This window comes from Hydra vulgaris, chromosome 05 (assembly GCF_038396675.1).
Source record: "Hydra vulgaris chromosome 05, alternate assembly HydraT2T_AEP".
In the NCBI taxonomy this organism is placed as follows: domain Eukaryota; kingdom Metazoa; phylum Cnidaria; class Hydrozoa; order Anthoathecata; family Hydridae; genus Hydra; species Hydra vulgaris.
This window is the reverse complement of record NC_088924.1, coordinates 9,565,001-9,692,500: the sequence shown is the minus strand read 5'-3', so window position 1 is coordinate 9,692,500 and position 127,500 is coordinate 9,565,001. Positions and strand designations below refer to the sequence as shown.

Below are 127,500 nucleotides of genomic sequence, written 5' to 3'. Positions count from 1 at the left end.
GGTTTTTAAAATATTCTTATTATAATTCATCTAACAAATACTTGAAGAATATTTTCTTTGTTGTTTTGTTTCTTTTGCTGTTTTTCCAAATCTATAGTTACATTTTACTAGAGTTAAAATGTTTTGGTGTTTGCACATTTAGATTAAACAAAAAAAATTTTATCAAAATTGTGGTCTAACTTTTAAATTGTTTTATTCTTTAAACATTTCTCTCAAACTGTTATAAGCAGCATTAGAATTCAACTTGTCAATTATCTTTTCTTTTAATTCTCAACTTCTGTTAATGAACTTTAAAACTTGATAAATATGGTGCATGTTGAATAGATGTTTTTATTTATGATTTTTCTTTAAAATACATGTTTTATATTTAATAGGTAATATATTTTTAGCTTTCTTTAAAAATGTAGATGAATATTTTTACTAGAATTTAACATTACCAGCATTTTTCTATTAAATTAATCATTTATTTTATAAAAGTATGTTAGCAATCTTGCTAATTAATAAAAAGAATTACTTTTAAATGAGAGTAAATGTTATCTCCTTAATTTAATATTTGGTACGGCTTCCTCAAGCTTCCAGCTGATAAGTTAAATCTGTGGTTATTTGCAAATGCCTTGAATCCAAATGTCTTCTTTAAATAATCAGTACTAATAAGTTGACTCCATATATACCTTATTTTCTTTTGTCGATCATTAGAAGATGAAGGTCTTAGTTTCTGAAGTTTATTCAAGATAATCACAATATTAATTTCAACTAGACCACAGGCTTATGACCTTAATTCCAATCTTATGTAACCAACTGTTTATAGACTTGGTTCTATTACAGGGGGTTCCTTTATACTGAAATTTATGACTATTAGTGACGTTTCTATTTTTTTTTTAAGGATTTCCGGATAATGGCTATTTGTTGTTGTGTTAAAAGTCCTATACTATAGACTGCATCTTTTATCGGCAGTAATGGCACCCCAAACCATGATTTTGGGGCAATATTTTACAGAAGCACATCAGGAGTTGTATTATAATTTTTTTTTTCCTGGAACAGGCTTTTTAAATAGAATTATTGGAACAAGCGTCTTCTAATTGTCACCGCACCAGTAAGAAATAGTTGTTAATGCAATTATTATCATTTGTAGTAGTGTCCTTCGATCATCCAGTTAGAATTTGCTTTTAAAATCATCAATTTCATGATGTCTTATAATGCAGCTATATTTTACAACGCGCTGCAATTAAAATCATCAATTTCATAATAATGTCTTATAATGCATATTTTACAACGCGCTGCTCATTAGGGTGTGTCGATTTTCACTTTTTTTTGAAATTTGATGATGGCTAGTATTATTTTTTCGTAAATCAATATGCAAAACATGAAAATAATTTTTTTTTTGGAAAAAAAATCTTTTAAGCTACTTTTTTTCACCCTTAAACTATTATCATTTTTTTAGACTTAGTTTTTATTCTATAAACTGAAGTTTGCCGTAATCTCCGAAGAAGCTCGCATTTATTTACCAAACCATGTAGTAAACTAAAATTTAACTTAGTTCATAAAATTGGCCATTTCAAAATTTAGTTTATTAAACAACATTAAATAACAAATATATTTTTGAAGTATACACTCTCCTTTTCGCAATGTTTATATTTTTTGGATTATATAGGATTGATGATTTAAAGTTGTTTATTTTAACTGTGTGTTTTACAAGTTAAAAAAACTACAACTCATAATGTCTCGGTATTAAATTTTAATACATCAAATTTTTGTACATCAAGTTTTTTATACACTCATATGTTTTTATTCACTTCATAAAAAAACAAGTCCAAGATATAAAATTTAAAATAACAAAACAAGTCATAAAAAAACAATAAAAAAAATACATACATACATATGTATATACATATTTATATATATATATATATATATATATATATATATATATATATATATATATATATATACATTTGTAATACCAAAAACTAAACGTATATCAGCTCATTATTTTAATTAGAAAGAGTTTAGATTTTAAAGTAAAAAGTAGAACATCAAGTTTTTTATACACACATATGTTTATATTTACTTCATAAAAAAACATATATAGTTATCTAACTAAAGATGATTAAATAATAGTTTGCAACTAATTTTTTTTAATGAGGTTTACCATGTCTTTCTTACTAGAATTATTGGACATTAATTCTCTGCTAGCAACTTGACCTTGAATGTAAGTATTTCTTCTGGCCTGACCAAAGACATGGCAAGCACTTTCAGATGTCATTTTTACACATCTTTCAACAGATTGTGTATGGGAAGGCCACATTGTTACTTTCAGTGGAGTGTTAATAAATTCTTTAACTGCTTCAGTTGATAAATGACATGTTAGAGGTGGTTCAGTAATATCACTCCAGTCTATAAGTTCAGACAAACAGGTTGCTTCCATAATGATGGCGGGAGTCTTTCGAATCCTAAAAGATCTATCTCCAAATTTAAGTGCCTCATTCCCTGCTCCTCTTATTTTAACTATTTTAGCAACTGCTTCTTTTCGCTCATCTTCAATTTGACTACAGAGCATACTTTGCAAAACTGATTCAGGGTGAGCATACCATGCTGATCGTTTGAAAGTGGGTAAAACAATGTCAATTACCTCCTGAGTTTGATTTTTTAGTAATTGCATATGTTTAAGTAAGTTTATTGGTCCTTCCACCCAGCACGAACTTACTTTAATGCTAAACCAGTTGGGAATATAGACACCTACTATGTACTCAACAATCATTTTCAACCTATTTAAAAGGTCACCTGTTAACCCATGTTTGGATACCCAGATTCTGCAAAACCTTGAAGCAGTAGTTAGCCATCTACTATGACAAACAGGACCGATTTCTAGTAATGCAAGTCTCTTAGGCAGAACTCCAGTTTTAATAGATGTCACAATTTGGTACACATAGCTCTGATCAGTGCTCTGATCAGTGCTTAGAACACAGTATAATGTTCTTCTTTTATTAAACCTGGAAATTTTCTGCCTTCAACATCAAAGAAAATTTTAGTGTCATCTTTTCTACCATCAAAAAAAATACAACTCAAACCATTATTGTTAAGTTCATTTTGGAGTTTTAAGGTCAACTCTTTTCTAATTTTTTCTTGAGCTCGCTTAACTTTGTTGTGGTCAATAATTAAGGAAGTGTTTCCTTTAGTGATAATTTTAGCATCAATAAGGGCAGCAGTTGCTATTTCTGCAGTTTCTCTTAAACCTGTATGATGCCTTAAGCTTGCTAATGCTATATTTTTTATATTCATTGTGTTATTTAATACACTTTTTTCTTTCACTTTTTTCATTTTTGAAATATTAATTTTTATTTTATCATTTGTATCTTCACAGACTTCGTCCGAGTCACTCTTGGGGAAAAAAAAATCATTTTCTTGATTAAGAATCTCCTGGTCTATTTTTTATTTTTTTATTTGTGAAACCTGATTTTCTATTGACAATCGTTTATTTTTTTTATTTTGTTTTCGAGTTTCAATATCATCAATGCCAGCTATTTGAAGGATAGCTTTGGTTCCAACTTTTTCTCTTTGATATCTAACAAAGTACAACTCAAGAAGAGGAATTTTTTTTTCTTTTTTACAAGTACATACAATGTGAGCTTTTCTGTCACAGTTTTCTTCACAATTATTCTCTAAGCAAAAAAGTATTTTACAATTGCATGTAAACAAATCAAAAAGTTTATCAAGTTTTTCCATAAATATATTTCTAATTGGTGAGGATACATTGCCATTACTAACTTTAACAGCCGATAACCACAAATCTTTTACTTTACATTTGATTCTTCTTTCAGAATTAATAACTGGATTTATAAATTGAGAATTAGCTTTTTTCCACTGTAACAAAATTCCTGGAATAATATCTTTTACAAGCTGATCTACAGTATAGTTTCTGTAATTTTTTTCACTAATCTCCCTTAAATATAGGCCATACTTGAGAATATCTCTGGAAGTTGGGAGTTCTGATGGAAGAAACTCTGAACTCTTTCCAATCAAATTACTAAGTTGACAAGCTGATTTACTTCTGCTTTTGGTGGTATATGACATTTATATATATTTTTTTTTTAAAAGATTCAAAATATTGTTTATGCTCTAAAAATACTTTACTTCATCTACAAATAAAAAAATATGACGGAGGCGTTTTACTAATACAGTAATACTTTTTAAAAACATTGAGCCATCTTTCTGCAAAACAAATTAATTTTATTTATATAAACTTTTATTATATAAATAAATATATACATAAAAAAATTTTCGAAATAAAAGTTTATATATATATATATATATATATATATATATATATATATATATATATATATATATATATATATATACACAAGTTTTTGAAAGGTATTAAAATTTAATAGCAAACAAAAAATCTACAATTTATAATGCTTTAAAAATAAAATGTAAGACACACATTTCATCATTCCTACATAATCTGAAAATAATATAAATATTGCGAAAAGGAGAGTGTGTATTTAAAATATAATTGTTGTTTACACGTTGTTTGTTAAACTAAATTTTGAAATGCACGATTTTGCGAACAAAGTTAAATCTTAGTTTCATGGTTTGGTAAATAAATGCGATCTTCTTCGGAGATTACGGCAAACTTCAGTTTCAAGAATAAAAACTAAGTCCAATAAAATTATAGTTTAAGGGTGAAAAAAAGTAGCTTAAAAGATTTTTTTTTCCAAATAAAAAATATTTTCATGTTTTGCATACTGATTTACAAAAAAAAAATACTAGCCATCATCAAATTTCAAAAAAATGTGAAAATCGACACACCCTACTGCTCATCCTTGTTCATGTAGAGTAAAAGTCTGTTTTTCTGTCGTTAATTTGTTAGTTTTTTCAGGATTAAATTTTGAATTTTTTGCCTAAATAACAACTCAAACAAATTTTAAAAGTGGTTTAAAAGTTATGCATGTATATACAATATTGGACAAAACATTTGCAACCAACATCGAACAATGCTAAAAAGTGTTCCTAATTTTACATGTCTTAAAAACGAAACGAACTATACTACCACAGCAAACAGTTCAGGAGTCTGGAGTCATAGCTTGCCATGACATGAGCAATCAGCTGACAGGTGACAGCACACAGGCAGAATTTCGTTGACAAGTGCCATTTTGCAGCGGACAAAACAAGTGCAGCTTTTTTGGTTTGTTTCATTTTTTTAAGTCTGGTCCTTGTCAACGTCACAGAAATTTTTTAATAATTAAAGGAAGTATCCAGAAGTTTCCAGAAGCATACAGAAGTTTCCAGAAGAAGCATCTGGAAGCATCCAGAAATATCCAGAAACATTCAGAAGCATCCAGACACATCCAGAAGCTTCCAGAAGCATCAAAAAGAAGCATCTAGAATCTTCCAGAACAGGTTCACACAGGTTCATTTTACTATATAAGAGACATGTAAATCAACATGTAATTCAGTCAGTATATGGAAGTCAATCAGTCAGTATTATCAAGACAGTTTATCGAAGTGAGTTTTATCAAAGTGTTTTATCGAAGAACATCAATACAAGAAGTGAAATACAACAAGTGTTTCATTACATCAATACAGTCCACATCCAACCAAGACATTGTGTTCCACAGAGCATTATTGTATCATCACAAGGTAAATGTAACACGGTAAGCCTTGAGAAGCGTGATTATTTATTTTTATGACTTCAAGTGCAAAAATGGCTCCCGACAGTCTTGGATTGGAACTAAGAAAGAAAATTATTGGCGATTGCGTAAGTGGAATGTCACAAAAAAGTATTTGTGATAAATATTGCGTGAAAAAATGGACCGTATCAAGACTATGTTCCAATATCGTTCTACGGGGAAGTTAGCAGCAGATAACAAAGGTGGAAGACGGCGTTCCACCACTTCTAGAGAGGATTCTACGATTGTTAGATCCGTCAAGAAGGATCCCTGGATATCATCAGTCGAGATACAAAAGCAATTATAGCTGCCTGTATCGGACCAAACAATCAGACGACGTGCTGTTGAAGCCGGATTGTTTTCTCGACGCCCTGCAAAGAAACCGCTGATTTCACTAAAAAACCAGAAGAAAAGACTCCTGTTTGCTACATCTCATATTGACTGGAATGTATGATGAATCGAAGTTCAACATCATTGGGAGTGATGACATTTGCCGTGTACTTCGACCGGCCGGAAAACGCCTCGATTTACGTTACTGCCATAAGACCGTGAAGCATGGTGGAGGCAATGTAATGGTCTGGGGGTGTTTTTCTGCTAACGGTCTTGGTCCAATACATCGAAACGATGGAATAATGGACCGTTTCATCTATAAAAATATCCTGAAAGATGTTATGTTACCTCATGCTGAATGGAATATGCCAATAAAATGGTTTTTTCAGCAAGACAACGATCCGAAACACACTGCAAAAGTAGTCAAGCAGTGGTTTCAAGACAACCACCTATCGGTGATAGATTGGCCGCCTCAATCTCCGGATCTCAACCCTATCGAGAACCTGTGGGAGATCGTCAACCGCAGAATTAATTGTGAAGGTGTTCGCAATAAAGATCAACTGTTTGAACAAATCCAAAAGGCCTGGGCAGCGATTCCACAAAGTTTCATTGATCACCTGATCGAATCTATGCCTCGAAGATGCAAGGCTGTGATCGACAACAAAGGATTCGCCACAAAATATTGATAGCGAAATACAGCTTGGTCAACATTTTGTCGAGTTGCATTTGTTTTGTCCAGAAGGAAATCAACTTTTTTTAATACTTTTGATTAATTTATTAATTGTACAAATAATGAACTTTGTGATGAATAAAACTTGAAGAACTTTGTCTCTAAACAGTTACATAGTTATTTCTCTAAATTGAAAAAATTCAGTAATTATATACAAAGAAACTAAATTAGCATTATTTGGTTGCACTCGTTTTGTCCGATACTGTATATATATATATATATACAAAATAAAGTTTTGAATAACTATTTTTTAACAAATTTAAAATCATTGATAACTTTTTGTAGATTTTTTGAGCTCAAACTTTTTTTTTTTTCTAGCACATGTCTCATTGTATCCAGCTAACGCAAGAGTTTCGTCATCTTTCCGATTACCATACAAATCACGAAGACAAACTTCAGGTTTATAGACCAAAATTTTTTTATTTTTTTTATTTGACTTTTTCTAAACTAGTAAATGTGAATCATTTTTTTGCAAACCAATGGTTGTTGATGATGTAAGCTGTTTTATGTCTATTATCGTGTCTGTCCTTACAGGTCAATATACGTAAACTTTTCAAGTCCAAATTTTACCAGTTTACATTTTACCCAGCATCAAAATTTGATATAGTGTTTAAAATGCGTTATTGACATTAAAATAACCCAATATAACCAGTGAATTTCGCAACCAGTTAGCTTTGCAACATCTTTTTTTTGTTTAGATAAAGAATATTCTTTTTCACACCGTAAAGGATTGTTTGGGAGTTGTAAAGAAAAGTTACAGTCTTTAAATCATCACCATCAAGTTCTTTATGTTAATTACACCTATTTGAATATGTGCATTGTTAATGCATTACTTGTGTGAGTAGTTGGATTGCGTTTGTGAAAGAAGATTGCGAACTTCAGAGGTATAAACGATATAAAAGTGAGTGAGTCGTGATAGACGTTTTAACGATATAAACTTTTCATCTTTTTTTGAAGTACATTAATGAAAGTAATAGTCGTAGTTTTTTTAAAAAGCGAAAAACTTTTTAAATTTTTTTTCAAATCACTAACATTAAATAGGTGTAATGTGCACATACACAAAGTCTAGTATATATTATTATGTATTTACGTGTAGCGAAATGTTAATAGAAAACTATTTGTGTATTGTAATTATATCCTATATACTATATTATATATGTATGTATATTATACAATAATCAAAAATCATAGAATTTTTAGGCAAACGTAACTTTTTTGCATTATTTTTTGTGTATGTGTGTGTTTATATATATATATATATATATATATATATATATATATATATATATATAATATATATATATATATATATATATATATATATATATATATATATATATATATGGCCACAGTTCAGTGACGCATCATGCGGAGAGATTTTTTTAATAAAAATTTTTCTATAACTCAAAAGTAATTTTTTATTACTCAACATCAATCTTGAATTAAAATTTTATAATATAAATTAAACACAATTGTATTAACATAACACTGATACATAGCAGAAATTAAAACATGAGTTCAGTGACGCAACGCAGAAAAAAGTGCTCATTGACGAAACAAAAAGATCGAATTAAAATCTTTTTAAAAATTTTGTTAATGCATCTAAGGCAAATCGCATATTTTCATGCAAACTACAATAATAAACATTATGCGGAAATTTTGTAACTGATTTCACTATTTTTTTTTTTTTTTTTTTATGTGTGTATATATAAAATTAATAAATATATTCATAATTATATAAATCAAATCATAAGAGAACTCTTATTTAACTCCTTAGAAGAAATTTAATTCATTGTTGTTTAGTGGAAGAGTTTGCCTAAGTTTTGTTTTAAATTGGTTAAGCGAAGAAAGTGTTTTACGATCATCATTTAAAAGTGTATTCCATAATTTAGGTCTTCGATTTGTAATTGAGTATTTAGTGGCTGAATAATAGGTTTGAATAATTGACTAAAGTTATTTTTTGAGAATCTTGTGCTATATATATGATTTATTTTTTTAAATATTTAGTAAAATAAAGGCGGTGCCGTTTTTTTTATCAAGTTTAAACATAAATATAAGAATTTGATAAAGATTTATTTTGAAAACATTTAGTATATTGAGTTTACTAAAGAGTATTTTTGTATGGGAGAATCGACCTTCATTTGTAATAATCCTAATAGCATACTTTTGTTCGCAGAGAAGTTTATTTACTTTTGTAACGTTGGTGCTGCACCAAGTAATATTAGCATAGTTTAGGTAACAATGTATAAATGAAAATTATATGTATTTCAAACAAGATTGGTTTAAAAACTGTTTAGCTTTATACAGTATACCAATATTTTTTGAAATTTTATTTTCAATTACATTTATATGTTCTCTCCAATTAATATTTTCATCTAGAGTTACGCCCAAGAATTTTAACAATATTTCCCTTTTTATTAAATTATTATCAATAAAAAGAATCGGTAGTATCGATGGAATATTTTTTTTTAGAAGCATAATGGAATAATGTGTATTTAGTTTTATTAATGTTTACGGATAGTTTATTGGATTTAAACCATTGGCTTGTTTATCAAGTTCTTTGTTTACTGTTAGAAATAAAATATTAATTTCAATTTTGGATAAAAGATTTCGAGTTTGGATAGAAGAATTATATGATCAACTGTATCAAAGGCTTTGCTTAGATCTATAAAAACACCTCAAGTATACTTGTTTTCATTAAACCCTTCAAATATATCATGTACAAGATGTAAGACATTCTACTGATGCGTGATCAGTAGAATGACCAGATTTAAAACCAAATTGTTTATTGTACAAAATATTATTTTTGCTTAAGAACGAATAAAGTCTATTTTCATAATTCGTTCTAGAATTTTTGAAAAACATGTAAGAACTGAGATCGGTCTATAATTAGTAACGACATATTGATCACCTGATTTTAAAATACGGACAACTCTAGCGATTTTTAACTTTTCCAGAAATACTCCCTCTTTTAAAGATAGATTAAATATATACAAGAGTGGGATTGTAATGAGTTTTATTGAATTGATAATGATGCTACTACTTATATTGTCCTATACTTTTTTTGGGCTTGATTAAAGAAACCGCGACTAATAATTTTTCTTCAGTAAGTTTTTCATTAGACATAATATTAGTGTTATTAAAAACCAAGTATGCATCAAAGCTGGTTTGTGAGGATTCAATTTTTGATGCTAATTTTTTTTTTTTTTTTCCATTTTTGCCGTATAAAAAATATAAATACAACCAATATTTCCAATATACAGATGGCTGGGGCAAGAAGAAGACACAATTTGTCTTATCACCAAGCCCCGAGATTGATTCCGTATAAAATAAATAATTTTGTATAGAGTATATAAATGTTACCAATATATATAAAATAAGACTGTATTTTTAAAACTGATAAAACAAAAAGTTACAGGGTCATAAAGAAAAAAAGAATTTTTAAATTTAAAAAAAAAATTCTTTTAAAGTAATAAAATAATCAATAAAAAGTAAAATAACAAACTCTTAGAAATAAATATTAAATAAATAAGTATATAAAAACTAATATAAATTTGCACTAAGTAAAACTTGCAATAAAAAAAATAAATAATCAGGGCCGTACCAAGGGCGGGGCCAGCCGGGCCGCGGCCTGAGGCGCCAAAATTGGGAGGGCGCAAAATTCCCCAAATTAATTTATTTATTTTCACATTAGGAAACTAATTTGCGTGGCGTCACTTTTATGTTGATAAGTAAATTAATTAAAATTGCGCCTCCTGACGAACTTTAAAATAAAAGCTCATTTACCAAACAGAAGAGCGCCCTTAAACACTAAAAAGTTGTATTTTCTGAACATTATTTTTTACAATGAATCGTGCAAAAAAATTATCTGGTGTTGAATTTAAGAACGATAATTAAAAACTAATAATTATTTATAATATAAACAAATGATTCATTAAGGATCATATAAATTAATTTAACGCACACGTTAAAAATTATTCTAAAAAGAAAAAAATAAAGACAAAAAGAACTTCGAATTTAAAAAAAAGAACGCTTAATTTAAGCGACTTAAATAAAGAAACAAATGAAATGAAAGCTAAAGAAAATAAAGTAAGCAAATAATAATAAAAATAAAGAGGGAGAAGAAAAGAAAAAAGAAAAAATAAATAATAGAAGAGCGCAATTAAAAAATAAAAAGTTGTATTTTCTGAACATTATTTTTTACAATGAATCGTGCAAAAAAATTATCTGGTGCTGAATTTAAGAAGAATAGAAGAGACCGTCTTGAAAGTGACTCAAAACTAAGAAATTGTTTCAAGAAGTGGTTGGTAACAAACTCTTCTGTGGAAAAACAAATTATTTCAGAGGATATTTGCAATGAAGTTGATAATGATTCAACAGCTGAAGTTGCTGCTACATCTTTAATTACTGACTTAAATTCATATCATCCATTGGAATTAATTGAAGAGGAGATTTTCATTGGCCAAAGTCAAGAAGAATTCGGACCAAATGATTCAGAAGCACAAGAAGATAGAAATTCTCAGCTTTCCAAACCAATTGAAATGGGCAACAGTGAATTTCCTCCTGAAATCTCAGAAATTTCAGCAACCTCAGGAGAAAACTTTCAACACAGTGATCCAGCTACATGGCCTAAAATGACAGATAAAACAAGGTGCTTTTTGATTCAGCATGGGCCGGAGCAAGAAAGAAGAGAATTTTTTCCAAACACACTTTGTGACTTTGACAACAGAATGCGACACTTCAGCTCAAAATGGTATGAAAAAATTCATCCCAATGGTGAAAAATTTGTTCGCTACTGGCTGCTGTACAGCAACAAAAAAGATTCTTTGTTTTGTTTTTGCTGTCTGCTATTTTCAACGACAAAAACCAAAAATTTTTCAGAAATTTCAAAAGGATTTTGTGACTGGAAAAAACTAAACCCAAGAATTCCAGAATACGAAAACAGCAATTAACACCAAAGATGCTATTCTGATTGGAAAAATCTGGAAAAAAATCTCAAGGAAGGAAAGACCTTGGATTCTGATCTGCAGAGAGTTATCAACGGAGAGATGAAAAAGTGGAGAGATAACTTGAAAGTGATTGTTGATGTAATTTTGTTCTGTGCCAAGAACAATCTTGCCCTTTGGGGTTCAACAGAAGTAATTGAAGAGCAAAACAGTGGCATCTTTCTGAACTTAATTGAGCTGATAAGCCATTATTATCCTTTAGTGGCTGAAAACGTTGCACCCGTTAAAGCAAAGAAAACCACAACATCCTACTTTTCTCCTCGAATTCAAAATGAGCTGATTGAATTACTTGGGCAGAAAGTCAGGAATGAAATTTTGTCAAATGTCAGAGAAGCTAAATTCTACTCTGTTTTGTTTGACTGCACTCCAGATGCCTCCCACAAAGAGCAGATGACCCAAATAATCAGGTATGTCCACATCACTGAGGAAACCTGTACAATTGAGGAAAGCTTTGTGGACTTCATTGAATCTCACGAAAAAACTGGAAAGGGCCTTGCAGCTGAAATCACCGAAAAACTGGAGAAGGATAGCCTGAGCATTTCTGATTGTCGGGGCCAAGGTTACGACAATGGAGCCAATATGTCTGGAAAATATAATGGCGTCCAAGCTCACATCCATTCTCTAAATGAGTTTGCAAGATTTGTTCCATGTGCAGCTCACACTTTAAACCTTGTTGGTGTCCATGCTGCTGAAGTTTCTCCACTCATGATTACATTCTTTGGAAAAGTTCAAGCCATCTTTAACTTTTTCTCAAGTTCTACCTTAAGATGGGAAAAACTGATGAAAACATTGACCATCTCACTAAAGGGAAATAGTGATACAAGATGGTCTGCCAAAAAAGAAGCAATCATCCCACTACACAGACAAATAAAAGAAGTTCTTCAAGTTTTGGAATCCATAATTCATACTTCCAAGACAAATGCTGTCTCAGTTTGCAGTGCAAAAGAGCTCATCATTCAAATTGATTTCAGTTTTCTGTGTTTGTTGGATTTTTGGTGTCAAATTCTTTCTTTAATTGACCGGGAAAACAAACTGCTTTAGTCTAAAAACATTTCAATTGACATTGCAGCAAAAAAAATGAAAGGACTGAAGGCTTCCATTCAGAATCTGACAGATGTTGGGGTGGACAACATTATCAAAGCTGCTGCAGAAACAGCTATCCAAATTGGAATTGAAGGAGACTTTCCTATAAAGAGAAAGCGCAAAGTGAAGCAGATGGCACTTTATGAAGCTGAAGATGACTTTTGCCGTTTGTCACCAGAAACAGATTTCGGATCCCAGTGCAACCTTGTGTTTGACAGCATTCTCACACAAATTGAGTGGCGGTTTGAAGCTATGTCTGCAGTATCTTCAGATTTTGACTTCCTCAGTGGACATTCTCTCTCCAAAAGTTCAGTGGATGAACTTAAGACTAAAGCCAAAAATTTGTCTAAAATTTACAAGGCAGATTTAGATTCTTCAGATTTCCAGTCAGAAATGGCAAGCTTTAAATATCAAGCTGCTGCCATGATGGAAAACTTTGAAAAATCTAGCCCGATGGACATTTTGCAGCTCATTTATAAATACTCATTGACTGATGCTTATCCTAACACGGCAATTGCTATTCGCATTTTCCTCACCTTACCAGTTACAGTTGTCACGTGTGAAAGAAGTTTCAGTAAACTTAAGATCATAAAAAACTATTTGAGATCAACTATGGGCCAAGAACGTTTGTCTTGTCTGGCAGTAGTTTCAATTGAACATGAAGTGGCCAACGCACTTGATTTTGATGATGTCATTAGTGACTTTGCCTCCAAAAAAGCCAGAAAAGTGACCTTGAACTGAAGTTTGTGAAATATTCGTGACAAATTGTTCTTTTAACTTGATGCGATAAATTTTGTGATCAATAATTAATTTTTTTTCATGTAAATATATATATATATAATGTGTTTTTTGTATATTTTTTTGGGAGGGGGGCGCAATTTTATTTGCTTGCCCGAAGCGCAAAATTGGCCTGGTACGGCCCAGTAAATAATAATAATAATAATAAAAAAAAAGGTTTTTAACAACTTTTTATTTCATTTTATTTAAGATTAAATACTAAAATTATTAATAAAACACAGAATTGAGAAGAAATTGAACCTTTCCAATTAAAATATATATATATATATATATATATATATATATATATATATATATATATATATATATATATATATATATATATATATATATATATATGTATGTATTTAAGCATGCTTCAACCAAATCCTTAAAAGGGTTGACAAAAATAAACTTTAAACTAAATCGAAAAACTTATTTGTGTCACCCGAAAAAGTCAAGCACTCCATCACTAACTAGGAGCATTTGCTTTAATTTTACTTTAAATTCGTCAAGAGTTTCAAGAGTTTTAAGTTTATTAGATAGGATTTTATTCCATACTTTTGGTCCTCTAATGAATAATGAAAACTCAGTTGCGGCAAAAAAACTTTTGGGCTGAATATAGGTGTTGTTTGAGTATCTGGTTAAGTATTTATGTTTATTTATTTTGAATAACGAATTAAAAATGTTTAGTCTTGTTCTTTTATTAACTTTATACATGAAAATTAAAAGATGAAAAATATTTATTTGGTAGAAATTGAGTATATTCAGCTTTATAAATAGTTCCTTGGAGCGAGTAAAACGGCCTACATTAGATATTATTCTCATTGCATGTTTTTGTTTATTAAAAAGTTTTTTAATTTTGTTTTGATTTGTGCTACACCAAGCAATGTTTGCGTAATTCAGATAACTATGAACAAAGGAGAAATATAACAGTTTTAAACTAGTTTGATTTAAAAATGGCCTTGCTTTATAAAGTAGGCCAATATTTCTTGAGATTTTACTTTCAAGATAATGTTTATGATTTGTCCAAGTAACGTTTCCGTCAAGGAGTACTCCTAACAATTTTAATGATTGTTCTCTTTTTATAAATTGATTGCCAATATAAAGTTTTGGAAGTTTTAAAGGGATTTTATCGCGTTCATGAAAGCGATGGAAAAAAGAATACTTTGTTTTATCTAAATTAATTGATAATTTATTTGCACTAAGCCATTATGTGAGTTTTATGAGTTCCATGTTAACTGAATTAAACAACATTTTAATATTGTGACAAGCGTGAAACAAATTTGTATCGTCCGCAAACAAAATAGTGTCTAGTAACTTACAAGATTTGCTTAAATCATTAATATAAATTAAAAATAAGAGTGGTTCTAAAATTGACCCTTGTGGAACACCACATTTTATATTCATATTATCAGTTTTTCCGCAGCTAAACGAATGTATTGTTTCCTTTCAGACAAATAGCTTTGAAACCATTTAAAACTTGAGTGTTTAATCCCGTAATTTTCTAGTTTATTTAATAGAATATACTGATCAACAGTGTCAAACGCTTTGCTAAGATCAATAAATACACCTAGCGTATATTTATTTTCATCAAATGCCTGAAAAATATTTTGAACAAGATGAATAATTGCTTGATCTGTGGAGTGATTTTTTTTAAATCCAAATTGTTTGTTATAAAGAATATTGTTATTTTCTAGAAAGGTAAATAGCCAATGGTACATAACGTATTCTAATAGTTTTGAAAGGCATGGTAGTATTGAGATTGGTCTGTAATTGGAAACGCTGGTATCATCTCCAGATTTAAAGACTGGTACCACCTTTGCAAGTTTAAGTTTATCAGGAAAGATACCTTGTTCAAGAGACAAAGTAAAAATATGCATGAGCTGAGATTTTAAATAAGAAATTGATTTTATTATTAAATTACAGCAAACATCGTCAACGCCAAGACCTTTGTTTGGTTTTAAATTAGAGGCAGCGTTTAATAATTCTTTTTCAGTTAATTTATTATTTTCCATTAGGGTATTATTAGCGGTTAGGTATGATTTAAAATCAGATTTATTAAGGTGGTACCAGGGTAAAGGCAACTTTTTTAACAAAAAATTTAAAAATATCATTAGACTTAAGCTCTTTTTTATTAATGAACAAAAAAAAAAAAAAAAAGGTATGAAAAAACAATTTTTTAGTGATGACGTCATTAACTCTACGGATAATTCGTGTTATTTTACCCCCCAAAACTGCCTTTTCTTTAATCTAATATAACTATTTCAAAAATTGTCGAAACTGTTTGAAAATTTGAACATAAATTCTTTAATGTATTTAGGATGTTTTCTATGAAATAATAATAATGATAAAAGTAAAAATAATACTACTAATAATTTAAGTAATAATAATAATAATAATATATATATATATATATATATATATGTTTATCATTAATTATTAATTTGGTAAACATAGGGAAAAAAACCCAATTGATTGCAAGTCAGTGCTGCAATTAAATAAGGAAACGGTTTGCAAGCTGTCGAAAATTTGGCAATTGAGGTTTTTCGGGGTAAAGTTTTATCAAGTTATTTATTGACAGGAGTTCGATGTAGTTCTGCCAAAGGTTAAAGAAATTATATAACAGACCACTTTATAAATTATATAACAGACCAATCCTATCCTAAAGAAATTATATAACTGCTACAGGCCACCTGATGGTGATACTTGTAAATTTTTGAATTACATGAAACATATAATTACAAAAAGTAGAGAATAGAAAAAGTTATTCATTATTGGAGATGTAAACATAAATATTTTAATGTACAACGAGCATGCGATTACTTAAAATTTCTTTGACGACATGTTTCAACTTAATATCTTCCCCATTATCAACAAACCTACCAGGGTAACTTCCAAATCTATTACTGCTATTGATAATATATTAACAAACTCAATACAAGATACTTCTCTGAAATCAGGAATAATAAAAATAGATATTTCAGATCACTTTCCAATATACTTCTCTTTGTCACAAAATTCCACAAAAATTAATAATTCAAAAATCTTATGTTATAAAAGAATTATTGATGAAACATCTACTCAAAAATTTAAGGACTTGCTATTGGCAACAAATTGGGAAAAGGTCTACCAACAATGTACCCTAGAAAACACAAACTCTGCGTACATTAACTTTATAAATTTATTTATCCTACAATATAATAAAATATTTAAATTGTCCATTGATAACAAAAAAAAAAAAGAAAATCCTCAAAACAAAAACAAAAACTACACGTAAAATACTTAAAAAATAGAAACGAAGCGAACCTATCCCTCTACAAGCAATACAAAAACCTATTTGAAAAAATTAAAAACAAACACTTTAAATCCCTAGGGATCGATGACATCTCTTGCAAAGTAGTGTCAGATGTTTTCTATGAGATACGTGATCCAATTTACAAAGTATTTAATTCATCAGTCACAACAGGTATTGCACCTAATAAACTAAAAATCTCTAAAATTATACCAATCTATAAATCAGGAGAAACCAATTCTTTAAACAATTATGGACCAATCTCAATCCTTTTGGTATTCTTAAAACTTCTAGAACGAATAATTTACGATCTTGGCGCAGTAGTTAGAGTGCTTGCTTAAGAAGCAGGAGATCCAGGTTCGAAACAAGCTCTGGACATATTTTTGCATCACGGTAAGAAAGGGGGCATGAATTTCCTGGTTAAATGCACTTCCATGGTGCTCTGTGACAAGACCATTAGGTCTTCTTGGGGCACCTAAATAACAATTAAAAAAAAATCTATAATAAATTAAACGAATATTTAAAAACTAACAAAATTATCAATAATGGTTTTTAAAAGCTACACTCAACTGAGCATGCAATCCTTGACCTCTCAAATAGGATAGGTAGATCATTTAAAAAAAAAAAATTCACGTTAGGGATCTTTATTTATTTGTCAAAGGTACTTGACACCGTCAAACTATGAGATTTTACAAACAAAAATTAAAAACTATGGTATAAAAAATCAAGCTTTTAATTGGTTTAAAAACTACCTTAATAACAGACAACAGTGTGTTATTATAAATAGAAAAAGCAACTCAAATTTACTAAAAACAAAATGTGGTGTACCTCAATGTTCCATTCTTGCTCTTCTTTTGTTTCTTATTTATATAAACAATCTTCTAAATGCCTCTAATATCTTTAAAACTATGTTTGCCAATGATACAAACTTATTTTAATCATCAAAGACAATAGAAGACCTCTTTGGAAAAAAAATGCTGAACTAAAAAAAATTAATATATGGTTTAAATTAAATAAACTGTCACTCAATATTGAAAAAACTGAGTACATGCTATTCCACTCTAATCAACAAATTAAAAAATACCTTTGAACCTACCAACAATTAATATAGAAAATATATCCATCAAAAGAGCTCTGAATACAAAGTTTTTAGGAGTTCTAATTGATGAACACATCTTCTGGAAACCCCACATAAACTACATAAACACAAAAATATCAAAGAACATAAGTTTACTTTACAAGACAAGACCATTTTTGTCACAAAAAAGTCTCAAACTTATCTACTTCTCATTCATACATAGTTATCTCATGTATGCCAATATAGCATGGGGCAGTACCCACAAATCTAAATTACAACCACTTTACTTACGTCAAAAACACGCTTCAAGACTAGTATACAACAAAAGCAAGTTTACTCATGCTCAACCCTTACTGGAACAAATAAACGCACTAAATATATTTCAAATAAATATTTTTCAAAATATACTTTTCATGTTTAAATATAAACTAAGTCAAGTTCCAGAACATTTTACAGCACACTTTTTTAAAAACAATATAAATAAATACAATACAAGAGCACAACAAGACTCAAAATTCTCAATTACATATTGTGGTCCCTATTTATTTAACAAATTAGTTTCCAGAAACGAATCCCTATTAAACTTAACCAACAAAGTCTTTAATTTGCTGGAAAGGAACTCCAAACGTTCAAACCCTACTTATTATACAATTTGATAGAAATCTCAGAACTTGCATCTTTCATTTGATGAGCTTTTAGGCAATGCCATAACTACTGTTAAAATTAAAACTATAACTATATATATATATATATATATATATATATATATATATATATATATATATATATATATATATATATATATATATATATATATATATATATATATATATATATATATATATATATAATAGAAATTAAAAATAGTGCACAAATCAGTGAAATTCTTTTGTACAACTTAAATTTTATGATTTACATCTATAAGAAATATACAACTATAAGAAATAACAAAAATATGTAAAATATATGTACATAATACTATATACAATAAATGTAAAAAATTATAATTCAAAATGATGTATTACCTGTATAAAGATGAAGACAAAGAATTCAGTTTTTCAAATCATATCTAAACAGAAAATTTTTGAATAATTGTATCAGTATTTTACTGCAAACATATGAGTTAACTTGTATCGAAATTTCTTTATACAAATATTAATAGAAATAAAAAAAAAACCCTGAAAAAAAGTCTTTTTGAGTCTGATGTAAAATAATATTCATTAAGATCATTATCATATTGATTATTATTACCTCAAACAGGAAAATTTACTTTTGCATTGTCATTATCACTCTCATATACATTGTCATCATAACAAACACTTCATCAATCATTAGAAACATTACTGGTAGACAAATTATTTCTCTGATCACAACTTTCAACATATATTTCTTTTATATCTCTATCAACTTGCTTTCTAAAACTTCTTTTATTTGTTCTATATGAAGCAACCATCTAAATTATTATTATTATAAATTAATATTGGAATAAAACTTAGTATCAGTTGCAACATAATGTATATTTTTAGTAACCTAATATTATTATTTGATACTAATACATAAAACTTTTATCATCTAATCATTAGACGGTAAGTTATTTAAGGTACTTTAAAGATATTAAATTCATATCAACAGATGCTTAAATCAGTTCAGATATTGCAAATGATATTAGGAAATAGTAATAAAGTATAAAGATTTTGACAAATATATCTTTTATAATAAAATAAAAGTATTAGAGCATAAAATATAGTCGTGATGAAATATGTGGTAGCTTTATAAAAGCCTAATAGCACAATTTTATAGATTCTCCTGCAATCAATGCTGCTCCATGAGGGGACATAGCAACTGCACAATTTTAACCCAGACCCTCATGTAAATTGTGGTATCCTTAAGTTCTTGATAAATTATACTTTCTAAAACAATGTAGATAAATTTCTTTACAAGTTACGTAAACACCTAAAATATATTTTTTTGTTGTATTCTGTACACACAAAATTATTTTACTTATGGTTCCATTTTATATAAGAGTCCTGTAATTGGTAAAATTTGATTTAAAAATATGAGAAAAAGAATTTATCACATAAAATTCTTATCTAAAATCTAAAACTAATGGTAGTGAGTGTATATTTATTAATTTCAAATAAGCACAAAAATGGAAATAAAGTATTCTATACTTGTGATCTTTAAATAACAATTAGTGTGATTTCTTTTCACAACCACCACGTCTCGTGATTCAATCTTTTTTGATTCCTTTATTAACACTTCTTTTTGTGATTCAACCATTCTGAGTTCTAAAGACCATTTCTTCAAATGTGTAGTTCAATCTGTTTATGTTTGAAAATAATACCTTCACAGCTTCTTTGCATAACTATCATAATTAATAGCTTCCTAAAATCGAAACTTTATACAAATTTAACCAAATCACTTTGTCATTTTGTATGAAAATGTTTAAAAATGATGCTTTAACAATGTAATTATTAACTACAAACAGATAACTAAATTGTTATTAACTACTTAAGTAAACCCTTACTTTAAAGAAAAATATTTATACTTCATATTTATACATGTTTGTATGATGTTTATATATATATATGTGTATATATATATATATATATATATATATATATATATATATATATATATATATATATATATATATATATATGTATAAATATATATATATATATATATATATATATATATATATATATATATATATATATATATATATATATATATATATATATGTATAATATATATATATATATATATATATATATATATATATATATATATATATATATATATATATATATATATATATATATATATATATATGCTACTGCTAATAAATAAAATTTCTTGTAATAATCATTAAAATTGTTTTAAAATACTTGTTCAAACTATATATAAAAGTTAATATAAACGTATAAAAGTTATATAAACATATGAATATATAAAAATGTAGAAAAAGATAACAGAAAAAAAGATTAACATAAATTTTGCAAAAAGCAAAATTTATGTTAATCTTTTATTCTGTTATCTTTTATTCTGTTATATTTATTTTTAAATAATATTTATTTGTTATATTTAATTTTAAATAATATTTATTATTCCATCCGGACTGAAAGCAACAACGTAACGCTTATATTTATCCACCCTATGATAAGTAAGTGCAGACCCGATGGTGTACTTGTAGACGACAAATGTGCAAAGGTTCCTTTACAAATGCTTTTAACGCATATGGCTAAAAGGATTATAGAGATGCAAAAGGAAGTATTTGCAACAATTGCGGGTAACTTCATATCAACGGAAATGATATTTAGCTACGGTTTTGACAGCAGCTCTGGTCAATCTCAATATAAGCAATCTTTCCTTCTCCAATCTTATCAAAGTACATCAAGAAATGCTTATTCATGTCTTTTGGCCACAACAGTGATTCCCTTGAGACTCTTGAGTAGCGCGGGAGCCCCGATTTGGAATAATTGTTTTCCGCAGTCCAAAAGATTTTGTCGGCCTTTAAAATTAGAGTACACGAGTAAAACAAAGGAAGTGATAACAAGAGAAGCTGCTGACTTAAATAAACAAATTCAAGAGCTTGAAAACTTACGTGTTGAAATCGAAGCTGGTAAGATAATCGAAATAACGTTCAGAATGTTTTTAACTCTTATAGATGGAAAAGTTTTGAATGTTTTAACCGATACAAAATCAAATCAAAAATGTCCAATATGCCATGCAACCCAAACTGACATTCTTAAAGGCACAGATTATAACAGCGTAAAATTTCATCCTATCGATGGAAATCTAAAGTACGGAATTATTCCACTGCACTGCTGGACTAGATTTTTTGAGTTCGTATTGCATTTAGGATACAAGATGGAAGTAAAAAAATGGCAAATAAGATCGGATGAAGATGAAGATGCAATTAAGAAAAGAAAAGAGTATATTCAGAATGAGTTTTGGTAAGAACTAAGTCTTCGTGTTAATGTTCCGTAAGCAGGTGGTTGTGGTTCCATAAATGACGGCAACACATCGCGTAGAGCATTTACGGAATATGATAAATTTTCGAAAGTTTTAGGAGTAAACACCGAATTAATATTTCGAATGAGAATAATATTAATATGTTTATCTTGTCAACTTTCCCTAAATTTGTTTAAATTTGAAGAGTATTGCTTTCAAACTGGTCAATTATATCAAAGTAAGTACCCCTGGTTGCCGATGACTCCCACAGTACATAAAGTTATAGTTCACTCAAAGCAAATAATGCAAAATACAGCACTTCCTGTTGGTTACTTCGGAGAGGATGCAGCTGAGTTACGAAACAAAAAATATAAAAGCGACAGACTGCACCATGCACGTAAGACTAGCCGCATTGATAATCTTTTCGATGTATTTCATAGAGCTCTTGACGAATCGGGTCCATTAATTTCATCTCTTTGCTTAAATACACGTGTGCACCAAAGGAAGCGTTTAACACTGCCACCAATAGTAAAGGAGTTATTGTATTGTGAGGATATCGGTGAAACATGTGCGACTGAGAATTTAGAAAATATGGATGACGACGAGGACGATTATCCAGAATAACTTGAAGAGGAAAATACATTTTTGGATAATGAATTGTATTTAAATTAAAGAGTTTAATAAAATTTTAATGTTTTCGTAAATACGTGTGTAAATCATATTTTCAATTTCCAGAAACAACATATTTACTCGTAAGTATCGTATATTTTCTAATTTAGAACTAAAAAAATAAAAACTCAGAAAGAAAAGAAAAAAAAATTTTATGTAAAAATTTTTTTTTTAAATATTTATTCTAAATGTTAATATTTTTTTTAAAAAAATTAATTATTTTATACAAAAACAATTAAAATATACTGCAAATTCAAATTCCAGTTAAAAATTCCGTTATTTTAAGTTTTAATAGTTTTGGCCAAGAAAAGTGATGTTTCCGACCATAGTGCATTGGTTCGCCGTTAGCGCGTAATTTAAAAAATCGCCCAAAGCTCCCGACGTTGCCCAACGTAAGAGTGCTAGCTGGGTTGCTATGAAATAAAAGATGCTTTTTTTTACTCAGAGTTTATATTTAACAAACCGTAAATTTTTGTATAATCTATTGGTTTCGTTTTTTTTTGTTTTTATAATTATTTGTCATGTAATCTAAAAAGACTAAATATATTACTATTACTATTCAAAAGTATTGCTAAAGGGAATTTATTTTTTAAATTAAATGTAAAGAAATTTGTAAAGAGCTAACCACTATTTTAAGATTAGATTATTTGTTAAGTTCACGGAGTTAATTGCGTTAAGACATATTTAGAACAAGGTTTTATTTTTTTTTTTTTTTTTTTTGAAAACCCTTACAAATGAAACTAATCAAATCAAAAATTGATTTATTTTTGAAAAGTCTAAAAAGTGAGGGTAATCGGCTGCATCATTTTCCACATTCGTAAAGTGAATTCGGTAACTTATTTACTCACACCCTGTAAATATTGGACGTTAATACTTTTAGAGAGCACCGAAAAAACCCTTTTGGGGTCTTGTTATATTTATAATTTTCAAAATATTTTACCGACGTCCAAGGGAGAATAAGCAATTTGAAGTTTTTAGTAAAAATATCCAAAAAAGAACCAAAAATTTTCAAAAATCATTTTTGTTTATTGGCATTAATTTTCTTCAAAAGTGAAATGTTCTTGTACAATGATACCAAAATATTACAGAACACAATTAATTAGAATAGTTTTACTTTTATCGTGCAGTAATTTCATCGAAATATTTTTTACCCATATTATTATGGATAAAATAACAAGCACAAATAATGTGATATATTTTTAATTCCTGCTTTGTAAAAATTTAGTTTAAAACATTTTGAAATTTCCTAAAATGGGGATAACCTCACATTTAAAAATAATCCCCTCTACCACCCTTACCCAAAAAAACAATACCTGAAAATTAGGGTTGGTAACTTATTTATGGTGAAACTAAATTTAGTTACTGCTTATTTTTTTGTACTTTGCTTAATGTCTGGAAAAATTTAGTTCCTGTTTAGTTTCTTTTTGTAACTTTGTTATTTTAATTGCTCTTAATCAGTATTTGAGTGTAAAAGCAAGGAATTCAACTTCTTAAATTAAATTTCATCATTTTCTATAAAATATATTTTATTGTGGAAATTATTGGCTAAAAGTGCTAAAAGTAAATGTATTTGTCAATTGAATAAAATTATAAGAAATATCTAGCTGAACTTTAAAAAATATTTAGCTATTTGGTTCCCAAAAAATTCTTTTTAGGTTCCAAAGAATATAAAAAGTAGAAAGTAAACAACTCTGAGGAAAATATAAATATTAAGTTTTTTGTTTACAGTGATGAAAAACGTTTTTGTTACAAATCAAAATCCCAAACAAAGCCAGAACTCATGAAGATTGCAGAAAAACTGTTTGCTTTTTGTGCATGAGAAAGTGTGACGGAAAATTAACTGACTTTATGATTGCACGAGTGCTGAAACTTGTAAAAAGTGATTTGAGATTTGAGAATGAAAGAGTTCCAAGAGGAATTTGCAACACTTGCCGTATTCTTCTGCAAAAAAGAGACAATGGTGATTTGAACAGTCCACTACCACCACTTTACAATTTTGACTCCATTGTTATAAAGCCTCTTACAAGAACAGTAAACAGGTGTGAAAGTCTCATTTGCCAAATCAGTTGGCTCAATTTAAATCAACAGCATCCAATCTTCGTTCAATCCTCATCTAAGCAACAAACTAAGAAACGAACTATTGCAACAAAACACAGAAATTTACAGTCATTGGTGCAAGATGACATTAAAGGGACAGAGCAAATTGCAATATCTGTCATTGCCAACAAAGAAGCTTCTCCTCATGGAACAGTTAGACTCAGTCAAGGAACCGGTGGAAAATTGTTTCCAATTACACGAGGTAACATTTGAATAAAGAAGTTCAACTTTTAGACACATTATTTTGACCCCTTGCATATTAAATTTGCTGCTGTATGCTATAATATATTATACATATACACTAAAATTTCTTGAAATGGCAATATGCAAAATGGCAATGTTAATAGCATACATTTCAAATTGGTCTAATGGAAACTGTCATACACACATTTAGATTTCAGTCATTTTTTTCTTTACATATCAAAAATATGCAGTGATTTGTATTATATGTTTCCTCTGGGTTTTAGTTTTTTTTGTCCGCTATGCAAGGTAAACATATTAAAAAATAATACCGTTCAAATTAATTTTGCATTGCTGTTTTTCATTTATACCACATTACTTGTTACAATACAATGAAATACTATAAAATAACATAGTTTTGATTTAGAGCAATAAAAATTGTGGCCAAAATAGGTGTATAGTAGTTCTATAATTGTAACTTCTTCGAATTTTGTTTAACCAATAGAGAACCATCCTATGCAATGGTCTGAATAAATCCACTGGGATTCGACTAGTTGAGCCATATTTTGAGCAAAAATTTGCTGCTGCTGGACAAACTCTTGCAAATTTCTTCACCTTGTCAGAGTCAAATTTTTCTATGGAAAAGGGAAAAGAAGAAAAACGATCAATGGTTCACTGCAAAAACCTGCAAGACCTAACAAGTCATGTTTTGCATTCAAGAGATTACTCCCCTCAGCATTTAGTCAAGCTGGGAATAAATGGTGATGGTTTATTTCTGAAAATAAGTCTTGGTATTATAAGCACAGAAGAAGTTAATGAGTCAAAAAGTCTTCAACAAAAAAGTTCACGCCTACTCACAAACTCAATTGCTCGTGATACAGGTGCGAAGCGTCGACTTATTGTTGCAATTGTGGAAGATGTACCTGAAACATATGCAACTGTCAAGGTGATGATGAATCAAATTCATGTTGAAGACATATCTTTTGTCGTTTCTTGTGATCTCAAAATTGCTAACATCTTATGTGGAATTCAGTCTCATTCAAGTAAACACCCCTGCTGTTGGTGTAACATCGATTGAGACAACCTCTCAGAATGTGGAGTTTCCAGAAGTTTTAGTTCAATACAAGAGAGCTACTGAAAATTTGCGTCTGCTGGCTCCAAATTCAAAATGGCTAAAGATTTTGACAACACAATTTATCCTCCTTTGATCAACATGGACGACCCGAGACTTATTTTGGATATCATTCCACCAATGGAACTACAATTGCTACTAGAAATTGTCAATCATCTTTTCAAAAATCTTTCAGAACTTTGGCCAGGAGCAAAACAATGGCCTGCTCTGTTGCACATTCAACTTCAGCCATACCACGGTGGACAATTTGCTGGAAATGAATGTCACAAACTTTTGCAAAAGGTTGACATTCTTCAAAGACTGGCTGAAAAGGCTTGTGCTTATGAAGCTCAGGGTTTCATTGAAACATTTCGCAATTTTAGAGATGTTGTTTCTTCCTGTTTTGGAAAGTCACTTGAGGGTAACTTCAAAGAAAAAATTGAAAAGTTCAAAGATTCTTCTCTCTCTCTGCCAGTTACAGTGACTCCAAAGGCACATGCAGTTTTTTATCACATTTCCGAGTTCATTGATCGACAAGGGTCTGCACTTGGATTGTTCAGTGAACAAGCAACTGAAGAAATGCATTCAAAGTTTAAGACTCACTGGCAAAGATTCAAGCGAAGCCCTTCACATCCTGAGTATGGAACTCTTCTACACTGTGTTGTGGAATTTAATAGCAAACATGCTTAAAAGTTGGAAGAAATATTTTCAGAAAAATGTTTAAAAGAATTTTCAGAGAATTTTGTTTCTAAGTGTTAAAAACATTGAATTCTTAACTCTGATAGAAGTAATATTTGAAATTATTGGCACAAAATTGTGAAACTATTTTAATTAATTGTGTTTATAATATTTTGGTATCATCGTACAAGAAGATTTCACTTTTGAAGAAAATTAATGCCAATAAACAAGAATGATTTTTGACATTTTTGGTTCTTTTTTGGATATTTTTACTAAAAACTTCAAACTGTTTTGTCTCCCTTGGACGTCGGTAAAAGATTTTGAAAATTTGCCAGGTTAGTCACCTATGTGTATATAACAAGACCCCAAAAGGATTTTTTTGGTACTCGCCAAAAGTATTAACGTCCAATATTTACAGGGTGTGTAATTATTTACTTCAGTAACAGTAACAAATAGCTTACGATAAAGTACAGTGCAGTCTTATTTTTCTGTAAGAACAATATATCGAACATGAGTTTTTATACCTTACGTTTAACTTCTTGTTTATAAATTTGTACATTTTGATTCACAAGATACTCCTTGTTTTCTATTCTTAGGTAACTTTGTAGCCTGTCTAGGTTACTGCTTATTACTTCATATGTTTCTAGTTTGTGCAGGAGGATTTCTAATTTATGTCTGAGATCAAAGTTTTGTGGTAGGCAATAATTGAGAGGAGTTAAAGTTAGTTGTTCAGAACAGAGGAAATTCTAGGAATAAAATAAAGGAGGGGGGGGGGATAGAAAACCCTTAAAAACTACCAACTGTTATAACACATAATTTATAATTTTTCAAAATTACTAAAAAATAATGTATAACAGAGTGTATTTATAAATATATTTAATTACCAATAAATATAATTATATTTAATTACCAATAAACTCCTTTATGAAAATCCGTTCGGTTTAAAAAAAAAAACTTAACCGAACATGCAATTCCTCAATTAACAGATTTTATTAATAAATCTTTCAAAAATCTAAAATTTACACTTGGTGTTTTCATTGAATTGTCAAAAGTTTCTGACGCAGTCTATCATAATATTTTACTTTAAAAACTTGAACGAGTTGAAAAAGTTGGTTTAAGTATCTCTCCAACCTAAAGCAATTTTTTTTAACAAAGGCTCCTTATCTCAAACATTAATGAACATAACATTTGATGTCCTACAAGGTACCATACTTGGACCACTTCTTTTCATTATAAATGTAAATGATCTTAACAAAGCAGCCAATATAAAGACTATAATTTTTACAGACGACACAAACTTGTTTCAGTCTCGTGAAAATATATACATACTTTTTTTTAATATGAACAGAGAACTTTATTTTGGTTCAAAAAAAATAAGCTATCTTTAAATATTGAAAAAACAAAATGAATTATTTTCTATTCAAACTATAAAAAGTTTTTCTTGAGGAAAATCTGTCTTGAAGATCATACATCAATAATATTTATAATAAAGTTGCAAAAAGCATTGGAGTTCTACACAAATCTAGAAGCAATTTAATTAGTGTTAATTGGTTTTTAAACAAACTATACTACTCATTTATTCATTGTCATATAAATTACCCAAGTATTATAGGGAAGTACACATAAAAATTACGCAAGTATTATAGGGAAAGTACACTAACTGAACCGCTTTTTAAAGAAATGGTCATCTTAAATGTTTACAAACTAAATGTATTTAATGTTTTGTGTTTTATGTACAAATGTAAAGAACTTTTGCCCCCCGATAATTTTGTAAACCTTTACAAAATCAAATCCCAGAACAAACATAACCACCGTACAAATATTTTCAGTTGCTTTACTGCATATTGTTATGTTTTATTGTTTCATTTCTAAAGTATGTACAGTATTTAATTCATGATACATTTAGAGGTTATATATTTTCGGTATTTATTTATTTTATAAGGTATATAGATGTTTTATTGTAGCAGAAAATAGAGTTATGTCAATCTTTTTTAAGTCTTTACAATCTTCCTAAAGTCCTGCCTGTATAATATTATAAATCTTATTGGAAATAATATTATGCAGCAAACAAAATGAATTAAAAAAAACAACCTCCTTCTCCCAATAATTCCTCCCTCCCCCTCTCCTCTACCACATACACACATACTAAGGAAGTATTATAAAATGGAAGAACGAAGCTGAAAATCGTTTAAAATCATAGTACAGTCTTTGTTGTATAGTTATTCCAGCGCCAAGTCAAAATGGCATCTTTGCGTTGAAAAAGAAAATTTTGGAAATGTTGTTTGTAACCATTGTAAGCTGTAATCAAAATGGATTACTCTCTTAAAAAATGACTGGATAAGTTTTTAACAAGCGTTCAAGCTACCAAGTAGTAATCACTACGAAAATCATGACTACGTAAAGTAATTGCTTTTTCAATACCTCGATACTAGGTATAAATATCAAAGTTTTAGACAATCTCTACTACTTGGTTGAACCCTATCATTTGCTTCCCCGTTTACCTATAGGTTTGTTACGTTCTTAAAGTACGTTTTTTCGGCAAAGAACTTATAATATCTCTCCTGGATTTTATTTTGTGTTGTAGTATTTTTGTTGGATTTAGAAACAAATTGCTTTATTCTAAATAAATATAAAAAGAGATATAAAATACCTTTTTGTAAATCCGGAATTAATAAATGTCTTATCTAGACATTTATTAATTCAATTCTAATATAGAAATTTATTATTAGTCGTTGAAAAAGCACAACATAAAAAAATAACAATAAACTAACTCTAAATATTCTTTATGAATTTTTAAACTTCCAATTTTTATTTGCAATGCTCCAATTGCTTATGACGTTTTGAAACAATATCTTATTGTTTCAAAACGTATCCACTTTTAAAAAAAGTGGATGATTTTTGTTAAAAATGGAATGTGATTGGTTAACTTAAATTATGATAAATACGCGGTGTTTAATAGAAAGTTATGTTACTACTAAGACTGTTCCTTGAGAACTGACGTATTTTAACTTCGCTCTCCCTCCAGTCTATTTTACCTCCTTGCACACACACTGTAGAATCGCCTCTCGTTCAGCATGACTTTGTAACTCGACTATTACTTAAGAACCTACGAGTTTGTATTAATATAAAAATATATTAATACAAACCTCTAAAGCTGTTTATTATAACTTTAATCAGTTCTGCGAACACACAAGTTACAAGGTACGTAGCTAATATGAAATACTAATAATTTCTTATAAATCGTTTAATTATTTTTGAATTATTTTTCTTATTTTAAAGTAGTTTACAGACCTCTAAGCGTCAACTAATCCCTACACGTAACAAATAATAAATCGAGTATACAAATTTTTTTTTTTTTGTTTAAATAAATAATTCTTTTACAGAAGAAGAACAATTTTTTGACAACATTAGGTTAACCAGAAAAAATAACTTTAAACTCTGCGTGACTTTTTTCAGTAAGAAAAAATTTTGCACCATCAACGTCGCCCCAGTTTCCTCCTCTTGTAGCAGGTTGTGCACCATTTAACCCGTTATACAAGTTGTAAAAGCTTTCCCTTTCATTCGAAACTCGTGCGTTAGCCCAAGATTGATAAAAATTCCAATCATATGGAATGGATGCCATTAAATTAAGTATCTTGTCTCCATAACGATAATGAACTACACCATTTGCACCAGTTGCAGCTCCTCTAGATTTTTCCCACACAAAAATTCCTGTGCTTCCAGGGGGAATATCGGCAAAAACTGTACCCATACTTCCTGATTCCGAAGTTGTTCCGTAAGCATAAAGTGTTTTATCGGATCTGTTTTCTACAGCACACTTCCAATACCTCACTACATCTCCTTTCCAAATATTATCAATTTGCTGTAACGCAGCTTCTACGCCAACTTTTGCTAATACTCCTAAAATTGCTATTCCAGCGCCTCCTCCAGCGTCTGCTTTGCTAGTTTCTTTAACAGGTGCTCCGCAAGCAATTTCTAAAGATGCTGATACAAGAAAACACCCAAGACATAAGTACGAGAGCATCGTTGTTAGTTTTTCTGAAACAAATCTAAATTGATAAAATATTTATAAAACAGAAAACAAATAAATTTTATTTATATGTGTTTATATGTGATTAAGAAAGAAATAACAGTGGTGTAACTAAGGGAGAATATATCCCTGCAAGGTGGGGATCCAAAATAGTGTCGTAACAAACCAAAAATGTTTCTAAAGTTTTAAAAATTTCTTTTTTTTGTTATAAAGTTACCGTACCTTTGAATCCATTTTGAAAGGTATCCTATACTTTCGGACCTCGATATAAAATGCTATATTCTGAATATTTATTTATTATCCGAGGCAGTTTATATGTGTTTAGCATATTTGCTCTAAGATTATAGTTTTCATTTTTATTCTATTCAAACTTGTTATTAAAGCTTATAGAAGAGATATTGTAATTGTAACGAATCATGAAAATTAAATGCTGATAGACATTTATTTCAAACACAGGTTTAGCGTGTTCACGCCTATCCTTATAGTAAATGATTCCGCAAGCATGTTTTTGTAAACTATACAGTTTTTTTAAGCTTTAATGTTTTAGTACTTGCCCATGAAATGTTTTCATAGCTAATGAAGCTATGAATTAGCCAAAAGTAAAGTAAGAACGAACTCGATACATCAAGCCTATGATTTTGGTTATTTTTGACTGGATGTATATTATATGAGGAAGCCAGGATAACTTTTCATCAACGATGATTCCTAAAAATCTTATGTTGGATTACTTTTTAATTTGTTAATCATTTAGGAAAATAATTTGTTTCACAGAAACTTGGTGTAAATAAAATACACAATTCGAATTAAATTGTTATACATTTGTTCATCAATCACGTGAAAATCGTGCTTGTGAAGGCTAGTGTTTCTCATTTTCCTTATAAGTTGAATTTTAAAAGTTGTAAATTTAAATAGAGAAACTAAAATAATCAAATAAATAAAATCTAAATTCGTGAAACATTTACGAATACTTTAGGAAATTTTAAAGACCATGGCAAATTCTATAATATTTTAAACCATAGTATTCTAATTTTAAAGTTAAAAACGGTATTGATAACTTAAACATTTATGGTCTAGAAAATTTCAGTGAAATAAAATTCAATGCATTTAAAAATAAAAAATAAAAAACTCGTTTTACTCTTTTTGTGTCTATTAAAGATTTATTCTACCATCTTTTTTTTTTAATTATTTTTTTATTATATTATTCAATTTAAAATTTTTATTTGATTTAAAATCGATTTAAACAAACTTTGAATGTCACAATAGCAATATATTAACTTTATTCTGATGAAAATAAGTTGTTTAATTCAGTCAATAATCCATATCATTTAATAATCCGTATAATCCAGACAATTTTTCAATAAGAAATTTATACAGTCTCTTGCAAAAGTTTAGAATCAGTTAAGTATTTTTAGGTAAATTACAGCTAAAAAAAAGTTGTATAAAAATTAAATCTTAGTTTTGTGTATGTCATTTATGCATGTCATTTTCAATAAATTATGCATTTACCTAAAAACGCTTAACTGATTTTAAACTTTTACAAGGGACTGTAATACAACATTAAATTTATTTTTTTCAAAAATTATCAGACTTGTAATAATACCTAAAGCGGGAAACTAAATAAGATTTTTTGGTATCTCCCAAAAAAATCTATTGTTATTATGTTTAACCTTAGAGTTGTATCTTTTTATTTAATTTGATTTTTTTTATTTTTATTTTTTAGATTTTTTATGGTTCTAGAATTAAAAATACGTAATTTTTTTTGCCTTTTAAACAATTATAGTCGATTTAAATCTTTTAAAGTTTGATTTTTAAGCTTCTTCACATTTTGGGGTAATTAAAAAACTCTGAATACCGGCCTTTGGTTTAATTAGGATAATGATAATAGAAATTATTTAAATGCAATTTATAATTTTGCGAAAATTTAGTCAATATATATTTAAAAAGGAATTTGAAATTATTTTTGAACATAAAAATTAGAATCTGATACAAGTTTAAGACTCTAAGATTTATCCATTCTTCTTCAAAAATGAGTTGCTTTTCACGCATGGTTTTGCAAACTTTGTAATTTAATTAATTTTGTTTTATGCGTATTGGCCTATACTCTATTAGCATATGAGAGATGAATATGGATTATAAAAAGTTTTTTTCTTGAACTAAAATCAAGAAGTATTCGAAATTTATATAAAATGCTTATTGCAGACGAAATTTTTTGATTCAATTTGGACTATATAAATATTCATCTGCTTGTACACCAAGAAACTTTGCATATCTCAAGCTTTTTGATATAACAAAAATTATACGAGAACAAATTTTTTAAATATTCAAGAAGTTCCAACTGAAGTTGGAACTTCTTGATTATTTAAAAAATTGAAACGAACTCAATTGTGACTCACACGTTTTTATTTTATAAGAAACAGTACTAGAAGTTATAAAATCTTAAGAAACTTTTAATATTAAGTAACTTTTCAATAAGGAACTTACTTTTTAAGAGTTTGAGGAATGCTTTTCTAATATTTTAGCTACATATATTGTATCAACATAGCGCAAAGTTAAAAACCATTATCTCCAGCTGAAAACATCAGTTTAAATAAGTATTTAATTCGCAGCGTAATCAAATGTAATTCCATTCGTTTGCGCGTGGATATGATGAAATTCCATTTGACTACGAATGAACTAAGTAACAAACTTAAGGAATTCTAAAGAAATTTTTAGTACTAGATTGGGAAAATAAAACTCTTAAAACAAGAAACTTTTTGAGCACTGACCCGTTTTGTTGGTTTGTTACCCATAAAAAATATACATAAAAAAACGTGTACACTAATCTTCCATACTTTTTTAATTTTTATTTATCATACAAATGTTTTTGGGTAAATGAAAACAAAAAGCGCTTACCGTTATCACTGCCGTTTGCCAATTGATTGTTACAACTTTGGTAGCTAAATTATAAATCAGTCATTATGGAGGTAAGTTTATTCAGTTATTATCTGAACAAACAATCTGGTTCAAGTCTTATTACAAATATCTTCATAATATTTGTTTAAATGAAGCATTGTTTTTTCTAATTATTCTTTAATTATTTTAAAGTATTGGTTAAAGTTTTTTGATATTTTTTATTTTTAATTCAATTTAGTTTTTCTTTTTAAATAAGATTTTAATTTTGAATTTTTATCCTTTTTTTTCAGCAGTTTTTGAAAATACTTAAATATAAAATCTTTCGTAAATGGTTTGATTAAATTTTTTTTTTAAACTCAGCGCGGTTTCTCATTAACTGCAATTATCACAAATACAGGGGGATGCCTCCTCAAAAGTTTTTTGCATTTAGACTAATTCTGTTAGTTTGCTACCAGCTTCGTAGTTGTTTGCTACCATTTGTTTGTTACCAGCTAAAGTTGTTGCTAAAGTTTTTTGCTACCAGCTTCGACAGCAGTCACTGAAAGCTTTTTTCACCTAGTAACTTTTAGCGTCACTTTTGGTTGACTTGTGTTGGCACAAGGGGCCATCCATAAAGGACGTCATGCTAATAGAGGAGGGGGGAGGGGGTCAAGATAAAAAAAGACAAAATAAGACAAAAGGGAGGGGAGGGGGGTTCATCAGAAAAGGACATCACGTTTGAGAACTTTTTTATTTTAATTTTAATAACATGGAAAACTACGTAAACATTAATTTTTATTTCGTATATATATATATATATATATATATATATATATATATATATATATATATATATATATATGTATGTATATATATATATATATATATATATATATATATATATATATATATATATATATATATATATATATATATGTATATATATATATATATATATATATATATATATATATATATATATATATATATAAAAATTATGTTAGTGTATTCTGCAAACAGAGTGCTTAATGTTCTAAAAGAACAGAGCAATAATAAATTAGTAAAAACACTATCTAATTATTTCTTCCTGATGAACCTACTGGTGGTGAAACACAGTGTTGAAGAAATCAAAAATTAGATAAGTGTTTTTACTAATATATATATATATATATATATATATATATATATATATATATATATACATATATATATATATATATATATATATATATATATATATATAAATATATATATATATATTGAATATATTGCAATTAATTGAATACTGTTAAATTGTTGGTAGTTTCTCATATCTTAAATACTAAAAGTTGATCGCTACGGCTTTTAATTAAATTAATGTGCCTATTCTTTGTGCAAATTTGATAGTTTTGCTATCACTAATGATTTTTTAAATAAAGTATTACAAATAATTGTCCGAAAGAATTTGCTTGTGTAGCAATTGTTAACGATTGTCTAAAGCGAATATTACAAATCGTTGTCCAAAGGGATTTAGTTTTAGTTTAGTTGTGCAGCAATCATTACGGTACATATTTTTATGAATTTTTAAAGTGTGGCAGCAGTGTCATACATCAGTAGTGAGTTTAGGCATAAAAGCGTTATTTCCAGGCGGTGCTAGTACAAACGCTAGGAAGTTTACTACTACTGCAAATTTAAAAAACGTTAAGAATGAAAAAACTTCAACATGCACGTTTAATTCATTAATTATTCATGACTATTCAGAGCACCATTCCTCGATCATTGAAATCATTCAAACTTCCTCCTTACGATCTGTTTTGTCCCTCTGTGCAATCAAGTTTGTCTCAGAGAATTTTGCCTCCCAAGTCATGCTCATAAAGCATGTCAACAGTATTAATTTTTTTTATTTTTTTATACATGTTTTATTTTACAACTACAAAGTAATTACAAGTTACCAATCACTGATTGGCAGTAAAGATATACAAATTTAAATCATAAATATAAAGTTCAAAATATGCGAGGTAAATAGGTATATAGTTGCTTACAACTCTGAGACATGAATAAAATAAATACCAATTACAACAATATAATAACGTGTAAGTAAAAATAATCCGAGAAATATATCTCTATATTACTCCAATTAAAATAAAAAATACAATAAATAAAAATAATCTGCTGATTTTTTAGAGGAGAGTTTAGATGTTTCACTATAAGTTAATTTACCACATTTCAAAATAATGTTAGTGTATAAATATGATAAAAACAAAATTTGTGTAAGATTGATAAAAAGAAATACTTATTTGTTGTCATAGGAAGCTTGCAGAAGACTTAATTCAGTCTTGTCATCAAGTACCTATTTCTTAGACGTGTAATACACATAAAAAATCAGTTGCATACGTGATATATATATACGTGTTACATATATACCTTGTTATTATTATTAATTTTATTATCGATTTGTATTAAAAGTTAAGTTAAATTTATTCATTTATTTATTCAAATTTAAAAAATCTTACAGTTGTTTAATTTGATTATTGTAGTTTTTAGCTTTTTTTTCAGAGAGTGTTCGTTGTTTAAGTTTAATAGAGTGATTCGATTCTGGAAACTAATTTTTTAAATAAATAGGGACCACAATATGTAACTGAGAATTTGAGAGTCTTGTTGTTTCAAAATCTTAAAGTTGCCTGTTGCTCTTGTATTGTATTTATTTATAATGTTTTTAAAAAAGAATGCTGTAAAATGCTCTGGAACCAGACTTAGTTTATATTTAAACATGAAAAGTATATTTTGAAAAATATTTATTTGAAATATATTTAGTGCGTTTATTTGTTCCAGTAAGGGTTGAGCATGAGTAAACTTCCTTTTGTTGTATACTAGTCTTGAAGCGTGTTTTTGACGTAAGTAAAGTGGTTGTAATTTAGATTTGTGGGTACTGCCCCATGCTATATTGGCATACATGAGATAGCTATGTATGAATGAGAAGTAGATAAGTTTGAGACTTTTTTGTGACAAAAATGGTCTTGTCTTGTAAAGTAAACTTATGTTCTTTGATATTTTTGTGTTTATGTAGTTTATGTGGGGTTTCCAGGAGATGTGTTCACCAATTAGAACTCCTAAAAACATTGTATTCAAAGCTCTTTTGATGGATATATTTTCTATATTAATAGTTGGTAGGTTCAGGGATATTTTTTAATTTGTTGATTAGAGTGAAATAGTATATACTTAATTTTTTCTATATTGAGTGACATTTTATTTGATTTAAACCATATGTTAGTTCAGCATTTGTTTTTTCATAGAGGTCTTCGATTGTCTTTGACGAGTAAAATAAGTTTGTATCGTCGGCAAACATTAAAGTTTTAAAAATATTAGAGGCGTTTGGAAGATCGTTTGTATAAATAAGAAAGCAAAGAGGAGCAAGAATGGAACCTTGGGGAGTAGTAGAAAAAGGCGGATCCTGGGCCAAAAATATTTAACCTATAAACCTTCCATAATTTCTATAATTTTTCAAGCTATAATTTCATAACTGAAATCTCATTGAGGTCCTACGCATAAATGAAATCTAAGCTCATTGATTTCACAAGTGAAATCTACGCATATTAGTAAATTACTCCTTTTAAATCAGAAAAACCATGCCTAGCGTTACCATTAGTAACGCTTGGCATGGAGTCATTTTTACCAAAAGTTTTGTAAAAAGAGATAGTATTTGTAGAATCAATTTTTGGTTTTGATTGATACAATAGTCTAGATGATCTATTAGCAAATGAGGTAATAGGAGAGCTATTTTGCGAATAAAGATAAAAATCTACTAAAACAGATGAGCAGTATATACATCTGCTATTATTTTAGTATCCAGGAAATATTAAATTACTATAGTTATAGGATGTCCAAGGTTGAATAACTGAGTCATTGTTTTTAGGAGAATTGATTGCGTCATACATGCGTACTCTTGATTCCAGATTTACCGATAACATGCATTCTAATATATTTTAAATAAACACCATTTCTATTACTTGCAGTGTTTAATAATATATATTCATTATCATAAGTTGTATTCAAATATCTAAATGTGGATGAGTATAGTTTAAGATCTGAAATAAATGGGGGTATTAATGAAATATTTGCTTGTTGCGTTGAACTTATTGTAATAAAAGGTTGCAACGAATATGTAAGTGGATTTCCAGTTTTATTGTTTAATTCAATTTTTAGATTAGTTTTAAATGGTAAATCAAGTGTAAAGTATCCTCCTAATTCAATATTAGAATGCATATTACAACCTTGTGAAGAGTTAGTATAAAATGGTCCACCAAGTGGAGCGAATAATAATTCACAAGCTATACTTTCTATGCAAAGCGTATTATCTGCATATATCCTAATAAATACGTTACTTAATACACTTCCATTAATATTTGTTCCTTTAAATTCTAACCATAGTTTTCTGAGAATACCAGGACCACTATTTTGAATAAAAACTGCTGTTCCATCTGTATTTGGTTCAAGAGTCTGGGATTTTACTCCCATGCATGTTAAACTTGAATTTGGTACTATTTCTAAACTGCTAGGATTAGGTATTATTGTGTCAACATACTACTTTGTAGCAGCATCATTTGGATTTGTAGGTTCTGCTACATTTATTAATTTGTTTGTATTCACGTCAATATCACTAGTTGCATTATTTTGTCCATTTCTTCTAATAAACATACTATCAGCTTGAGGTGCTGTTAATCCATTTGAAACTACTCGACTTGTAGTTGTATAAATTGTTGTACGTCCGAATTTATCAACAGGCATTTTATATATAAAGAAAAAAAAATTTCCATGGATTAATAATAATATTCTGAAAATCATATCCTTCATCTAGTTTTTTTAAAATATAGAGACACAAATGTCCACAGAATATTTCCAAACTAAACTCTATCACTATTATAATAAACAGAGTCTTTTAAATAATTAACAACTTTGACAGGTGGGGGTTGTGCATAAGAGTCAAAACTTATTTTTTTTCACCGTCTTTGTACCAGCAAATCCAATGAAAACCCTGTGTACTTGAATCTCCTGTATTTAATATTCCACATTCTTTTTTTGTGTGCATTTTTTGGTAATTGATCTATTACAAATACACCTCTAAAATGTTTTATTTTTAATACTTTTGCTGCTTTGATCAATTGAAAATTTGTTAAAGGTTCATTAGGTAAAATTATCCCTTCAACATTGATAAGTTTATAATTATTTCTCATTTTTACTTATAAATTTTTTTTTCTCAAAAAATAATTTTTGGGCTACCCTACCCTATGGGCTTTTTGACCTAATTGTCTTATTGCTTAATTGACCTATTGTATATGGATCCGAAGGATCTATAAATTATTTTCTTTTAATTTGTAGTGTCCGTATGCTAATGTGTGAATTCCGTCTTCTAAAATGACTCTTTTATCATCGTCTGCACTTAATGCTATTTTATTGACCTCTTTTGTGTAAATTTCATGTGAATGTGATCTTATTACATTCATTTTCCTAACTTGATCCACTTTATTTAATAAACAATGTTTATAATCTTCATGTGTTATATGATTTTTTACAACATTTTTCTTTATTCCTTTACATTTTTTATTTTCTTTACCGTGTACTTTGTAGGAATACAATTTAGATCTTAATCCTACAAATTCTTCAATTTGTGCTCCTCCAGACTCATCTTTAAATATTCCAATTACTTTTTTATTTATTTCAACTTTGAATCCTACAAGTTCTATTGCTGGATGCTTCGGATCAAATTCACTTGTATCAAATTTGCTTTCAATATCTTTAGAAATATCGGAATAAAAGTCTTCTGTTTTTATTTCGTATGCTAAAGAATCAGTATCTGTAAATAATAGTTTTGCTCGATCAGCATATTTTTTCTATATGTAATCATAATGAAATTTATACAATAGAGTTTTACTTAAATCTAAAATACACATGCCTAAGTAAATTGGTTTGTTATACATTAATTTGGTTCTCTTCATGTGAATCGCTATTAAATTTTCATCAAATATCGTTCGACTCTCGAAGTTTGGTCTTGAAGCTAATTTAACAGCTTCATTTCTATTCGTCACTAATCTAACATCAACTCTATTTTCAATGTTCTCCATTGTTTTTCCAAATACTGAGTTGTTCATCAGTTTGAAAAAGTCTTTTTCAAAATCATTCGTTGCCTTAGTTCTTAGATTAGTATTTAGCTCAATGTATTTGCTTAACCAAGCGCTTTGTTCAAAACTTAGACCTCTATGAATTTATGTGATCTTTAGACCTAATCTTTCATAAAATTTAAGATTTTCAAAATGGGTAACATAATTTTTCTTATTTTCAAAGTTAGGGACTAATTTTTCAATTTTATCAATATTTACTCTTTCAGGAGCAAGTAGTAGTCATTGTGATGATCATGCAGATGTTCAGGGTAATCTAAATCAACTTCTAGTATACATGGAATCGATTTCCAGTTTTTCAACTCATCTTCATCCATCCATTTAAACCCATGTGTTGGAAGTGGCTTACTCATCGCCCATCCATATAGATTATTAGCGTCTAGATATTGGATGAATGTTGATTCTTTGCTTTTGTCATATGTGTTATCCATGTACTTATTATTAGATGTTCCTAATCTATTCGATATCATACTGATTCCACCTCTTATTCCTTTCTTTATCATTAGTATCATATCGTAATTGCTCAACAGTTCTAATTTTACTTTTGTTTTCTTCAATGCTGCATCCAAAGCTAATCCTGGTGATGTATAATATCAAGCCGGATCTAATTTATAATTTTTCATGCAAACATCTCTAAAATTTTCAAAAACATCTGCTAGTAAAAGTACATCTGAAACGTTGTACAAGTCATGATAACTTCTAAATGTTTTGCAATTAAATTCGTTCCATACATTTTGTGCATGTGAGTAATCATCATCACTAATATCTTCATCGTTCAATTTAGAAAAGAACGATTCTTTTGTGGGTAATTGGGTCTCATTAAATTTATCAACTGAGTCTACCCAATCATAGGGATATACGCCTTTTTTCAGTAATAAATCTAATTGTTTCCCTGAATACAATTTTCTGATATTTTTACATTGCTCTTTTGATAAATTTTTTGATAGAGAATCTAAACTAGAAGGCATAAATCTTTAACTGTCTAAGAAACGAATCTGACGCTTTATTTCAACACTCTTTCCATCTTTAACAAACTCTCCAACTTTAATCTCTCTAGAAAAGCTAATATACTTTTCTTCGTTGTTTGGGATACAGCTCAATTTACCTCCTGATAATTTCTTGATAAATAAGTGAGAATCATAACCAGATAAATTATGAAATAGTACTGGGAAGAAATCTGGAATTTTATATTTTAAGTTACAACTACTATGAGCAGCACCTCTATATTTTCCAGTAATGTGACAGTGATCACGTACTTTATCATTATCCAAATCTTTTTCGCAAATGTGACATTCAGTTGCTGCATCGAAATCCTTCTTATTTTCATGTGTATATACAATATTCTTTTTAAATTTAATCCTGTTACAAATTTTTATGATATCTTCTTGTAATCTGTCAACAAATATTTGTGCAACATTATCCGTTTCATTACTTGCAGTAAATGAAAATGGATTGCTTTGATAAAAACTTTCATCTTTACGTTAATGTAGTAGCAGAACGAACTTGGTATATGCTTTTGATACTGTTTAGTATAGGATTTATTAGGATTAGGTTCACAAGTAATGATAGGTTTGATGAAACTTTCAAAGTTAGCATATACTACAATTGGTACTCTCATCGATCTGTTGTGATTAGTAAACTGCATTGTCGATTTTGGTGGTGGAAGTTCAATACGCACTGAATCGTGTGTATTACTATACGATTTGTGTTTAGATAATGATTCTTCAGAATTAAACCCAAGTAAGCAATTTCTACAATAGTGAATAGTACATTTTTTCTTGGATGAATGTGAAGAAAGTAATTTGCTCAAACTTTTTATTAAGCAGTAATGATTGGTTTCGCCATTTGAGATTAATAATAAATCTATTAAATCATTATTCTTTGAAACACGTAAAGGATAAACTGAATTCTCGTGTCCGTATACATTCACACTTATATCTTTATTGTTATTCTCAAATTGCGTAATTTGATTTAAAGATACTGGAAATTCTATTTTTTCCCAATTAATCTTATTAGATTGTATTTTAAGCTCTTTATCAACTTTTTCAGGATGATTATCTGTTGGATTTAATGCTCTTGCAATACACCACTTAAAGCATTCATTATCTTCATTTTTTATGTTAATGATTGCCTTTTTAGTTGATAAATTTTTGTCAAGTGGAATATAAGATTTAGCTTTAAGAGGATTATACTCTATAGTATTTATATCCCTCTTTTTAACAGAAACAAATCTCCAATTTGACCCTAGTTGTTGAAATGATGATAAATTTTCTAAAATTCTCAAGTTTGATGTTTCATAAAACTTATCTAAATCTGTTGATTCTAATACAACAGTACTTCATTGTAAATAGAACAGTTGTGGTTATAGTTTCTCCTGTTTTAATATCAGTACGCTCCGTTTCACAAGTGAGAACTATATTAACTTTTGAATTTCTATTTTCGTTTAGTATTTTAATTGCACTTTTTATAGCAGCATTCATGAAAGATATACAGGGTCGGCGCAAGAGTAATTGGCGCCCTAGGCAAATTTGACACAATGCGCCCCTACCCAACCTTCACAAAGAAATGATTATGTTTTGTTATAACATTTTGTATTTACATTCGGAAGAATACATACATGCATAATCATAAAGAGGCATATATTCGTGTAACTTTATAATATATAAATAATTTCAAAATTCCCTTTTCGCGCTTTTGTTTTTGCAAATGTAGAAACGAGTTCCATCAGGTTAATGTTTCTAGCAATTTCATGTTCAATTGACAGAATAGCTAATCCAGCAAGTCTTTCTTACTTCATAGACGTTCTCAAAAATGTTTTTATCAATTTGAGTTTTGAGAAGCTTCGCTCACCGCTAGCCACGGAAACTGGAAGTGTCAAGAGGATTCTTAAAGCTATAACAGTGTTGGGGACACAATCTGCTAGATTATTTTTTAATATAAAATTCAGTAAATCTAGTGGCAATGTACATCTTTCAACTCGTCTTGAAATTGATTTCAGTTCACTACATAGATCAGCTGCATCGATATCTTTGGAGTCTCCATGTTGCAAAGCTTTCTCAAGATTCAAGCAATGTTCCATAAATTCTTTGCTAGTTACACCCTGTAAACTGTGAACATCGTAGAGAAAACCAAACAACGAACTTATTTTTTGTATATGAGTAAATCTTTCTTCAACCGATTGTATTACTGTGTCAAGAATAGCAAAGTAAAAGTTTATTTTGAAATTTTCTTTTGGATCTTGAATAGGTTCGTCATCTCCTTCATACGTAAACTGTTTATTCTTTCTTCTGATACGGGTTGGTTCGGGTTCAAAAAGTGCAGGTATCTCTAAACTGACTGCAATTTCAACTGCACCTACTAGTATTTTCTTCATTTCATTTCTGCAATTTACAAGAAACTTCTTTGTTTTTTTAAGATAATTTATGGCGCCATGCATATCTAAATCTTTTGCCTGAAGTTGCTTACTAGTCATATTAATCTCAAACAACACGTCGTACCGCACAACCAGAGAAACGACAAACTTAAAACTAAAAATAGCGTTTGCAATAAACCGTGCATCTACCCGTGTTGAATTACCAGATGCTCATGTTAAATTAGTGTCATTCGCAAACTCTGCAAGAGCATCGTAGATAATATCTACGATATCTACTAGATATCACCAAGTTGATAACGGAGAGGTTTTAAAGCATCGATTTGGCTTTCCCACCTTGTTTCACTCAGTGGTTTAACAGTGAGATTAGAAACATATCGTGTTAAAACTTCCCAGCAACGAGTTGATGCAGAAAAGAATACATATACATGTTGTACCAGATCTAAGAAGGCTGTTGCTTCTAAGCAACATTTAACATCATCGTTAACAGCCAAATTCAATGTATGGGCACAGCAAGGAATAAACAATGCTCGGGGATTGACATCTAAAATTCTTCGTTGGACACCCTTATTTTTCCCCCTCATATTTCTGCCATTGTCATATCCTTGACCACGTAAGTTTTCAATAGATAAAGACATCTCGCCTAACTGCTTAATGATAGTTTCAGCCATACCAGCACCAGTTGTCTCCTTTTGAGGCACAAAATCTAAGAAATGTTCCTTTATATATGCTGTTGCTACAACGTCAATTTTCGGATTTGAAATCACATCCAAAAAGCGAATGATCATAGTCATTTGTTCAACATGACCAGCATCAGGTGTGCAATCTATAAATATTGAAAAGTACTTAGCATCACAAGCAGATTTAAGAATTTTTTGTTTGATTGCATTGGATAATAGGTGAATCAATTTATTTTGTATGTCTTTGCCTAGGTAATGTACATGTGTTTCATTGTCTTTAATCTTTCGAAGATGCTCATCCATAAGTGGGTCAAACAAAGCTAAAAATTCCACAAAATTCAGAAAGTTTCCGTTATCAGCAGTGTTCAGTTTCTCATGTGTTCTACGAAAAGCAAGATTTTGCATACCAAGAACTCTAACTAAAGCTATTAGCCGTTTCAAGATTTGCTGCCAATACTGTTCTTCTTTTTTAACAAGACGCAAATGTTCGGCATCAATTGTATTATTGTTTCGCAGTCGCAGCTCAAACTCTTTCCATGACTGAAAATTCGCTAGATGTTCACTGCTTTTCTCATGACAGAATTGCGGACATATTTTTCCAATCATGTGAACCATTCGAAGAAAGAGATGATGCAGTTGTTGTGCTACTGGTAAACAGTTTGCAGCAGAAACAATACACAAAGTCGTTACTTACAGAATACTACAGCCAATGCCTGCGAACTTCATCTCCATTGACAAGCCGGCGGTTGTAATGGCTTTTTGAAAATTTTCTTTGCACACTGTCCTTAGGAAAGTCAAACTGATCGACTTGTTTTGGTCCATGTTCTATCAAAAGTTGTCGCATCTCATCATCAAATACGACCCAAGTAGCCGGATCGCTATAGTTAGCATATAGACCAGAGAATTTATCAATTTTATGCACTTCAGATTCTTTGTGTGCTACGTGTATTACATTATGTAATTCAAACTCTTCTGATACTGTCATCTCATCGGCTTCTCTGCCTGCTTCAACTTGATTTTTTAACTCATCTGTGACATTTTCATTTCTCTGCGGTGAACATAAATACTTTAACAAAGAACGAGCCTGTTTTGTTTTAAACCCTTCATTTGCAGCTCGTCGTTTACGATATTGCGCACCGGACAATTTTTTTCTTTCTGCCATCGTGGATTGAAATAACAAAGGAAACTGCTAAAAATAATAAAAATGAACACCTCGGGCATTTTTAATATCCTTAAATTAAAATATTATTTAAACTTCCTTATAAAAGTTTTAAAGATACATTTTAAAATTTTTAAAGCTCCATAAATATAAAAAATAAAACTCTATTAGTATAAAAACAATATAAATCAGTTAATTTGTTACTATACTACTTCGTAATTGCTATCACCGAATATTTAATTAAAATTAATTTCTTACTAATTCTGAATTAAGACGCAAGCAAAAACAATTTTCTCCATAAAGTTAAACGTGTTAAAATAAATGAGAAATGAAAACTTTGCACTGTATTAATTGCTCCAAAATTTCATTCTGCATAAAAAAGTATTAAAAGAAAAAGGAAACCGCGTCAAATGGAACGAAAGTATCAAAGTTGATTCTTTTGTTTTATTTGACGCGAATTAAAAGAGTACTATTTCAAATCTCCTAAATTCAATTCAAAGCGATTTGAAAAAGATTTTAGCAATGTTTTTAATATTTTTTTTTTTTATGCAGCTAGTTTTAGTGCCGCCCTAGAAAACTTGCCGCCCTAGGCGGCCGCCTAATTCGCCTAGTGGTTAAACCGACCCTGAAGATATAGCATCATATCCTTTTATTCCTTTAACTGAAAACTGATTTGTTACATTCTTAACAGCTGATTGTGATAATTTAAATTCTATCGGATTTATAATTCCAAATTTTTGATACAAGTTTGAAACTGTAGATTTTAATTCATCAACTTTTTTATTCACAACCTTTTTAATTGGTTCTGGAACATATGATACAATCCAATCTGCAAGAGAATTAATCTTTTTATTTTTTTCTTTAATTTGTGTAATAGGTTAAAAAGGTGACGGAGCTAAAATTGTTGATGATATATCTGGAACAGGCTCATCAAGTAGGTATTCCGAATCCATGCGAAGTATATTTCTGAAATCATCTTTTCTCATTCTAGAATAATATTTAATTCCTCGCTCTTTAGCGATTTGTTTTAATTCTTTTACCGTTACCATTTTTATACATGTAAGATTTTTTTCATAGAAAAAATTATTTTATATCATTTTTCAAAATATTTTTTCTTGTCAATATTTCATATGTAAAGTTTCTTATGAAATTTAAATGCTTCGATATTTCTATATGGCAAGATTTTATTAATTTTATTTAATTTTTCATAATCATATGTTTGATAACCATGTGTAAAGATATTTGGATTTTGTGATAACCAATTCCAATCTACTTTATCTAAATTATCTTTTAATAGTTCATGTGCATTTGTATTTCGAGATAATTCTTTCCAATTGACTATATCTAAATTATCTTTTAATATATCAATCGCATTTGGATTTTGAGATAAATATTCCCAATCTACTTTATCTAAATTATCTGTTAATAGTTCATATGCATTTGGATTCTTTGATAATAAAATCCAATTTACTTTATCTATATTTTCTTTTAATATTTCAATTGCATTTGGATTCTTTGATAAGTCATCCCAATCTACTTTATCTAAATTATCTTTTAATTGTTCTATATAGCATTTGGATTTGAAGATAAATAATACCAATTTACTTTGTCTAAATTATCTTTTAACAAATCAATTGCATTTGGATTTCGAGATAAATTAATCCAAATGACTTTATCTATATTCTCTTTTAATAATTCAATTGCATTTGGATTTGAAGATGAATAATATCAATTTACTTTATCTAAATTATTTTTTAATAGTTCTATAGCATTTGTATTTCGAGATAATTCTTTCCAATCTACTTTATCTAAATTATCTTTTAGTTTCTCAATCGCATTTGGATTCTTTGATAAGTTATACCAATTTACTTTATCTAAATTATTTTTTAATATGTCAATTGCATTTGGATTTGAAGATAAATAAAACCAATTGATTTCAGTTAAATTATTTTTCAATATGTCAATTGCATTTGGATTTCGAGATAACCAATCCCAATTTACTTTATCTAAATTCTCTTTTAATAAATCAATTGCATTTGGATTTAAAGATAACATATGCCAATTTACTTTATCTAAATTATTTTTTAACAATTCAATCGCATTTTTATTTTCAAATAAATTATCAGATCCCATTTTTATATATAAAGATTTTTTTTAATTTTTCAGAATTTAAAATTTCAATCGGATTAAAAGATAAATTTTTAATTGAAATTCAATTAAAAATTCCACATTTTTCTCCCTTTTATCTCAATTTCATTTTCTGGTTCTTTAAGGAATAATTTAAGAGCTTTTTCTCTTCCATATAACTAAATTAAAAATTCTAAATAATTTGGAGAATAAAAATATTCTTTCAATTCAAGCAGATATTTATTTGCTTCTTTTATTTTTTCATAATCATATGTGAAGATATTTGGATTATGTGATAACAAATCCCAATTTACTTTATCTAAATTCTCCTTTATTAAATCAATTGCATTTGGATTATATGATAACCAATTCCAAACTACTTTATCTAAACTCTTTTTTAATATTTCAATTGCATTTGAATTTTGAGATAAATTTTTCCAATGTACTTTATTTAAATTCTCTTTTAATAGTTCAATTGCATTTGGATTTTCAGATAGACAACCCCAGTTTACTTTACTGATATTATTTTTTAATATTTCAATCGCATTTGGATTTAAAGATAAAATATCCCAATGTACTTTATCTAAATTAGCTTTTAATGTTTCAATCGCATTTGGATTTTTAGATAAAAATAACCAATCTACTTTATCTAAATTCTTTTTTAATATTTCAATTGCATTTGGATTTAAAGATAAAATATCCCAATCTACTTTATCTAAATTATTTTTTAATATTTCAATGGCATTTGGATTTTTAGATAAATAAGACCAATCTACTTTATTTAAATTCTTTTTTATTATCTCAATTGCATTTGGATTTGCAGATAACATTTCCCAATCTACTTTATTTAGATTATCTTTTAATATGTCAATTGCATTTGGATTATAAGATAATTCACTCCAATCTACTTTATCTAAATTCTTTTTTAATATTTCAATCGCATTTGGATTTTCAGATAACCATTTAAAATTTATTTTATCCAAATTATTTTTTAATAAATTAATTGCATTTGGATTTTTAGATAAAATATCCCAATTTATTTTATCTATATTATTTTTTAACAATTCAATCGCATTTTTATTTTCAAATAAATTATCAGATCCCATTTTTATATATCAAGATTTTTTTCTTAATTGTTTTTAATTTTTCAGAATTTAATATTTCAATCTTATAACCATTATCAACCTTACCATCACGCATTTCAAGATATCTATATCCATGACCAGTTCCACGCATTGCACTATATAAAGATTTATATACTGTTTCTTCTCCTGTTTCCATGTTTGTTAATTTAATAATGACTGGTTTTTTCTTATTTGTTCTTAATCTTTTATATTTTGGATCTATTTCTTTTTTCTCTTCTTTTACTGGATGTATTCTAGGTCTTCCAACTTTTCTCATCAGTTGCGTCTGTTGCTTTTGACATGATTGATTCTTTATCAATCAACCCATTATCTACAGCAATCATTAACAATGTAACATAATTTTTAGATGTTTGTAAAATGTTATTTTCTTTTAACAACTTCTGCAAGTTTTCCCTTGTATAATACATTTTTATTATTATTATATAAAGATAAAAATTTTTTTTAAATCAATTCAAAAAAAAGTTAATAAACAACGTTCAACTTATTTCCGTCTGATTAAAAGTGTAAAAACTTATCCGATATTACAACAGCAAACGCTTCAGTATCTGCTGGAACAGCTGCATTAAATGTTGCTTTAATTTGTACATCTACTACTGAGGATTTTAATTTTTCTGATTGTCTGCTAACATCAAAAACAAAGAGTATAAATCTTTATAGTCTGAAGGAGTTATGTTGCTTTGTGTTATCAAATCGTTCATTCCATAAAATTTTTCACTAAATACAGATGCATCTCTATAGGCTCTTGAAAATTGATGATTTGGAAACGATAAGTTATAGTCAGCAGCTGGATATTTTTCTTGATTAAGCATAATGTACATACTTTTCAAGTCACAATGATCAAATATGGAAGAATTAACTTCTTGATTTCCATCCTTATTTGTTTGGAATCCATCAATGATGTATCTTGGCTTTTCTGGAGATGTCTTTACGCTAAGTCTCCAAGAAAACGTTGTAGATTGTGGAACAGTTATAGTATCACACTGCCTTGCGCGAAAAGTTACTAAAAGTGTCACTTTTGATTCAATACTTTTATAAAGATTAACTCTCTCTAAATCTGATGGAATCACATGTGGCATGAACAATGATATTTTATCAAGATTAACTTTTCCTGCAGCTGCAAGAGCGTTTCTAAAAATTGCTCCAGTATCACTTTTTCTAACAAGAGTTAGTGTATGTTTAAATCCGTAAATAACTTTGTTGTAATCATCGCAGAATCCAAAAATGTGTCTTAAAGGTATACAAAATGAAAATATTCCCTTTGTGGTTGGTTTCTGAATTATGTATGATTGTCGTACTGCAAACCCTGAGTTATCAGCAAGTACTGCTGTTGTTGAAGAATCTTTGTACCACAATTGATTTAATCCTTGTGCTAATTGAAAGTCGTTTGGGTATTTAAGCATTCCTGACATTGCTGTTGCTTGACCTGGATTAAAAATATTTTCTATATTTTGGTTTGATAATTGAAATTATATTTCACTGAATAAATGCATAATACCATTATTTGTAAGCGCCACTGCATCTGCATTAGCATAAGCTGTCCCATCAAGTTTAAGAAGTCTTCCTTCAAACAAAAGATAAGCCTCAGATCGAATTGTGAACAAATCTTGTTGCTCAATGTTAATTCTTATTTCTCCAGCGCTGTTTAGATTTGTGCGAGCTATTGATTCATATTCACGGAATTCAAATCTTTCAATTCCATCATCCACAGGCTTTTTTTTGCTAGATCTTCTATCCTTATAGCTGTTGATTTTATTGCAGACCCCATCATTATATTATTTATATTTGGTGTAACTTCATCAGCTTTTTTATTTAAATTTGAGATTATGTCATTAATTTTATTATTAATGACTGTATTTGGTTGTGAAACTTTAGTAGATGCTTTTCTAATTAATTATTTTCCTTTTTCAACTGCAACATCTTAAGCAGCTTCTATTGCTGATGTTGAAAGTTCTTTCCCTGCTGATTTAGCAGTAGTTATTGCAGTTTTTCCTAAATCGCTAGCAGCTAACCTTTTCAACATAGCTGATGACACTCTTGTTACATTTGATGATGCTGCTCGTTTAAACAAATTTATTAAACTGTCAAATGTATCACTTCCTCCAACAACTTGCTTCTTAACATATCTCTTATTTTTAACAAATAGCATTTTTATGTACGCAATTTTTTAAATTTTTTTTACTCATATTATCATATTCATATTATCATATTCATATTATCATATTGCTAGATTATTTTGCATTGCTTTATACTGATCACTATTCAAAACACCTTGTCTTAACAATTCATCACAAATCGCAACAGCGTCTTCTTGATCCAGTACTACCTGCTCTCCATGCAGCTATACGTAATTCAAGCATATCAAGAAGTGCAATAGGATCGTTAGGAAGAATTATTAATCCTATTCCTGTTCCTTTTGATTCTCTTTGATACTCAAGCATTCTAGTTTTCTTTAACTCTCTCCAAATGGGAGCTATTATTTCTTTGTATTTTTCACTCCGAGACGACTTTGGTTTTCCTGAATCAGTAGTAATTGCATCTGTTTGTATTATTATATCTCGATAAATGTGAAGATCATCTATATTATATATTTCCTTATTAGGATTAGACTTTGTTAGTAATTCCCAAAGACCAGGAGTACCAATGTATTTTATTCCATTTATATCTATATCATCATTATTAATTAATATTGGAACTTTTCCTATAAAAAATTTACCCTCTTCAGAATGTATTCCAAATGTAGTGTCTGTAAACTTTTTACTATAAATATACATCCTAAGATAGTCTGTTGCAATTTTTCCCAACTTTAAAAATTCATCAGAAGGCATTACTTCTTTAGATCCATAAGTAAGTATTTCAGAATATGCATTTGAAAAGGTAAGATCAAATTGATTAGCTTAATCTTGCAATTTAGATATATCCTCTTTCATTCCAGATTGACTATCAATTAATGGCTTGTACAATTTTGACAAGTCTATCTACAAATTAAAAACTCCAATCTTTTCACTAAGATTATTCTGCTGTATTCTTTTTTTACTCTGATAATTCTTTTACAATTTGATCTCTCTTTTCAGTGTCTGTAATTTTTAAAAATGACATTTTGTTTTTATATAAAAAAGATTAAAAACACAACATAAAAGTTTTGTTGTGTTTTATGTTTTACGTTACGTTTTACGTTACGTTTTACGTTACGTTTTACGTTACGTTTTACGTTACGTTTTACGTTACGTTTTACGTTACGTTTTACGTTACGTTTTACGTTACGTTTTACGTTACGTTTTACGTTACGTTTTACGTTACGTTTTACGTTACGTTTTACGTTACGTTTTACGTTACGTTTTACGTTACGTTTTACGTTACGTTTTACGTTACGTTTTACGTTACGTTTTACGTTACGTTTTACGTTACGTTTTACGTTACGTTTTACGTTACGTTTTACGTTACGTTTTACGTTACGTTTTACGTTACGTTTTACGTTACGTTTTACGTTACGTTTTACGTTACGTTTTACGCTACGTTTTACGTTACGTTTTACGTTTTAGCAAACTATTTAAATAATCAATGTTAAACATTCTACAATTCTTTTTAATCTCAAAGTCTTTATAAATGATATCATTTGTTTCTAATAATCTTAATAAGTGCCATTGATAAAATACTTTTTATTAGTTTTTTTTCTTTGAAATCACACTCTAATTGAAGTACATATTTATCTATAATTCTTAATTTATCCTGTTTTTTAACATTATTCCATTGTTTAAGTGATTCTTTAATGTCTCTTTTTACACAATAAAAATCACAATCTTCATTCCAGATAAGTTTATAAAGTTTATTTCTCTCATCATCACTATAAGTTGATGGTATCTGAAAGATTCCATAATCAGTGATAAATATAGAGTGACTTCCTGAATCAACAATAAAACCTCCTTTTCCAAATCCAAGAAGTTCCAAATATTTTTTTTTATTTAGATCTTGTTCTCTTTTACTACATTCTAAAAAGAAAGGATATAAATAACGCATCTCTTATTATTTGTCAATAAAATGTTAAGTGACTATTTTTTTATTAAACCTACTTTGAATTACTTTAATAGCTTCTTCTCTCCCTTGGTCGATTAGTGACAACTTTGTTTGTTCATCAATTTCATTTTTAACTTTTATTCTAATTTGCTCCATCATTGTCTGAAATTTTTCAAGTTCACCAAGTATTAACTCAAATTCCTTGCCATCTATATGCCCATTTACTAAAGCTTTAGAAATATAATTTCTTATTGTATTTGGTTTTGAATCAGCAAGCACTTTAATCTTTTCATGCTTTTCTGCTTTTAAATTCATTTTTTTATTAACTTGTCCGCCTATTATTGATAACACACCTGCTCCTAATGCTGCACCTTCACATGCAATTACTACTGGTGCTGCAATTATTGTTGATAAAAAATCAATTCTAATAGTTCCAAGAGCCATAGTTCTTGCTAGTAATGCATTATCAATTGCAGAAATTATTTTTACAGCTCTATGATATTTTTTACTAGCGTTATTCTCTTTTCTCTCTCACGCTCTATTTCTTTTTGAATATCACCAATTTTTTGTAACCGATATGATTTTTCTTCAGGTGCATTAGGAAGAACAGGGTAAATATTGTTATTCTCAGTAGGTATAGCTGAATAAATGTTATTGTACATTTTATTATTGTATTCCATTTTTAATAAAAAAATTAACAGAACAAAAACAATCTCTTTTTTTAATTATTACATCATCAACTGAATTATTATTAATAATTACTAAAATGTCATCAATAGACTCTGCTATTACAGAATTTTTTAAACTTAACATTTTTAATTTAAGTTCATTTTTTAATGAAACTAATGCAACACCTTTTCTTATAGATATACCAAACTTCAAAGTAACACTTTTTTGTGACTTAAAACCTATTTTAATATCTTGTTGTGCAAATACATCATATCTTCCATTTATTAATATTGCAGGATGCTGTAAATTTTTATGTGGTTTAAAAACTATAGGAAATGGTTGCGGTTGTTTATATTTGTTTATAAATTTATGCACTGGCAAGCTATTTGACATTTTATTATATATAAATTTTATTATATATAATTTGAAAATCAAAGAATAATATTTAAAAATGGAATATTAGCAAATGGAGAATTTGATCCTAATAATAAACATGATCCTGTTGATGTATAGCCATTTCCACTACGTAAGTACAATCTATCACCTACAGAACTTCTTTTACTCCATGGTCTCAAATATAAACCAGATCCTGCACATGTTAATTTAACTCCTTGTCCATTCTTTTTCATGTACACAATACCATTCCCAGCAATTTTATTAATCATAGTTGATCCAGCTGCTCAGCCTACTCCTGAAAGCAGTCCTGCTGCAAGTGGTGGTATAATTCTTGATGCTAAAGAACCAAGAAACGGTAAAAGTGCACCAATAAATCCACCTTCTATTTTAGAATTGTGTACTAGTTGTGTTTTACTTAAAATAATTGATACACCAGTTCCTTTTTCATATGCTTTTCTAATTCTATTCAATTGTGTTGTTGTTACAGCTAATACAAGTTCACCATTTAAATCTGAATGCGATAACTTAATACTAGCTCCAATACCACATTCAATTGCATTTTTAATTTTTTCTATTTGGTTTTGTGAACGATTTACTTTAATATTAGTATGTTTACTCATTTTGTTATAGTTAGATTTTTTTTTTTCTCTTATATGAAATCTAATAGCTAATTTTTCTCCTCGTAAATTTATCAGATTTCCATCTTGATCAACCAATTTAGTCTCCATCTTTGAAATTGTTTTTAGTGTTATTGGTAAGTAAATTAAGTTTAATGGCTCTTGAATAATTTTATATCCAGGACCAACACTTGGGAAAAATGAATATATAACGTTTTCTGTTGTTCCATTTACATAGGATGATGCTATTATATCATTTGTTACACTTATACTATTAATACTTAAAATGTCTACTATATTATCTGATTCATGAGATCCTGTTGAATATACTTGACTGTTAAAACCTAGAATAGATCTAATTGCATTTATAGTTGTAAAATCAACTTTATAACCAGCTTCAATATTTAAAGTTATTTTCAATGTGTTATTATCTGCTGAAAATATAATACTAGTTTCAACTCCATTAATAATTTTACTATTTTCAGTAATTTTTTCCACAATATACTTATTTATATCATCAATCTCATAACTACCTTCTAGAATGTTTATATCTATCCAAGTTGCTTCATTATCTGAACTATATCTAAAATTGTTATTTGAAGAATCAACATTTGGAAAACTGTAGAATGTATCAAGACCAACTAATGCCATTTCATAATCTTTATCTTCACTTAATTCATAATCTTTATCTTCACTTAATTCATAATCTTTATCTTCACTTAATTCATAATCTTTATCTTCACTTAGTTGTATAATAGGAGCAAACTTCTCTTTTATATGACTACTTTTATCATTCAATATTAGATACATTTTTTATATACAAAAAAATTATTTTAAATTTTAGATGGAAAATAAAAATTATCTAATCCACTTCTATATTTTCCATTATCTATTTTATGACAACAAATCCATGAGGTTCTGACCAAGCATGCTTACAAAATCTTTTAAACTCATCTTCGTTCATATCACTAGAAACATGACCTCTATAAATATGACTTAAATTCTTTGCATCTTGAAGAAATAAGCAAATAAAATTGGCATTTTCTCTAATAGTTTGTCTAGGTAACATAAAATAATTTTGTGCAAGATAGAAACAATCTATATTACTATGTCTTCCTCTTATATAATATTTTTCACACTTATTTTGTTTTGTTAATTGCAAATCATTAAATATCATCAAATTATTCTTGTTAATATCAAGATCCTCAGGATTTGGTACATCTTCATCTGTTTCAAAAAACTTACACTCTATATCTGCTTTATCTTTCAAACTTTTTTGAAACTTCTGCAATTATAAAATCTGGATTTGCATTTAATTTTTCTATTTGGTCTTGTAGCTTAAATAGTTCGTTAATAATTTCTTTTGGCAATTTTTTTTCAAAAGAGTTTTTTAATATTTTGTATTCTGGTTGAAAAAGAGACTTTCCAAAAACTTGTAAATTATTACAATCTAACCAACCAGATCTTAAAAGTAGATTTAATAATAAAGTAGTTTTTCCACAACTCGACTTTCCAACAATAATTCCTCTTATACTTTTTGGTAACAACTTGTTATTACTTCGCTTATTTTTATTTACTTTCCATGAATAATCTATAATATCCATTTTTATATATAAGATTTTTTTTTATATATAAAAATGTACTGTGTCAAATGTAGAAACAAAACAAATACACTAAACTTGCAAAATGTTGTGAGTAAAAACAATAGAAATATGCAACGTGGAACTTGCGCTAATTGTGGAACAACAAAAACTCAATTTGTATCATCAAAAAAAGGAGGAGATTTAGTGAGTTCAATTAATTCAATAACTAAAATAATAAAATTACCATGGGCAAAGTTCCCTGGTGAAATGCATTTACCTGGAATGAACTTTGCTGGTCCTGGTACTAATTTAGATGAACGATTAACTTCTACTGATGCATATAAAGAATGGAGTAAACCTATAGATAGAGTTGATAATGCAGCTTACTATCACGATCTTGCTTATAAATACTTCGATGATACTGCAAATAGAAATAAAGCTGATAGAATTATGATTGAAAAAATGGATTCTATAAAAAATCTAACAATACGTGAAAGAATTGAACGAGGTATTATAAAACCTATTATATCATCTAAAGCAAAATTTGGTTTAGGTCTTTCAGACCCATATGACTTAGGTGTTAAAACTACTCAAAAAAACTACAAACGATCAGTAAAAAAGAAAAGGGTAAAGAAGTAACATGGGCTAACGAACTTGCGAACGAACTTCATCAACCAGTTGTAAAACATTTCAGAAAAAGAAAAGTGGTTGTAAATGGAATCGATGAAATATGGGCTTCTGATTTAGTTGACATGAAATCTTTTTCCAAATTCAATGACGGTATAAAATACTTATTAATGGTGATAGATGTTTTTTCAAAGTATAGATGGATTGTTCCACTGAAGAGTAAAACTGGAGTTGATGTTGCTAATGCTTTAAATAAAATCTTCCACGAAAGAAAGTGTCAAAAAATATGGGTAGATAAAGGCTTAGAATTTTATAATAAGCATGTTAAAGCGCTAGGTGTTGAGTTATACTCAACTGAAAATAAAGAAAAAAGTTGTTTAGTTGAACAATGGAATAGAACAATAAAAGATAAAATGTTTAAGTACTTTTCTGCTAATTCTACTAGAAAATATATTGACGTCTTAGATGAAATGGTAAATAAATACAACAACACAAAGCATTCTTCAATTAAAATGACACCAGTTGAAGCTAGCGATAAAAAGAATGAAAATATTGTTTGGTTCAATCTAAATAGAAATGTACGATCAGAATCTGTAAACCCAAAGTTTTTAATTGGTGATAGAGTTAGGATAACTAAAAAGAAAGGAACGTTTGAAAAAGGATACACACCGAGATGGACTGAAGTAGTTTTTACAGTGTCACAAGTTCAGTTCACAGATCCACCAACGTATAAAATAACTGACGATAATAGTGAAGAAATACAAGGTACTTTTTATGAACAAGAAATGCAAAAAAAGGATCAAAATATATTTAGGATTGAAAAAGTTATTCGCAAACTTAAAAACAAATCATTAGTAAAGTGGTATGGGTATCCTGATTCGTTCAACTCATGGGTTGATAATAAAGAATTGATAAGTCTAATTTAATAGGAGTAATTTTACTATTATGCGTATATTTCAGTTGTGAAATCAATGAGCTTAGATTTTATTTATGCGTAGGACCTCAATGAGATTTCAGTTATGAAATTATAGCTTGAAAAATTATAGAGATTATGGAAGGCTTATAGGTTAAAAATTTTTGGCCCAGGACCTGCCTTTTTCTACTATTTTGGGTTACACCACATTTTGTTTTTAGTTTTAATTCCAATTTTATTAACTAAATGGCTATTACCCTTTAGCGAGTTAGACCTGTTTGGATTGCCGCCAAGCACATAAGAAAGTTAATGGGTGTAATTGCGGTAAAAGAGAATGCGGCTTTTGCTAAATGGTTCGATGAGGACGAAATCAAAACGGAAGACCTTAATATTCCAAATGATGCGATTATTTTTGACGAATTTGACTGCTCTATTCTAATCATATCAATTGACGGTTATTTAAAAAATCCTTGGATGGATGAAGAGTGAGGCAAGTACCCATGACACACTTTGATTAAGTTTAACATATAAAATAAGAGTAATATAATATAATTTTTTTTCATGGGAGGCCTTCAAGAACAAACAGCTGAAACAAACGTGGAAATACCCAATAAGGTACTGACTAGAGCAGCCGTGGCGCAGTGGTAACGCGCCTGCCTGAGAAACAAAGGATCCGTGGTTCGAACCCCATCGGTCAGGAAGGATGCGTGAACTTCCTGTTAAATGCTCTTCCGCGGTGCTCTGCGATAAGACTGTAAGGACTTCTTGGGTACCTAAAAAAAAAAATATTCAAACACAGAAAAACGTAATTCATGTGAAAAATTTCAATAAAAATGCTTAAATTAAGAACGGATTTTGTTATTTAAAAAAATGGATGGAAGGGGGTCCCAATTTTATGACATCTCTTTTAAGGAGGTATAGGAAAAAAGAAAACCAGTGACAAAGGGAAGAGGAGGTCAAAAATTGTCTAAAAAATAGTGACGTCCTTTATGGCCGGCCCCCAAGAGTGTTGGCAATAACAATGTAGACAGGGTTTTGTCTTGTAATGTATGGCGCTATTTAGATCTTATTTGCAATAAATAAAAACTATGATCGCTATGCTACAGTATTGGTGGGGTATTGATGCGAACTATCTTCTATCAAGAAACTGAGAACAGCTACAAATGCTTTTAAAAAGTTTGTAAACGGTTTAAGAAGCAGAGTTTTTAGTAAATTTTAAAAAGATAATGAACTTTTTGGTAAAATTTAAAAAGGTAATGAACGGTTAAAGAAGCAGAGTTTTTGGTAAATTTATTTACCAAAAACTCTGCTTTCATTACCGTGCAGTCTAATACAGTCCACCAGATAAACTTTCTCGAGCGCACTTAAAAATACGCTTTAACATTTTTCAATGTGACAAGTCGCTAAAAAACTTTAAATCGCTAACAAAGAAGACTGCCGTAGAGGTTGCTAACAAAGAAGACTGCGGTAGAAGTTGCAGATGCTTTCACTTGCTCTGATACGGCCACAATTGCTTCAGGTTGATTTTGGTTGCAAAACAATACAAGCAAGTTTGGCAATGTATTGCAAAGCATTGCAATCAAGGAACCTTTTAACGCTTTTATTGTACTTTATCTAAACAACCACTCAGAGCGCAGTACCTGTGTACGGTTCCTGGGAGAGTTTAGCTCAGTGGGTAAGGTTGGTACCTTCAGTGATGAAAACGCTTAATGATAAGCTGACTCAATAAATAGGGATGGATGCTAAAGATTCTGTTAAGTCTGTAAGGATCGCTCTTACTAAGTTACAACCTGTTCGAGAAACTTTTGGTTATCACAAACTTATAGTATCTTCTAACGCACGTGCGCGTTATTTATACACACAAAGCCAGTTAGAAGGTGGGCACCGGCGCGCTACTGACTCTTTATGATAAAAGGTTGTACATGCTATTTTTTTTTATCAGAAAAAAGGGTTAATCTTTTCTTTATTGTCTTTTTAATAAACTCGTTTGACACTTTGTTCATGAAAAGCTGTTCATCATTTTGCACGGGACCAAATTGCCACTTAATTGGATTAGGTAGATGCTTTGTTGAGAGTATTGTTTATGCAAGGACCCTTTGGCTTTTATGGAAATACAATATAGTTCCACCCATTTTTTAATGTCAAATTGTTAAAATGATATTACTATCTGTAAACAACTAATTGATGATCATGGCTATTAATTGCTATTTGAGCATGCTTCATTTGCAATCATCTCAGCATCATTTCTACAACTTCTGCCTAAAGTTTTTTATTAATATTTTCCTCCACTCCTTTAGCTATCATTTTATTACTTCCAAATGCTTTGAGTATTGAGTACATTTTCTTATTTCCAAATGCTTTGAGTATAGAGTACATTTTATTATTTCGACATACTTTGAGTATTAAAATTTTATTATTTCTCTATTGTCACCTGAGAATTGGTTTTTTTAACAGACCAATTTACATATTGTTGGTAAAACGCGGTTAAAGTTTTGGAGGGTATTACTACTATCGTATTTTATTTCCCACCGTCTCTTTCAAAATTTTAGAATCAGTTAAGTATTTTTTTATGTAAACCCATAATTCATTGAAAATGATATGCACAAATGACATACACAAAGCTAAGATTTAATTCATGCTATGTAAATACACATGCATGTATATAACATAAATTGAAATGCAGTCTCTTGCAAGAGACTGTAATTTAGGTGTTTCAATATTTCATCTTTACTTTAAGTTGGTACAACACCAAAAAAACTAGAAGACTAAAATTTTTTTTGAGTTTTTCAATTTTGCATAAAATATGTGTCAAATTAATCAAAGAACGTTTAGCCAAAGTTTCAGAGCTAAATAATTTATCTTTCTTTAGATTTGAGCATTTTATTTTAGAACGCTATGTATCTTTTTTTCCTTAGCAACGGAGACAAGGGCTGGGAAATATTAATTGGACAAACAATTAACTGCAATAAATTGATTGAAAAATTTTCAATACCAATTAATTGATTGAAATTACTTTTTAAACCAATTAATTGATTGGGTTAGAATTGCAATTAATTGATAATTGATAAATTTTGCCATTAATATTATTTACCGAGATAATATTATACTTTTATGTAATTTTTAGTTTAGCACTGTTTTTAACCATAAAAAGTTAAAGATAGAATGACGCATAAGCAATAATACGCATCAATAAATATTTCGAGCTGTATACGTATATAAGGTTATGGATATATTGATGCATAACCAATAATACGCATGTATACGCATGTTCATTTCAATTGTGCTATTAATTATGTTTACAAGTGCACATAAAGTAAAAAAATTCCTTTTTAAGATTTTTATAAATCTCGCTAACAATGAATAAAAAAGAAATAGTCAACATTTACTTCAAGAAAGATAAAGCTAATGACAGTAATTGGACCTGTAAGTGCGGAAAAAAGCTACACCAGAAAACTGGGAAAGGATGGACCATTTTATTTAATCATGTTAAAAGTATGCATCCAGAATATATAGAGTATAATACTTCTTCAACTTCAACACAACAGCTGATTACACATTTTAGTGGTTTTACTCATATTTTAGGACCAATAACAGCAAAGAGTGCCGACAATATGTATTCATAGATAGAATGGGTGACTTGTGGCCTTAAACTATTTTCATTTGTAGAAAACTCTCTCACCCAAAAATACTCTAAATTAGAAAATATTTCCATAAAAACCATGAAAAAGTAGATGAATTTGCAAAAGCCCACATGAATATTTATCATGGGTTCTTCAAAATATTCTTTGCAAAAATATGACTAACGTAACATCTTTAATAGGTGACAACTATGAAACAAATAAGGCCCTTACAAATCTGTGCAATATTCCATTAATAGGATGTGCCTCTCACAGGTTCAACTTGGCTATGGAACTGTTTTTGCTCAAACATAAACATATCATCAATAAGACAAATACGCTAATGGGTAAATTCAAAAATTTAAAGCTAGCCGGAAAACTCCGTTTGTTGACTCTTTGTGCTATTCAAAGAAACACAACACGATGGTCAAGTACTTCAGAAATGATAAAACAATATTTTTGTCTTAAACCATTTTTCACCTAAGGAGACTTTGGTGAAATGCCCGAGGTAATAGATTACATGTTGTCTGCCAGGGAAGAAAATGATCTTCAGTTGCTAAACGAGACTCTGCAAAAATTTAACTCAGTAACCATTGCACTTCAAAGAGAATCTATTGACATTTCAGAAGTAAGAGTTTTATTTAATGAAATAATTAGACACGATGTTAATATGGGTACCTATTTATCTTCAAATGCAGATATTATTCATTCTAAAACATTTAAAAGTGCGCTAGTTAAAATATTGGATAACAGAGAGCACGAACTATTTTTAAATGAAAAGGAAAGTTTAAATAAACTTCTGAAGCAATCTGAACTCACGCCAATTAGTATTGATCATTATTTAGACTTTGCTTCTAAGCTGCTAAAGAAAAAAAAATTAGAAAAAATGTCTTCGGATTCAAGATATGTGAATTGCAAGTTTCTGGTGCCAACGTCAAATATTGCAGAAAGATTTTTCAGTGCGGCAGGCTACGCAATTGACCATTTGAGACATAATATACTTCCATCCAATCTTGAAGTGCAAATGTTTTTGTATGTTAACAAACGATTTTGGGACAGAAAAATGCTCTCAGATATTATGATGAATAATGAAAATAACTGATTGTTTTAGTGACTTACTCTTCAAATAAATTTTGGTTTTCAATTTATTTTTTATGAATTCTTATTAAAGACGTTCTTTAAACTGGAATTATACATTACAATGTAATGTATAATTCCAGTTTAAAGTACGTTATTACTTTAAATATATATATGTAATAATTACATATATATATTTAAAGAAATAACCCAACAATAATAATCTTTTAAGTAAGATCATTTAATAAAAAATGATATTTTTAGACATTTTAAAAAACCAATAATTAATTGCAATTAATTGGAAAAATTGATTAAATTGTTCAAAAATTGCAATTAATTGATTGCACTGAATAATAATTGCAATTAATTGGTTGCATATTTTTAAACAATTAAATTGCAATTAAATTTCCCCTGCCTTTGAACGAGATACTAAATATTTAACATGGTTGTTAGGGCATTTTCTCCCTAAAAATAAGCTCAATTTTACTGGAGTCTTAAAGCTTTGTAAGCTTGATGTCTTTGTAAGCTTGATGTAAGCTTTGTAAGCTTGATGTTTTCCGAATTGAAATTCAATTAAAAGTCATTGTTCTTAACCACTAAACACGTTTTGTAACAGTTAACAGATTTGAAAGATTTGGAGTGTTATTGTTTGTTTACCCTTTGAGTTTATATTATATATATATATATATATATATATATATATATATATATATATATATATATATATATATATATATTTAAATTAAATAAAAGTAGGTATGAATAATTACGCGTTTTACGGAACCGATATTTGTGCTAAAATTCTGTGCCACGTTTTTTGAAGTTTGCTTTTCGCTATCGAGGGAGAAACGTATTTTGAGGTTTTTTATTTAGAGTTATATATTAGTATAGATATTTTTTAAAAACTAGAGTAATTAAACTTTATAAATTTGTACCTTTTGATTACAATAAAAACTTTTTAAAGTAGCTTTTTAAATGACAAAAACTTAGTTATACTTTGTGCATTCAGTAAATGTTGAAGAAATGCTTTTTTTTTTTTGCATTACTATTGTCGATGTTAAGTTTACACAATTTCTTTGCACCTGCCAAATTTCATTAATTTATTTCATGCAGCACATACTCTATTTTGTGCAGCACTTTTGGTACTTAAATTTTTATTTTCCGCTTTTATTTTGAAACATGGGGAGGGGGAGGGGCGGATGAAGAGGAATTTCAATCTGCTTTTAAAGTTATAATAATTGGTTCAGATTTAACTAAAAATAAAAATGAAAAAATAAAAATTTTTGTGTTAATCAAACGTTCTCCTCAATAATCCTCTTATGGCAATAATTACCAAAGTAGTGGTAAAATCGTTTTAATAAATGATATTACCACTACTTTTTGTTGAATCATTCTAAATTCCAAATCATTTATTTGAATCATACTTAATATGATTCAAATAAATTATCATTCAATGAATGGTAATTTATTTGAATCATATTAAGCATGATTCAAATAAATGATTTAGCTAGTTTCACTTTTTATAAGTTTTTATGCTATGTATTGAGACAGTTCAATTATAAAACTCTAATATTTTTAATTACAGTTCAACTGTAGATAAATCTCTTAAAATTAATAAAGAAGTATGGTTAACTTTATTATTAGCACATAGTTTTTTTAACTTAATAAAAGTTAATATTACTACAGAAATATGACAGAAGGCACTGTTAAAATGATCAAAAAAAGTTACAATGCTTATCTATTATTCAGTTATGACTTAGGTTTCATTTATTTAAACTTGAAAAGTTTATTTGATTCATTTCTTCATAACTGTATTTAAAAAAAAAATTTCATTATATATTTTCATTTCTTTTATAATTTGCTATTAATTAATAATTTTTCAATTAAAACAGTTTAAAGTCGCAATTTTAAATAGTTCTTTAAGCAATTTTTGTTTAACTTTTTTTTAATATGCAGTTAATAAGATTAAAATTGGTTTTATATTATAAATTCAATAATACATGTTTTTTGCTCAGTCCAATTATATTACATTTTTAAAAAGCTTTATATCATATAATAATATAATATACTGCTTTTTTATGTATTTAGAATATATCATATATTAGTAATATACTAATATTTGTCTAAAAATATATAGACATATATAATATATTTATAGTATATTAAATTTAATATACTATTTATAGTATATTATATTTATAATATATTATATATTTAATATATACTATAATATATACTGTATTATAGTATATATCAAATATATACTATAATATAGTATATACTTAATACATACTATATCAATAATAATTATGAATGATATGATTCCGATACAGCAATGACAGTCTTGCACAATAGCAGAGTAGAAAAACTTAAAAAAACACAGAAAGGCTATTACTATTTCTTACTGGACTAGAAAAGATAATGATTCTGAAGCTGTTGATTGTTATATGAAAAAGTTCCAGCTAGTTGCTGACATTGTATCCTGTGAGTTGATGTTTTCCGAATATGAATATTTAAATGTAATTAAAATAATAAACTTTAACATAAAAACATCTTTTACCAAAATTCAGAATACATCACATAATGCTTAGTTTAGTTATAGATGGTTCCCCTTCTGGCCTGAAAAAAAGTTTTAAAAACAAAAAATGTTTTATAATATTATTTTAATTAGTTTACATCTTGGCTTTTAGTTAATGATTAAGATATTAAATTCCATTAATGAAACTATATATTAATCATTGTTAACAATAGACACGACATGAATGTTGCTAATTATTTTTTGATAATTGGACATGCATTTTATTATCTTACTACATGATTTTACTATTTTTTGATATATATATATATATATATATATATATATATATATATATATATATATATATATATATATATATATATATATATATATATATATATATATATATATATACCGTAAAACGGGGTGAATAGAAACAATTTTCAACTTTGGTTTAAAATTTTGCATATTTGTAGTTGTTTTAGGTACACCATTTTTTCCCTAAATACAGGTCTCTGTTAGACCTATTTTTTTATGGTATTTTCATTTTTTTATCTTATTTCATTTTAATGAAAACAAATAAAAACATGGTGTTTCTATTCACCCTGCAGATGGGGGTGAATAGAAACAGTACTTCAATTTTATGTGTTTTTCTATTGAAACAAATTTAGGGTGAATTGAAACAGACAAATATGGATTTTTGGTCAATAAATGAATACAAATAAATTTATTTCTCAACATAATGATTTATTTGAGTACATAAACAAAAGAAGTTACATAAAATGTGCCCTACGGTAAGAAAACAAATTGGAATAGTCCTCTTCATCTTCTGATGATATCTCCACACGCCTTCGGCTTTTCTTTGGCTGAACCTGTTTAGTACCTGAGGTACCTGGGTTTTGGCATGTAGAACGAGAAGTTTGGGGAATCTCATCGTCCACGAAGAAGTCCTCAACACTGATACTTTTGCCAGGTTTCACATTTACTTTGGTCCTTTTTTGCCTTATCTTAGGAGTCTGATCATGACGCAGACTCTGAAGGAGCTCTTGGAAACTCCTGTCAACAGCTTCAGTGTTCTTTTGAATGTTTTCTGGATTCTGATTTTCCTCATCATCAATGATTTTTGGAAGCATAGACAGCACTTTGTTCCTGTTTAGAGGCGCTATACCGCACTTCTTAAAACCGCTGATCACATTTTCTTCCTTCAATGAATTACACAACTTTTTCAATAACGCGGGAAATTTGTCCTTAGGAACAGTTGCTTCTGCTCTTCCTTGGCCCTTTTTCCACTCTTCGAAAATCTGCCGCCATGTTAATTTCAATGGGCGATAAAAGGCTACGTCTAGAGGTTGTGTGAGATGGGTGGAGTTAGCTGGGAGAAAAAAAAAACTGATATCATTGCCTTTACACAACTTCACAGATTCCATTGATAAGTGGGAAGACAAATTGTCCCCAATCAGAATTTTTCGACCCGTTTTGTTTTTCAGGTACGGAAGAGCAACTGTCAGTACCCAATCTTCAAAGCAAAAGGAATCGAACCAGCCAGACTTTGTTCGATTGTACCTGGCGTTTTTTGGCCCATCTTCTGTCCAGCTTTGGTACAAGTGCATAGCCTTATACACCACGTAAAGTTAATCTATGTTTTGAACAACTATTTACTTCTATAAACAGTACACATTCTGACTTACCTGGAAAGTTTAAAGTAGATGAAAAAACAGCATGAATCACGTGCAACATTCAAGAAGGCAAACAAATAGGAACCAGTGCTGCCGCCCAAACAAACCATTATTTCCCTTTTAGCCTAAAGTGTACTTGAGATGAAGTGTACAAAGTGCAACTTTTTTAAAAATTTTAGAACTTCACCAAAGTCAAAGAATTCTTTAAACACAAATGAGTATTCTATTGATACTGTTAAAAAAGAACTTTCATCTCTAGAATCACCATATGAGATCAACCTGCGAGCTGTCACCGGATTGTGAGAAATAGGTGCTGGTCAAGAGTCGATGAAAACTTTTTCCTTCTGTATGAATCTTTATTGTTTGTTGCCTTATGGCTTTAATAAGTTAAATAAAACTGCCATGTTAGTATACAAAATTGCTGCTAAGGAAAGAATGCAAAAAGTTGCTTTTAAAACCAAATCAATAAACAACTCTTTTGAAATGAAAGAAGTTAGAATATCTATTGATGGTTCATTGCAAAAGCGAGGTCATAATTCGTTGAATAGTGTTATAATTGCTGTTTGTAGTGATAAATGTATTGATGCAGAAATATTTACCAAACATTGCAATGGGTGTAAAATGTGGAGATCTAAAAGAGGAACTCCAGAGTATCAGTGTTGGTTGGTTGATCACCAGTGTGAATCGAATCACAAGGGTTCATCGGGTAGTATGGAATCAGTAGGAGCTGTAGCTATGTTTAAGAGATCTTTACAAAAAAATAAGTTGATATATAAAGAATATCTAGGAGATGGGGATACATCTTCTTTTAATGATATAATAGTAGCAGATCCTTACAAAGAGTATGGTATTATGCCTGTAAAACTGGAATGTGTTGGACATGTTCAAAAACGGTTAGGAACACGTCTACGAAACCTTGTCAAAGCCCAAAAAGGTACTAAAAATCAATATCAGGCAGAGGTAAACTCACTGAAAACTGCATTAATTCAATGCAAAATTTATATGGTCTTGCAATCAGATCTAATGTGGGAAACTCGTATTCAATTAAGAAAGCAGTTCACCGATTTTCCTGATTCCTACACACGACCAGTTTTGTCCTCGTGGAAAATATAGTTGGTGCAAATACTGGGCTCTAAATCAAAAGAATTAAACCCAAATCTACCATACCTCTGTGGATAAAAGATTTAATTCTACCAATAGTTATAAATTTACAATCAGATGAATTGTTATCAAAATGTTAACATGGAAACACACAAAATGCTAACGAGGCACTTAATTGACTTATTTGGGCTCGTGTACCAAAAAGAGTTTTTGTTTCTAAATCAACACTGGAAATGGGAACGTATTCAGCTATTTTAGCATACAATGATGGTGCAAAGGGTGTTATTAGTGTTTTTAGACATTTTGGTTTACATGTTAAGGTATCAAATATTTCAGCGACTTCTAAAAATAAAAAAAGGATTAGTCAAATGAGGTGCAAGTCATCAGAGAAGGGAAAAAAAAGAAGAAAAACTCTTAGAGCCATCACAAAAGGTCACCTAGATGAGGAGAAAGCAAAAGAATGTAATGACAGTTATGTTTCAGGAGGATTTTAAATTAATATTGTAAATAGTATATCAAGATTTTTTCAAAGCTGTTTATCTCAGTTCGCGTTTTTTCATTTTTGCTTAAACTTCAAAACACAGTTTCTTGAGTTAGCATTGTTCATTTGATCTAGAATTTTCAGTACTTGCTCGAAATACCTATAAAATTCATTTAACAGATGGGTTTTTTTTATGATCAGTAATTTTTTAGTCAGATCTCTCTAAAATGTCAAAAAATAAATAAAATATGAAGAAAATCTACATAACTCATCATTTACTTTGACATTTAAAAAATCTATCTGTTAAATGGAATAAAATAGTGTTTAAAGTGAGTGTACAAAACTTCAGGTCATATGATGATGGCTAGCCTTAGATAATATGTTTTAAAATTTAGTCCAAAAACGTATTTTTTGATAGTTTTTCCGCCATTATGGTCCTAATGCTAATTATTAAAAATTTTTTTTTGCTTATTTTTATTTAAATCATTTGAGTAAACTGTATTTAAAAGCATTTTTATTTTGGAGGTTTATTTCATTTTTTTATTTATTTGGTCTTGTACCACCTTAAAGTTATTGTTAATATGATACTTAAAGTCTGTTAATCTAAAATTAAAAAGATATTCGCATATCTTATTTGGACATAGAACAAAACTGCACTGAATGCAAAATCTTTAACAATGTTATAGAATATTGAACTAAGTATCAGGATAATTAACAAAGCAACACTACGTTACATATAATAAATAATCTTGTTTGCTATAACATTTTTACCGAATAAATTAGCATAAAAAATAACTCAATTATTTTTATGCTGTTTTATTATTATAAACTAGCATAAAATTATTACAAACTTTATTACAACTTTGAATAACTCTATTATAATTGTAAAATTTTCTACGGTTTTATAGTCTTATTAGCAGTCTTTTTTGTTTTTTTCTTTTCTTTCAAAGGTTTTTTTGTTTTTAAAATCAATTCATGTTTTAAATTCCTTAAAAAGTACGAAAAGAAAAGTAAAATGTTTAAAAATGCACAAAAGAATTTATGTCAACAATTTTATATATTCACTGATTTTTTTTTAATTCTAAAAATACACTTTTGTCACTATTTCTTTCCAAATCATCTTCTTCATCATCAAATGATAACTTTAGTTTGATTTCCTCGTCATTTTTTCTGTTTTTAGAATTTTTTATGGAGTTAATTTTTATTTGTAATTAATGTAGTTTAAAATTTTGTATAGTTTGTTTTATGCAATAAATTTATTTTATACAATACTGAAGCATCTCGTTAGAATATTTTATATTTTTATTTTCTTAAATGGAATTTATTAAACTTGAGTATTTAAAAAAATTTTATTTTGAAAAAAATAAGTAAGCAGCATACTTAAAAATAATTTTATCACCCAACTAGAATCAACTTGACCCAAATCATATAATGACAAATAATATACCAACAATAAACCAAATATTATATCAACTTGAACTATATACAATAACTATAATACAACATAGTATATTGATAAATCGTCAGCCGAGAACCAAGAGGTTCTCGGAATTCGATTTTTAAGTTTAGAGCACAAAAACTGACGATGAAAGAGAGGAAAAGAGACGATGAAAGAGAGGAAAGAAGAGACGATGGAAGAGAGGAAAAAACTTTGGCAAGAAGTTAAAAATCTTCGCAACCAAGGTAAATACGCAACAATTAAATTTAATAAAGTTTTTTGTCGTGAATTTAGAAAATAAGAAAATTTTTTGCGTATAATTAAGATAAAGTTTTACGTAAGTTTAAGCGATCGAAACAAAGTTAATTCTTTTAACTAACGGCTAAACAAACAATAGATTACGAAACGCAACACTTTAATGTTTTCAAATCGGCTAATAACTTTTTACTTAATAACTCTTACGATCCAGATTTACATTTTTTCACGGTTTTTTGAATTAGGAACTTTTAAAAATGAATTAAAATCATTAAACAGTAACTTTACGGTGATACACATAAATATAAGAAGTATAATTAACAATATTGACAAGCTAAAACATTTTCTTATAGAATGTAACTATTTGTTTAGTATGATTTGCTTAACAGAAACTTGGTGTTCTGATGAATCATCCAGAATAAATTCAAACCTAATAATTCCGAACTACAAACTAATATCTAATGAGCGAAAAGCTCAAAAACGAGGAGGTGGAATTATAACATATATTCATAATGATCTGACTACTAAAATTAGAGACGATCTTTCGGTTTCTGATGCCGATGGTGAGGTCTTTACAATTGAAATATTAAACAAAAAATTAAAAAATATACTGGTGCCCACCTGTTACAGACCACCTGAAGGTGATATAAAAAACTTTTCAAATCACCTAAAACAAATATTTCTTAAAAATAACAAAGAGCACAAAATATTATTCTGTATTGGAGATATAAATATAAACTGTCTAAAGTACGATGAAGATGTCGTAACCAAAACTTTTTTTGACGATATGTTTCAACACTACATCTTTCCTATAATAAACAAACCAACCCAGGTAACATTTAATTCAATCACTGCAATAGACAACATATTGACCAATTCATTATATGATCCTTCATTAAAAGCAGGTGTAATCAAAACGGATATATCCGATCACTTTCCGATTTACTTTTCCTTTTTTCAAGATACAAAAAAAAATAACTCTAAAATGAAAGTCTATAAACGAAAAATTAATAATTTAACTATTCCACAGTTTAAAGACTCACTATCGGCAGTAAGGTGGGACAGGATTTACCAAGAATGTAACCTTAGGCATACCAACTCCGCTTATAATGAATTTATAGAAATATTCTTAAAGCACTATGATAATCACTTTCCAATTATAGAACAAGAATTAAAAATAAAATACTTACAATGTCCATGGATTACCAGAGTTATAAAAAAATCTAAAAAAAAAAAAAAAAAAACTCTACATCAAATATTTAAAAAATAGAAATGAAAAAAATCTAAATACTTACAAACAATACAAAAATCTATTTGAAAAAATAAAAAAAAGCTCGAAGAAAAATTACTATTCAAACCAAATAAAAAATGCAACTGGTGACATTAAAAAAACATGGAATACTATAAAAGAAATAATTGGAAACAAAAAAGTAAAATCAAATAGTTTACCTGCTCAAATAATCATAGATAATATAGAGTACAGTGACAAAAATACGATTGCTGAAAAAATCAACGAATTTTTTGTTAACATTGGCCCTAATCTTGCCTCAAAAATTAAGTCTCCTAAAATCTCATTCAAATCATACCTAAGCGATACCCAGAGCGAAATAAAATACAAAGATCTAAACTACCAAGAACTTAATGTTGCTCTAAATTCCTTAAAATTAAATAAAACTCCAGGTATCGATGATATCTGTAGTAGAGTAGTGGCAAATGTCTTTACAACGATAAATAAACCAATATTTGAAATTTTTAAGTCTTCGATTAAAACAGGAGTTGTACCAGACAAGCTTAAAGTAGCTAAAGTAGTACCAATATTTAAAACAGGTGAAACATACTTAGTTAATAATTATAGACCTATCTCAGTACTCCCTACCTTTTCTAAGCTTCTCGAAAGAGTAATCTATAACAGATTGTATGAATATTTAATCCAAAATAAAATTCTAAATAAAAAGCAATTCGGTTTCCAAAAACAATATTCAACTGAACACGCAATTCTAGATCTAGCTAACAATATATGTGATTCTTTTAATAAAAAACAGTTTGTTCTAGGCATCTTTATAGACCTTTCAAAAGCGTTTGATACTGTAGATCATGATATCTTACTTAAAAAAATGGAAAGCTATGGGATAAAAAACATAACCCTTGACTGGTTCAAAAACTATCTAAGTAACAGACAACAATGTGTTTTTTCAGATAATTATAAACACTCAAAACTACTAAGAGTTGAGTGCGGTGTCCCCCAAGGTTCCATTCTTGGACCTCTTCTGTTTCTTCTATATATTAACGACCATACAAATGTCTCGGATAAACTCGATGTCATTATGTTTGCCGATGACACAAACTTATTTTATTCCTCGAACTCAATCAAAGATCTTTATGAATGTATGAACAAAGAGCTTAAAAGATTAAATATATGGTTGAAACTAAATAAATTATCACTAAATACAGAAAAATCAAAATACATACTGTTTCATTCCAAAAAACAAAAAATTAATATACCAACTATCCTTCCCTCGCTAAAAATAGATAAGGTAAACATTGAAAAAATAGGAACAACTAAATTTCTTGGGATCCTTATTGACGAAAATTTATCTTGGAAAGCCCATATAAGTACAATAAACACCAAAATTTCAAAAAATATTGGGATACTCTAAAAATTTAAGCCTTTGTTGTCCCAACATAATCTTAAATCCCTTTATTTTTCTTACATCCAAAGTTATCTTACGTACGCTAATATTACATGGGCAAGTACACACAAATCCAAATTGAGTACTATTTATATGGTTGTAAGATGTGGAAATTAGGAAACAACGAACTTAAATAAATTCTTTCCGAAGAGCAATACATGCTGAGCTCTTTAGGCAGATGCGAGCGATGTCCATCCATGAGCATATATATAGGTAATTGCGTATTCAAAGATTTCAAATATGAAATCTTTGAATACGCAATTACCTATATATATATAACTAACACATTTGTGAAGTACTCATAAAAGCATTTGGCGGTCATCCAGCCGCTGTCACTTTTACCGAGTCCCCAACCTGGTTGCAGCAGCAGCAATAGTTTTTGGCATTCGAGCATACTTGTACAATGTTAGTGATGGTGCAAATTCACCATTTGCATTTACGCAAAATAGAGTTGTAAGGTTTTCCTTATCGCTGTTGTTGCATTCTTCATAAACATTTCTTCCTCTAATGCCAATTACTTTCCCAGTTTTTAGTGCTAACTCAAAACCAATGGTGTTTTTATACCTCGCCCTATAACTATTTTTTGTACCGCCTTAATTAATAACTATTTTGCTATCGCAAAACCCATGTTAGCGCACTGCATTAACCAAGCAACCAATTAATTATCTATTTCTTCTCCAAGATATGATTTAGAGCCAGAGTTTTGCCGTTTGGGTTGGCTTTTACCAGATAATTTGTCGCGTATGGTACTTTCAGGAACATTAAACCTTTTGCTGACACATAAAATTTTTCACCTTTATTTAAAGCTCTAAGTGCAGCATGCAGTTGTTCTTCTGAATACAAAGGCTTTTTTCTAATATTTTTTTTTTTTGAACCTTGCATCTTTCTAATCGAATTCATTTCACATAACAAATAAAGTATAAAAAACATATCAAGTAAATACTCCCTAGGGTTAAATTCATTTCACATAATAAATAAAGTATAAAAAAAACATATCAAACAAATACTCCCTAGGGTTAAATTACCTTTAATTGGTAATTGAGTTGAACTGAAATGGTTTTTTAGAGAGAAAACTTCACAAAATAAAACACGTCCGAAAAAATATTTTTATAAACGGTAAATGCTAACTATTATAATTTTCGTTATCACCTACCGTGTAAAAGATTAAACAATGCTATACAAAAAATACTAATATTTTTTGATAAAATTTAAAATATTCAATGTTATTACTACTATTTTAAACTTTTATCAAAAAAGTTATATAAGTTTTAAGCCGTAAAAAAACTAGACAAACTTGTTTTTACTGCTAAAGATTTTCTTAAGAAAGCAATAAAAAATCATTTGCGGGTAAAAAAACATCTCAAATCTTTAAAAACACATCTTTTTAAAAATTATTTATTAGTAAAATAAGTTAGGTTTGTATAAAACAATTTAAAAAAAATAAATTTAAAAAAAACATAATAAATTTACTGATTTTTTCAAAAACCACGGTGCTTCTTTACGGTAGGGGGTGCCATGACCCTACAATTAGCAAGAATTAGTAATTTGATTTGATAATAACAACAATTATAAAAAAAACAATTAACGTTTATTCTTTAAGTCTATAAAATTATTAGCATTAAAAACTTGTAAAATGAATTCGGCTTTAATGATAATTCGTATTTTTTTTGTTACAAACTTTATCAGGAAGAAAAGTGCACTTTTGAAGACTGCACTTTTAGCACCTAATGGAGGTTTGAATATATGCAATTTTATAAAGAATGAAATAATAATAACAGCAGTAATAATAAAAACAATAATAATAATAATAAAAAAAAGAGGTGTCGTTCAAACAACAGACAATTGTGATGGAGATAAAGGCAAATGCTTAAGTCACCTCACTTCCTGTTAACAAACTTCTTAATTTTCTTAACTTATACTATTTTAGAATTAAATTAAAAATTTATATTTAAACGAATCAGTTTTGTAGAATAAACTATTAACAAAATTTCTTGTTAATGATAACTATGAAGCAATAAATGTGTTTAGGCGATATAGTTCCAAAAGATTTATATTTAACTAGTTTTTTGAATAAATTATTATCAGTTTTATTTATTTTTTAATAAATTTGTTTTTTGATAAATAGAAAATATTAAATAATTTTCTGCTGTGCAAAAGATTATTTAGTTACCAAACTGTTTAGTCAATTACTGCGAAAAATTTTATGTATCAAAAATAAGAAGAGAGTTTCTCGTTTTTTTGATTTTTTTATATCCATTTTTATAAAATTTCTGAAATATTAGGGGGATATGTTTATGGCACTTTTTTTTTTTATAAATATTAAAATGACTTTTTAAGACTACGAATTTAGGTAACAAATTTAAGTAGTAATTGTTATAAAATTTTATTTTGGGAGGCTTAACTCAGGTTTCAAAAAAATGAAAAGTGCATCACCTTACTCTAGTGTTTGGTAAATTATAAAAATGTTAACATATTTTTATAATTTATCAAACACAAGTCGCCGCAAATAATAATGTTTAATACATTTTGAAAGAATGCTTTAAATCGTTAAAGCATGAGTCCTTTTGGGACTCCGCATTTCTGGTAAAAAGTAAACAAATATACAACGCTAGGTATCAAGTTGCCACGCTCCATAAGTCAGTTATTAGGCTGCCACATCACTTCAATAACAAGCTGATTTAATTTTTTAAAATCGCAATAATAACTTGAATAATAATACCAATATTGATAGCATGTACATTTGTATGTTATTATTATTGGTATTATTATGTATTTTTTTCATAACAAAATATTAGATATACAATATTTATAACTATAATTATTAAAAACATCAAAACAAGGCCGTCATCACTGCGTATCGCATAACTACATAATGTATCTTGTATCGTTACACGTGAAAATAGCCAATGTAAAAATAAATTCTATCTATAATCTTGAGACAATTTTATCACATCAATAAGACAATTGATTAATAACTATAACAAAATTTTATAACAATAATAAAAAAATATTTAATAATTAATCATTTTTGCACCAATTTAGAACTGTCACATACTACTTCTACTACTACTAAAACGACAACAACAACTACTACTGCTACTAAAGTTGTCGCTATATTTTTACTTCTGATTCCATTCTATCTTAACAAATTTTTTATCCATCCTTATAAAAAATACCAGTCGTGTTTGAGGTGGGTCTTCTACTTATACCTTTTTCTTTAGGACAAGTTAGACCAAGGAAAAAGTGCAAAGATGCATTATAAACTTTAATTAGAAACATTATAAACATTAATTAGACCAGTTCTCTCTCCTTTTTGTACAAGTTCATTAGATCGTCAACATTGAAGGTTTCGTTGAGTTTCACTCAACAGTTATAGTAAGATAAATATTATAAATATAAGTTATCAGTAGTTAAATTAAAAGCAATGGTTAAATAATAAATTACAAATAAAATAAATAAATTATGCATTAGAACAATTATTCATTAGAGAAACTTCTAGAGTTAGAGAAATTACCTCAAAATATTCTTGCGTTAAATTATACATAGCATGATATTTTTAACTTTATTATTTTTAATGTTTCTTAGCAGAAAAGAACAGTTGTGGCTACCAATGAATACCTTCAAAAAAAAACTATCAACAAATTGTTATATTGATGATTAATTCTCTTTCAAAATTAAAAAAAGATAACCAACGCGGTTTTTATTATCATTAAAAATTTAGTTTTTTGTAATGCTTCATACATTTTTTATACAGCTCAAAACATTTAACTTGAATTACTTTAAAGTAACTTATGTAATTTTAATTGTTATTTTCAAAAAAAGAAACTGAAAAAGATCAGATATAAAATAACATTGAAGACTTATAGTAACTTACTCGTATGAATTACCGCCGATAAAAATCAAAAGTTGAGATTTTTTTAAAAGATTTGAAAGCCTAAACTCTAAATACTTTAGTTAAACGTAAAAAATCATCATAATGGCGTCAAACAGATCAGAGAAAAACGACGGCTTCGTTAATCGGAATAAAACCATGTCTAGTACTGATGATTTGGACACAGCTCTTTTAAATGAGGACATTTTAGAATTAGAAGAAATCAAAGAAAAAAGAATTGTCGAAGTTGATAAAAATAAACAATGCAATAAAGAAAACTCTAAAGAGGAAAAAGCAAATAGGGATTATGAAAATATTTACCTACTTATGGCTTTAATAGACTTGGAGTTTTCACCATCGGTATACGAAACTCTAGGAAATACCGTTTATCTGAAAAAAATTTGCGAAAAATTAAGCGAAGATCAAAAGCGCAGTCTTTACGAACTATGTTGAGTCTGAACATTACTAACAGTGAACATATTCACGCAAAACATTCTTTTTGGAAACGATAACTTCAGCGAATATTTAAATATACTTTAACATATCCTGCAGCTTTTAATAACGGTTCTGAATAAGAGAAAAACATAAAAAACAATAGCGATATTTAAAAAACAATTAATATTATCAACAAACTTAATATTATATATTATAAAAATATAAACACGACATGTTTTCGTTTATATAAGTTTAATATTCTTCTTATGTCCGCCTTTTTAATTTTAAAAATTCACGACAAAAGATGATGTGATTCAATTGTTCTTTTTATGTAGTTCCAATACTCTTTACGTATTATATCGATATCCTCTGCAAGCTTTGTACAGAGCTAGAAAAAAATTAACAAATAAGTTGCATATGCGAAAATTATACGAGCAGAATACAACTTTTTTTTGATGTTTAAGACAGCTAACATCCAGACATGGAGCAAACTCCAAACATTTAAGTTTATAATAATGTCAAATAAGGATGCTTAGCAAAAAGCAGCAATGATTGTAGCCTGGGAACAAAAAAGCCTTAAAATTATGGACTTATTGACTTCTTAACTACTTTATATTGAGCTAGTTAAAAAGTTATAATTTTTTTAAACGCAAAGAGATTCTTGTTTAAAAATGTATGGATGAATATAAATTTAGTTGAGAAGAGTAAAAAAAAAATTTTGTCAGCTTTGCTCTTACGTTTGGGAAAGTTGTACAATTTTATGGCTTTTTATTCCCAGGCTCGAATGATTGCAACTTTTTGCAAAACATCTTAATTGATATAAGTATAAACATATAAATGCTTGGAGTTTGCTACATGTACGGAAGTTATCTATATAAAAAATGCTTCATCCGCCCCAGACTTGCGTACGTCTAATTCAATGCGAAAATTCAAACAAAATATTAAAATACAAAACCATTACGCTATTTATTTTAAATAAATATCAACTTCTCATATACACACATACTGATTTATATATATATATACTAGCTGGAGTTACCCGGCGTTGCCCGGGCCAATATTTAAAAGTAAATGAGCATCTGGAACTTTGTTATACTAATTTTGGGCTATGCACAGTAAGATTGTGCAATATTTTTTAGTGTTGCACAATAATCCCACAAAATGTGACCCTGTTGGTTGAAGCTATGAAATAACTGAAAGACATTAAGGAAGAAAAAGACATTTTGTTTATTTTCCACTTAAAAACAACAAATTAAGAATTTCCAAAAGAACATTTACTCAAATTTTTCAATTAAATTGTTCTCTCACACTGGAAAAAAAAGTTGAACATGTTACAAAAGTTAAATCGTGGGTAATTTCTTCACATTGGATTGTTATTGTTTTCTTTTAATAGGACTTCTTTAAAGAGGATTTCTTTCACTGAAGAGCCTTCTGATAGACAATGTTCTTGGTTTTTTCTTCTGGAGTCAAAATGAAAAGATTTCGTGGAGATCCAACTCTGGATGTTGGGAAACACCTTGACAATGAGTTCCTCTGCAGAATCCACCAGTGTGCAAAAGTTGGCAGGGAATTTAATGAGCCCTGTCTGCACATCAACTGGTGCCTCACCATTGCCCAAGGCAAGGAGCTGATTGGAAAAGGCTCCTGCTGACAGATCACCAGACAACTTTACCCTCATGTTTGTTGTCAAATGAAGTGTTCTGACACTCCTCCACAGGTAGGAAGCTTTTAGGTTTTGCCAAATTGCACGGCTGAGGCTGCAGAGCCACACTGGATCCCATTTTTGGGCCCCCCTGACCCGGGGGGTCGGGGTACGGGGTCAAAACCCAGCTAAGAACCTTCTCCCCCTCGAGGACTACCCACATGCCAAATTTCATCGAGATCGGTCTGGCGGTTTGGATTTCTATAGAGAACAAACAAACAAACACACACACATTGCCCTTTATATATATTAAGATATATATATATATATATATATATATATATATATATATATATATATATATATATATATATATATATATATATATATATATATACATACATACACATTAGCATGCAAAAGTAACCAGACAAGAGCATAGCTCGAGAACTTTTGAATAAAAAGTCCAATTTCTTTCAAATTTTCACTGAAATGTTGAAAAATTGATTACAAATCTAAAAGCAATGGGTTTTTACTAAACCTAAGTAATCTAATCTTAAAAGTTCATTTAATTAAAATTTGCGCGTGCAAAAGTATCCGGACAGAAAAAAAACTTAAATTAGATTTTTTTTTAAACATTTTTAAAATTGAAAAATGCCTTTTATTTTAAAGTAAACTGCTTTAGTACTTCGTCGGCAGCCCTTAGCATTGATTACTGCTTGACAGTGACAAGGCATTGAGTCCACCAGCTTCATAATCACAATAATTTTGATTTTTCCCCATTCTTGTTTCAGAGTATTCAATAAATCACGTTTACTTGTTGGTTTTTGACCTGAAATTTGTCGATCAATGAGCTCATAGACGTTCAATAGAATTTAAGGTCAGGACTTTTGATTAATCGAAAGATTGACCTTAATTAACCTACTAATGCTATTCGATTAATCGAATTTCTTAGGTTTAGGTGAAAATGTTTTTCACAAGGGTTGAAGCGTGCTTTGGGTTATTGTCCTGCTAAAACATCCTTTCTTGAAGCATTTTGTCTTTAGCATGTGTAGCATAACATCCTTTGTACAAATTTTTGTCCGTTTTGCTATCAATAAAATGGATAGGACCGATACAATCTCTATTCAAGTTAGCCCAGTTCATAACGTTTCGACCTCTCTGCTTTACTATTGGTAGCTGGTATTTAGGATCGTTTTTATGACCTTTTGGTCGACGGACATATCTAATATTATCAGATCCAAATAACATAAACTTAAATTCATCACTTAAAAGAACTTTCAATTGCTGTTCTCTTGCCTAATTCAAATGTTCATTAGCAAATCTTAAGCGTGCTTTTCAATACTTTATATAAATAAAAAGTTTCTTTGTAGGACGTCATCCAAATAGATTTGCAGACCTCAAAAGACGTTTGATTGTGTCAACACTACATTTTACATTATAAAGTTCTTTAATTTCAGCATTTACCGAGACAGGATCATTTTTCATGGCTCGAGGATGGATATTTCAGCAGGGTAATGACCCAAATAACACTTCAACTCTTGTAAAAGACTTCAAAAACAAAAAATTCAATTAATGGAATAGCCATAGCAAAGTCCTGACCATAATTCTATTGAACATCTATGGGAACACATAGATTGACAAATTTCAGGTTGAAAACCAACAAGTAAACGTGATTTATTGAACATTTTAAAACAAAAATAGGGAAAAATCAAAATTATTTTGATTATGAAGTTGGTGGGCTCAATGCCTTGTCACTGTCATGCAGTAATTAATGCTAAGTGCTTCCCGAAAAAGTACTAAAGCAATTTACATTCAAATGAAAAGCATTTTCAAATGTTTAAAAAAAAATCTAATTCAAGTTTTTTTTTCCTGTCCGAATAATTTTACAGACGCAAATTTTAATTAAATGAACTTTTAAGATTAGGTCGCTTAGATCTAGTAAAAATTCATTTGTTTTTAGATTTGTAATCAATTTTTCGACATTTCAGTGAAAATTTGAAAGAAATTGGACTTTTCATTCAAAAGTTATCTCAAGTTATGCTCTTGTCCGGTTACTTTTGCACGTTACTGTATATATAATGCTTCTTTGCAATGAATTCATCGCAAATGGCAAAGGTGGTTTTTAACGGGGGAAAAAAAAAGAAAAATGTATGTAAGGAAAATCAAAAATTATTATTTAAAAAAAAGACGAATAAAAAAACAGCAACAATCAATATAAAAACAAAATCAAATAATATAAATAGATAAAATGACCGAAGAGAAAAAAAGAACTTTTAAGTTTAATTTTTTTAATTATTTTCGTACATTGTTCATTGCACAAAACGCAATGCATTTTTGTGCTTAGTTTAAATTGTCCTGTATTTTGGTAAGTTGTTTATTTTATAATGTAATTTTGTGCGCTGTTTGCATTTTTTGTTGTTGTTGTTTTTTGTTTCTGTATTCTTGTGGATTGTTCATTGGGCATTGCAGTGAATAGTTGATATCGTTATATGTTTTAGTGCGTTATTTGCATTGGTGTGCATTTTTATTTAGTTTAATGTTGCTAACCTGGTATAGTTAGCTACTGTGATTATAAAAACAAGTGACTTATTATATTTATTACTATAAATACAATTTTTATTATCATTACTATTTTATAATTATTATTAATTATATATATAAAGATCATTATTTTTGGTGTTAACTATATGTGTGTGTATATATATATATATATATATATATATATATATATATATATATATATATATATATATATATGTATATATATATATACAGTATTGGACAAAACATTTGCAACCAACATCGAACAATGCTAAAAAGTGTTCCTAATTTTACATGTCTTAAAAACGAAACGAACTATACTACCACAGCAAACAGTTCAGGAGTCTGGAGTCATAGCATGCCATGACATGAGCAATCAGCTGACAGGTGACAGCACACAGGCACAATTTCGTTGACAAGTACCATTTTGCAGCGGACAAAACAAGTGCAACTTTTTTGATTTGTTTCATTTTCTTAAGTCTGGTCCGTGTCAACGTCACGTACAAATAATGAACTTTGGACAAAACATTTGCAACCAACATCGAACAATGCTAAAAAGTGTTCCTAATTTTACATGTCTTAAAAACAAAACGAACTATACTACCACAGCAAACAGTTATATATACAGTTATAGTATATATATACTACCATATATATACTATAACTGTATATATAACTGTTTGCTAAAAAAAAAAAAAAAATAAAACGTCACAGAAGTTTCTTAATAATTAAAGGAAGTATTCAGAAGTTTCCAGAAGCTTCCATAAGTTTTCAGAAGAAGCATCTGGAAGCATCCAGAAATATCCAGAAACATTCAGAAGCATCCAGAAGCATCGAAAAGAAGCATCTAGAATCTTCCAGAACAGGTTCACACAGGTTCATTTTACTATATAAGAGACATGTAAATCGACATGTAATTCAGTCAGTATATGGGAGTCAATCAGTCAGTATTATCAAGACAGTTTATCGAAGTGAGTTTTATCAAAGTGTTTTATCGAAGAACATCAATGCAAGAAGTGAAATACAGCAAGTGTTTCATTACATTAATACAGTCCACATCCAATCAAGACGTTGTGTTCCACAGAGCATTATTGTATCATCACAAGGTAAATGTAACGCGGTAAGCTTTGAGAAGCATGATTATTTATTTTTATTATTTTTATGACTTCAAGTGCAAAAATGGCTCCCGACAGTCTTGGATTGGAACTAAGAAAGAAAATTATTGGCGATTACGTAAGTGGAATGTCACAAAAAAGTATTTGTGATAAATATCGCTTGAAAAAATGGACCGTATCAAGACTATGTTCCAAATATCGTTCTACGAGGAAGTTGGCAGCAGATAACAAAGGTGGAAGACCGCGTTCCACCACTTCTAGAGAGAATTCTATCTGATGATATTCCTGGATATCATCAGTCGAAATACAAAAGCAATTAGAGCTGCGATGGCATTTGCCGTGTAGGTCGACCAGCCAGAAAACGCCTCGATTTACATTACTGCGATAAGACCGTGAAACATGGTGGAGGCAATGTAATGATCTGGGGGTGTTTTTCTGCTAACGGTCTAGGTCCAATACATTGAAACAATGGAATAATGGACCGTTTCATGCATAAAAATATCCTGAAAGATGTTATGTTACCTCATGCTGAATGGAATATGCCAATAAAATGGGTTTTTCAGCAAGACAACGATCCGAAACACTCTGCAAAAGTAGTCAAACTGTGGTTTCAAGACAACCACCTATTGGTGATGGATTGGCCGCCTCAATCTCCGGATCTCAACCCTATCGAGAACCTGTGGGAGATCGTCAACCGCAGAATTAATTGTGAAGGTGTTCGTAATAAGGACCAACTGTTTGAACAAATCCAAAAGGCCTGGGCAGCGATTCCACAAAGTTTCATTGATCACCTGATCGAATCTATGCCTCGAAGATGCAAGGCTGTGATCGACAACAAAGGATTCGCCACGAAATATTGATAGCGAAATACAGCTTGGTCAACATTTTGTACTTGTTTTGTCCAGAAGGAAATCAATTTTTTTAAATACTTTTGATTAATTTACTAATTTTCGTGTACAAATAATGAACTTTGTGATGAATAAAACTTGAAGAACTTTGTCTCTAAACAGTTACATAGTTATTTCTCTAAATTGAAAAAATGCAGCACTTTTATATAAAGAAACTAAATTAGCATTATTTGGTTGCACTCGTTTTGTCCGATACTGTGTATATATATATATATATATATATATATATATATATATATATATATATATATATATATATATATATATATATATATATATATATATATATATACACTCTTGTACAAGATGTCAGCATTTAAATCATATATCGTGGGTATACTGGCAAAAAATGTTAACTCAAAAATCCTTGTTTGGAGAAATCAATCATTTAAGTTTTCTTCCAATTTGAAACTTTTATAATGTAATGAAATTGTTGACATTAAATACACGATAATGTTAAGTGTTTATTTAAGAAAATATTTATAGCTTTTGTTTTTTTTAAAGTTTGCAGTTGAATAACTAATAATGCAGCAAATGTGTCAAAAATGAGACAACAATTGAAAATTCAAAATGATGTTAATACGTATAGACGTTCAGCTCATATTCTCAATCAATTGGCCAAAGATTTGACTTTTATATTTTGAATTAAATAAAATTGATGCAACAAACTTAAAAAATAAAAATGCGCACTTACTTCGGAAAAAATGAAAATTTATCACTAGATTTGAAACTATTATCGATATTATTATATAATAGATTTGAAATATATAGATAAATATATAGAAATATATAGAAAATATAAATAAATATATAGATTTCAATTAAGTGCAGTAGTGGTGTAGTGGTAAAGCGCTCACTTCATAAGCGAGAGGTTCCGAGTTCGATCCCCACCACATCCCTGGTAGTACCACGTTCAACTTGTTTCTCCGCGCAGCGGCCTTATTTGTCAAGGTTAGTGTTTCGGAGTTATAGAGTTGAGAGAGGGTTATAACCACTATTAAGTAGCCTCCTTATCTGTAGTGGCCTTCTCGGCCTTGAGGAGGTGAATAACAGAAAAAAAAAAAGTCTGTGGATTATTTATCATCTCTATATATAATAATGTATTATTTTTATTTTTAATCTATTGGCCGCAGATTCTGGGTGAATGATATTACAATATTACAACGTTTTTATGATTATAAAGTCTACTGAGTTCTAAAGGTAATATACAAATAATCAACAGGCACTCTTAATTCGTCAATATTTTCATTTTAATTTACCTGTTTGTAAACGTCAGTTTAGTTAATTCCTTAGCATTGTGATTAGCATAGTAGTTTGTATATCACATAGCTTTTTAAGAGTGTGCTTTAGAAGATCTTTTAACGGTATTTGTATTGACTAGCCATTTATTTGAATGTTTTCGGGATAGCATTTAGCTTTTGAAGATCTTATACCATTACATAAAGGATATGTGGCAGCCGTTTTTTTCAGCACCATTTCTTAGAAGCTGGTATGTTGATTTTGATATATCACCATTAATAGTTAATGATAAAGTTTCATCAGGTGAATATATCTGAGCAGGTTTAATGAGGTTTTAATTTCAAATTTCAGAAATTTTTGTGCGAGTTTTGTGCTTAAACTCACTTCTTAGTTTCAATTTGAAGTAATTTATGAAGTAATTTGCATGAATATGAAGTAACTTATGGCTAAATAAAATATTACTAAGATTGTTAGGCTTTTTTTTTGTTCTGTTACAAGCATTTTCAAAAGAGCAACACGGTTTCCCAACTTTATTAACTAATGATGTAGCATTTAATATACCGTTGGTGTATTGAAAATCTTGAGCTAGCCAATTTTCATTACTTCTCTCAAAATGAGTATTATCATTGTTTGCAACTATTAACTTTTTACATTATAATTTTATAAAGTTTTTCACTCAGAATCCTCTAGTTTAATATCTGCAGAAATTAGAACAGTTAATTTCAATGGAAAGAATGGTATATCATTAGGAACTAGTTTATTTTCTAGTATAAGTCTGTAAATGTCACCAATTTTTATTTTAATACTAAACAAAAAAACAAAAAAATTGTTAGGTAAACAATGTTGTTAAGTAATCAATGTTGTTAAGTAAACAATGTTGTTAAGTAAACAATGTTGTTAGGTAAACAATGTTGTTAAGTAAACAATGTTTGTATTGAATTAAATAACCAACAAAATAACATGTATTTTTGTTTACAAGAAATAAAAGTTGATTTTAAGCAAATAACATAAGTTACAAGTCATTACTTTAAAATGTTAAAGAAACCAAAAGGGGAAGTTAGGGGCAATGTATATAGTTCAAATAGGTTGTATACATATTACATTTACTAGTTCAATTATTTAATATAGGTTCTCGTAGGTTCCCTAAATTATGTGACACTTTTTGTACAACATAAAAGTAATAAATGTTAAAAATTTACCTCGTTATTTCAAAGCCAGATTATAAGTGTATTATAAAGACTGATCTTTACTTTATTTTTTTTTTCGAAAAGCTTTACTGTTAAATATTCTTAAATATATAAACTAATCCCATAAGCTTATAAAATTTTAAAAGTTACTGTTTACTATAGCTATGTATAAAAAAAAAATTTCACGCTTTAAAAAAAAATTTTTTTTTTGGTTATACATGAAACCACAACTAACTTTTGTGGTTTTAAAAGATACTATTATACTCAAAACAATTTTAGAAACTTTAAACGAGAGTACTACAAATGTTTTATTATATGGTTTTGAATATAATAAATATTTATTTTTTAGGTTTTGTCCACCACCTGGTCCATTTTGCAACGCTCGTCTAAAGAATTATTTCATGCTGCAACAAATGACACTTGTTATGTATATATTCTTGTAATACTAATGTAACAAACATATGCTTGACATGGCGCAACAAATCTATGAACAAGCAAACTTTTGTTAAAAAAAAAGACAGAAAAATGAACGTCACGTTTTTATATTTTTGCATATGCAAACGTTTGCTTAAAATTTTTAAAAACACACGCATTACTTTAGCAATTTTTTCCCCAAATAATTATGGGATTGATTGTTTTTTACTATATAATAGTATTTTACTAAATACTTTTAATAGCGTTTCAATAGCGTTACTAATTACTTTTAAGAGCGTTACTAATAGTAATTTTTACTTAATGGTAACTTACTATTTTTACTTAATGGTAACTTACTATTAAGTAAAATAACTAAGGGGTCGTGCATAAGTTACGTCACGTTTTAGGTAAGGGAGGAAGAGAGGGAGGGGAGAGGCAATTTTGTGACGATTTGTTCACGGCTGCTTCACTCGATATAAAAACGAGCGTGACGTCATGAGTTTATCACAACAGCAACAAAAAATTTCCGCATAAAAATTCAAAACAACAGTAACTTTTTTTTATAAATGCTTTCATCTTCAAATAAAAAAAATATATAAAAGATCCATTTTTCTTTGTTAAATATTTATATTAAATGGAATATAAATAAATTTTGCAAAAATATTTATAATGATTTAGAATCACTTTTCTGGTTTTCGCATATTTTGCGGATAACCTGAGTTGGGTCAACTAAGATAACATAGCTCTGTGCTTAATAGTTTAAATTTGAAACACTTAGCTATGAATGTCCATTCTATCCGAATTCTACGTCATCCTGGTGATTTTTTGTCAAAAAAGACAATTTTTTTTAAAAAAAAATCACTAGGATGATGTAATTTAAAAACATTTGTATTTTCTAATTTAAAAACGATAAATTAGAAAATACAAATGTTTTTAAAGCATTTGTATTTTCTAATTTATCGTTTTTAAATGTAAAATGTAACTTTTTTGATGAATGACGTAAGTTATTGAAATTTCAACCTTTTGTGCAATTGAAAATAAAAAAAACTATTTTATGTCACATATTTGATAAAACATATTTGATAATATAGCCTTCAGCTATACTATCAAATATGTTTTCAAAAATTTCATGTTTTACAACATATCTTGTTAGTTTTAGGCGACATTTGTGTCGATGTTTTATTGCGATGACGTAACCTTTACGACATCGCAATAAAACGTAACACAATGTCCCAAACTATTTATTAACGAATTTTGCCCAAACAACTGTTTTAGCGAGTCAATTTTTGAAGTATAAAGTAAACAAAGTTACACAGAATTTTTCTCAGATAAGTCGTTAAATCCATTTTTATCGAGTGCATTTATTTGCTTTTTAACATTATTTTATTTGTTTGTATTATATTTATTACTAAGTCAATTTTATTTTAATAACTATGTATTCAACTGAGAGTGAAATTTTAAAACTATCAAAAATATATTTTTCTGAATTTTTTTTGATAAAAAGTAACATCAAATTACTAAAATTCAGCCAAGTTCATCATTGGTCGCGTTTATTTTAAACTAAAAGAAGTTTTTTACTGATGAATTAAATGTCATAAGATGAAACATTTTATTAGTGTTTTTATTCTTTTTACGAAACCAATATTACCTCTAATATTTCAAAAGTTAAAAATATTTTAGTAAGACCCCTTAAGTCAATATTTTCAAAAAAAAAAAGCCGTAAAGTTCGGTTTAAAACAGCCGTGTGTTATGAGGGGAAGGCGGGGGGGGGGGGAGTCTTCGATTTTGTGACAACATTTTTTTTTTAAGTTTTAAATCTAGAGAAGACTTTCTTTTAATTTAAAGAATATCTGACCAAACCACAACTCTCAATTGATGTATCTACATGTTGATTGTAAAATCAACTGCGCCTAAATCTTACTTAGTCGATGCATACACTCCGTTAACGAAGTAGTTACAGTCTGTTAACGGACGTTAAAGCTGCAGACACAACGCAGCTTTAACGTTGACATAACTATTGTAAATTGTTATCTATTTATATCAATAGATAACAATTTACAATAGTTATGTTATTAATTTGCGCACACTTTGCAAATGTGTAAAAAATTGTTTTAAAGAAATAAAAATTGATTAAATTCATTACGCATCATTGATATATCTAATAACTTTTAACTAGTATAAAAATTATTTGAAAATAAAATTTCCCTATATGACATATATCTCTTAAATTGACATTTGTCATTAAATAAAGATACGAAAAGTCAACGTTCATTAAAAAAAACAAACGATTTGTTGCTCCCTGAGCTAGTAACAAGTATAAAACTAAAATTTTGTATTTAATAAACAATTTTTTTAATGAATAAACAGATAGCTTGCGCAAAAATCAAAAGCTCTTTAAAGAAGCTGGTTAGAGGACAGCTGGCATTGCTTGCCATGTTTGTTTTCGAAGAGCTTTTTATTGCTCTTGCACTCATACACTCCTGCCGAGGCCTATATATACATATATATATATATATATATATATATATATATATATATATATATATATATATATATATATATATATATATATATATATATATATATATATATATATATATATATTATTTTTAATGTATTCTACCAAGTGGAGTGCCTAATGTTCTTAACAAAACAGAGTATTAATAAATTATTAAAAAACCATTAGGATTTTTTTTTACCTTACACTGTGTTTCATCAATAAAGACTCATCAGAATGAATGATCAAATTAATAAAACTTCAATTTATACCAAAAATTAAATTATGGGAAGTCGTAATTCCCGTAAATTAATTTTTGGTATAAATTAACTTAAGGACTTGAGAGTAAAAATATGTTTATTAATTTTTAATTGTTATCAACAAAAAATTTTATTTCAAAAAAAAAAAGAAGTGAAAATGGGCCTTAAAAATTATTTCAATCACCAATAAAAACAAAAACTTTCAGTGTAAACAGGCTTTAAAAATCATCTACCTAGTAAATTTGTCGAAAAATGAACTTTTGGTTTATTTCTTTAAAGTATAAAACTTATATCAGCATATCCTATTGAAATTATGTTAAAACAGCTGTTAGTAAAAGTGACCACGAGCCACGCTAGAATTAAATAGTTCTATGCTTAACTTGTAAAATATTAGTTTTGATTTATAAATTATAAACTATCCCAGAAGTTTATAGATTTTAGAAAAAATCCCACTCGTCCCACTTTTTTTTTTTAAATTCAAAACCCCTTAGTTTATTAGAGCATGAAGAACCCCCCCCCCCCCTTCACTAAATAAAAAATCAATTTTTTCCAAATTTTACGCCTAAGAATGGCAAAATGCTTTTTACGTTCACCCTCTGTTAAGCTAATGTATTGTTTATCAGGTACATTCTTAGAAGAAACAAGAATTTATATACCATGTTTTTGATAAACATTTTCGGCTCATTGGGCAATTGTTTTTTTGTTTACAATTACAATTTTCTGTAATATACTTGTTTAGAATTTCTTTTTTATTTGACAAAAAACATTACTGTGATTTTTAAAAATTCTTTTTTAAAAAGAATTTTAAAAAAATCATAGAAACTCAAGCTAACTTTTATAGTATTTCGACTGAAAACGTTATGCAATTTATTAGAGGGCATTATCCACCAATTTTAAACAACAGTTTTACTATGCTAGTGGAAATATTTTTACTGTATGGGGGTGATGAGGGGAGGAAAAGGTGGTTGAACCTTTTTCACTTTCTTGCATTATTTTTTTAGGGTCAAATTTTTGTTCGTAGTTTTGAAATCAACTTTTTTTTAAAGAGATATTCATAAATACATTAAGAGGAACTGAATTTCTTTTTTATCAGAGGAGTTTTGTTTAACCTACTATTTATTGAAACTAGGATTTGTTTTAGAATTTGGGATGGTTTGAGTTTATATTCACCATTTTTTTAAAAATTTTTCATTACATCTTTGGGGTTGTCCTTAAATTACATCACACAATTTTCGACATCCCCCTTGTCACAAAAATAGTAACACTTTAGTAGCAAGTTATGTATGAGTCGTCACAAAATATATACCCCCTTCCTTTAGAGCATGATGTAATTTATGGATGACCCCTTTTCTGATTTTTTACGCATTACTATCAAACCATTATCAAAATAAAGGTCTAAATCATTAATATTGATTATTTTACTTGATAAATTTAAAAAATATATAATCCAAGAAATTCACAAATTTCTGCTCCATCATCACTGCCCATTGTTACATCAATGTTTTAATATATGAATTGTCTCTTCTGGAATAACTGTTTCGATTTTTGCAAATTCAAATATTTTATCTACAATATCTGCTGTTATTGAGAGGTAAAAATTATTAACGTTAAATAAGTAGCCCACTGTCAACTTATATTATCAGTATAATACGTGTACTGAAAGGTAGCTAGTTGTTAAAGCGAAAATATGTTACATCAAATTCTTTTCCGAATTTTATATTTTTTAATTGTTTTCCAAACTTTATATTTTTTAATTGCCTAGTTTTTATCTTTACTTTTGCAATAAACTAACTTTTTATTAATAAGTCAACTTAATACTTTATACCTAATTTTATATTATTAATTGTAATATTTTAAATAAATTAATAGTGTTTTCTAAAAATGATTTTCTTGACAATTGTCCTGGTTATTTCCATTGCTGTTTTTTATTCTGAAAAAAATATCTAATACTACTCCAAAGAAAATTATAAGAAAAATATGCTTTATAATTTGACATAGTTTAGTCGGTATTTTAAACAGCTTTGGTACTTGTTACCAGCTAAAACCACCATGATCTGAAGTATATAGTTAACCATCCTACGTGTTTCTACTAGTGTTGGAAGCACGCAGTGAGAAATTTTCAACCTTTAATTAATAATGTAGGTCTGGCGACCATGAGCTCTTACAAAAAAATGTAGGTTTTTTTTTTAATTTTTAATTAAAGAAAACCAATTTATATTAGTAATTTACCACTGTTGTAAATGTAATTTATTTCTAAGAATATTACTAACTTTGTCCAAAAATTTGCTTAGATGTCTAATCACACTTTTTGAGGGAACTAATAACCTACAAGGTAGTTTGTTTTGAAAATTTGGTTTATGATCTTTTAATATAACAAACACTTAAGCAGGGCAGTTGATTTAAATCTATTTTCATAGTTATTTTTTATTAGCAATACTTTGGGCATCTAAATTAAATGTACTTTTAGTGGCTTTCTCATAAAAGTTAGTAATATTATTGTGTAATATTTTCTGTAGTTTTCTGTTGTGAGTTGGTAAATATTATTTTTTTTATCAACAAAAATTAAAATACTAGAGTTTGATTTAATTTTTTTAACACCTAACTTAAATACTTTTTGAAACTCATTAACTATATGCTGAAACTTTATTGTTTTAAATAAGTGCATAGGTCATTTTCAAAATTTTCCAAATCAGGTATAAAAGGTGGAGTATTTTTTGTTTTAAATCTATAATTATCATGGTTATTACTATTTACATCATGTGTTTGTTCTTGGTTTAAAATTAAACAGTAAGAACTAAAGCATAATAAAAAATTTATTATTTAAATATTTAATAGTTACATTATATAAATAATGTAACTATAAAATCTTTAAATATCAATTCTTTAAAATTATTTAAATGCATGTGTTAAAACAAAATAACAAGATAAATAAACTAATTATTAAAAATTGAAAACAGAAAAAAAAAAAACTGAATCAAAAAAATATATGCACCTCAACTGCACGTACACCATTTTGTTTTCCAGTTGATGGATTATGTTCAAGAGAGACTTCATAAAAATCAACTAACATCGAGAGAAGATACGGAGAATCACATCCTTCTTTTAACAAATTTTCAAATTCATCTTGCAAAGCCAAAAACTTGTAAAGACCACCAGCTGCATTAAGTACGCTATCATCAAAAAACAAATAAAAACACATACTTATATTGTGTTCAGTGGAGATCTTTGAACTCCAATTTAATTTAAAATGTAAAACTTTTATCAAATAGCATAATTTTCTTGGTATGAACTTAAAAAACTTTGAAATGAAATAATATGTAAAAAGTATTAATTTTATAAAAGTTATATTTATTCAATAGTATAAAAATTAAAATACCCTGTCAAATAATTCCAAGTACTCTCATTGTTTGGAACTTTTTTTATCCATTCAACTGTAAAACTGTAAAAAAAATAATCTATTAAATTATATTTACAACTGACACTTTTTGTGTTTAAATGTTATGTTTTAATGAAATTCAAAAAAAAAAAATGTTTCAATTGAATTGACACATAGTTGTTAATAGAAATATAGCAGTAATATAAGGAAAAAAAATCGAGACTTTAAACTTTAATAATATAAATATAAAAAACAGCAAAAAACTTTTTGAAATTTTATACCTGACTTCACTTTCTACAACACTATCAGTGAATCCTGTTGTATTTATATATGCGTAGTATCTTTGGTTCCAGGCTGAATTGTTTCTGCAATCTTGTACAATAAAATTTGTGGTAAAATCTACTTCATCAGTCCACAATTTAAAACGATTTAATATTAGCTGCCTGTGTTGCCAACAATGGTAATTTTTACTGTCTCTGTGTAACATTTCTGAAGTAAAGGAAAGCTCTTTAGATGCATCATTCAGCCATTGAACTATTATTCCTCTGTGGTACCTTGCAATAATTACAAAAATAATAAAAAGTAACTTGGACTATATAGTTATAAGTTGGAGTTATAGGTTATAAAGTAAAAAACGTTTTTTTCACAAGTGTAATCATAAATAAATTACCACACTTGATAGTTTTTCGGTTGTTTGCGTATAATACTTGTGATATAATTGAGCTCTTCATGAAGATCTTGGTTTAAAGCCTTTAGTAAAACTCTTCGATAGTTCCTTTACCAACAAAATGAAAATTTAGAAGAAAAAAAAAAAAGAAAACAGAAATAGAAAATAAACTTAAAACATAATTTTTTATTTTTGAAAACAAACTTTTGCTTTAGAAAAACAAAGTTCTCACTATATAAACAAAAAGCACATACAGTGTGCAGTACTACCCGAGATCTAGTTAAAAACTAGATCTCGGGTAGTACTGCACACTGTCAAGGTTAATGGTTTAGACTACAGTTTTATTAGTTGTAACAACAGTTTTATTGGTTGTAACAACATATTTTAAAATTAGTGGTCAAACTGATTTTGATTGCTATCTTGGTCTATATGGGAAGTGGTGTAGTATATGGTCTATATAGTGGTATATAATATAGTCTATATAGGGTGGTATATAATATGGTCTTTAATGGAGGTATTTAAACATATATACTAGGGTGGGGCATTAAACACATAAGTGTTTTTTAAAAATAATGTAATAAACTTTCTGATTACTTATTACATAAAATTTAAAAGCCAAAATAATTAATAGTTTTTTTAAATTTAAAACAATTGTCAGGCCAAACCCAGCATGTTTAGATTACAATCTTTTTTATAAATAAATAAGGACTAGAATCATTATGATCACCTTGATAATGGTAACATGCAATCAAGTACAACCTGCCTCATGCCCTGCTTGCTTGTCTTGTAGGATTCAGTTTTCTAGGCAACAGCTTGTAGAAGTTAACTCTGTCTTAAAATTCACACTACTATGGGGTTCTTGGTTAATTAAACACTAGAGATGGTGTCTTAATAAAAAAAAAAACAAGTCATAGGCAGATGCTAACTGCTGGTGTTTGTTAAGGAACAAGCAGAGAATTTCTTTTAAACACCCTCAAATCCTTTTCTTAGTCTAATACTCACACTGTTTCCTGATTAAGATGATAAATCATGCACTATTTCCGGCATCTAATAATGATAGTACAGTTGAAAATCTCAGTTTAATGGTTCTGAGACCAGCTAGTAGTAACTGTTTGGAGACTAGTAGTAGACATAATGGTCCGTGGGCTGATGTCTTTTATCTCACTGCTGAAAATTTAACCTCCTTTATAACTTTCTGGATTCAGGCAGGCATGACAGCTTTTTTCATCAATTTTAAGTTAACTCTTACAATACTCCATGGTATTTTTCTTGTGCTGCTATTTCAAAACACATATCTTTTTAACAATAACAACTCTTAGGAGAACAAACCCCATTGTATTATTGCTAGAAATCAATGCAAAAGATTTTAAAAAAAAAAGTTTCTTAAATATCTAATAATAAACATACAAAAGGATACCAAAACAAACAAAAAAATTAATTAATAAATAACCAGATACAAAAAAAACCATAGAAGCAATTTTTATTTTTCTCCTGAAATTATATACCAAGAGGTATAATTTGATAAAATATTTTTTGTCTTAATCTTAAATAAATTTATATTCATTGATAAATTCATAAATTTCATAAAATAATCTCTAAATGTTCAACAATTATAAAATTTGAAACCCTCAAATTGAGCACAGAGGGCCAAACAGTGGACATTGCTCAAAAATTAATGTTACCAAAATAAAATAAGTTAGTTGTTATTGAAAGCAAAATTTTAGTTTTTTTTTAAATAAATTTTTATCAGAAAAAATCTCATAAAGTGTCAAGTTGGCACTAGTAAACAAAAAGAAATAAGATGCTTTTTAACTAAATTGTGCCAACATAGCACTTTTAAACAAAAAAGTAAAAGAATGACCCTACCCCTTCAGTTTAAATTTTTGTAAATTAAATCAAAAATATTAATGCAAATAGTTTTAAATTATATTGTACATACCTTTTAAGGGGAAGGTGTATTCAGTAAAAGAATATTTCTACAAATTGAAAAAAGGATTAAGACCTCCCCCCCTTGCCCTCTTCTCGACTGAATTTTTATCTTTGACCAAATTTAATTTAGACAACCATTAATAAAAAAAAAAATATTGCAGCATTTAAATCTGTTTCAGAATGAACGAATAGCAAGAGTTAAAAACAAAACTGAGGGCTTTGTGGTATAGTAATAATATAATTTTTTACTTATCAGGCAAACTTATTTATATTTTGAATTATATTATACTATTTTAAGTTTAAATCACTTTGTTTCAAAAGTTTAGATAATGAATCAAAAAAAATATATATATATATCTTTAGTTTAGCTCACTGAACTTAACGCATTTTAAAATTTTTATTGCTGAGGTTAATAAACAACAAAAGCTAGAAAAAAGAAAAAAAACTTCGTAAATATAACAGGTTGCATATTGATAATTGCCATGGCACTTGACTTCGATGAATTGACGTTTGCACCAAAAACATTAATTCAGAATAGCTGGCAAAGATCTGCATCTGAAGAAAAACAAACTTAAAAAAATGGGCTATGCTGGCATACATTTTATGGTAGTAGAAGCCATGCAATATTTAATCAAAAAGGTGTTAGCAGTAGCAATATCATAATAACAATGTTTTGTCCACTTGAAACAGAGGCAGATTTGTTAATATGGTTGCAAGTTACCTAACACCCCACTGAGTCACAGAGCGCTGAGTCTTCAAATAGAAAAAGAATCAAAAGAAACTCTTCACTGATTGTCCTTAATTCTGATATTAAAGAGTTAAAAAATAAAGTTTCCTTATGTATAAAGAGGGAAAACAATTTAATGTAAAGGTGATAGCTCAATCATATATGATGGATATAAAAGCAGCTAATCTCTTCTTAAGAGTTCGAGGTGCATATTGTGATCTGTGCACATGCTCAAAAGATCAGTTTGAATATTGAAAAAATTGAAAATGGTTTTGTAATGAATCAAGACACTATAACTATGAATGAAATGTTTAACCAATTTGAACAAAAAGATGGTTCTTTAATTTAAAAAAAAAAAACAATTATATCACAAGGGCCGGGCAAACCTTCAAATCAATTCCAACCGCTGATGTAAAACCAATACAAGTAAATTGTTATCTTGTAATAGTGTTCATATTATTGTATATTCTTAATATAGGAACATACTTGATAATAAAAATTATTACATTTAAAAATTGCAGATATTTTTATAGGTTCTTCATGCTTTACTGGGTACACTTGACCATTTTATGAAGACTATTGTACATGTGAAAGCTGGTGTTTTTGATTGGTCTTTCAGTGCTTCAAATAGATTTCTGAAGCAAGCAGAGACTTCACTACAAACAGAGATATTAAAATAAACAAGTATAAAATGGGACTACCTTTATATGATTGGAAAAAGAGGGAGAACAACAACAGGTTATATAGCTAGAGAACTATTGCACAAAAAATCAAATAGTGATTTAATTATTGCACAATTGCCTGTTCAACACCATGCAACATTTTAAAAGTTTATATTGGTTAGTAATGCTTTGAGTATTTTCCTCAAAAAGAAAAATTTATCTGGATTAATATAAAAGTTATTGTACAGATTTTTATTTATTCCTACTTAACAAGTTTTCATCTGTTACAAAAAATAAATTTAACTGGACCATGGATCAGTATAATACCACCACTTCACAAACTGATTGGTCATTCTTGGGAGCTTATTTTGAATAATGAGGAAAGTGGTTTGGGAAATCTTTATGATTCAGGGTTAAAAAGTAATAACAAAATATTAAGATTGATACATACTAGACTCAAAATATTAAGATTGATACATACTAGACTCTCAAGAAAAAACTCCTAAATTGTTAGTTTAACAGACACCATTAACTGAATGTGGATATCATCTGATCAAATTTTTTTTGACAAGAGATACAAGTCAAAACCATTTTGAAAATTTTGGTATGAATGAGAACATTCTGATAAGTATTTTCATAAACAAAATGTCTCTAATAACATTTTATCTGAAGATGACACATTTTAAAATGTTAACATATGAATAAATTATGTATTTTAATACTTCTTTCGATAATTTTAATTGTTTTTGCCATTGATGTACCTATGTTATCTTTATATTACAAAATATACATACATATTTATAAACAATTATACATATTTTTGTTATAAACAAAGAAAAAGCAAATTTTATGAAATATTTTGTTCTTTTGTATTATGACCTAAATATCCTGCAGCAAAATTATTATTTAGTTTTTTCAAAATTTACACATAAAAACCTTTCCAAAAAGTCCTTAATCAACGCCATAGCACTTTCCATTCAAAAGCCCGTAAACAAATGTCCGTAAAAACATCTGTTTGGCCCACGGTGTTGAGGGTGTTAAAATTTTGTATAATAGGGTCTCCAACTAATAATTTTTTTGTGTGCCATCTGAAACTTGGTTTTTATATATAAAATGACTAATTATATCCAAAATATTGATCTGAGACAAGTGTAAGAGAGCTTGGTGTAAAACTTAAAAATTGTCAATTTTTGTCATATTTTTCAAGTTTTATTATTTTAAATGCACCTGCAATAAAAAATGGATAAAATTTTAGTCATAAACATGATTTTGTAATTATTCTTTAATAAAGTAGGCATTTTTAACCTATTACTTTTATTTTAGTGTTCACTGCATTTGTTATTTATAAAACTGATCCATTTAATATACATGTGATTTAAATTGGTTTTAACATTTTTAGTTTCATAAATAAGTATATTCAAAAAAAAAAAAGGGTCGTGCAAAAAAAAAAAGATCAACTAAAAAGGACCAGAGAAAGAAAAATTACACTGTTCAAAGCAATTTAAGACAATCTGCTAAAATATCCCATAAATGAGCTTCCAGTTAATCAGCAGCCTAGGGTCAGAAATATCCTGCAATATTAGTATGACTATGAATGCACAGCAAAATGAAGAGTTTGAACTCAAGGCTCTGCAAAGAAAGGAAAGATATGAAAGAGTTAAGCAGTTGAATGATAAGAAAAACAGATGCAGCTGAGAAAGTCTCGCATAATGAGAAAAATACTGTGCAAACATTGACGTATCAAAGAAGTCAACATACAATAAAAGCACAGACAGAGGTTAGGATGGACAAAGCAAGTTTGAAGATGCTGTAGCATGATGACTAGCAAGATGACCCATTTGAAAGTTCCAATTCATGCATTCCAACTCACTGATTCTGACTATAATGTCCAAATCAAAAAAATCAAAAATAGTTTTAGAATTAACACCTGATGAACTAATTGAAGCTACTACTGCTGTTAGCGCTTGATATAGAATTGGTGTTAGACCCTAGGCTGCTATGATTTCTGCTATCTATAATAAAGCTGGTGTTGATTTGCATGAAAATAATTTATTAAGATACAAAGAAAAAGATACAGCATTATTGAAAATTTTGGTAGTTATTATTTACTAAAATAAATAAGTATACTTTATATCTTTATACCTTTTGAACATATAATTAAATTGCTTTAGGTGAAACACTATGACAGGATCTTGTTGATGTTTTAAAAGGAAAGAAACTCAGTTTAACTTGATGGAAAACTTGTTAGAGAGTTGGTAGACGAAAATGATCTGAGAGTTACCTGTGAAAGAATTGAAATTAGTGCAACAAGATTTGGAATGAAGAGATGAATTCTTACTTCGGATTGCACAGACAGAAAATTCAATTGGGTCAGAGTAGGATCATTTAATCCTTAATTTTTTGGAATACTATGATATTGTCGACAATATTGTGGGTGTTTACTGTGACATAACTGTATCTAACACTTGAAATTTTGCTGGAACAGCCACAATCCTATCAACTATCCTTAATACTAGTCTCATCTGGAAATGTGTCTTCACCATACCATTGAAGTACATATATTAAACATTTGATGACTAAACTGACTGGTATCAAGACTAAGTCTCCAAGAAGAGAAATTTATGAGTGCTTACAGAAGGCCTGGTCAAAGATTATTGGTAAGATTGACACCTCATCTGATAATTTAGTTAGATTTAACAGGACTTCTTTGGAGGTTGGATCACCTATCTACAATAGACTGGAGACTACAATTATCTTTTTCAACTTTATGTTTACTACCTTGGTGGACATGTTCCTGCTATAAAATTTCATTAGCCATGAGCTTGCCATGAAAGTTTATTGCAGATGGCATTTATTTGCTTACATTAGAAATGACAAAGGACATCTCAAGCATCACAAATGAACACGAAAAAATTATGGTTCAGACACAGTTCCTTTATTAATATACTTGACATACTGTCCTTTGGTGCTTTAATGCTCAAATCTCTTTGAGTATTAAAGCACGAGTTAATGATTTATCAGCTTTCAAGGACGTGCTTGATTTAAGTAAAGTATATCCTGACCCCACTCAATCACTACTGAAAAGTATGCATCATACCTGGTATTCAAGTCAACAACTTGTTGTTATGTCTTTAGCTGATAATGTTGAGAAAGAAAAGAAGATGAAGATACTGCAAAAACTCTTTCCAATACCTAAGGAGTTCATGAAAGGCAAACCTAAAATGCCTTTAATCACACCAGCTATAACACTATCATATTGAATTGGTAATCAGAGGTGGATCGTGTTTTGCCTGGTCCAGGTTACCCATGTTCGGGTCAAGTTAGCCACAAAAAGGGACTTTTCTCTTATTTATTTTATATTTTTAATTTATTTTACATTTGGTCATAATGGACCTAGTAACCAAGTTCTAGATGGCGCACATTACTTTTTCCCACAAAAAAATAATTTTAGGATATTCTTATATTCATAATTTTCTGAAAACTAAGAGATTATGGTATGAAATTTAGTCTAGAGTTAGCATTTATTAACTCATTTAGGGTTTATATTATTTGATATTTTAATATTTATTTAGGGTTAGCACTTATTGACTCACCAAACAGTGTAATTTGCAGCATTTAGAGTGATTGCATCAGTGACAAGCCCAAGTGCTCTGGAACTCAACTCATTAGCTTTTAGTACAGCACGAACATAACCGTAAACATCTTGAACTATGATATTAAATTAACTATATACAGAAAAAATGAGCAACTAACATAAATATTTTAACATTAATACAAAATTAAAATATTAATAATTTCCTTTATGACTATGCAGTCTTCTCTGTTTGAAATTTAATGCCAGCTAATGAAAAAGCGCTGGTAGGATGGTCTTTTTAAAGTTAGCCTGCACGATTTAAAAAATTCATTTTTTTCTGCTGTTTAAATTAAAATAAAAATAGCGAAAAGAATGCTTTGAATAAATACTACATAAAATTAAAAAAAAAAAAAACTAGTAAAAGAAAATTATTCATAAAAGTTGAATAAATGAACAAAAATATTTTTTATTGCAATTTAAAATGAAACTTTTTACTTATTGTTTTTATTTTTTTGGCAAGCGCTTTTATATGCGCTCGCCAAAGTTTTTGCGGGCGTGTAGGCAAGCACGAAAAGACTAGAGGGCGAAAGCGCTGGTTATACGGAGAAGACTGATTATGCTAAAAAAATAAAACAAAAAACAACAAATTAATTTTTTTTATATTTAATTTCTTGTAAGAAAAATATCTTTTAACATTTGGTTAAAATTAATGAAATTTCTACTGCTAATTTTTTAAAAATATTCTCTTACACTTTGGAGAGTAAGCTATTGAAACAACAGGATGAGGACCATCATCTTGTGGAATGGGACTGATGTCATTCCACTCTTCGCGATCTTTATAAAATACCCAATCTTCATCTTCACCACTTTCAGAAGATGACATTTTTCTTTAATGCAATACAACCCTTTCCTTTTTTTTTCTTCATAAAACAATTTAAACATATAAAACTATTTCATGTTGTTGAAAGTACACCATAGACACACAAACACACAAAAAGATTTAGATACACCAAAAACAAACACAAAAAAGATTTTAAATAGATCTGGGGAAAAGATTTTTCAAGCTTTATATAAAAGAGTGCTAATTCATAGTTATTAAATAAAGTGCTATTTTGTATTATTTTTGAACACTAAATTTAACTCTAAACATGTCGTTTGTTCACACAAAGTGTGAACAAAAAAATTATATACATTTTAGTACAAATGTGCAGTGTTTACATATAAAAATATGGATGTATTGTATAGACCATGAATGTGTGATATAGTGTGATATTTAGCATAAATGTAAACTGTATATAGCACTAAAAAAAAAAATTAACTTCAGTCAACAAGCTATTTTCTAACTGATTCAAATTTCATATTTGTTTTGCTTTTGATAGTATTGTTAAGTAACAGATTTTAGGCCAGGTGAATAAAAAAAAGCAATTGCTTTTATTCAGCGTTTTTGGAGTAATTGCTCAGCTTTACACAAATAAAATTTTTATTAGCGTAAAGCTGACCAATTTACTCCAAAAATGCTTATTGCTCAGTTTTACATGAGTAAAAATATGAGCAAAAGTAATTGCTTTTTTTTATTCACCGGGCCTTTTATACTTAAAAATTTTTTTTATAATGATAATTTTTTGTTATATTCTTTTAATTATTATTATTCCTATTATCTTCATAGTTTTATTTTATTTCACTTAAAATGTTTCATTTTTTGCAGCTGTTATTATGAAACATAAAATTGACAGACATTACTATTATAAATTTATAATTTTTTAAAAGCAGTTCCAAAGTTTTTTTAAAGCAAAAATCCTAAATTTTATATATGAAAAATATTTTCATAAACTTTAGCCAACATAAGCAGTACTATATTCTGTTATCATTTTTTAAACCAAAACTTTTAGACTCAAATCTGTTTTGAAAATATATTTTATTGAAAAAATTTTACAATAATTTTACAAATGAAGTTCAAAAACACATGGAAAAAACAAATAACCAAGAATATATGCTAAATATTTGACTAGGCGGTTAATCATCAAATATTTAAGACTATGACAATAAAAATGCAGATGTTTATAAATTTGAAAAAAAAAAAAAAAAAAATTAAAAATTTTTTAATTTAACAATGTTTCTGAGCTTCTATTTGTATTCTATTTGCTTCTTCATATTTTTCATTGGACAATTGAAAATAGAAATTGTAAAAGCAACTTTGAACAAATAAAATTTTCTTAAAATAAATATTATAATACAAAAAATAAGAACATTAAAATATATAAACACAGATAACATAAAATGTGAAAATTAATAAGTTTATTATACATAGATGTAAAAATGTTTTTATTATTAATATTATTTTGTTTTCATGAATGAGAAGTCTCATTTAAGTCAATATTATTTTGTTTTCATGAATGAGAAGTCTCATTTAAGTCAATATTATGCAAACTTTTATTCAGAATTTTCTCCGATATTTTTGATAAAATTAGAAGTAGTTTTTCTAACATAGTTGTGATGCTTGTGTCATCAATTATAGAGTTTCGTAAAATAATCTCAAAACATGATTTCAAAGCATTTATCTCTAACCCTTCAAGTCGTTTCATTTTCTTTGACATAACAATGGTATCTTTGAATGTTGAAGATAGCTGATTATAGACAATACAAGACAATTTCATTAATTCATCAATGTCAATGACAGCATCACATATTTTCGGTTTGGTATCAGAGACTTTTATCAATAAGTTTTGAAGACATGTGATTAATTGTGTGTTTTCGTTGAGAATATTAAACTTTATTTTAAGATACTTCCAAGAATGGTGTTGCTGTAAAAGATAATCATATAAAGCTATGCTTTCAACAATGACCTGAAGAACTTGTAGTGGAAAATGTTCAGCAGATAGAACTTGATGAAATTTCTTGTAGTGAAGTTCAGCCAGGGACCGATAACTTTTCTTATCAGAATCAGAAATCTAGTATAAAAATAACCGCATATAAACATAAGTGGATAAATGCACAAATAAATGCATAGGTTTAAATTATACACATACATACATGCATATGAAAAAGACAAACAATTAAACATTTTATCTAGGAAGAAGACCATTAAACTAACATCACCTTACATCACTAATTTTTCTTTATGTTATTATATTACTTGTATATAATTTAAAAATACCTGATTTCTGAGCATATGATGATAAAGAGAACCAAGTCTATGATGAATAGCTCCAACACGCAATAAAACTTGATTTTTGTCAGAAGATCCAAGAAGTAAAGGCTCAGAAAACTGTAATGCTTTCATAAATGCACTTGAAACATCTTTAATAATCTAAATGATACAAATACATACACATATATTTTAAGTTTAACATCTAGACATACTTGTGTGATTTGGACAGGTTTCCAAAACACCATTTTCTTATTTAAATATAAATGAAAACTTACTCAAGAGAAAAAATACTCATAAAATTTGTAATTTAATTTAGGGACTCTTAAACCTTGATTTAAAATTAAATGATTGATTTTAATCTTTTTTGTTGAAGTATTGCAATAAAGTATTTTAAAAATTAAAGGCAAGGAAGGACATCAAGTTGAAAAAATAACTTTATAATTACATAAGAAAATTGCATTATAGAAGCCAGTCCAAACCACAAATGTGTAGGCAAAAGAAAAAGCAGAAAGAAAATTGTATATAGATAAATTTTAACACATTGCTTGCGGGTGCATTTCGCAGCGGATTTGCAAAAATAAATAAAAGGTTAATTTTAAATTAAAATTGATTTTTTCGAACACTAAAACACAGATGAAAAACAGAAGAAAAAAATGACACTAACCTGTGATAGTACAGGACAAGCACTGAGGTAGCAGCCTTCAGAAAATATTCTAGTACATGTTCTATGCTCAAGCATTAATTATCAGAGAACATACTAATACGTGTCCTGCATGCAATGTGTTAATTAAAAAGATAAGAAATTTTTTTGGGATAATTATTATTCAAGTAGGGAGAAAAAGATTAAGTTGCATCATACCCTACCTTTAAAAATACTCAAACAAAATGACATCCTCCTCTTATAAATGTAAAACATTTGAAATTATAAATATGGAAATGAAAAATATATTTCAAAGTAAGTCTTTATTACATTTTTTATTGTGTGATTTAGATAATAGTATAAACAGTTTGAGTGAAGGCATAAAATAAGCTTAATAAACTTTTGAAAAAAATAATAAAAATTTAAATAACAGTTAAACACAATTTTTAAAAATAATTAAATTTCAACCAAAAAAAGGTTAAATAATACATTTAAAAAAGTATATATATATATATATATATATATATATATATATATATATATATATATAAAAACAGAAGAATAACTCTCACATTTTCTTCAGCGTTAGACTTTAAAGGAGCATGATCTTGTATTAGGCAACCCATATTAAAGTAGCATCCTGATAACTCCATTGAAATGTTTTCCCATATTACTGAAGAATAATCTCTTTTTTGCAAAATTGACAATGCTTTATTATAGTATTCAAATGCCTACATAAACATATACATAAATACATACATACATGCATAAGTATATATATATATATATATATATATATATATATATATATATATATATATATATATATATATATATATATATATATATATATATATATCAGGCCTTGTTAAGAAGCACTACGCAGCTCGCATTTTGCTTGCGAAAAGGCGAATTGCCTACGCGTTCAGCAGTTTTGCGCTACGCAAAAACTTATATCTTTTAGAATATTTAAATTATCTTTTGAATACCGTTAACGTGACGTTTATTCAGAAGAAATAAAGTCGTAAGTAAATTTAACCGCAATTGTAAAATAATAGATTTTTTTGTTAAAGAAACAGTTTGTTTCATAATTTTTTTTTTGCTATTAAAAATTAGTTAAAAAAAAAGTGTTTTAAGTTTTATCTTAAGGAATTAAATATATAAATTCCTTTTAAATATAAAAATTATTTTTAGTCATAATAAGTTTAAAAAATGCACGATTTATTTTGATGTAAATAGTTCATTAATAAGATATTTTGTTTATTGTTAATTCAATAACGTAAAGTTTTAATGACGTTCATTTAATTTACGAAAATAAATTATGATCACGAATATGTTATCGGTAACTGATAAATAACAAAAAAAAACTTTATTGTTTAAAAACATTATTAAAAAGAGATCACAAATTAAATAAGAAAAAATGTATTAACAGTTAATAAAATAACCAAAAACCAAATATAAAATCATAAGAAAATAAACAAATATTTTACGTTTCATGAAAAAAATATTTTTTTCAAAATAAAATTTAGTTCATATTTGAAGAAAATAATAAAAATGATTTTTTTAATAAGAACTAAGATTTTATTTGTAACTTTTGTTATAGTGAGAAAAAAACAAACTGTTTGTATGATTTTTAACGCGTTAATAAAATAACTTTAATTACAAATAAATTTAATTACAATATGTATATATATATATATATATATATATATATATATATATATATATATATATACATATATATATATATATATATATATATATATATATATATATATATATATATATATATATATATATATATATATATATATATATATATATATGATCAAAAAGTAAGGTGAATTTTTAATTTAAACTTCCTGCCTTATTCGAATCGTCCAATCTTTTTTATTTTTAAGTTGGTAGGAATGTCATTAACATTTGCGCCAAATTACATGTCAAACTCATAATTATTTTTTTTTGTTTACGCTTGTTTCTGAAGTACCAAAAGTGCATTCGGCGATTTTCACGATGTCTAATTTTGTTGAGCAAAGAAGTGCTATTAAATTTATTTAATAGCACTTCTTTGCTCAATTTAAAGCTCAAGAGACCACTCCGGGGAAATCGTTTTGAGTCCATTGAAGAGATCCAACATGATTCGGCACGCGCATTGAAGGCTATCCCTACCGAGGACTTTTCGGCATGCTTCGAAGACTGGAAAAAACGTTGGCAAAAGTGCATTGGGGCCGGGGAGGGGGGATTATTTTGAGGGGGACGATACAAATTTGGAAGAATAAATAAAGATTTTTCATTTTATAAAAAAATTCACTTTACTTTTTGATCACAGTAGTATATCAGTATTATTAGTATTAATGTGGTAGTATTAATGCGGTAGTGGTGTCGTGGTAGTGCGCTCGCTTTGTAAGCGAGAGGTTCCGAGTTCGATCCCCACCACGTCCCTGGTAGTACCGCGCTCAACTTGTTTCTCCATGCAGCGGCCTTGTTCGTCAAGGTTCGTGTTTCGGAGTTATAGAGTTGAGAGAGGGTTATAACCACAATTAAGTAGCCTCCTCGTGTGTAGTGGCCTTCTCGACCTTGGGGAGGTGAACTAACATAAAGAAAAAAAATATATATCTATATATATATATATATATATATATATATATATATATATATATATATATATATATATATATATATATATATAAAGATATATATATATGTATATATATATGTATATATATATATATATCTTTATATATATATATATATATATATATACATATATATATATATATATATATATACATATATATATATATATATATATATACATATATATATATATATATATATATATATATATATATATACATATATATATATATATATATATATATATATATATATATATATATATATATATATATATATATATATATATGTATATGTATATGCGGTATATGCGGTAGTGGTGTCAAGGTTCGTGTTTCGGAGTTATAGAGTTGAGAGAGGGTTATAACCACTATTAAGTAGCCTCCTCATCTATAGTGGCCTTCTCGGCCTTGAGGAGGTGAATAACAAAAAAAAAAAAAAAAAAAAAAAAAAAAAAAAAATATATATATATATATATATATATATATATATATATATATATATATATATATATATATATATATACAGTATTGTGAAAAAGTTAGGAACCACTAAATAAAAAAAAATTTTTTTTTCAAATAAATTTAATTAATTTTTATTCTATAGATAATAAAATAGTCTTTTTTTTTCAAACATTAAATTTAGCATAAGAAAAAAGAAAAAAATTTTTTTTTTGAAAGTTAGTTAATAGAACCTATAAAAAATAAGGATTAAATATTGTGTTAATTTTTTTTTATATTTTTTTTGTGAAAAAGTTAAGAACCACAAAGAATTTTTTGTGCTAAATGCGGCGGAAACGTCTTTTTAAATCTATTTTTCCCTTTTTTTTAAAATATTCTTTTAATGACCTGAGTTATTACCAAAGAACCAATAAAAACATTTGAAAAAAATTAATTTTTTTAAATACTTTTAAAAAAAGTATTTAATTTCAAACAAAAAAAAATTCTTTCCTTTTGAAAAAATGAGCAGAAAAGCTATTACCTATGAAGATCGTGTAAAAGTGGTGCATTTTCACCAGGAAGGTAAATCCGCTCGCGAAATTGGAAGAATAGTAAAGCGATCACATAGTTCGGTGCTAACAATCATCAAAAGATTCAAAGAGACGAAATCTTACGTTGATTGCCATCGTTCTGGAAGACTGCGTTTGACGACACCCAATGATGATCGCCTTTTAATCAGGTTGGCAAAGAAAAATCGAACCATGCCGTCGCATGAATTAAGAAGGGAATGGAAGCTTTCAAATGGACGTCAAGCCTTGGCATCACTTGTGCGTAGGAAACTATTAGCTAACAATATGTTATGGAAAAAAGCTGTTCTAAAACCGCGACTTACCAAACGACATATAAAAAAGCGAAAAGAATTTTGCCAAAGCGTCAAAGAATGGTCTAAACAAAAACGGAGGACAGTAATGTTCAGTGATGAGATGAATATCGAGGTTGATAACCGAAAAAACCGAATTATGATTCGCAGGCAGCCTTCAGAAAAATATAATCACGATTGTATCGTTCAAAGAACAAAACAAGGTAGCAGGTCGGTTGGAATATGGTGCTGCATGACATATTATGGTCTCGGTATGTTTAAATTATTTGATGGTCGACTCAACTCTACTTATTATGTCGATATTTTAACTTGTTACCGTCAATTGATGCACTTGAGCAAAGCGTTCCGTTCATTTTTCAGCAAGACAATGCACCATGTCACAGGGCTAAAATTGTCTCTGAATGGTTCGAAAGTAAAAATATTGAGCGTCTAACTTGGCCACCAAATAGCCCAGATCTAAATTGCATTGAAAATCTTTGGAGTTGGCTTGATAAAGAGATTGCCAAGAAAGCACCAAGGAGCCTTGAGGAGTTGCACAACATTTTACCAGCAATACTTGGAAATGTTCCCAAACATATTTTAGAGAATTTAATAGACTCAATGCCAAATCGTATAAATGAGTGCTTAAAAATTCATGGTAGAATTACGCAGTATTAGGTGGTAAAAATTATCGTTTTTTATTCTGTGGTTCTTGACTTTTTTACAATTTTTTTAAAATAAAAATTACCTATAAAACTTTAAATACATTTTTTATATTTGTTTAAAAGTTTTTATCACTATTATTTTTTATTTTGTTTGTCTATTTTCTAAAATTTATTATTATTATTCTTTTTACCAGAAAAATATATTGGGTTAAAAAAAAATTTAAAAATAAAAATAAAGTATGATTTGTTTTTTTTGTGGTTCTTAACTTTTTCACAATACTGTATATATATATGGAAAAAAGTTTCATTTTGGCATGCCGTTAAAACTGATCTGATCAGTCATTAGCAGAAAGGGTACTGGATGTCTGTACATAGGGAAAGGTATATAGCAAGAGCAGTACAAAGAAATTCTACAAAATTGGTCAAGCCCGCAGCTCAGAGAATAAGAACCAATTACATTCTGGGTATTTAATTTAAAAAAATCCTAAATCTTAACAAGAAAAATCGATTTTACTGTAATAGATCACCTTAAAAACCTTGACACTACCCACCCAAACACCAACCCTAAATCAATGTATGTATTAAAGCCTCCACCACTATAATTATATGATTTTATTAGTGAAAGTTTGAATGTAATAGCAGAAAAAGATATATTAGAAAAGATTTTTTCTATTACCTAGGACTTAAGTATATATATTGTAAAGTCTGCATTATTTTATCTTTATTATCTATTATTATCATTTTATTCCAATGCTATTTGTATGTCCAGGTACCTGAAAAACTATTTGAAGAATAATTTTCAGTTAAAAAAGTCTTTAAAGAGTAATTTATTTAATAACTATTTGTATAATATTTGTTGGTTTACTTTGCAGCATATTCATTTAGCTCATAACTATGTGTTCTTTACATCATTCGTATATGGCTTGTATTTAAGTATAAGCCTTGTGGATTTCAATATCTTTTAAAAATTATAAGTACGTGTCTTGAAAAAAAAATAAAAAAAAAGAAGAAATTTCTTTCAAACTACCTTTCCAAAATATGTCTTTTCCTCTTGAGTAAATTGCCCTCTAATATCATTTGGAGATTCTTTTGAAATGTTTCCATAGACTTGAGCACATAAATACATTAACTTTCCGCTGTTTGAATAAACCAAAGCCAAGTTTTCTCTATAAAATTTGTAATTTAATTACACAATATAATCCTTTTCTGTTAACAGCCATGTTCATATTCTACATTCTACATTATTTGGATGGTCATACAAAGAGGTGCGATTGCACACCTTCCTGATTAAGAATGATATATATATATATATATATATATATATATATATATATATATATATATATATATATATATATATATATATATATATATATATATATATATATATATATATATATATTTACCATTCTTGATCAGGAAGATGTGCAATTGCAAAGGAAGGGCACAGGGGAAAAAGCAGACAAGTCAAATTTTGCAAGTTTTGAGAAAACCCATTTTAAAAGTTTAAACATTCTTCAATGATCTAAGCTACAGAATACAAAGTTGAGATTCAGCATACGGCAAGGCGAACCAATATCATTGCTAGAAATAATAAAGTTTGTATGTTTTTTTAATGACTGATGAGATTTAAACTAAAAAATCACATAAGAGGTGGTTTTGTGACATGACTGTTTTTTCCCCCTGAAAGCAAGATATTCCAAAATAGGCTTTTTTTATTCTACAGATTTACTTATTATGCTTTGGGATGCTTAAACAATGACATTAGAACTTAGAAGCCATATAAATCAATCTTTACAAATAAAAAAAAATCCATATAAATCAACCAAAGCGAGACATTTTTTGTGATTTACAGAAAGCTTAATTTCATGACAACTGCACAACATACACAAACAGCACACAAGAACAAAGTAAGAAAAATAAAACAAGCTACAGTTGCAATGTTTTAATGAAACAAGGGATTCAACATAACCAATTCAATCCTCATTCTCTGACGAATCACTGAGTTCATGACCTGGAATAGCTCTAACAGTGTCTGATCAACAATGAGGAAGCTCATCAAAGAACTGATGATTTGTAGGGCTGCAAAACTTTTTCAATACTTAAAGGTCTTTATACTTTTCTGAACTGATGGGCAGAGGACCATTTTCAATGCAATGGACGGGAGTCCAAAATGTGGATTTCCCTGACTGGGTGTGTTTTTATAGAGCATGCAGCTTTGAAAGAAAGTCTTAAGTACTTTGTGTAGGCAAAGAACATGTCCTGTGTAGCCGTGAAAGGTGTTGAACACATGATCGGGCAGTTGCAAATTCTGCAAACCAATCCTCTGGCAAGTCTACATTCTTTGCCATGTTGACGTTGCTAAAGTCTCTATCGCACTCCATTTAGGACTCCATTAGCCTCTAATGAAATCGCACTCCATTAGCCTCTAATGAAAAAGGTGATTTTCACTAACTTGAATCTCTTGCGCTCATGTACCTGATTGTATAAGAACCTTATCAATATGTAGTTTTTATTTTGTCCACTGCACCCATTGCAGAAGAAATTGATTTTGTCCATGGCTTCAGAAATGTGGCTGCGGGTGAAGTCAGCAAGAAGTGAACAAACGTTGTCAACACCCTTTTGTGCTACTGTTTCATCATATGTATACATATACACTTCATCAGTTGACAATACATGGGTTACAAACGTTTACAGGCTGAGCTGCCTGCGATAGTAAACGCCATTGGTGGACTTGTTTGGCACTTGTAGGTTTTTGGCAAAGTCAAAGCAGATTGCTTCAAACTTGTCACATTTTCTTGTCCTTTCCTTAGCTGCAGCTTTCCTGTTGTAGAATGTAGGGGTCTTGCGTTTGTGCAGCTCGAGGTTTGTTAATAGTTCAGTTTTTTGCTATTCAGACCAGCAACATCTCTGCCATTGCTCTTGGCGTCGGCGATGTCACCATCCACATGCTGCAACTTCACAATGAATTTGTCACATGTAGAACAAGTGTACTTCTGTGGGTAACCAAATCCAATGCTAAACTTGGTGTTAAACTGTTTCCTGTAGGAATCATAGCTAACCTGCGAAAAAAAATAAATAATATCACATTATCAAGGCATAAAATTAGTCAAGGACTATTGATCGCTTTTATTCTAAAAAAAGAATAGCTTAAGTTGAAACGCTTAGCCTAATGCAAAGCAATTGAAACATGCGTGTGATAGATTGATTAGATTGAAAAAAAAGTCTCTTAATTTTTAATGATTAATACGGTGACATTGTGCCATGCTGTGAAAGACAAAATCAATGGGTATCAATGTGTATGCACAAGGGTTGTTCACGGAGTTTTAAACATTTTATAGATTCATTAGTTTTGAAAAAAAGGTGTTGAATTTCTAAAACAATAGAAGAAAAATTTGAGTTATCTGACCAGTGATAAAAGATTCTAGATATTCAACTTTGATTTATTTTTATAAATTATTACCACACACTACCACTGGTTCAACTGATGTTTCTGTGGATACTTTTACAACATACATTATGCTCATCTCTTTAGTTTTGTAGGAATCTTTGTCTGCACCTTTCCTACACCTACGTTGTTTTACAGGGAGAACTATTACCATTGTAGACAGATAAGCATCTTGGCTGTCTTTGCTTGAGTATGCGTTGAAGCCCTCAATAAGTGATTGTCTTGCAGCTTCATCTATCTGTTCAAAACATTTTAGACGACTACATTTGCAGTCCTCACCTGATGTGTGATTTTTTATGTGTTTAATCTTTGCTGCATCTTTTTTCCTCCCATTATTTTTTTGCTTTCGAGGCTTTTTAGTCACAACTGGACTGTCAAAACAATCTGTCATTTTGCACGCACTTTGTTATTATGCCAAAGCTAAACGCTGATTGGCTGACCTAGTAATTTGAATCAACACCACATTACTCACCGGGGTGAGTAATGTGGTATATGTCTACTTTTTCCCCTGTAGATTTTGGACATGTCTGGTTCTTCCCCTGTGCCCTTCAAATGTTTGCAAATGTTTTAATAATATTACGGGAAACCCTTATAAATAAAGTAACAACTCAGATTGTTTAAACGCTTGTTTAAAAAATATACACATTTAATACAATTTAAATTATATTTGTTTTTTTACTTATTTAAAAATAGTAAGTTTCCATAAATATACATGATTGTAAATACTTAGACATTTAAAAAAAATGATAGTTTAACTTTAATAACTCTAATAAAAAATTTATTCAAGAAACTTTTGTTTTAAAAGATTTTTAAAAATTAATATTCAATTCTTTTTTTTTTTCAATAAAATTTTTTATCTTTTTAAGTGTATTAACTTTAATGATTCTTATATAAAGTTCTTTAAAAAGACGATCATTGTCTAAAGCAGTTGTCATTTATAAAATTAAAATTAGTTTATTTTTAAAAAAATATTTTTTATTATACAAAATGCATACTTATATAATTTATGTAACATGAATAAAAAATTTATATACAATTTTTGTTAATACTTGAAGAAAAAACCATTATCAGTAATTTATTACTATATTTAAAAGGATTTTTCTAATATAAAAAAATTTGTAAAGATAAATGTTCTTATGTTATTAATTTTTATTGCATAACTAAAAAATCTTTTTTACTCCGCGCATTTTTGATATGTAAAGAGCTGTGGTCAAATCATCAAAACAATTAATATTAACATGGTCATAAAGGCTTTCCTGACCAAGACTGATATACACACACACACACACACACACACACACACACACACACACACACACACACACACACACAAACAAACATATATATAGATATATAAGTATATATATAAAGTGACGTATCCAAAAAGTTTTCATGTATAGCAGTCATACCTCTGCGGACGCATTAATTTTTTTTTTTAGCAGACGACTTAACAATCGATAGTGTCAACATATTTTCAAATCTCAAGTATCAATTGGCGCAAAAAACCTTAAAAAGCTACTAAAACAGTCAAACATAGCCTCTACACTCTAAAAAACAAACTTATATAAGTATTAAAATACTTTGAGCTGGAATTTGGGCTAAAAATTTGGGCACCCATACCAATATACTGGCATCAAAATTGGCCTGGATACTGATGTATATATATTCATATACACACACAACTATCTATACATATACATACATACACACACACACATATGGACGATTCCATGTGAAACATCAAATTTTTTTGAAAATGCTCAGATTTTGCTGATGTTTAAACCACCTAAAGATTTTAGTAAATTATGAACATCCTGAAAATTTTATCATCTAATTTCAATTGGTTCCTATGATATTAAGATATAGCTATTTTAAGTTTACCCACCAACAAAAATCTGCCATTTTTAAAAATGGTTTAGGTCCTAGTTTCTGTTAGATGTGTTTTGGAAAGCTGAAAATTTGTACCTTAACATATTTTGGGCCAACGAATCCAATGAAACAACTTAAAATATTTAAAAATGAACATAAAACTTAAACATTTATCACAATTTAATTGGGGCGAGTTCACAAAATCACAAAAACCCCGATGTAGCTCGATTTTTTTTTTTTAGTCATTCTGAATAGTTAAGTTATAGTTAATACAAAGAATTGGAGAGTGGTCTTTTCTAAAACAGAAATAAAAACATAGTCAAATCTACTTAAATTTATTGCTTAAAAGACAGGTATTATGATAACTCAAAAGAGAAAAAAAAATTTGACTGTTTTGTAACTGAAACAGTTTTGACTATATCGAAATGTTCTTTAGATGTTGTTGACTTGTTGTTTCTGTTTTTTTAGTAGTTTTATTATCTAGAAATAATTATGTTGTAAAATTAAAGTTTTAAAATTTTTTTTATAAAATTTTCATAAAACTTTTTTATTCTATTTTTTTAGAGTTGTTAAAAAAAACATCTTTTATAACAGTTTAACAACAGTCGAAAGTTTTGATATGCAATTTATTCACGATTTTTATCAGTCAAGAAACTAACTTGCTATGTACGCTAGAACTATAAGAAATTTTGTTTATTTTTTTTTTCTTATGTTTATTCGTTTATTATGTTTATACGTTTATTCACTTTTATGTCTTTTTGCTTTTACAAAAGTTTTTGCTATATTTGATGTTTTTTCTCAATACTTATATAAGAAAATAAATTGATATTTATTTGTAATAAATATTACTTGATTTATAAATTTTGTTAATGACAGAATAAGTTAAATAAAAGAATGACATAGTTTCTTTAATAAATGTATTTACTGAATTTGAAGCATGTATGAAATTGTTTATTTTTTATTGTCCAATTTCCGATGTTAATATGAATTACTAAAGATATTGATCATAACGATTGCACTGTTGAAAAAAATGTATTTAAAAACTTAAACAAAAGTTTTAAATAGGCTCCTAAAAATTTCTTTAAGAAAGTTAAGTAAATTAACAATGCACTAGCCCACAAAATTTTGCAGCATCGTTTCATTTTTTTACATGAAAAATTTGTTAAAAATAAATAAAATTTTTCACAAATAAATAGCAATTAGTTTTCTGGCTTTCCTGTGCATTGATAAAAACATTAAAGTTTAGCAAAGACATTTGAAAAACAAATTTAAAAGTCTGTGTTTCTAGCACAACTTATAAAGTATTTCCTTTATATACTGACTGAAATAAATTGTATACCAAAAAATATTTTTATTTTGGTTATATTCTTATATACTTTTTTCCTCGACTTTTATAAATTTTGGTTGTTGAAAATAACAAACGCTCTAAAAATAAGAAAACAAAAACAGTAAATATTTTGGTATATTTTTTTTGAAAACAATTTTTTTTTTTATTAATAAATCTTTTTTAGCTTATTTAATTTAGATTTTCTATTTTGTATGGTCTTCGGTTCTTTTCTTTGAGTATTGCTGATTTATTCTCTAGTTTCTTATTGCTTTATTTTGCCGTGAATTCTTAAAACGCTTACTATAAAAAAATGTGGTCAAGTTATCTAAAAAAATCTAAGCGTGGGTGTACAAAGTGCACAACCGCACACGCTTTTCTGGAAGGCTTGTGTGTATGTGTGGGTGTATATATATATATATATATATATAACTTAAATCGACTGAGGGATTGGCATGGGACAGCAATCTTTACTTTCATTATTTTTCGTTTTTTCTTCTTTTTCAAAAAACGTGTATGCTATAAAGATAAGCAAAACTAGTGAGCAAATGCTTATATAAATACGCTATAAAAGAAAAATATAAACATGCTATAGAAGATAAAGAGCACTTTCTTGATAGTATTATGCACAAAACAGTATCACTATATATATATAGAACACTATTCTAGGAAAAAAATTTGGGAGGCGGTACCCCTTCATCCAGAGAAATTTAGTAGAAACCCATCATTTTTTCAGGAAAAAAACCGTAGAAAACATAAAAAAAAAAAAGGTCCTCAAATTTTAATTTAGGCGGCCAAATATGGTCGACACTGTCGAAAATGGTCTAGAATAGCTCCTGTATATATATATAATATATATATATATATATATATATATATATATATATATATATATATATATATATATATATATATATATATATATATATATATATATATATATATATATACACACAAACACATATATACACATATATACACACACACACATATATATACACACAGATACACACACACACACATATATGTATATATATATGTATATATATATATTTGATATATATGTATGTATATATATATATATATATATATATATATATATATATATATATATATATGTATCTATATATATACACACACACACATATATACACATATATACACACACACACATATATATACACACAGATACACACACACACACACACACACACACACACACACACACACACACACACACACACACACACACACACACACACACACATATATATATATATATATATATAATAGAACTAATTTTGATAAAAATAAGTAACTAAGATACTTGTCATTAACTATATTAAAAGCTTGAACAGATTGCTCCAAAAATGATAGACTTTTTCTCCATAATTGAATTTCAGAATCCATTGGATATCCATACAATTTTGCCATACCAGCTGCTTGGTTCATGTACATAACACCAAGTTCATTACGTATGTTTCCCAACCGCCTGGTTAGGTCTACTATCTAAATAAAAACATATATCTTTTTAAATTATTGTTATTTATGTAAGATAAGTTTTATTTTTAGTATAATTATATACAGGCCTTGTTTTAAAGCATAAAGTGGCACACTATTTACGTACGCATTGAGTCATTAACATAAGTGGTAAGCCATTTCAATTGATCCACATTTTAAAAGTTTGAATGACAATTATATTTGATATTAGCGCTCTATACAAATGTAATAAGTTAATAAAAAGCAATGAAATCTTAAATTTCTTTTATGATTTCTTAAAAAAAGAAATCATAAAAGAAATTTAATAAAAAAACTTCTTAATCATCTTGCCCAAGAATATTTATTTAGACAATTTCTCATAACAAGCAATAACAAAATTATTACCAAACTAAAAATATATATATTAGCTAAAAAATAATACACATTAAATTTTATTTTATATTAACGCCTCTTTTAATATTTTAATTTAACTTTTTTTGTTTGTTTTGTTATAATAATTAATTTATCAAAAAAATTAAAAAAAAATTATTACAAACTTTACATTTTTTTTTTTTTTTTTGTTATTCGCCTCCTCAAGGCCAAGAAGGCCACTACAGATGAGGAGGCTACTTAATAGTGGTTATAACCCTCTCTCAACTCTATAACTCCGAAACACGAACCTCGACGAACAAGGTTGCTGCGCGGATGAACAAGTTGAGCGCGGTACTACCAGGGACGTGGTGGGGATCGAACTTGGAACCTCTCGCTTATGAGGCGAGCGCTTTACCACTACACCACTACCGCATGACATCTTATAAAGCAAATGACATCTTATAAAGAGTTTATTTATTTATAATTAAATAAATAAATTCCTATAGATATAACTCTATTAATTTTTCGAAAAATTTTTTTGAGGGTGTTTGGAATAAATATACTTGATAATGTTATCAAGTGTAAATATATTTAATAACGACGATTTAATAACAAATATATTTAATCTAAACTCCCTTGAACAATTATATTGAAAAATTAATAACAGAGTTATATCTATAGAGGTATTTTAATTAATTATCACAAGTATTTACGCTTGAAGCAATATAACTCTTGCAATGTCATCATTTATATTTATAAGAAATAATAGTTTAGAAAATAAAAATTTTATAATAGTCAGCTTTATATAATTAACAGATGTGCAATATCAAAAAAGTGAAAACAGAAATTTCCTTATATTTTAAACATGCTATAACACTGTTTTAACAAACATGTTATAACACACTTTGTATAAACATATGTTAATTTTTTTTTGTCTTAAGGCAAGTGAAAGCACACTGGCATATATTTTTTAATAAATGGTACTTGGAAACTTCAACTATTTTTGTTTAACTTTTAACTTTTGCCTAACTTTTTAAAAGTGAAAGAGAATTGATATTTGCTGCAATTTTAAGAAATAATAATTGATTCATTTATACAAATGTAGAAAAAATAAAAAAATTAATTTATGCCTAATAACAATAAAAAATGTAATAATAAATTTATTTAATATTAAAAAACAATAAAAGTTAAAACAAAATAGACAATCCACAATATATACATTTATAAGTTAACAATTCTAAATATGTTTTTATTAATTAGTAAATTAAACTTGTTTTACGTAGGGTTGCTAGGCATTCGGCTTTTACAGAGGAGAATACAGTGCCAAACCTGTTAAAAATAAATTTTTTTAGTATGTTTTCTTTCGTAAATGCCGGACCATCTGGCAACCCTAGTTTTGCAGTAGTTTAAAAAAAGTTAATGTTCATAAATAAAATAAAAAAATAAAGATAATTTTATGATGTCAAAATCACTATGAGCTAATGTGTTAAGCCCTTTTTATTTAAAACAAAGCCTGATATATATATATATATATATATATATATATATATATATATATATATATATATATATATATATATATATATATATATATATATATATATATATATATATATATATATATATATATACATACATATATATATATATATACATACATATAATGTATATATATATATATATATATATATATATATATATATATATATATATATATATATATACATACATATAATGTATATATATATATAAATATAAATATATATATATATATATATATATATATATATATATATATATATATATATATATATATATATATATATTTAAATTATTTAATTCATGCAAAACTTATTTTTGATATTACATTAGATTCTTAAGTTGCTATTGAATTTATACAACTACTCATTTTTAATTTATGTCATAAGATTGTTTTTATAAATAAAAAATTTCTTGTTATCAAAATTACATAAATTACATAATTAAAATAACATAAACTGTGCCACATAAAAAAAAACCTGAGTAACATTTTCATTTCCAAAAGTAACATTAGTTTTAGCGTTTCCTCCTGCTTTTAAAAGAGCCTCTTCATATAACTCAGCAGATAGTACTAAAAGAGCTTCTTCCTTTAATTTAAAACAGTTTTGGATTGATTCCACATCAATTTTAGATTCTTTATTTATATGAACAGATTCCTCATAACTTGCAATGTTAGAAATCTTTAAGTCATGCTCATTCATAGCATAAAAATCTTCCATCTCTGAAGAAATGTTTATGTTACCTTTAGACATGATTGTCAGTATATCTGCATAATACATAATTAATTTTACAAAACCATTTACAACCATAGACTTTTGTTGCATACATGAATGACATAAAAATGACAATTTGATAAAGCGAAGACCATGGCCAAACTTTCTTTTCGAAATATAGATGTCAACAAGTGCAACATAATTTAAAATTGCCAATTTTAAAAGGTTGTCTCTTGAGTTAACATCATCTTTTATATCTCTTGTTTGCTCAACTACAGTTTGATTAATTAAAGTTAATGGTTGTGTGTCCTTGTCATTATCATTGTTATATAGTAATAATTTTGCATCAGTATTTTTTGAGGAGGGTATTGCATAGTTTGACATTTTGGAGAGCAAAGACAGAGAGCTTGCAATATGAACAATGGCTTTTTTGCACTTCGTTTCTAGAGATATAGGTGGCATAGGCTTTGGTGGTAAGGTAGGTTTTTTTGCTTTGGAAGAAGAAGAACACATCATTTTGACAGAGATTGTAGAAACAGGTGATATGGTTACTGGAGCTGTTACTTTTTCATTTTCACTATCATTTTCATCATCCTCAAAACTTGATTCTGAATCAGATTCATCATTGTGTTCTTTGTTTTTTAGTAAACTATTACTGTATAACTGAGACAACAAGTAGCCAGCATCAAATGTTAGTGTGGGTTCATTTTCATTACTAATCAAACAAATACAACTCTCCAACATTTCAACAAGCTTTAAATCATTTTTGTCATCATAATCTTGCGAATTATACATGTTGCGAGCAATTCTATAAAGTAACATTGCAACAGAGACTTTAAATGGATCCTTATGTCCTTCACCAGACCCAATAGAAGTCAAATCATATAACTTTACCACATCATCTTTCCTACTTTTAAACAACCAATATGTATGGCCCTCTTTTGTACAATTTGATTTCAAGAAAGACAAGATATTTTGCGCCACATCGCATATCACTTTAGGAGAAAAACTACTCCCCTCTAAGTTTGGGAGTTCGGAAGTTTTAAATTGTTCATATTTTTGCACAATACCATTAAGATGATAGCACATAATAAGTTCAGGAACATTACACATCAAATTATCAAGCCAGTAATCAATTCCGGTCAAAACGCTAATAGGTTTGGACGATTCACTAACAAATGAAAAAAAAAAGAGAATGAAAAAAAATTATGTGTATTACACTCACCAATGTGCAATACTGTTACTAAAAAATTCTTTGTTATATATATATATATATATATATATATATATATATATATATATATATATATATATATATATATATATATATATATATATATCGCAAATAGTTGATTTTCTATTGTATATATACAAACAGTTAATTGTATATATACAAACAAAACTGTTGTTAGTATATATAAATTTGAAAATATTGTTAAAACTACTTTTTTTTTTTTTATTCAAAAAATTTATAAATTCCAAAATAATTTTAAAGAAAAACTAAATAAAATATAAATTAATAAAAGTTCTTATCTTCTTTTTTTCTTATTTTTTTTCTTAGTTTCTTTTATTTTACTAGTACTTTTTTAACATAGTTAAAAAAGCAATGAATATCACAAAAAGCAATGAATATCACAAAAAGCAACGAATATCACAAAAAGCAACGAATATCACAAAAAGCAACGAATATCACAAAAAGCAACGAATATCACAAAAAGCAACGAATATCACAAAAAGCAACGAATATCACAAAATTATTGATATACTATCTTTTTACTATCTTGAACAAAATATTTTTATCTTTTCTTGGTAAATTATTTACCTCGAATGATAATAAATTCATAATTTACATATGCAAATGTGTAAACAAAATAATCACAAAATTTGTAATTTTAAAATAAACGCAAAAAAAAAAATGTTGAAGGTTTTTTATATATATATCTTATTAAATTTTATAAATTTATTTATTTGGTCATATTAAATTTTTAATGTTGTGGGAGTCAAGTTGTTTTTTATTTAGTATTTCAAAATGATGGAACTTTATAACTTTTAAATCACAACATTGTTTGCAAACTCAGAATCCACTGCAGAAAGTTTTACCAGAACTCTATTTTTAAAAATTACTGATAAAAAATAAAAAACTTACATTATACACAAATTAAATTAACATAGTCTAGGGGCAGTCAATTTCACTTTGAAATAATAGAGAAAGATTGAAAATTTTAGAATAAAAAAGAGCATAAAGTTTGATTTAAAAGACCTGATTTGATGAACTAGTTGAAATTGTGGCATAAAATCAGCAACTTATATTTGAGTAAAGACTTACTTTGATATATCTATATTAAAGATTATAAAATATACTTAGATTATATAATATATAGTATAATATATAATCCTAGCATCTAGTCATTATAAGAAGCAATTTCTTTTAACTTGTTTCAGAGCTATTTGGTTAAGAGAGGGTTTAAAAAAAAAAAAAAAGCCACCAAGACCTTAGTTTCTTTTAGACTTTGAGGAGTCACAGAAAAGTTGCTACAGAATAATTATGGACATATTGATTCAAACATTTTCCCTTAATGTCCAGCTAATCATATACATAGTGGACATGTCAATTGAGTGAAAACTTTTTTCTTTTATGAATTGTAGTTTACTTACTAAAAACTACTATTATACTAGAAAAAAGTGTTTTTGAAATTAGATAAAGTGCAACGTGAAAAAAATGGTTCAAAAGAAGGTGCTAGGATAGTATCCATCTGTCTATTTTAATGATTGATTGTGATTCAGAATTTTATACTGAAATTGTTTAAAATTAGGTCTAAAAAGCCTATGTATGTGTAGAATTCAATATATGTAGAATTTAATATATGTACAATTCAATAAATATGATTGGGTATAAATTTTTTTGAAAAAATATATATTTGTTTTTATTTTAATAAATGTCATCAGGTATAATAAATAAAAATTATTATAATAAAAACAAACCATTAAAAAGATAACATTAAAAAGAGCATAATAAAATATAAAAAATATTTTTTTAATGTTAACATCAACCAATCTAATAAAAAATGGCCCCCAAGTTTTTGTTATTGTGTTATCACCATCATTCCAATTAAGAACTTTTTTGCCACTTCATAACTCTTGTCAAACTTTAGCTCTGTGATTCTCAAATTTTTCGAACATGATACTCTGGAGTAATAGATATGTTTTTGGGATGCAACCAATCAAAAGTACCTTGGCATGATTTAGAATGCCCGAATTATAAAGTCTATTTTTGTTTTTATTTAGTGTTGGTTAAATAATATAAACAAGGTATCTGGATGTTCCATATGGAGGTTTGTTGATTGTTGATACAACAGGATGTATTGGGTAATCTTTTTTCTCATTTGTGCGCCTTAATAGTCATATATTTTAGGTGGCACACAATCTGATGGATACATTTTAAAATATGTTGTTTGTCAAACTTACCCTCTTTTCTTAACCCTATATTGCACACATCTTTTTTAAATTAAAAAAAAACGGACAACCACAATGCAAATTATTAAACTTAGAGTTTAAAATTCAAACGCAAGTTGTAACAACTTAAAAACAAGCAATGATGATAAATTAAAGAGAAATCTCTGCAAAGTTGATATTATTTTAAAACAAAAGTTTTCTGTTTTTTATGGATGTGCTGCCATTTGGCAACATTATGCAATATCGGGTTAATTTACACAATAGTTTTTGAAATTTGGTAGTGAGGGTGTTAATGTGATAAACATATATATCATTATCAATATATTTATGTATACAAATGCATTTTGTGTTATACTATATACGCTTTATGTATTTTGTTATTTTGTTACAGACTAGTATAATTATAGCACTTTTGAGCCAAGATATTTAATTTGGTTATTCTTTACAATCAAAAGAGCTAAAATATTATTATGAAATAAAAGAAAGATGGAGCAATTCATGAAACCTGATAGACTTGGTATAAAACTAAACTCACCAGATGCAGCAAAAACATACAACCATAGTGAAACTGAGTGAATCGATAGATCAATTCCTAAACAAACTTAAAAATTAATCTGAGGACTGTAAGTTCACTGCTGTAAGTGTTGAGCAATACAAATCTGAAACAATTCGCGATGCATTTATAAATGGCTTACTCTCCAACATTATACGCCAACATTTACTAGAAAACAAGATATTAGATCTATCATCAGCCTTTGACCAAGCTAGATCTTTAGATGTGGCCCAACAAAATTCAAAATTATACTCACAATTGACCATACCAATCTCTGCCTCTAATTAGGAAATCAAATCCATCTTTACAAAAACAATCCACAACCGATAATCACTTAGCTACTACAGTAAAATCAAAACAATTGTGCTGGTTTTGTGGAAACATCAGACATCCATGTACTAAATGTCCGGCTCGTGAAGCTATCTGTCACAAATGAAAAAAAGATTAATCATTTTAAAAACTTTGCAGATCATCTAATGTTTCTGCTGCTATTCCTAAAATTGATGATGTATACTTCTGTGCCACCATATCAGCTTCAGCAAATTCTCTCTCTTCAAAGTCAGTCATAACATCTCTATTATTAATAAGTATAAAGCAGAGGCTTTAATTGATAGTGGGAGTACAAACAAAAGTTTCATTAACAATAAACTAGTGGCTCTACTCAATTTAGATGTTATTTATGAACAGAGTGTAATTGAGATGGCATCAGCTTCTTTATCAGCAAAATCAGATGGATATTGTTATGTTTCAATAACTCTTCAAAACAAAATCTATAACCAAGCCAAGTTGCATGAGCTAGATAACTTATGTATAGATATTTTTTTGGCACAGATTTTCAAGAGTTGCATGAGAGTATTACCATTAAGTATAGTGGGAAAAAACCATTCATAAAGTTTGCAGCTTTAACAACAATGAAAACTAAACCTCCTGAATGAAAACTAAACCTCCTAAGCTTAGATTGTTCTTAAGAATATCTAAAATGAATTTGTTAAGAACCATTACAGTGTCTTCAACATCAGATTCTCTTTTTTTTCCTTGAAGATGTTTTATCACCTGAGTTATGCAACTGAATCAAAGTAACACAATAAATAGCTTTATTGTGTGTGTTTCTTTACCTTATAGCAAACTTGGTACTGATTTTCATTTTCAACCCGTTGCTCATAGTCCACTACAAGTTTACAACATGTACTGTCACCCTGTTGACGGTACATGTTGTGAACTTGTAGTTGATATATAATATTTAAAACCTGTAAAATAGACAGATGAGCATGAGTATCTTTTTCACAAACAAATCTTGTTCTTGTGAAGTGCATACAAGTTTCCAACATGTTCACTCATTAAATGAGCAAACATGTTGCAAACTTGCTTGAACATAACATAATTTTTTTTATGTTTTAAAGTTGTATGCACTTAACAAGGAGTCCACAATCTAGTAAACTGTGGCATTTTTTTTTTTGCCTGAGAATTTTCCATTTCTAGACTGTGAATAAAGTTTTACAATTTTTATATATAGTGTTTGCTTGTGGCTTTGTACTGAAATTTGTAGTTTACAATAAAAGTTTTAAAAAATAAAGATCAAATGCTAATATAAAATGACATATATAAAACGCTTGTTTGGAAATATAAGCATTTTATATATGTCATTTGGAAATAAAAGAGGAGAGATAGGATCTAAGAGGAGAGATAGAGGAGAGATAGAGGATCTAAGAGGAGAGATAGAGGAGAGATAAAGGAGAGATAGAGGAGAGATAGAGGAGAGATAAAGGAGAGATAGAGGAGAGATAGAGGAGAGATAGAGGAGAGATAGAGGATCTAAGAGGAGAGATAGAGGAGAGATAGAGGAGAGATAGAGGAGAGATAAAGGAGAGATAGAGGAGAGATAGAGGATCGAAGAGGAGAGATAGAGGAGAGATAGAGGATCTAAGAGGAGAGATAGAGGAGAGATAGAGGAGAGATAAAGGAGAGATAGAGAAGAGATAGAGGAGAGATAGAGGATCTAAGAGGAGAGATAGAGGAGAGATAAAGGAGAGATAGAGGATCTAAGAGGAGAGATAGAGGATCTAAGAGGAGAGATAGAGGATCTAAGAGGAGAGATAGAGGAGAGATAGAGGAGAAATAGAGGAGAGATAAAGGAGAGATAGAGGAGAGATAGTGGAGAGATAGAGGATCTAAGAGGAGAGATAGAGGAGAGTAAAGATAGTAAATAACTAGTAGTATCTTGTACTTTGAAATTTAGTTAATAGAATGATTTGTATTTCCTTTATAAATGTTTAACTAACTTAATATTTTAATACATATTTCAATAATATTTTTCACTATTTAATTTGCTATATGGTTTAAAAAAATAATATATTACCAACTTGCTACAAAAAAAGATTGATCGGTTTTTTGAATTATACTGTATTATACTGTAAGGAGTTCAAGCCAAAAATTATATACCATTTTGTATATAAATGCAGTATTTACAAGAGTATTTACAGTATAAAAGTTGCACTGGTTGATAATAAAGCATTTATAAGAGTTAAAATCAGACTTATCAGTTGTAAAATAGGACATTTTTAAAAAAACTCAAATATATTTTGGTTTTTTTAAAGATTAGTTTTTTTGGGTTTGGTTCTTTGCCAATCCTGGAGAATAGCCTTGAAAATAACCCTGGAGAATAGCCTTGTCTCCATATTCTTATGATATCCATTATTGTCCTGGCCAATGCAATAGTAGTCCAGATACATTTACTCGTGTTAGATGTGCAGCAATAAGTTCAGAATCATTATATGATTTGCAATCCTGCACTTTGTCATCCTGGTGTTACTAGCCTCCATCATTTTATTCAATCAAGAAACCTCACTTATTCAGTAGAAGATGTAAAACAAATATGTAGAGATTGTAGAATATATACCTAATTAAAGCAACTCCATTTGAACATATATCTATTAACTTCAAAGGTCCATTACCTTCTTCAACCCCTGAACAAAATATGCTAACAATTGTAGACGAATACTCACATTTTCCCTTTGCTTATCCTGTAAAAAATATGACAACTCAGACAATAATATGACTTCCGCCTTTACAGCACGAAGAAGTGTTTTATTTGCTATACTTAAATTTGTACAAAAATTTAAAAATAATTTAATAATGGTTAATGTTCAAATTTGTGATTTTAACGTTTATAAAGAACTTCAAGATAAGAAATTTAAAACACTTGAAATCTTAATACACGATTACTAAAGTGGAATGAACTTCTAGAAAAAGGTGTTGCTGAACTAGAAAATGGAAAAATAAATAGCCAAAGTTCTAAAGTATTGATTAGCAGTCATTTTACTGCTGATAAACCTAAGATAAACAACCAAGAGGCTAGTATTCTAAATGCTTTCTCTATAGAAATCTTGGAAAGAACGAAGAGAGAAAAAAATTTAATAAAATATGGCGTTAATGAATCAAAGGAAACTGATGTAAACAAAAAAATAGACAACGATAAAAACGCAGTAAACAAAATTTTTGCAGCGTTAAAACTTGATAATGACAAAATTACATGTCATCAACATTTTAATTCAAAAAGTGAAACCTGGAAATAATTATGGTTGAAATAATTAATTAAAGAAGCCAGCAAATTGACGAATATAAAAAAAAAGTTTATATCAACCCTGACCTTACCTTTATAAGCCTCCAGGTGGTAATGAGAAAGAGAAACTGAAATTAATTGAACAAATTATTAATGAAAACAATAGGACCAACAAAACATTTTGTGGTGATTTCAACATCGACTTTCTTAACTCAATAACCTCTTTAGATTACATTGCAAGAATACAACCTTTAGATTATCTTGCAAGAGTACAACCTCATTAATATAATTAATGGCTCCACTAGATAAGTGTCTATTACATGTTTTGATCAAGTTTTAATTACTAGGAATCAATCTAATGTTACAGCTGAAATTCATGATTACGGTATAACTGATCATCTAATTGTTTTATTCACAATATACGACTACTTTGATAGGAAAATAATTCAGCGGAAATTTAGGAAACTAAACAGAGAATCTTATAATACAATAAAGTCAAAAATGGACAATTACTTCACAAATGACAGCTTTGATTATATTTAGTTATAACAAATTTATCAACAAAATTCAGATTAAATTAGACATTGCAGCGCTAGAAAAAAAGGTTGTGAGTAACGGGCAATTTTTATCGAAAAACAAATGGATGACCAGAGAATTGCACAATTTAAGAAAGTTTATAACAAATTTAAGCTCAAAGGTTAGAAGAAAAGATGATTTAAAACTTCTTTTAATTAAAAAAAAGCATATAAAAAAACTATCCATAGCCAAAAAATAACTTCTTTAGGCAACAGCTGATACATTGTAAAGGAGACAGTAAGAAAACTTGGATTGTTCTAAAGAATTCCCTTCAATGATCTACTAAAAGTGATTATTTGATAAAAATTGAAAAAAATTCATGTTTGATTGAATCGGAGCAGGAAATAGCAAACTTGTTTATAGATCACTTTACTGATGCTTCGCTTGAGCTTAGACCAAACAACTTTAACCTCCTAAACTATTCCAAATATCTTCCATTTCATGATGTTACTTGGGATTTAAAATCAGTATCTAATGAATCAATTTGAAAATTCAAAATCAAAAAGTAGTTGTAGTTTTGATCTAATAAGTAATAAGTTTTTTAAACATTGCATATCAGGTTGCACTCATTTTTTAACAAAAATGATTAATGATTTTATTAGTACTGGATGTTTCCCACAAGAATTAAAACTAGCTATGATAAAACCTGTTTATTAAAAAGGAAATGAAACTGTTACGGAGAATTACAGGCCAATAAGTATATTACCAGCATTATCAAAATTTTTGAAAAAGCTGTTATATATAAAATTGAGAAAAATCTTGATGATAATGGAATTATTCCGATTAATCAATTTGGCTTCAAAAAGGGTTGCAATGCAATACATACTAATTTAAAAATTCTCAATACAATAACGGGCTATAGAAACCAAAATAAAATTGTTGCAGTCATTTTACCAGAGTTGTTAACAAGGCCAAAAGTAGCAAGGCCAAGGACAAAAGTTTTAAGGTCAAGGCCAAGATTAAAAGTTTCAAGGCCAAGGCCTACGCTAACATTTCAATTTTTGCCTTACGTTAAGGCCAATTATTAATAAAACTGTAAGTAGCAAGTGCTGTGACAATAAAACCACATTTTGTAAAAATAGACCAAGGTTATGAACAGAATTCAACGAAATCAATAAGAAAATATGTATTTTATTTTTTTTAAGACCAAGACCAAAACAATTAAGATCAAGTCCAAAATTTTTAAGCCCAAGGCTTTAATTTTTGGCCTTAAGGCCAGGCCAAGGCCAAGGACTAACAACTCTGCATTCTACTTGATGTAAAAAAAACTTTTGACATCTGTGCCCATAGCATTATTTACAACAAGCTCAAAA

At 28.3% G+C, this 127,500-nt stretch overlaps 8 protein-coding genes and 1 long non-coding RNA gene across 11 annotated transcripts in view; 4 read left to right on the top strand and 5 right to left on the bottom strand.

Moving 5' to 3' along the window:
- Positions 1-7,942, top strand: part of LOC136071840 (uncharacterized) — a 118,226-nt gene extending 110,284 nt beyond the window's left edge. For both annotated transcript variants that reach the window (XM_065797320.1, XM_065797319.1), the window contains exons 35-36: positions 7,051-7,131; positions 7,431-7,942. In XM_065797320.1, coding sequence (XP_065653392.1) covers positions 7,051-7,131; positions 7,431-7,499 — 150 coding nt within the window. In that variant the 3' untranslated portion in view covers positions 7,500-7,942. The remainder of the gene's footprint in view (positions 1-7,050; positions 7,132-7,430) is intronic.
- Positions 7,943-10,937: 2,995 nt separating this feature from the next.
- On the top strand, positions 10,938-11,684 carry LOC136080167 (zinc finger MYM-type protein 5-like). Its single transcript, XM_065796780.1, has one exon. It carries the CDS (start codon positions 10,938-10,940, stop codon positions 11,682-11,684), a length of 747 nt encoding a protein of 248 aa, XP_065652852.1.
- Positions 11,685-11,780: 96 nt separating this feature from the next.
- Positions 11,781-12,779, top strand: LOC136080166 (zinc finger MYM-type protein 1-like). The gene has a single exon (XM_065796779.1). It carries the CDS (start codon positions 11,781-11,783, stop codon positions 12,777-12,779), a length of 999 nt encoding a protein of 332 aa, XP_065652851.1.
- A 36-nt stretch (positions 12,780-12,815) lies between these two features.
- On the top strand, positions 12,816-13,562 carry LOC136080165 (uncharacterized). The gene has a single exon (XM_065796778.1). It carries the CDS (start codon positions 12,816-12,818, stop codon positions 13,560-13,562), a length of 747 nt encoding a protein of 248 aa, XP_065652850.1.
- A 3,196-nt stretch (positions 13,563-16,758) lies between these two features.
- Positions 16,759-20,480, bottom strand: LOC136080530 (uncharacterized). Its single transcript, XR_010638506.1, has 5 exons — positions 20,143-20,480; positions 19,223-19,424; positions 18,997-19,040; positions 17,722-17,875; positions 16,759-17,368 (listed from the first exon to the last, which is right to left on the bottom strand). It is a non-coding gene; the product is annotated as an uncharacterized LOC136080530 (long non-coding RNA).
- Positions 20,481-29,905: 9,425 nt separating this feature from the next.
- Positions 29,906-33,665, bottom strand: LOC136080529 (hydra actinoporin-like toxin 2). 2 transcript variants are annotated; one of them, XM_065797317.1, is made up of 2 exons: positions 33,586-33,665; positions 29,906-30,712 (listed from the first exon to the last, which is right to left on the bottom strand). In XM_065797317.1, the coding sequence occupies exon 2, from the start codon at positions 30,685-30,687 to the stop codon at positions 30,076-30,078; it is 612 nt and encodes a 203-aa protein (XP_065653389.1). In that variant the 5' UTR covers positions 30,688-30,712; positions 33,586-33,665; the 3' UTR covers positions 29,906-30,075. The 2 variants fall into 2 exon arrangements, with proteins under 2 accessions (XP_065653389.1, XP_065653390.1); XM_065797318.1 differs by having other exon boundaries at positions 29,906-30,701; positions 33,586-33,662.
- Positions 33,666-44,466: 10,801 nt separating this feature from the next.
- On the bottom strand, positions 44,467-44,928 carry LOC136080164 (zinc finger MYM-type protein 5-like). Its single transcript, XM_065796777.1, has one exon. It carries the CDS (start codon positions 44,926-44,928, stop codon positions 44,467-44,469), a length of 462 nt encoding a protein of 153 aa, XP_065652849.1.
- Positions 44,929-76,358: 31,430 nt separating this feature from the next.
- Positions 76,359-99,857, bottom strand: LOC136071839 (protein farnesyltransferase/geranylgeranyltransferase type-1 subunit alpha-like). Its single transcript, XM_065797316.1, has 7 exons — positions 99,664-99,857; positions 98,933-99,047; positions 92,025-92,129; positions 91,636-91,908; positions 91,355-91,417; positions 90,971-91,148; positions 76,359-76,560 (listed from the first exon to the last, which is right to left on the bottom strand). The coding sequence occupies exons 1-7, from the start codon at positions 99,794-99,796 to the stop codon at positions 76,465-76,467; spliced, it is 963 nt and encodes a 320-aa protein (XP_065653388.1). The 5' UTR covers positions 99,797-99,857; the 3' UTR covers positions 76,359-76,464.
- A 1,249-nt stretch (positions 99,858-101,106) lies between these two features.
- Positions 101,107-127,500, bottom strand: part of LOC136071838 (erythroid differentiation-related factor 1-like) — a 44,684-nt gene continuing 18,290 nt past the window's right edge. Inside the window, exons 5-10 of the mRNA XM_065797315.1 lie at positions 117,813-119,217; positions 115,271-115,452; positions 108,330-108,468; positions 103,274-103,432; positions 102,068-102,220; positions 101,107-101,861 (exon numbers count right to left, since the gene is read on the bottom strand). Of these exons, the coding sequence (XP_065653387.1) occupies positions 101,301-101,861; positions 102,068-102,220; positions 103,274-103,432; positions 108,330-108,468; positions 115,271-115,452; positions 117,813-119,217 (2,599 nt within the window). The 3' untranslated portion in view covers positions 101,107-101,300. The remainder of the gene's footprint in view (positions 101,862-102,067; positions 102,221-103,273; positions 103,433-108,329; positions 108,469-115,270; positions 115,453-117,812; positions 119,218-127,500) is intronic.

Excerpts from the sequence above, each read along its gene's own strand:
- LOC136080167 (XM_065796780.1), top strand. The coding sequence starts at position 10,938 with ATGAATCGTGCAAAAAAATTATCTGGTGCTGAATTTAAGAAGAATAGA.
- LOC136080529 (XM_065797317.1), bottom strand. The coding sequence starts at position 30,687 with ATGCTCTCGTACTTATGTCTTGGGTGTTTTCTTGTATCAGCATCTTTA.
- LOC136080164 (XM_065796777.1), bottom strand. The coding sequence starts at position 44,928 with ATGGCAGAAAGAAAAAAATTGTCCGGTGCGCAATATCGTAAACGACGA.
- LOC136080166 (XM_065796779.1), top strand. The coding sequence starts at position 11,781 with ATGAAAAAGTGGAGAGATAACTTGAAAGTGATTGTTGATGTAATTTTG.
- LOC136071839 (XM_065797316.1), bottom strand. The coding sequence starts at position 99,796 with ATGTCATCTTCTGAAAGTGGTGAAGATGAAGATTGGGTATTTTATAAA. Across the intron at positions 91,909-92,024 it reads CCGAAAAACTATCAAGTGTG|GTACCACAGAGGAATAATAG; the intron begins GTAATTTATTTA and ends AATTATTGCAAG. Across the intron at positions 76,561-90,970 it reads ATGGTGTACGTGCAGTTGAG|CTCTGTACAAAGCTTGCAGA; the intron begins GTGCATATATTT and ends ATTTTTTTCTAG.
- LOC136080165 (XM_065796778.1), top strand. The coding sequence starts at position 12,816 with ATGAAAGGACTGAAGGCTTCCATTCAGAATCTGACAGATGTTGGGGTG.